Source organism: Lethenteron reissneri, chromosome 66, assembly GCF_015708825.2.
Source record: "Lethenteron reissneri isolate LAM-NWPU_2019-01 chromosome 66, ASM1570882v1, whole genome shotgun sequence".
NCBI classification, from domain to species: Eukaryota; Metazoa; Chordata; class Hyperoartia; order Petromyzontiformes; family Petromyzontidae; genus Lethenteron; species Lethenteron reissneri.
The window spans coordinates 8348141-8464684 of record NC_083844.1 but is presented as its reverse complement, the minus strand read 5'-3'; the positions used below and the strand labels follow the sequence as shown (position 1 = coordinate 8464684).

At 52.0% G+C, this 116544-nt stretch overlaps 1 protein-coding gene across 1 annotated transcript; it reads right to left on the bottom strand.

Annotated features, from left to right (window-relative positions):
• Window positions 1-69477: 69477 nt before the first annotated feature.
• On the bottom strand, window positions 69478-116072 carry LOC133359829 (IgGFc-binding protein-like). The gene is made up of 33 exons (XM_061578369.1): window positions 115713-116072; window positions 113193-113434; window positions 111244-111408; window positions 109575-109719; window positions 108256-108418; window positions 106372-106507; window positions 105253-105420; window positions 104019-104059; window positions 103048-103133; window positions 101526-101802; window positions 100870-101105; window positions 100113-100230; window positions 98614-98797; window positions 98076-98362; window positions 95329-95534; window positions 94633-94783; window positions 93982-94073; window positions 91963-92100; window positions 90730-91031; window positions 89505-89782; window positions 87446-87648; window positions 86639-86783; window positions 85132-85382; window positions 83126-83418; window positions 82498-82769; window positions 81579-81778; window positions 80104-80242; window positions 79461-79645; window positions 78620-78723; window positions 77028-77327; window positions 74709-74805; window positions 73871-74054; window positions 69478-71594 (listed from the first exon to the last, which is right to left on the bottom strand). The coding sequence occupies exons 1-33, from the start codon at window positions 115824-115826 to the stop codon at window positions 71461-71463; spliced, it is 6036 nt and encodes a 2011-aa protein (XP_061434353.1). The 5' UTR covers window positions 115827-116072; the 3' UTR covers window positions 69478-71460.
• Between the last annotated feature and the right edge of the window lie 472 nt (window positions 116073-116544).

Here is a 116544-nt window from a genome sequence, read left to right as displayed (position 1 = left end):
AAGCCCGGCGTCCCATTTGTTCGTTTGTCCGTCAACTAAATGATGAGAGCCTTTCAGAAGGCATAAATCAAAAAGTTATAGAAAATGGACCCCCCCCCCCGCAGATGTGGGGGTAAAAAGTTGATCCAACAGGTTTACAAAAATGGTCAACCCCCCCTCCCCAAAAAAAAGTCACTCCACCCCCACCCCCTAAAAAAGACATTGATTTTGCAGGCATGTATGCCTACACACCCTACATACAGTGAGGGGAAAAATGTAATTGATCCCCTCCTGATTTTGTACGTTTGTCCACTGACAAAGAAATTGTCAGTCTATAATTTTAATGGCAGGTTTATTTGAACAGTGAGAGACAGAATAACAACAACAAAAATCCAGAAAAACGCATGTCAAAAATGTTATATATTGATTTGCATTTTAATGAGGGAAATAAGTGTTTGCCCCCCTCTCAATCAGACAGATTTCTGGCTCTCAGGTGTCTTTTATACAGGTAACAAGCTGAGATTAGGAGCACACTCTTAAAGGGAGTGCTCCTAATCTCAGCTTGTTACCTGTATAAAAGACACCTGTTCACAGAAGCAATCAATCAGATTCCCAACTCTCCACCATGGCCAAGACCAAAGAGCTCTCCAATGATGTCAGGGACAATATTGTAGACCTACACAAGGCTGGAATGGGCTACAAGACCATCGCCAAGCAGCTTGGTGAGAAGGTGACAACAGTTGGTGAGATTATTCGCAAATGAAAGAAACATAAAAGAACTGTTAATTTCCCTCGGCCTGGGGCTCCATGAAAGATCTCACCTCGTGGAGTTGCAATGATCATGAGAACAGTGATGAATCAGCCCAGAACTATACGGGAGGATCTTGTCAATGATCTCAAGGCAGCTGGGACCATAGTCACCAAGAAAACAGTTGGTAACACACTACGCCGAGAAGGACTGAAATCCTGCAGCGCCCGCAAGGTCCCCCTGCTCAAGAAAGCACATATACATGCCCGTCTGAAGTTTGCCAATTAACATCTGAATGATTCAGAGGACAACTGGGTGAAAGTGTTGTGGTCAGATGAGACCAAAATGGAGCTCTTTGGCATCAACTCAACTCGCCGTGTTTGGAGGAAGAGGAATGCTGCCTATGACCCCAAGAACACCATCCCCACCGTCAAACATGGAGGTGGAAACATGCTTTGGGGGTGTTTTTCTGCTAAGGGGACAGGACAACTTCACCACATCAAAGGGACGATGGACGGGGCCATATACCGTCAAATCTTGGGTGAGAACCTCCTTCCCTCAGCCAGGGCATTTAAAATGGGTCGTGGATGGGTATTCCAGCATGACAATGACCCAAAACACACGGCCAACGCAACAAAGGAGTGGCTCTAGAAGAAGCACATTAAGGTCCTGGAGTGGCCTAGCCAGTCTCCAGACCTTAATCCCATAGAAAATCTGTGGAGGGAGCTGAAGGTTCGAGTTGCCAAACGTCAGCCTCGAAACCTTAATGACTTGGAGAAGATCTGCAAAGAGGAGTGGGACAAAATCCCTCCTGAGATGTGTGCGAACCTGGTGGCCAACTAAAAGAAACGTCTGACCTCTGTGATTGCCAACAAGGGTTTTGCCACCAAGTACTAAATCATGTTTTGCAGACGGGTCAAATACTTATTTCCCTCCTTAAAATGCCAATCAATTTATAAAAAATTTGACATGCGTTTTTCTGGATTTTGTTTTTGTTATTCTGTCTCTCACTGTTCAAATAAACCTACCATTAAAATTATAGACTGATCATTTCTTTGTCAGTGGGCAAACGTACAAAATCAGCAGGGGATCAGGAGTTGAAAATGGCGCACGTCCCGACCGGCCGCCATCTTGGCGGCCGGTCGGGACGCGCGCGAATTTCCCGCCCAGGCACCCGCAGCAGCAGCGGCGTCCTCTCTCCTCCAGCTCCGGCGCTCTCTCTCGATGGCAGCGATGCAGCGACGTGATGTGTGTCCTGCTGCCCCGCCTGCAGCGCCATCTCCCTCCTTCACCGGGGCTGCAGACCCCGGAGCTGCCCTGAAGACGATTTTCCCGCCGTCCTCGTAGTGTGGAAGCGTCCAGGTAAGTTGTAGTAATCGCGCGTATTCTATACTGACTAGGATAACGCCTAACGCTAGCCACTTCTAACACCAAATGTAATGGGTTCATTTTAGACGCACACACTTCTTGGGAGACAACACTCATTTATTAGAACAGTAAGTATATACTCTTAGGTTTTTTCGGTAAAGTCACGTAGGTAAAAATAAATAATAAAAATAAAAAATAAAAAATAATAGAAATAATAATAGAAATAAAATAATAAATCACAACGTCTCGGAGGCAACACAAGTCTCCGTCATCAGGTGGGACTGTCACAGCTAGATTTACTGTCTCAAGTGAGGCAAAATTCCAAGAGACAAGCTCTTAAATACAAGTTAAGGGGGGGAAGGGGGAGGGGGTTATCTGAATATGGAAGCCAATGAATGGAACGTGTTGGGGGGGGTGGGCGGGGCTAAAAGAGTACAATAGGTGCACATGTTGATGTTTTACCCGGTGTTGGTTGACAATCCAAATACAAAAAGGATGGCTTCTTGTACATCATCATCAAAGGTTTGTACACGAAGCCATCCAGATATACAAACACGGACATATCTTCAACCGTGATGATGGGTACACACTAAGTAATCATTGGAAAAATGTTATTAACCATGCAAAAAAGATTTAACTACACATATTTTGACCATCTTATTTGGCAGGTACTATTCTATTTCGATTTAAAGCTTTCGTGACTGCAGGGATTCATCTTCTTGGTTCTTTCGGTAAAGTCACGTAGAAGGGAAATAATAAATACGACCTGATGACAACTATGGTGTTTTTGATATCCAAGTAAAAAAACCCCCATGGCCTACTATATACAAAGATTTCTAACATAATTGACACGTTTTTTGTTACTGAGTGCAACTGTGAACAACAGTCATATCAGACAGTGCAATTTAATCGGCATAATCGGTTGACGCCACAGAATCGCTAATTAGCGATCCAAAACACCTAAGACACGCCCTCTTTAACGTCACGACACCATATATGGGCAAAGATGTCCACTTCCAAGTGTTTGCTTTTATTTAATGTCCGCTGATATCGTATTACAGCGCCCCCTCGTGGTGGCTATGGTGTTTACGATATCCAAGGCAAAAAACCATGTCCTATACACAAAGACGCTGTTGTCCAAGGATGTCTAACATCCTTTATACGTTTTTTTTGTTATTGGGTACAACTGTGATCAACAGCCATATCAGACATTAGTACAGTCTAATCGGCATAATCATCGGTTCACTGAAACTCAAAAGACCGACTCCTCCGAAACGTGTGGTGACATTCGGAGATGTCCACGTGGTGCTCGGCATTTGAAGGCCCCCGGGAGACCAGAATCGATGAATACACTGACATTGTGTTCGGGAAGACAAGTTCCATATCCAGACATCAGAGTGGCGAAGAACGGAGAATCTGTCCAGGAAGCAATGATCTGGCAACTGTGGAGGGGGGGGGGGAGGCAGGGCCAATCTAATCAAGTTGCGCTACAACCGGCTGCATCACCACCAGGCGGCGGCGATTCTGACCCCAAAATCGATAGAACGAACCCGTTGCATGTGTAGAGGTGGTACGTACCGGGGTGAAGCGAGCCATCACGTAGTCGGTGTCTACATCACTGTCCGCACATGGGTGGCTACACTGACATTCGCATTAGCCCCGCCCCTCGGGGGCAGGGCGGTGCGCGTGAGCGCTCGGGGAGTCGTTGAAGCCAGTGAAGAATGAAGACGGAGCAAGCCAGATAGGACCCTGGGACCCCTAGCCCCGCTGCCCTTATCAGGGCCGGGACTCTGTGTGGCTCAGTGGTGAGACCCTGGGTACTCGCGGCCCGACGTCCTTATCAGGGCCGGGTTTGATGGGCCAGTGGTTGAGACCCGTACCCTGGCTAGGTCGGGTCAGATAGCCTCCTCTAGGAAGTACATAGCCGGAGGACCTGAGAGCGTAGCCGGTGTCAGGCACGCTTAGCCGTAGGCTGTGTTCCTAGGCTGTATAGATGACTGTTCTGTAGGGTGTTATAAATAAATACGTGCTGCCTCCGTCAACTCGTCTCCTGCAGTATTTACACCGTTACACATGAATCAAAATGCAAGAGCGTCGTCTGAGCCTGCGCTTAGCAAGCAACCACGGCGAATGTAAAAAGAAAAAAATAAGTCAGAAGACAAAGGACTGCTGCGATCTGCCTTTTAATGTCGAAACCAAAGCCTCTGATACAATCACCGATACCCGCACCCCATAGCGCCAACGTGACCACGACCGTGACCACCACCGTGCCCGCCACCGTGAGCACCACCGTGAACCCCACCGCCACTGCGACTGCCTTCCAGAGGCATCTGCAGTGTTGACCGTCAATAGCAGTCCATCTTGTCGACATCATCTTGTCGACATCATCATCATCATCGTCACCACCATCATCATCATCGTTGTCGTCACCGCTAACACCAGCACTGTAATGTATGAAAAATCTTTAATCTACCAACGTAATCAATACCAATACCCGCCATTTGCCACTAAGTGACGGTGACATCACCACTGCGCCTGTGCCAGGCCAGGTGCACTCTGAGGCCACGTGAAGTATCGAAGGCTCTCGCTGCTGGCAGGAGGAGGTCATGTGACAGACCAAGGTGCCATGGGTTGACTGACTGAGATGACTGACAGATGCACCAGCTGTGCCCGCGGCATTGCCAATTAATCACCACCACCACTATTGCATCGTGCATCATAACTCAACGCCACCTTTCAGTAAGTGGAAGATTAACGATTGAACCACAGTCGTGCGACTGTGGCCGTGCAAACCAAAACCCATGGACCCATACAGCAAACCAACAGATACCCTCAGAGACTCGTAGACATACGCAGAGACACACAGAGATACATTAAAGACAAGCCACAGCAGCGTGAATATGGCCGTGCAACCCAAACTACGGACCCTCTAGCAGTAAACCCACGGCGGTCTGTGCTCCTTCAACGGAGGAGGAGCAACAGCGACATGACACGAACTCTCTCTGCTGAAGCCCTCTCGTCCTGGTGGCCAGGAGACCTCAACATTGGCATCAAGGTCTGTGTTAGTGATCGTGATGTTAATGGTGGTGTTGATGATGGTGGTGGTATTTATGGTAGTGGTGTTGAGAAATCATGGTTGGTTGATCTGGAGAAGTGAGACAGGGGCCGGTGTCCTCTGTGTAACGATGATGGTGATGTTGATGGTGGTGTTGATGGTGGTGTTGATGGTAGTGGTGTTGAGAGTTGATGGTGGTTTATCTGGAGTAGTGGGGAGACAGGGGCTGGTATCCGCTGCTCAAGGATCGCTTCTTGCGGTAGACGAGGGCGACCGCCACAATGAAGGCAGCGGCAATGACGGTGATCGGAGTCACGAACTGCGACACGGCCACTGTGGTGAGGAGAGAGAGAAAAGTGCACATCGTCACCATCACAACATCATCGTCACCATCACCATCATCACTACTGTCGTCAACATCATTATCATCGCTATCACTATCAACATCACTATTAACATCATTAACATCATCACTATGAACATCAATATCATCACTCTCAACAGTATCATCACTATCAACATCATCACCATCATCAACATCATTGTCATCACCAACATCACTATCAACAACATCATCACCAACATCATCACTATCAACATAGATAAAACAGTTTTCCTGTATATTATTTTCTTACCATTATAACCATGATCAGAATATGTATTTATACTGTAGGAATCTGATGAGCTATACAGTTATTTTACACAGATGTCTAGTAGGGGAACAGGGTCAGAACGTTACAACAACAAACAATACAAAAACACGATATTATATTCTTGGTTCTTTCGGTAAAGTCACGTAGAAGGGAAATAATAAAACAATAAAAATATAAAACAATAAAATTCTCACGACGTTTCTACTGCAAAACTGAAAGAACCAAGAATATGAATTTCTGCAGTCATGAAAGCTTTAAATCAAAAACACGATAGTTTAATACTACCTGCATTTCACACACACTTCACCAATACACTCACCACCATAGCGGACACAATCAAATCATCTCTCAATCTTCACCTCAACTCTCCTCACCCTCCTGCCACTCCTTGTAATACCCCTCCAACCGTGCCCGTTTATTTTCACATGTGTCCCCTGCTGAGGTCTCTCTGCCTGGCTGTGCTCACTTCGCATTAAATCCTCACCTCTGGACACTCTCCCCGGCTCGCTCATTCCGCACTGCAGCTCTCAAATCGCAACTCAATCTATCGAATATCACACATTGCTTCTTTCTCTACCGGCTGTTTCCCCATCCTCTTCTTAAGACTGGGCCAAAATAACTCCCATTATATATATGAACCCCCCCCCACCTCCCAACTTAAACCACGACCCCCCATCATACTATCATCCCATCACCAACTTGTCCACTTTCTCTAAGCTGCTTGAGCGCCCTGCGTTCGCACAGCTAAAGCCCAAACATCACCCCACCTCCAAGCTTCTGTCCTCGTCAAATCGGCTTATCACAAAGCGTACTCTGCCTCGACCGCCCCCGCTTGCGTCCTCGATCGCATCCTGCATATCGTTGACTCCGGCTCCACAGTCGCCGGCCGTTGTCACCCTTGACATCTCCGCTTTCAGCGCCATAAACCGCAACACACCCCCGTCGACCTTCTCTCCTCCCGATTTCGGCATCACTGGTGCGGTCGTCGGCCGGATGAAATATTTCGTCTCTGGCAGAGTACTCCGCCATTACATTTGGCAACTTCTCACCCCCTTGTTTCACGACGGGCTGCGGGCATCCCTCAGGGATCCGTTCTCAGACCGCTTCTCTCCACAGCATCACTCATCGGACGACTTATCGATAACTTCGGTAAATCACCGTAACTTGTACGCCCGACGACACTTCTATTATGCCGCCTTCACCCCCCACCTAACACCTCTGGGCCTCGCACGCCTTCCCGACCACTCTTTCGCACACCCAAGCACTGCTTCTGGCCTCACAGTCTATCGTGCAAAGCTCCCAAATCTGAAGCGATCCTCATCAGTCACAGACAAGAGCAGGCCCCATTTTCACCGCCTGTAACCATCCGAATCGCTGGGTCTGCTGTTAAATTGACCGACCATCTCAAATTTCTGGGTGCCCACCATGGACTTCCATCCTGTCGTTCACACCAACCTGGTCATCGGAAACTGTATCTACCATTCATCACCACAGACGTCGCAAACGAACGTGGCTTGCAGCATCATCAGTTCACGCATCGACGACTGCAGCCCGGTACTCAACCAGCCCTCATGAAACAACCTGAGGACACTCCAACGTCTGCAAAACCCACCAGGCGCGCACTGTCCTCACCTCCCACCAACCGCGTCTGACCTCCGACTTTGCTCTCCGGACCCTCCTCTGGCTTCCCAAATCCCCATCAATATCACCTTCAAAATCGCCCGCTTCTGTTACGATGCCTACAGGACTGGCCCACCCTCCGTAACCTCTCGGACCACCTGACGCCCCGCTTCAAAACCGCCACCGGAGCTCTCCACGGCTCGACCCGGGAGTTACTCTCGACACCAGAAAGAGATTCAGGGCCACGACCGCCATGCGTCATTTCTTTGTTGTCTTGCCCCTTCCTCCACCTGGAATGCCGCCATGCCCCCCCCCCCACTTCCACATTCGCAGTGCCTGACTCTTTGCCGACCTTTAAGCGCCTTCTCAAAAAAAACATCTATATTTAACTTTCACTTGAGCGGATCTCTGAGCTGGGCTCCGCGCCTCAAGGGCCATTGCCCCTTTGGGCGAGTGAAAATTGCGCGCGTTATGAATAGCCATCCCCATCCTACCAAGAAAGCTGCCCATCATGTGGACGTTTACATCTCGCGGGTTAGGCCCTGCACTGGCTGGGTCGGTGTGTTCGAGCGTCCATTACCGGTCGAGCGTCCGCGCTGACCGAAGACGAGCGGCCCGCGGGACACAGTGTGCATCGCCGACTCGACGATCTCCCCCATGGTGCCGGCACTCCTCCTGCGGCGGGCGCTTTTCACGCAGCCCTGCTGGCAACGCGTGCCCGCCTGGCCCGCCTTGCACACCAGCACGTCACAGTGCAGGAAGACCTGGGGGGGGGGGGAGTGGGGGGGACACGTGGGTCAGTGACGTTGCAGTACATGGACATGGGGGGATGGGGGGACACGGGGGGGGGGGGGGGATACGTGGGTCAGTGTGAACACACACATAGACCAGCACATCACAGCGTAGAGACACCTGGAAACACGGTTTAGCAGCAGAACGTCCAACTCCTGAGAGTGAGCAGCAAGGGCCAGATTGTTGGCATACGTGACATGTTTTACCAATGGGGAGCCATCCCTCAACCGCACTCAGGTATCGATCAGCTTCCCATTGTATCTGTACCAGACGGAAATACCTCTAGTACAGCCATGTAAAGCTTGGTTTAACACGTAGGGTTTATGACCAATATTACCCGTAATAGGCTTTTTGGGTTAGATCGCGTAAATATATAAATGTGTCGTTAAACCCGCCACCACCCGACACAGCCAATTAGAAAGGTTTGTCACGTAAACAGAACGTGGCCAATTCATCACTAGTACAGCACTAGTGTATAGTGTAGTGTTTAGTGTAGCGCACAGTAGTGTATAGTGTAGTATACTAGTACAGCACCAGTGTCTTGGAGAGCCAAGCCACAACATTTACTATCTGAGTACGACGTTTCGCCAGTAATTACAACAACTAGCTTCATCAAGCGACAGCCAGATTCATGGAGATGTCCTCCTGTTTCGTTCCTTAAATAGAGGGGTAGATGTGATGACATCACTTGTGCGCTCTTCTTGCGCGAAGTTTGTAGCTATCCGAACGGTTAAAATTATTTTTATTTCTCTCATTTTCGATAGATTCTCTTATTAGTCTTGGTCAGTTGTAACTAGATTTGCAAAACATCCGAGTCAGATTTGGCACAGGACATAAAATACAAAAAATTATATCTGGTACAAAAGATTACCGAAGCTATCAACAGAAGGTGTGTACCAGATTAATTGCACTTGCGGCAAATGCTATGTTGGGCAAACAGGACAAATTATCAGCACGAGACTAAAAGAACAGAAAATAAATACTAAATACTCACAAATACAACTGTCAGCAGAACACGTGTGTCAACAACCTCCTGGCTCCACAAAATGGGGGTTTGGCCAGGAGATATCATAGACAGTTGTCCCTAACCCCGCCTCCACCTCACAGTGGCCTCCGGCAAAGGCTTAGTTTGTTTAATCAGGCTGTATTTTTTAGTAACGTAGTTGAAAGTGGAGGGCAGTGTGGTGGGTCACCTTCCCATCGCACGTGTCCAGAGCCACCCCCCCCCCCGCGCAATGGCTATCGCTCACAGCCAGCGTAGTGCTCCCGACCAGCGAGCGGCAACGAGGCGGGGGATTTGCCCCCCGCCCAGTAAAGCACGCGCGGCTAACACGACGCACTCCCAACGTCTCGCGCACCTGCTTGAACTCCCCGATGAAGGCAAAGGCGGTGAAGCTGATCTGGTTCTTCTTGAGGAAGCTGCTGTAGCTCTTCCACGTCGAGTCCAGCACACAGCTGTTGAGTGGGGGGGAGTGTGAGTGGGGGGGGGGATAACATACAAAGACAAAGATCTCCCCTTGTAGCCTCACACAGACTCTTGGGGCAAGTGCTGTTAGCGGCGAGTAACAGCACTCCTACGAAGACCTGCATGGCAAGTCAGGCGGTGGGTGGTCAGAACCACGCCCGGCCACCTTTGTATCTCGAGTGGCAACGTTCACTGTGGACCGCTACACCAAGTGCTCTGCTGCATGGCCTCTCCGCGTCTTGTCCTGTTCCTTCACGCCTGCCTCTCCCCCTCGCTCGCGTGGCTTTTCCCCGGGTGCTCCGGTTTCCTCTGACTCCTCCCACAAGTAGCAAATGCTCGTTATTAATTGGCCAAAGGAAAACACCCGAATATACAGAGGACTGCAGAGCTTTGGGCAAAAACTGTTTGCTTGCGCCGACTTGTTGCGCCTTCCCGCTCTTCTGTGCTTCTCTCCTGGAGCATCTGAGTCGCCCTCCCTACCCCCTCCCCGTCCCTTTCTTTCGCTACGAAAGCGAGCGGATACTGCCCAGTGGCGGCACAGAGTTACGAGTCGACGCTATTCCTCCAGTCGAAAATCAAAGATTACGATTGCGATTATTGAGTGAGGAGGCGCTCCGCTTTTCCCTCTTCCCCTCCATCCCCTCCATCCTCATCCCCCTGTCCCTTCTACCCCCTTTACTTCCTTTCCCTTTCCCCCATTATAAAAAAAAATCCACGCTCCCACTCACGGTCGACACTTGGGTGGGGGCAGTTAGCCCCAATTTATACACCCCCCCTCCTGCCATAAATACCCAGGGAGCACCGAGTTTAGGACCTTTTTTGTTCGTGAAGTTTCCATGACCCGCCCACCCCCTCTTTGTCAGCATTTACACTCTGTACCGGGCTCGTGTTGCATTACCGCAACACCTGCCCCCCAATTTGTATTTATGAATGAAACTTTGAAAACTTTAATAGAACGTAATAAAAACCAGGTGGCGCTTTTGTGTACCCGTTCTTGACGAGGTCGTATCGGATGGGGTTCTGGGGGTCCCCGTTGGGGGTTGCGTAGCAGTTCTCGGTGAAGAGCGTGACGCTCAGGTTGGACTTGACGGCGAGCTGCACGAAGACGTTCTCGTTCTCCTGTAAGTGCATGGGGTAGTCGCTCTTCTTGTATGGCAGCGCAAAGTGCTGCGAGTGGTACAGCTCGATGTTGAAGACGAAGTCGCCGAAGCCTGTCTCCGTCACGAAGATGCTGCCCGTGTCCGGCACGAAGTTCACCGCCAGGCTGCGGCGCTTGTCGTACTTACACCTGGAGAGCGAGAGACGATGATAGATGGTGGCAAAGATCGTGAAGATGAGATGGAGATGAGAGACGAGGATGATCACAGAGAGAGAAAGAGAGAGACAGTGGAGATGAGATTAATATGAGAAACGAGAGTCAGGATGTTCACAGAGAGAGAGATCGTGGAGATGAGATGGAGATGAGAGATGAGGATGTCCACACAGAGAGATCATGGAGATGAGATGGCGATGAGATTCAAACTGGTCAGAAAGAGATTGTGGACATAAGAGATGAGGATGTTCACAGAGACAGACCGTGGAGATGAGATTCAATATGGTCAGACAGAGATCGTGGAGATGAGGTGGAGATGACGTGGAGATGATAGTCAGGATGTTCAAAGAGAGAAAGAGAGATGGTGGGAGTTACCGTATGTACGTATCTGGCAGCGGTGGCATCGCGACCACTCACTCTGGCTCGCCGCGTGAAGCCATCGAATGGATGGCGAACATCGACAATCAAACTGCAGCCACTTCCACCCCCCCCCCCCATACAACGATGAAGAATAAGAAGAATAAGATGATGATAAGCAAGCGAGGCATTGAATGAGCAAATAGACTAGGGCACGTCCGTCGCTTGTCAACATTGCCAGAGCAGTGAGGTCTCCCCGATGGCGGTGGGGGGGGAGAGTGGAGGTGGTCACTTTGAGCAGAGAGGTCGAGGTTATTCGTTCGCTTTACATCGTCGTGGGTAAGAGCGCCGGGCAGGGAGGGGGGGCAACACGTACGTGAGCGGGACCTCGACGTCGTTGAAGTTGCGGATGATGAGCTGGTTCCTCTTGGCCGACTTGAGGGCGAGCGTCTGAGAAAAGATCATCTGCGAATCCGTCTCCTGGGGGTGGGGGGGGGGGGGGGAGAGTGACGGTAGCGAGACGAGTTATGGAGGTAACGTCGCCCGGAGGTTTTGGTGCTCCTCGTCGGCGTGGGTGGCGGGGCGGGTGGGGTGGGTGGGGAGAGGGGGGTTGGTGGAATGGGGAGTTTCTGAGTTTTGCTTGAACGCGCCGTACTATACACTACACTATTATACACTACTATACACTACACTACTATACATTACATTACCATATTATACACTACACTGTTATACACTACTATACACGACACTACTATACACTATTATACACTACACTACTATACACTGCACTACTATCTTGATTTGAAGCTTTCATGACTGCAGGAATCCATACTGATTGGTTCTTTCGTTAAAGTCACGTAGGTATAAAATAAAGTAAATCACGACATTTCGGGTGCAACACAAGCGTCCGTCATTAGGTAGGAAAGCGTGGCCTGCCGCTGAGGCAGACTGTTTTAAAAGGTTTGAAATGGGTGTAGCCCAAGGGTTATAAATAAGTGGGCGGGGCTAGTGATGCTAATGTGAGAAATTAGCAGGTAAATGTAAGAACGGAGAGCGGCCTCCTCGACGAGGGCACGGAATGGCTATGTTAATGTGAGAGATTAGCATGTTAGTGTAAGATCGAAGAGTGGTGCAATCCAAAGGCATGAGAGTGCAATGCAAAGGACAGGTGAGCATGAGAGATCTAAGAGAGAGGCATAGAGAGAGACACACACAGAGAGTCGGAAATAACAGCTGACATAGGCAGGTGGATGGAAACATCACAGTCAGTTAACCAGGTAAAGTCTTAACGACACTACTATACACTATTATACACTACACTAATATACACTATTATAAACTACACTATTATACACTACACTACAATACACTACGCTTGTTCTGCCTTACGGCAAGTGTATTGCCTCACGGCAGATGGGGGGCGTATGTACACAGGAATTTCCTGTTTTTGATGCTAAGTTTGGTCACGTGACCAGGAAGTTGCGATTTAAGATTCCCGCTCAACCACACAGGCGTCGGCCATTACACACATAATTCAAGATGGCGGCACACATCGCGTCCCAGTGAAGCCAGCCGCAATTGTCCATTGTGGGACTTTAAGAAGCATTGTCTGTAAGTTCGTTTATGTTCTTATAATATTGGCAATGCTGTTATGTTAGAATGACCGTTATAATGATGTAAATGCCTTTATAATGCTGCTAGTTAACAACGAAGCCTGCAATTTTCCTTATTGTGAATGTTACTTGTAATTTAATAAGTCGAGTCAAACTTGTACCCAAGTAACTATATTGCGATCCTGAGAGCAAGGATGATGAAATATCTCATCCACAATTTAGTGTTATGTGTAATACTGTACATTTGGGGTGCAGTGTGATGAATACACGATGTGCCTTTATGTAACACAGCAGCTTATGCTCTTGTATAGTTATTCAGTGGTAATGTAGGGGCCTGGTCCATCCAAGGTCTATTGTTGAGAAACATGTTATCTAAGACAATGTTCTGAGGCTGTGGTGTTCATTCATTGTGTTGGTGTTTCCGGGTATTAACCGATGCTGTATCTGTGCTGTTTCTCACCAGTTTTACCTCGTTAAACTCAATAAATGACGTTTGGAGTCGGACGTTCATCCTGGCTCCGAGGGTTTATTGGACGCGAGGTTAACTCCTCGGATAGCGGTGCAACGCAGCGCACAGCGAGGCCGAGTCAATGCTACTATACACTACGATACTATACACTACTATACACTACTATATACTACGTTACTATACACTATAATACCATACACTGCACTACTATACACTACACTACTATACACTATTATACACTACACTACTATACACTACACTACTATATGCTACACTACTACTATAAACTACACTATTATACACTACAATACACTACACTACTATACACTACGCGACTATACATTCCACTACACGACCACACGCATCGCACCTGGTACACGACGCCGCAGTCCGCGATGGCAATGTCGAAGACGATGAACTGGCCATCGTCGAGCGGTGAGCAGCCCGGGAGCGAGCCGTCGTTGAGCGTGAATAGGTTTGCGCTGTACATGCCCACCAGCACCTTGGGGATGCGGGCCGACATCCGCTCATCTTGGCACGACAGCTCCAACTCGGCTGAAATGGGAGAGAGCAACGGATCGTCAGCCGTCATCGGTCGTCGCCTTCATTAGTGTCGTCGTCACCGTCATCTTAGCGCCACCATCATTGTCTTCATTAATGTCGTCATCACCGTCGTCGTCTTCATTAGCATCACCATCTTCGTCGTCTTCATTAGCGTCGCCATCATCATCTTCGTTTTCATTAGCATCGCCGTCACCATCTTCGTCGTCTTCATTATCGTTGCCATCACCGTCATCATCTTCATTAGTGTCGCCATCACCGTCATTGCCGTCCTCGTCTTCATCAGCGTCACCGTCTTCGTCGTCTTCATTAGCATCGCCATCTTCGTCGTCTTCATTAGCGTTGCCATCACCATCTTCATCGTCTTCATTAGCACCGCCGTCACCATCTTCGTCGTCTTCATTAGCGTTACCATCACCATCTTTGTCGTCTTCATTAGCATTGCCGTCACCATCGCCGTCATTCCCGTCAACAATCAGCTTAACGTCGAGGGTCAGGCTTTTTGTTAATTGGCGAATGGGAGGAGGGTCACAGACAGAATGAGAGGCCTAGCAGTTTTGGGTTAGAGAGGCGAAGCAGAGTCTCTGATGTGTGTCAGAGACTCCTCCGCAATCTCCGATTAGCATGGTTGGCTACATACGGTGCGAAAGAAGTTCAACATGCATATATACATCATCGACAGGAGGTACAAGAACAATGGGCTTGTATAATGTGCATGCACAATGTATGTTTATTACCATATAAATAACTCAACCGGCAATGGATACCAATTGTCATTTATATGCATTAATTAATCCCCCCACTCCACATTGCTCAAGAAGTGCTCACAAGTGATGCCATCACATCTACCTCTCTAATTAAGGAACGAAACAGGAGGATTTCTCGACAAATCTGGCTGTTGCCCAATGAAGCTAGTTGTAATTACTGGTGAAACGTCGTACTCAGATTGTAAACGTTGTGGCTTTGCTCTCCAACACACCGGTGTGCTGTACTAATACCGAATTGGCATGTTCTGTTCACGTGACAGATGAAGCAGACTAGGCCTCACAGGATGGTAGATTAGGCTCTGGGCACGGATGAAGCAGACTAGGCCTCACGGGATGGTAGATTAGGATCTGGGCACAGATGAGACAGACTAGGCCTCACGGGATGGTAGATTAGGCTCTGGGCACAGATTAAGCAGGCCAGGCCTCACGGGATGGTAGATGAAGATCTGGGCACAGATGAAGCAGACTAGGTCTCACGGGATGGTAGATTAGGATCTGGGCACAGATGAAGCAGACTAGGCCTCACGGGATGGTAGATTAGGATCTGGGCACAGATGAAGCAGACTAGATCTCACGGGATGGTAGATTAGGATCTGGGCACAGATGAAGCAGACTAGGCCTCACGGGATGGTAGATTAGGATCTGGGCACAGACGAAGCAGGCCAGGCCTCACGGAATGGTAGATTAAGATCTGGGCACAGATGAAGCAGAATAGGCCTCACAGGATGGATAGATTAGGATTTTGGCACAGATGAAGCAGACTAGGCCTCACGGGATGGTAGATTATGCTCTGGGCACAGATGAAGCAGACTAGGCTTCCTGGGATGATAGATTAGGCTCTGGGTACAGATGAAGTAGACTAGGCCTCCTGGGATGGTAGATTAGGCTCTGGGTACAGATGAAGCAGACTAGGCCTCACGGGATGGTAGATTAGGATCTGGGCACAAATGAAGCAGACTAGGCTTCACAGAATGGTAGATTAAGATCTGGGCACAGATGAAGCAGACTAGGCCTCACGGGATGGTAGATTAGGATCTGGGCACAGATGAAGCAGACTAGGCCTCCTGGGATTGTAGATGAGCCTCTGGGTACAGATGAAGCAGACGAGGCCTCACGGGATGGTAGATGCCGTCCATGGTGCAGCCGCAGTTGGCCGCGTCCACGCAGGTGCCGTCGTGCAGGAAGAAGCCCCGGCTGCACTTGCACGTCTCGACGCACGGCTGATTCTTTGGGCATGCGGCGTTGGAGAAGCCGCACGCGCTCAGGCACGGCAACGCACACGCCTTGTACGCGCTGTTTGCCGGGCAGCTCAGCGCTGTCGGGGAGCGGGAGGCGTCGGGGCAGGGTGCGGGTGTAGGTGGGGAGGAGATTGAAGTCGTTGGATTAATTGGTCATTTAGAACTTAGAACTTAAACCAGGCAAGCAGGCATCGTATGTGGCTCCCTGGGCGCCATGGTGGCAAGGAGATGTTAAACACCTCGCCTGTTACAGAAACACGCGTTTAGACTATTTAGATGAATTTTGCTTATATAAATGTCTAAACAATAAGCCACTTTGTTGAGCTATCATTAGTGGCCAGGTCGCTGTTGCAAAATAAGTTAATGCCTCAGTGGGGCTTCGTCTGATAGGATGGGGATGGTTTAGTTTTATATGTATGTGTTTGGGTAATTTGTTTACCTTTTTTGAACTCACGCATTTCCATCATATTTTTGTATTGTTTGTTGTTGTAACGTTCTTACCCGCCTGACTGGACATCTGTGAAAAAGAGCTTTATAGCTCATCGGATTCCTCCAGCAGTATAAATAAATATTCTGATGCCGAGGAGGTCGTGGGTTGGATCCCAACCCTGATGCCTGATTATTTGGAGTTTGCATGTTTCTCTCTCCCCGTGGGCTGCGTGGACTTTTCTCCGGGTTCCTCTGGTGTTTTCCCTCTACCTTTAGAAACACGCCTTCAGAGCATTTGCCCCTTTATACATTTCGACGTGACAATCCATGCTCGACCCCGAGTGATCGCCGCTGCCAACAAGGATGACGATGATAACATCAGAAGGAAGCAAAAAAAAAACTCACAGCAGCCGAGGGCATCCCTCCACTCTCCGGGCTGGACTCCGCTGGCCAGGCACGCGTCGAAGTACTCCTGCAGGTGGGAGCAACGCAGCTCGTTGCTAAGCGCCGTGAGCGCCAGGTCAAAGACGCAGTTGCTGTGGTAGGGGGCCGGCGGCACCGCCTGGAAGCAGGCGGCAAGCGGAGAGGTGGCGCTCTTGAGGGGCGCGCAAAGGAGGGACGCCTTATCCTTGCTGTTCTTGTCGGGATCCACGACACGACCGTAGTCGAAGCCACAGCTGCCAAGGGAAGAGAGAGAAAGGCACGGGGGATGCCGTCACCACCTGCCCGTTCCTCGCCACCCCTCCCCCCCAAATAAATCTGGTGCGAAGTTTCTGCTCGGGACCGAGCATCGAGGTGGCACGCTCATCTCTCTCTCTCTCATCTCTCTCTGTCCAATCACAGCACTATGGTGGGGCAGAGTGTATACATAGGAAATGTGTATATATACATATATAGGTACAGGCAGACCTCGCTTAGCGCTCAAGATGCGTTCCTGGAGAAGGTGTAGGGGCATGTTTTCATGTTAAGAGTCAAGTCGTAGGGGTATGTGTTTGGGTAAGGGTCATGGAGTAGGGATATGTCTTTGTGATAGAGTCAAGCGGTAGGGGCAATGTGTTTGTGTTAGAGTCAAGTGGTAGGGGAAATGTGTTCGTGTTGGGGTCAAGCGGCGGAAACGACTCACGCCGAGTTGTTGCTGGCGACTGGGAACTGCCAGGAACTGCCGAAGGTGTAGGCGGTGGCGTGCAGCTCCCCATCGGACCCCACGAAGTCGTCGCCCGGGTCGCCATTGAAGTCGCCGCAGAGGCCGCTGAGGTTGCGCGCGTAGTACGCCTTGAGGCGCAGGTCCACATAGCTGTAGCCGTCGTACTTGACGGTGAGCCCCGCCGCCGGGAAGGAGAGCACCGCGAAGTTTCCGGCCCTCACCACCGTGCCGTTGGGCAGGCCCACGGGGAGGCTCACACTCTCGTCGTTCACCTGGTCGGACGCAAGAGATGTTAAATTCCTCGCCTGGTACGCAGGAGGTCGTGGGTGCGATCCTGACCATTTTGCTGTATATTTGGAGTCTGCGTCTCTCTCTCTCTCATCATCATCACGGCGGGTAGGAGATGTTAACTCCCTTGCTTGGTACACAGGAGGTCGTGGGTTCGATCCTGACCCTGACGATACCTTTTTGCTGTGTATTTGGAGTCTGCGTCTCTCTCTCTCTGGATCTTTCTCCGGGTCCCCCTCCGGGTTTTCCCTCCACGCTCAGAATCGACTTGATCACACGTTCGGAGGATTTGTTTGCCGCTGTAAATTCCCACATGATAATGGTGTTGACGTTAAGCCACCAGTTTCGTTCAGCTGCTATCATTCGTGATAGCTAGGTCGCTTCTGAGATGAGAGCTACACAGCCCAGTGGAGCCTTATCCTGCACACCTTCCATCTCCTGGAATCCTCCATTTACAGTGACCTCCCTCCCATTGGCTGAGATGATCGAGTTTTCGCTTGGTCGTTTCCATCTCCTCACGTTCTTCCATTCTCCCTGACTTGATCGGTCCCCTGAACATCACTCACCCATCGTCTCCTCCATCTCCTGGTCTCGTCCGTATCCTGGAATCCTCCCTCTGGTTGCCCTCTGCCAACTGATTTCCTCCACCCACATTGACCTCCATCTACATCGGTTGAGGCGAGGCTATGGGCTGATGGACCTGCTGAAGATGATGCTGAAAGTGGAGGCGAGGCTATGGGCCGGTGGACCTGCTGCTGATGATGATGTAGGTGTAGGCCAGGCTATGGGCTGGTGCAGCTGATGATGATAATGATGTTGGTGGATGGGAGGCTATCGGCTCATGGACCTGCACACTGAGGAGGGAGAGGCCCCTGTAGTTGTTACAGTATGTGCAGTCCCCCTTCTTAAGAGGGGGACCACCAGGGCATCCTTCCAATCCTGAAGAATCCATCCAGTGGTCCAGACTTTTATGATCATGTCATACAGGGCTATCTGCGCCGAAATACCACCCTCCCTCAGCATTTCGCTTGGGAGATCATGTCTGCCCGGTGCTTTGCCTGGTCTCTGACTCTGGATCACCTTCTGTGCTTCGTCACCCTACTTCTTCCAATATTTGAGGCACTGCAGCCCGAGCAGGTTCATCCCCACTTTGCCCCATGATGTTTTCCAGGCTGAGGGATTCCTCTTCCCACAAGACCTCACAGAAATGCTCAGCAAATCTGCAAACCTGTTCCTGGGGGTTGGTAATCGGATCACCTTTCTTTCCGCTAATGATGGTGATAGGTGTGGTGCTGCAAGTTACTTTTTTATAGCGTTAAAGAGTGATCGCAGGCTACTAGACTGCCTCTCCTCAGCAACCCGCGACAGCCACACATCCTTGCAGTGCCGCACGGCTCTCCGAACCTCCGAGCAAAGGCGGCAGTAAGCCTCCTCATTCTCCGACGCGGGATGTCGTAGACAGTAGGAGTGGGCCTGTCGCTCTTTCTCAGCCAGCCTGAACACCTCCTCCATCAGCCAGGGTCGCTGGGGAGGTTTTTGACCGTGTCCCCAAAGCAGCCATTCCCAGCTGCATGAGACACAGTCCAAAAACTCACCCATTTCTCCTCGGCATCAGGAGGAGGGGGGAGGACGATGCCAACCCCAGCCGCAAGAGATGATGAAATTCTAACTGCCAACTTTTATCGGCTCGCTGAGACCAGGCCACTGTGGGTTTGATCGGGGTCCCCGATGTACACCTGCCACCAGAGTGGAAGAATGGCAGCGGCCTCTCACAGGTGAAGTTCAACACACGCACGCGCAAACACACGTGTACATGCATCACCGATCTACAATAGCCGTGCCCGACGTTTTCCCTTCCTGCCTCCCGTTTCTGCTACCCTACTTTGGTCCCCACCCCCCCACCTCCAACTCACCAGGACGGCGCCACCGAACAGCAGCTTGACGTTGACGTCGCGGTCGAACCGCACCTCGACGGTTCGCGTGTACGCCACAGCCGTGGAGCCGTGCCGGTGCTCGTTCTGCACCAGGACGTGCCAAGCCGCCGGGCGAGGGCCCGCATAGCCAGGGCCTGGCGCCGCCAGCGTGTAGGTGCAGATGCCCATGAAGTCGAAGTTCTTGCCGTCGAAGGTGGTGTAGTGCGGGTCGCCCGATGCGTGGCAGTGACCTGGGGGGGGGTTGTGGCGGTGGGCAGGACGATGGGTCGGGGTGGGAAGGTCAGCGCTACGCTGCGCTACGAGCGCGGCAGCCCGAGTTCAATTCCCGCTCACGGTTATCACCGGTGACGATGATCTGAACCGGTACCTGGACGTACCCTTGGTCGACCTTGCCACAAATGAGGACTTAGTGCAATGTGTAAAAGCATTGGCACTGGGAAGACAAAGGCGGCCCTTGCGGGGTGTTGGTCACCCACCCCCTTGTATGCCATTCTGGCCTTCATAGGTGCTGGATAAGAGCACTTGCCCCAACAGTCTATTAAGGCTATCCGGGTGATCTTTGTCTTCTTGGTAGTAGCGGTGGTGGTAGCGGTGGTAGTGGTAGTAGCGGTGGTGGTAGTGGTGGTGGTGGTAGCAGTAGCGGTGGTAGCGGTAGTGGTGGTAGCGGTGGTAGTGGTGGTAGCAGTGGTGGTAGCAGTGGTGGTAGTAGTGGTGGTGGTAGCGGGAGCGGTGGTAGTGGTGATAGCAGTGGTGGTAGCGGTGGTGGTCGTAGCAGTGGTTATAGCGGTGGTGGTGGTAGCAGTGGTGGTGGTAGCGGTGGTGGTGGAAGCGGTGGTGGTGGTAGCGGTGGTGGTAAGAGGAGAATAGGGAGCGGCGGTGTAGCGGTTTGCGCGTTGCACTACGAACCCAGCGACCCGAGTTCGATTCCCGCTCACGACGATATGTTAACCACCTCGCGTGGTATGCCTAGGGGAGGCCTAAGAAAGGTTTAGATGGGGTGCCACCATGGCTAGGAGATGTTACCTCCCTCGCTTGGTGTGCAGGAGGTCGTGGGTTCGAACCCAGATGCTGACGATGCCAGCTGCTGCTGTATATTTGGAGTCTGCGTCTCTCTCTCATCATGATCATGGTGGCTATGATATGTTAACTACCTCCCTGGTATACAGGAGGTCATCATGAGCTGGCATCATTGTCATCATCATCATCAACTTCGTCATCATCATCATCGTCATCATCATCGTCATCATCGTCATTATCATCTCACCCGCGATGGCGTCGCAGCCGGCCTTGCCCCCCTCCAGCACGGCGCAGACGTAGAACTCGGGGCAGGCGAACGCCTGGCAGTCGATGCCCCCCGCGTCACACAGGCATGAGCTCGTGCAGTCGTCTGAGATGAACGATTCCCCCACCTGCCACCGAGGGAGGACACCGGTGAAACGATGGGGGGGACGGGGGGGAGGTGGGCAGGGGGGGGGCAGGTGGGGGGAGGACCCGGGGGGGGAGGGGGGCCCACACCTCCATCTGTCAATTTTCACACGATGATGACGATAGAGGACATTAGCCACTTGGTTGAGCTGATTTGCTCTTTGGTTCTTGCGGTAAAGTCGCGGGTTCTAACAACACAGTTACGGAACATCCTCCTGTGTCTGAGTCAACGTGTGCCAGGTGATCTCATGGTTACAACTAGGCCTCGGCAAGGTAAGGTAAAAGTTTGAAAGTAAAAACAACGAGCGTACCTTTACCCTACCTTTTACCTTACCACAATACAATCACTCTACCCTACCTTTTACCCTTTAGCAGGTAAGGTAAACGGTTAAAGGTAAAAAAGCTACGTGCCTACCTTTACCCTACCTTTTACCCTTACCTCATACAAATTACCCGATTACAGGGTAATTACTGAGGTACTACACATGAAAAAGGTTTATAACGGTAAATGCTATAGCTAGAGCGCTTTATACAAATATACTACTCTCGATGATTCCAATTTTACACGCTTTCTTTTAACTCTGTTGTTGTCGTTATTATTGTTGTATCCTCATATCTTGTAAATAAATTTTAACCCACTTCCTAATGTGGTATCGACTGCAAACTTGGTATACTTATGTCATACTGATGACAATACTATATTACTGTATATCATTTAAAATATATATAATTTTTAACATTATTTTGTATATGTTATGTTTCGGCTTGGGTCTAATTGTCCACGATCAACTAACGTTGGCTGTAAAGCACCACGGTCCCTTACTTCCTGGAGTCGTGGAGTTCTGCCATTACTAGTACATTTCATAAAGCATGTTTTTAATAAATATTACTTATTAAATGGAGGCCATGGACTGCGCCACGGACTGCGCCACGGAGCTTTTAGCGGTAATACTTCGTGCTAACTTTACCCTACCGGGTAATTCTTCCGAGCTACCTTTACCCTACCCTTTACCTTACCCCTTGGCATGTCGACACCTTTACCCTTTTACCCGGTAAAGAGGGTAAATTACCTTACCTTGCCGATGCCTAGTTACAACAACAACCCACAGTGGGGAGTGCATCACCTTGTAGTACTTGTTCTTGTAGACGCAGCCGCACTGGTCGGCCAGCACGCAGGCGTCGTCCTCCAGGACGTAGCCGATGTGGCAGACGCAGCCCTCGACGCAGTCTCCCTGGCACTGGCCCTCGATGGCGCCGTCCACGCACGACATGGGGCACGGCGGAGCGCAGTACGAGTAGTGGCTGTTGGCGGGGCACTGCGGGACGGCTGTGGGCGGCAGAGGAGTGGTTGGGTGAGTGAACGGGTGAGTGGGTGAGTTGGTGGGTGGGTGGGTGAGTGGGTGGGTGAGTGAACGGGTGAGTGGGTGAGTTGGTGGGTGGGTGGGTGGGTGAGTGAGTGAGTAGGTGAGTGAGTGGGTGGATGAGTGGGTGGGTGAGTGGGTGAGTTGGTGGGTGGATGGGTGAGTCGGTGAGTGAGTGGGTGGGTGGGTGAGTGAGTGAGTGGGTGAGTGAGTGAGTGAGTGGGTGGGTGGGTGAGTGTGTGGGTGGGTTGGTGAGTGAGTGAGTGGGTGAGTGGGTGAGTGAGTGGGTGGGTGAGTGGGTGGGTGGGTGAGTGAGTGGATGAGTGGGTGGGTGAGTGAGTGGGAGGGTGAGTGAGTCAGTGGGTGGGTGGGTGGGTGAGTGAGTGAGTGGGTGGGTGAGTGGGTGGGTGGGTAGGTGAGTGAGTGGGTGGATGGGTGAATGAGTGGGTGGATGGGTGAGTGAGTGGGTGAATGAGTGAGTGAGTGGATGGGTGAGTGGGTGAATGGGTGAGTGAGTGGGTGAATGGGTGAGTGAGTGGGTGAATGGCTGACAGAGAGTGAAAGATGAGTATAAGCCAGCCTAAATATTTCCAACTGGAACAGATGTTCCTTTAAAGGGGTCCAGGCTTTGCAAGCATAGATAAGGGATGGTATAACTGTGTCCAAGAACCTGCAACTTCGAATGGAGTGACAGGCCAGGTAACTTCCACACAGCGATACATAGCTTTTAACGAAATAAAGGCACTCATCTGATTCGGAGTGAGACCTCTGCTGTGAAAGGTCCTGGCAAGCAGATGTAAAAAAACGCCTCTAGATGGGGATTTTTGGAATTTCCTTTAGTTCAGTCCCTTCTGTTAGCAGCGGCATGAGCCAGCCGTTTCGCTAACCTTTGGACGATGTGTTCACACAGCTGGCTCAGGTGAGTATCGAAGGGAGAGCAGTGATTTTAACATGTAGGTTTTTACAACCAATATTAATAGAGGGTTTGGGTTCGATAACGTAACTATAAATGTATCTTTAAACCAGCCACCACCCGATACAGCGAATTAGTAAAGTTTCTCAAGTAAAGAAAACATGCTGATTCGTTACTAGTACAGCATACTGGTGTGTAAGAGAGTAAACCCACAACATTTACAATCAAGTACGATGTTTTGCCGGTAATTACAACAACCAACATAATCAGGCGACAGCCGAATTTGTGGAGAAATCCTCCTCCTGTTTCTGTTGTAAATATTATGGAGAGCCGAGATGTCGGCCCAACACTCACGGCAGAGGGCTGGACTCCGCCACGCTTCAACGGGAGCCCCGGCCTTAACACAGGCCGCGAAGTAGGCTTCCAGGGCCTTGCAGAGGATGTCGTCGGCAAAGTTCAGCAGCACCATGTCGAAGACGCAGTTGTCAATGTACGGCATGGGGTCGACGAGCGCCAGGCACGAGCCGAAGATGCCCGCAACGTCATTGAGGATCCCACACGAGTCTTTCTGCTGGGCCTGGTTGACGGCATTGGCATCAAGAACCACAGCTCTGCCGGTGTCGTCAAAACCTCTGCACGGCCCAAAAGCCACCGGGAGGGAGAGAGAGAAAAATAAATAAGAGGGCTGTCACCGGCGAAAATGCCTAAACGCAACACAACAATTTTTCAACATGGCCACTTCACGCCCCATGGCAGTCAAGGGCAATGGGAGCGACTCTGCAGTCCAATTTCAGGCCTAGTGCAGGCTTTTGCAATGTTTTGGATTTGGCTTAACGTTGCCTTGACCTAGTGCAGGCTCTGCATCGTCTAAAGTCTAATGCATTTGGTAATAGACATAGCCAGCACAGACTGTGATTTTTCTCAGGCCTATAATAGGCTCTGCATTGTCTTAGGTATAACGCTGATTATTTTTGGCCTAGCACAGGCTGTCTGTAGTCGTAAGCCTAATTAATTTGGTGCTGAATATATTGCAGGTTCCCACTTTGCCTCAGGTGCAATGCCTCCTAGGCTAAAGATTTGACATTGGGTCTGGTATTGTCGTAGGTCTCACACATTTGGCGTCTGGCCTCATATAGGCTCCCCATTGCCTTCAGGGAAATGCATCCATAAGTTGGCTGAGTACAAGTTATTGTTACAGGTAGCAGTTGCCAACCCTGAGAACACAAAAAATGGGATATATCAGAGAAAACATAAGAATATCCCACAATACCAGACAAGGGGAGTACTCCATGTGAATTCACGGTCTTGAGTGGTGCATGATTATGCAACTGACAAGAAAACGTTGGACTTTTAATGCCAGGTTGGAAAGATCTGTATGTGTCCAATAATGGCCCATTCAAAAACACAAGATGATCCAGAAAGGGGGGGGGGGTGCGGGGATGGGGGAAAAGGACAGCTTGGCAATGCTATTCCCAGGCCTAGTCCATTCAACATCGGGCCCAACACAAGCAAATACCGAAGCCACGCGAAATGTGGCATTATACAAGCCGGGCAAGCGAGGCTTATTCGTTTTCGTGAGACCACCGTAGCTCACGTGTCGATGATGCCCGGCTCCTCCACCTTCCAGCTGTTGCCGAAGTCGGAGGCGCTGGGCGTCTGCGAGCCGTCCGGGCGTGTGAAGTCGTCGGCGGGGAAGCCGTCCATGTTGCCGCAGAGGCCGCAGAGTGACGCCACAAAGGTGGTGGGCAGCTTGACGCTCGCGCGGTATATTCCGTCGTAGAGGGCATCGAGGCCGAAGTCAGCCAACACACGCATGTAGTGGCCAGAGCGAGTCACCGAAAACTCATGGCCGTTGCTGTTGTAGTAGAACGGCAGGTTCAGGCTCACGCCATTCAGCTGCAAGGGGAGAGGTAAGGCGAAGCGAGGATGGACGACGGGTGTCGGTGGGGGCTCTCTATCGGACCACGCCCGTCGTTCACTCGTCATGGGGGGTTTTCCGCCGCTCGAGTGGACGACGGTGTGGCACACCATTTTCAACTTGTTGGCAGCCCTAAGTCAATTGCGTAAATTCCGTCTGGCCATGACGGGACGAAAATAGTTCACGCAGAGCAAAAAACGGTGGGCCTCACACGCAGTGGTGGCTCCACGTTTTAGTTCAACTGTGTAGGAAGGACGCCAATGCGATGATCTAAACCCCGACTGAGGTTTAAGCCCACAGTTGTATCTGATTGAGAGTTTGGCGCTTTTTGACTATGAATATAAACATCACAATCACTGTTAAAATTGCATGCATGGAAGGGTTGGTTAAATTCTTGGGGAGGCATCGCGCAGCAGGCAATGTTGAGGGGGGGGGAGGTTGGGGTGGTGAGACACGGAGAGGGAACCCACAGATGGGGAGACAGAGAGAGAGGCGGATAAGGTGACAAGTAGGAGACAGAACACCAGGAGGAGACACAAGGGGAAAAGGAGCATAAGAACAAGAAAGCGACATGAATGACAAACTGGGCAGAAGAAAATCTCCACAAAGGGATGAATAGAACAGAGAGCAGCAGGAGATATGGTGGAGGAGACATCGACGAGGAGACACGACACGAAGGGGTGTGCAGAATCAGAGCGACTTGCGGCACTCACGAAGACGTTGGAGCCGGCCGCGAGCGTCACCCGGTACCCGTAGATGTCGACGAGGACCTCACGCGTGTACGCTACATCCCAGTTGCCCGGACGGATCTCATTCTTCACCTTCACGCTCCAGTTGGCGCCCGAGCACGGCTGCAAAGGCAAACGTCCCCCACGTAGCCTTAAGCAGATTGTTTGGGCAAGCGCTGTTGTCGTGTTGTTTGCTGCGAGCGGGAATCGAACTTCGGGTGGTAGACACGGTTCGCTGTGCAGCGCGCTAACTGCTGTGCTACCGCTCCTCACACGCACAAAAACACTGACAAAGATCCCCTGTGCAGCCTTAACAGATGCTGTTAGCGAAGTAGCAGCACCTATGAAGGCCGGAATGGTACACGGGGATGGGTGGCCAGCATCACGCCCTATGCGCCTTTGTCTCCCCAGAGGCGTATTTTACTACACACTGCTACACCACATCGTCCTTTTAGGGTGAGTCGACCTAGGTGAGGCCCAGAATTGATGCACATAATTGTCACTGGTGTTGGCCTTGAGCGGGAATCGAACTCGGGTCTGCCGGGTTTGTAGCGCAGCGCACTAACCGTTATGTTGCCGCTCCCATGCATACATACAGGAAGTCCTCATTGAATATGCTAGTTGTAGCGGTAGTAGATGCGTTCCTAAAAAGTGCCGAATGAAGCTAAAACAATTTCCCCATGTGTAATGTGACGATAAAGTTTGGCGAGATACGATGTACCACGAAGCACGCCGTGCGGTGAGATGGGACTAATAACTGAGGGTACTCCGCCGCGTTACTGTATAATTCCACATACTATATTACTACGCATACTGTATCATTCCACGTACTCTACTATTTTGCGTTACTGTATCACTCTGTGTTAAAGTATCACTTGCCATTACTGTAACATTTGACGTTACTGTATGATTTCATCACCGTACCGCTCAGCCGCGCAGCTCAAGAAACAAGTTCGTCGTCGACCGCTCAGAAACCATGTTATAACGTAGCGGCGCGTTCTGCGTTGCAATGGAGTGGTCATTAACGCGTTATAACGGAGCGCGCGTTCTGTGACATAAGCCTTGCCCAACGGAAGAAGAACCCACGTTTGCTTAGCGAAAACACATGGCGGCGGTGTGAAAACCGATGCCACGCGTTAAAGTGGGGGACTTACCGGTGGCCAAGGGGAGTAGTTAGGACGGGAGTTAGTCACTGCTCTGCGTGGCTTATACTGACGGCAGGTTCACTGGGGGCGTGTCGGTGCACCTTTTGGCGTTATCTGGTCCAACACCATGTGAGACTAGGCTCTAAGGAAAGCTGTCACGGGTGTGGACCAATCAACTTTAAGGACAGTGCATACATTATCAGAGTTATGTTTTTTGTTTGCATTATGACTGCAGGTATTGTGGTCTATGCAAACATGACTCTTGTAAAAAAAGGTGTCAGTTTTGTTGCCAGATTAAAGGGTAAAAAAACAATTATCATATTTTTTACTGGCAAATGAGGTTCCAATGGCGTGTAGGTTACTTTGTTCGGAAGCTTTTGTGAGGTGCACTTACCCTCCTCCGATAAAACCCCCCTCACGTTCCCGCTGCTCACCGTCTCTACGTGTGTGGGGCAGTGAGCGCCAATCTCCTCCCCTTTCTCAGAGGCCCCCAGGACCACTGAATTGGGACTTTGGTTGTCCCGCGGAAATTTTCTATTACCCCTTCCTTCCCTCGTTACGCTTCGTGCCTTTTCACCGGGCTCTTGTAAAGTAGAAAATAAAAAAAAAAGGTGAAGGACTTTACGTAGACATGTTCATTTTACGCACACCCTTCGAGTACGAACGCGCAGGCCACGGGTCTCACCTGCGTGAGCACGTACGTGTACGTGCCCTGGAAGTTGAACTTGCGTCCGTCAAATGTCGAGTAGTGGGGGTCGCCCCACGCGGTGCACTCCACTGGTGAGACACAACGCAGAGCTCATGGTCATCGACGGGAATACGGACGGCGACTCCTTTACTTATGAACATTCGACTTACGGACTTTCAGAGATACGAACAAACCCGTCCGTAATCTTGTATATTGGGGTCACTTTAGCTGTAGTTATTCACGTGTAACTTGGGGTGACTATAGCTGTAGTTATTCACGTAACTTGGGGTGACTTTGCTGTAGATATTTAGATAACTTTGGGTGACTATAGTTGTAGATCCTCACGCAATCTGGGGTGACTGTGGCTGTAGTTACCCACGTAACTTGGGGTGACTGACGTATCTCGGAATTACCATGGCCATCCGTGACCCCATGTGTATGCTTTAGGCTGACCGCAGCTGCAGTGACTCACAGATCTTGGGATGGCAGCCGTAGTATCCCTGGGGCCCGGCGCCGCAGTAGTTCAGGGTCAGGTCACAAGGGTTCTTCTGGCACTGGATGTTGCCCGAGGACACGCACGTGCACTGAGCGGAGCAGTCCTTCTTCCAGAAGATCTCCTTCACCTGACGGCCACACGAGGATCGGACGTATGTGTGTGAGTGGAGTGGAGCGGCAGTGTAGCGGTTAGCGTTATGCTGCGCTACGAACCTGGCCAGCCGAGTTCGATTCCCGCTCACGGCCAACACCATTGGCGATTATCTGGACCGGTTCTGGGCCTCCACTAGGTCAACTCAGCCTCAAATGAGTACATGGTGCGGTGTGTAAAACATCACCACTCGGGAGACAAAGGCGGCCGTGCGTGGTGTTGGCCACCCACCTCCTGGGGTGCCTTGCCGGCCCTCAAAGGTGCTCGCTAACAGCACTTGCTCCAACATTCTGTTAAGGCTATACGGGGGGAACTTGTTTTTGCGTGTTGAACTTTTTTTGCACCGTTCGTAGCCAACCGTGCTAATTGGAGGTGCAAGGGAAGAACAACTAACTAAACACAACAACAAAAATAAGTTCTAAAGAAATTATTATAGCAATGTTGTTTAGCGGTGTAGTGTATAATGTAATGTATAGTAGTGTATAGTAATGTAGTGTGGAGTAGTGTAGTGTATCGTAGTGTATAGTGTAATATATAGTGTAGTATATAGTAGTGTGTATGTTTAACTTCTTTCACACCGTATGTAGCCAACCGTGCTAATCGGAGGTGCGGTGTTAATCGGAGGATCGTGCATCATTGGCATTTTTGACAATGTCACGATTGCCCCTTGCCATCTTCTAGACCATCCATTGACTCGTCCCTGCCCTACCTCTCCTCTCTCATCTCACTCTACCTTCCTCTTCCATACACTCTCTGCTCCAGAAACCAAGGCTTTCTGTCTAAGTCCTCGGTCAAGGTTCGATCATTCTCCACTGCTGTCCTCCATCACTTGGAATTCCTTCCATCCAGAATTCCGTGCTGTCGACTCCCTGCCCCTGTTCAAGTCCAAGATCAAAATCTTCCCAATTTTTAAAGGCCGACAAACCGACCGCCTCTTTCTCTCTCTCCATAAGAACAGGTATCTTGCTTTCTCTATAGCGTCTTCATGAGTGATGAGACGGCAACCATTCCCTTGTTACCCCAGTCCCACATCCCCCCAACCCGAGGTGGCAGGAGTTCGCCGCGCTCACCTTGTAGTACTTGCCGTCGTTGTCCTTGCAGCCGCACAGCGCCGGGGCGACGCACTCATCCCCGTCCCACAAGTGGGTCGGGTCAAGGCACTCGCAGGTCTCGCCGCACGGGTCGGCGCAGTCCGCCGGGGCGTTGGGGTCGTAGCACGTGGCCGGGCACGCGTTACCGCAGTCCTTGAAGGCCGCGCTCGCTCCGCAGTCGATCTCTGCGGTGGTCGGTGACGGGGGTTGGTGGGTGCGGGGGCGAGAGTCAGGAAAAGACGCACTCACAAAAGGGCAGACGGAACGGAGAGTGGGCGAGTGCCACGAGGATGTGCTGTGTGTGCGATGGATGGATATGTGCGTGAGTGTGTGTGCATGGGTGATGGGGGATATATATATATATTTTTAGTTGGCACAGCAGGGGGCACAGGTGGTGCATCGGGCAGTCATCTCAGTAAGTCGACCCATGGCATCTGATGGGTCTGCCCCGTGACCTCCTGCCAGCGGGCGTTCGACACTTCACGTGGCCTCAACGTGCACTTAGCCTGGCACAAGCGCCTGGTGACGTGACTGCCACTTAGTGGAGAATGGTGGTTGTTGTTGTTGTTGTGATGGGGGAACTGCAGCTTAGCAGTTGGGGCGCTGCGCTGCGAACCAGGCGACCCGAGTTCGATTCCCGTTCACGGCCACCAACACCGGTGACGATTATTTGAACCGGTCTTGGGCCTCCCCATAGGTCGACTCGGCCTCAAATGAGTACCTGGTGTGGTATGTAGTAAACATCGTCACGAGGGAGCTAAAGGTGGCCAGGCTTGGCGCTGGCTACCCAACCCTTTGCGTACTGTGCTGGCCTTCACCGGTGCTACTCGCTAACGGCACTGGCCCCAACAGTCTGTTAAAGACTACACGGGGATCTTTGTCTTTTGTGTGTGATTGATGATAGTGTATGATATGGAAGTCAATTGTGGAGAGGTTCATGCTTTGGATTACACTGAATAAATAATGCCCATTAAATAAGCAATTATAGTACGGTGGGTTTAAGAGGCCCATGTGGAGTATAAAGGCTGTCTAGTCCTGTTTAATCCTCTTTGCTCACACACGTGGTTGGTCTATTGACTTGTAGTGACCAGGGGCAGGGGGACCTCCACAGAGGAGGTGCCAATCTGCTCCTTAACCTGGCCATGATGGCTGATGACATCACTTCCTGTTAGCACCAGGACAGAGCCAGGCTCTTACCCCAAAATAAGCCTGACCTTACACCCACCTCACCCTATCACTTCACGTATCTGTGTGTGTGCGTCACTGTATGTAGATGTCTGTGTGTGTGTGTTCGTGAAGGATGCTACCGGTCAGTTGGAGGCAGTCACCCTCCAATAAAAACTGAGGGAGAGGAGCAACGCTCACAACAACGAGCAGAGCGCTGGGCAGCTGAGATGCAGCAAGTTGGCACAGTAGGGGGTATAGCTGGTGCATCTACCAGTGATCTCAGTCAGCCAACCCATGACAGTTGGGTCTGTCCCGTGACCTCCTGTCAGCGAGCCTTCGACACTTTACGTGGCCTCAACATGTACCTGATCTGGTACAGGCGCCGTGGTGACGTCACCATCACTTAGTGATGAATAGCGGGTATTGATTGGTATTATTTGTGTGTTGTCTGTGTGAGAGACACTCTGCCTATAGTAAGGTGGAGCTAAGGGGCCTACGTGGAGTATAAAGACTGTCTAATCCTGGTTGCTCACACATGTGGTTGGTCTATTGAGCTGCAGTGACCAGCAGAATGGGTCCTCCACAGGGGGGCATAAATTTGCACTTTAATCTGGGCATGGTGGCTGACGACATCACTTCCTGTTAGTACCAAGACCGAAAAGGCCTTTAACCCCCACGTAGGCCTCTTAACCCCACCCTACCCTTCAATATTTACTCTTGAATAATGAACCAAACAAAATCTATCCTACACTCACAACACAGCCATCGGGTGTCTCCCTGGGTGTCTTTCTGTCTGGCAGTCTACCCCAGAATCAGTGGTGGAAATTAAAATATTTTTGGTGCTTTCGTTAAAGTCACGCCTGATTAAGACCGATTGTGTTGCGATCGAAACGTCGTGGTTTTTTCTTTTATTATTTTCAATGTATTAGTAAAAAAAAAAATTGACACGAATATTTATTTATTACTTTTATTTATATATATTTTCTATCTACGTGACTTTACCGAAAGAACCAAGAATATCAATGCCTGCAGTCACGAAAGTTTTAAGTCGGAAATAAAAATGCCTATTCATCCCGAAGCCCATAGCCAGCCATAGTCACTGCCGTCCCCCCCCCACGAATTGGCCAAACAGCACCCTCTTTAGGGGTGGGAAGTGTTCGCAGAAGCAGCAGTATGCACGTGTCCAGTGTTGTTTTATTAGAAGTTCCAGTGTCGGTGGTGGTGTACCGCGATGCATCATCACATTTCCCCAAATCACTTACCACCATCCCCCCCCACGACCCCCGCCTGTCGCCAGGGTAACTCAACCCCGTTACCTGCCCAGGGCTAGATTATTTAGGCCTAAGTCAAGTAAGCTACAGTTGAAGGGCTTCAGAATGTGGCTTGCCGTCGAACAAAGACGGTCATGAAGTGCCAGCCAAATACTCTTAAATGCATGGAATTGAAAATCTGGAGGACCCAGGGAAAAATCCACACGCCCACGTAGAGAGAAACATGCAAACTCCAAATAAACAGCAGGCGTCAGGGTCAGGATCTAACCAACAACCTCCTGTATACCAGGCAAGGAAATTCACATCTCCTAGCCACCATGACACCCATAGCTTCCCCCCCCCTTCCTTCCCTCCCGGAGGCACCTACCGCACTTGGTGGCATTCCTCCAGTTTTCCGTGAAGACAACGCCCTCGCCGTCGCAGGCCCTCACGTAGCCCTGCACTGCCTGGCACAGGACGGCCACGTCTAGCTTGGCGAGCACGAGGTCGTAGACGCAGTCGGCGTGGTGGGGCACCGGGTCCACGACGGCAAAGCACGGGGCCAGGGGGCTCGCCGGGTCGCTCAGGAGACCGCACTTGTCGCTGAAGCCCGCCTTGATTTTGAGGAAGTGGTCCAGGGAGGCGTTGGCCGAGACACCCATGTCGCTGCACCCGCTGAAAGGGGTGAGAGGCGCGTGAGGTGAGGTGCGTCGGCGGGGAATGCACAAGCGAGCGGGTTCGTAGCGCGCGGTGGCGTACGTGCCGCCGCCGCGTTGGCTTTTCGCTGCTTTGCTCTCCGTGACGACGGTAACAAGAACAAACTCGACGGGAGTCTCTGCGTGCACGTAATATTTTTTTGACCGCGGATCGGACGCCAATGTTCGATGGGGGGAAACTCTCGCTCTCGCACCTCTCGCTGACGGTCTTCTCCTGCAGCTCCCAGCTGTTGCCGAACTCGGCGGCGCTCGCCGCCAGCGTGCCATTGGGGGTCATGAAGTCGTCGCTGGGGTCGTTGTTCCAGAGGCCGCAGAGGCCGCAAGTTGCAGCGGCGTAGACGTCCTTGTTGAGGAGGTGGACGCGCACGCGACTCATCCCTGCACACGGCAGTGCCGAAGAGAATCAGTGGGGGTGGGGGGGGTTGATGAGCTGCCTCTCGTCCGATAGTGATACAAATGTAATTTGGAATAAAAAAATAGGCATCACAGGTTCACAAATTTTTGGCAAGGATAATACAATGCTAGCGAATTAGGGGTGAGGTTGGGGTTAAGAGGCCTTTTTTTGTTCTGGTGCGAACAGGAAGTGATGTCATCAGCGACCATGCATGTGTGCATGTACGTTGGACTTCTTTCGCACCGTACGTAGAAATGAGATTTCAATCTAGATGACTTAAAAGTGCATAGCTCCTGTGGCTTGCTAATATCGGAAGGAAGAGCGTTCCGGACGCCCGTAGAAGCGCATCTACGACCAGGTTGAGGAGCAAATTGGTGCCCTCTGATAGAGGCCCCCTGCTGCTGGTGACTGCAGCTCAAGAGACCGACCACGTGTGTGACAAACGACAGACTAAACAGGCTTTATACCCCACATAGGCCTCTTAGCCTTACCCTATGATAGGCAGTGCCTCTCACAGGGTAATGCACACACACACACACACACGCATTTTTGAACTCCACTTAGCCCTACAAGCCGAGTAAATAATTAAATCTCACGTTTGTAACAAAAACAATAACAAAAAACGCCTTTTCAGAGACGTGGCTGTGATGCAGGGCATGTCGAGTCGCTCAGAGGCTCTTCGGCAAGCGCCGCGGCGGAAAGGGCCGAGGCAAAAGAAACAAACCTCGCTGAATCCCTCACCATTGTACTCGACTTTCAAGAAGGCGCCGGTGTTGAGCTCGAAGTACTCGCCGGACTTGGTGATGCGGAAAAGCTCAGCGGGGTGGTAATACGGCACGTTCACCGCCACGCCGTCAAGCTGCGGAAGCGAAGGGTGGGGGTATGCACAAACACCGCGACCGCGTGAACATCGCCGCTGGGGAGACAAAGGCGGTCGGGCGTGGCACTGGCCACCCGCCTCCCTGCGTGTGCCGCAGTGCCGGCCTTCGTATGTGCTGCTACTCGCTAACAGTCCGGTCAGGCTACACGGGGGGACCTTTCATTTTTGTCCCTGTGCATGCACGCGCAGGTGACATGGGTTGACTGAGATAACTGGCTGAGGCACGACCTAGGCTTCCTACTGTGCAACTCACTCACTCACACACTCACCCACTGACACACAGACCCAGGTGCTATGGATTAATGAACGCGCCAGGCTGGATGACAGGAGGTCACGGGACAGACCCAGCAGGTGCCATGGGTTGATTGAGGTTACTGACAGATACACCACCTTTGCCCCCTACTGTGCCATCTCGCTATGTTGTATCTGCCCGGCGCTCTGCTCATTGTTGTGAGCATCGCTCCCCGGCCCTCCGTCGTTGCTGGAGGGCGAACTGCCACCAACTGGCCCGGTCGAAGCATCCTTTCGCGAGCCTTCTCTCTCAAACACTCGCTCGCACGCCCACACACACACACGCACGCACACGCACACACACGCATACGCACGCACGCGGCGCACGTACCCGGACTTTGTTGTCGCGGATGAAGGAGACGGTGTGGTTGTAGATTTCGGTGTGCACCTCACGCGTCCACGACACGCCGGCGTGCCGCCGGTGCTCGTTCTTCACCAGGATGCGCCACGGCACCGGCAGGTTGGAGATGCAGTTGGAGGCGAGGACGACGGTGCGCGTGCCCATGAAGTTGAAGTGGTTGCCGTCGAAGGAGCGGTAGTGAGGGTCGCCCACGCCATGGCACCACGCTACGGGCGGGCGATGAATGGGGTGCGATTACGGGCGGGTTTCTGAAGTTTAGAAAGCGCCCAGGCAGTGGAGATGGCGGCGTCGCGTGGTTAATCTGTTGCACGGCAATGCCGCCATTTTTTTAAAGGTTACGTGATCGTGCCCCTTTGTAGGGTTCCTGTCGCGCTGATATCGGGTTGCCGTTCCTGGAGTTTCTGTTATCCAACCCCGGTGTATTGTGCCGGGCTCGCGTTGAGTTGCAATTTAAAACGAAAAAAGTCACGTGATCTTTTTCCTTATGTCTACAAGGCGCCTCAACACATTAGTGGATGGCACCTTGCAAACGACCGTAAATTATGATTACTGCTGTACACAAGACACGAATGCGTTGCTCAATGAAGAACAGACGACCACTGTCTCCTCCTCCACCCCCTCCTCCTCCTCATCCTCCACCTCCTGATCCTCATCCCCATCCTCCTCCCCCTCCTCCTATTCCTCCTCCTCCTCATCGTCATCCCCCTCTCCCTCCTCCTCCCCCTCCTCCTCCTCTTCAACCCCCTCAACCTTCCTCATCTTCCTCCTCTCCCTCCTCCTCCACCTCCGTGCCACTCACCGTAATAGACCTTCTTCAGCCGGAAGCGCCAGTCCTTCTTGAGGCGCGCGTTCGTGTTGCTGACTCCTACGCCGCCGAAGGCGCCCCTCATGGCGCCCTCGTCCACCGTGATGTAGTGCTCCACGCCTCCGCTGAAGATCGACGCCGGGGTCGTGAACTGCACCTGGGTGTTGCCCGGCAGCAGCGTGGCGCTCGTCCCGTCCACCTTGACGACCTCGCGGTCGCCCCGCACCTCGAAGAAGCGGAAGAAGGCGCCACTCGCCGACGGAAGGGCGACCTGTGCGGGCGTGGTAGGCGGTAGGGATCAGCGGGGGTCAGCGGGAGGGGAGGGGGTTATAGGTCAGGCCCAGTTCAGTGTGGGGTGGGAGAGGTGGGAAGGCTGTTGTTGAATTGGAAGTCACGGGACTGATTTGGGAGATAACCTCTCTGAGGCGACGGCCATTGGTTCCACGAGACTGGCCGTTAAGTGAGTTGGTCGTTAAGCGAGTATAGGAAATGCACGTTAAAGGCTCAATTCGTTCCGGGAACATCTGAAGTCACCCCTTATTCATCCCCAAAAAATGTTTACTTTATAATCTATAATGCAGATGTTTCTTGGGTTAAATTGCGTAAATTTCTAAATGTTGCGTCGTTAAACCCGCCACCACCCGACACAACCAATTAGCAAGGTTTGTCACATAAACAGAATGTGCCAATTCGTTACTAGTACGGCACCACTGGTGTGTTGGAGAGCCAAGCCACACTATTTACAATCTGAGTACGACGTTTCGCCAGTAATTACAACGAGCATCATCAGGCGACAGCCAGATTTGTGGAGAAGTCCTGTTTTGTAAATATACTAACAAAATTATAAACACATAATATGAAAAGAAGCAAGGTTAATCAATGCATTCATTAATATTTACTGTAGCTACAATAGCCCGTCATTAACAGGGAAATGGTCGGTAAGTGAGCACATTGGGCTCTATGGAGGCACTACACTACACTATACACTACTATACACTACACTATACACTACTATACACGACACTACTATACACACCTATACACTACACGATTAGTCGTTACGGCCAACATCCGTGACAATTATCTGAATCGATCCTGGGTCTCCCCTAGGTCAACTCAAATGAATACCTGATGCGGTGTGTAAACATCGCCACTGGGGAGACAAAGGTGGCCGGACGTGGTGCTGGCCACCCACCCCCTCGTGTGCCACAGTGCCGGCCTTCATAGGTTCGGCTCCTTGCTAACAGCACTTGCCCCTCCAGTCTGTTAAGGCTACACGGGGGGATCTTTGTTCGCGTGTGCACATACCAACCGCCATTCGCCACTAGGTGGCGGTGACTTCTCCACGACGCTTGTGCCAGGCTATGTGCACGTAAAGGCCACGCAAAGTGTTGAACGCCTGCCGGCAGGAGGTCACAGGACAGACCCAGCAGGTGCCATGTGTTGACGGACCGAGTTGACTATTGGTCGATGCACCACCACCTGTGCCACCCCCCTCCGCCACCGTGCCAACTTTGCTGCGTTTTATCCGCCCGGCGCTCCGCCCATTGCTGCTGGAGGGCAACTACCTCTAACTGCGACAGCAGCATCCTTCGCGAGCCTCCTCACGTGCGCGCATGCCGCACGCCCTATCACCTCTTTGTCGAAGGTGACGGTCCACTGGATGGCAACGTCGTTGCCGGAGGTCTTGTCGAAGCTGAATGAGATGGGCATGGAAATGGCTGTGAGAAGGTTTGGGGGGGGGGGGAATTCACAAAGAAGGTTATAACCCAAAGCAGTAGTTGTTTTGATTTGGGGTTCGATCGCGTAATTATGAACGTAGTGTGGTTTAAATTCGCCCACCGTCGCCCGACGCAGCCAATCGGTGAGGATGTTTGCGTCACGTGAACAAAACGTGGCGCCAATTCGTTACTCGTTACAGCGCGACGCCGGTTGTTGTGTGTTGGAAAGTAAAACCCACTGCAGGGTTTACAATTATGGTGTAGTGTATAGTGTAGTATACTAGTTACAGCAGTACACTGGTTGTGTATTGGAGAGTGAAACCCACTTCAGTGTTTACAATTATAGTGTAGTTCATAGTGTAGTGTATAGTGTAGTATACTAGTTACAGCAGTACACTGGTTGTGTGTTGGAGAGTGAAACCCACTTCAGCGTTTACAATTATAGTGTCGTTTATAGTGTAGTGTATAGTGTAGTTTATAGTGTAGTGTATAGTGTAGTTTATAGTGTAGTGTATAGTGTAGTTTATAGTGTAGTGTATAGTGTAGTTTATAGTGTAGTGTATAGTGTGGTATACTAGTTATGGTAATGGAGCCATGGTGGCGGAGCTATGATGGTGGAGCTAGGGGTGGTGGGTGAGGTGGTGGGAGCGTGGGGTGATGGGTGAGTTGGTGGGTGGGTGAGGTGGGTGGGTTAGGGGTGGTGGGTGAGGAGGTGGGTCATGTGGTGGGTGGGATGGTGGGTGAGGTGGTGGGTGGGGGGGGTTATGGGTGACTTGGTGAGTGTAGTGGGGTGGTGGGTGAGGTGGTGGGGTGATGGGTGAGTTAGTGGGTGGGGTGATGGGTGAGTTGGTGGGTGGTGGGGGTGGCTCAGCCCGTCGAGCACTTGCCCACTCGCTGCGTTTGTTACCATGAACGACGATGGTCACGCATCGGAGCTCTGTCTCTTGTCTAGTTTCGGAGTTGAAGACACAAAACAGAAGACAGAGCGAATCATTCAGACGGCCTGGGCAGGAAAAAAACCCATGTACGAGCGATGTCATGGCTTAGTAGCAGCGCACACGCGCTGCTGGGTACGGTTACTCCGAGAAGCCTACCCATGGAGAAAGGGTGGGACGGAGGCAGGCGAGAGTGGGACAGATGGAGATTAGTCCACACTCTTTGCTGTACCACCCACGGTGTTAGATGGAGGTGCAACGTCGGAACAGATGGACACGAGGGCAGACACACACACTCAGACACACACACTCAGACACACACAGACACACACACTCAGACACACGCACACACGCACATGCACATACATACACAGACAGACACACACACACAGACACACACAGACGCACACAGACACACACACACACAGACACACACATGCACGCACACACTCACGTGGTACTCTCGGAGGCATAGAAGCAAACCCTCTGGTTGCCGATGTCTCTGCTGGTCGGCGTCCACGACACCTTGGTGTGGAAGAGTGTGGGGTTAACCGGGTCCACCACCACGGGCGCCTTGACGACTCCCAAGGGAGCGAACGTGCCCAGTCGTTGGATCGTCACTCTGGGGGCGGTGGGTGGGGGGCACATGGGGAGGAGTAGAAGTGGGGGGGCAGTAGGGAGGTGGGGGGGGCAGAGGGTGAGAGGAGGGGGAGGGTCAGAAGTGGGGGGGCAGTGGGGAGTGGGTAGGTCAGAGCGGGGGGGGGGGGTCCAAATGGAGAGAGGAGGGGAAAAAGTGGGGGCGGGGGCAGTGGGGAGAGGGGAGGTCAGGGGGGGGGGAGGCAGAGGGGGAAAGTAGGAGCAGACGCAGGGGGGAGGAGGAGTGGGGGGGGCAGAGGGGGGGTGGTCCACATGGGGAGAGGAGGGGGAGGGGCAGAGGGGGTGGGGGCAGAGGGGTGGGTGGGGGCACATAGGTAGAGGACAGGGGGGCACGCGTGGCATTACAGAAGCGTGATTGTGAATGTTTAATTATTTGCTTGTTTATCATTGTTTAATTATTATTATTATTTTTGTGCATTGCCGCGGTGGCGAGATGTTACAATGGTGATCAACACAACCCACTGCAGTAGCAGTATAGCCACCACCACCACGTATAGCAGCAGCACCATAGCCACCACCACCACCACGTACAACAGCAGTATGGCCACCACCACTACCACCACGTGCAGCAGCAGCACCATAGCCACCATCACCACCATTCGCAGCAGCAGCACCATAGCCACCACCACCACCACGTGTAGCAGCAGCATAGCCACCACCACCACCACTACCACCACCATGGCCACCACTACCACCACCACTACCACCACCATGGCCACCACCACCACCATTCGCAGCAGCACTGCGGGACGTGACGCTGACTCACGAGCTGGCGGAGTTGGCGGCCACCTCGACGTCGATCTTCATCTCGAAGAGCACCCCCTGAAAGGCGGCGAAGGAGGCGCCGCTGGCCGGGGTGACGCCCACGAAGATCGGCATCTCGCACGACAGCGCCGGCTCGACTGCGTCGCGCGCGACGGGACAGCGGCACGGCATCGCGCGGTCAGCGGTGTCGTCGGCGTCATCATCATCGTTGTCGTCACTGTCGTTGTCATCGTTGTCATCATCATCGTCGTCATCGTTGCCATTATCGTTGCCGTCATTGTCATCGTCGTCATTGTCATTGTCGTCATCGCCATCGTCATCATCGTCATCATCCTAACTATAAAACGACAGTCTCTGCTTCTCCGGTAACATGGCGGTTGCGTTCCAGAAGAACGCTGCGTTATGGAAAATATCGGCGTTCATAAATAATATACAACCTTAAGGGGGGAGAGCCGAGTCCGTGATATCGCAAGAGATGCGTAACACGGGGCCTGAACACAGACTGCGTGGGTAGAAGCATCCATCAGCATCCCAATACCCTGTGAGATGATGATGCTATACCGATGGAGCCGTACGTGCAACTGCTTATCCCTAATCGGGTTGCGTATAGAATCCGCATCTCCGTGACCTAAAAAATGCGTTCCCTAATACGTTCATCATCGTGTTATATATCCAATTCGGCGTTGTGAAAACCAAACGCAGCGTTAGAGGAGAACGTACCGAACACCAACTTTAGACCCCGCACACTCCTAATATGCCCCGCCCACCATGTTCATAGCCCCCCGCCCACTGCTCTCATACCCCGCCCACTGCGTGCATAGACTCCGCCCATTGTGTCTGTAGACACCACCCACTGCTCTTACGCCCCGCCCACTGTTCACAGCACATTTATTTCTGCGATGCGGCGGTGCCCTTGAGTACACGGAGACCACGACGAGGGCGACTCACACTCGAGGAGGACCTGCAGAGGGATGCTGGACAGAGCGTCGCCCGGAGCGAAGCTCGCCGAGCCGATGGTCAGCGACGACTTGACGGAGTCCTCGATCACCAGGGCCAGGGCCCAGAGGCCTTCGGCGTCCACGGGGGCCGTGAAGGTGATGACGCAGGCGGCCTGTGCGGAGGGTGGGGGGGTGGGGGGTGTGGCGAGGGGGAGAGGGTGGGGGGTAGTGACGTGTCAAAGGTAAAGTGATGTCATATGCTGAGTGAGCAGGTGGGTGGGTGGGCGAGCGAGCGAGTGAATTGACCGAAGTTGCTCTATTCGTGGGTGAGTGGCTGAGTAAATGAGTGGGTGAGTTAGTGGGCGAGTGGCTGAGTAAATGAGTGGGTAGGTTAGTGGGTGGGTGGCTAAGTGAATGAGTGGGTAGGTTAGTGGGTGAGTGGCTGAGTAAATGAGTGGGTGAGTTAGTAGGTGAGTGGCTGAGGAAATGAGTGGGTGAGTTAGTGGGTGAGTGGCTGAGTAAATGAGTGGGTAGGTTAGTGGGTGGGTGGCTAAGTGAATGAGTGGGTAGGTTAGTGGGTGAGTGGCTGAGTAAATGAGTGGGTGAGTCAGTGGGTGAGTGGCTGAGTAAATGAGTGGGTAAATGAGTGGGTGAGTTAGTGGGCGAGTGGCTGAGTAAATGAGTGGGTAGGTTAGTGGGTGAGTGGCTGAGTAAATGAGTGGGTGAGTTAGTGTGTGAGTGGCTGAGTAAATGAGTGGGTGAGTTAGTGGGCGAGTGGCTGAGTAAATGAGTGGGTAAATGAGTGGGTGAGTTAGTGGGTGGGTGGCTAAGTAAATGAGTGAGTAGTTTAGTGGGTGAGTGGCTAAGTAAATGAGTGGGTGAGTTAGTGGGCGAGTGGCTGAGTAAATGAGTGGGTAGGTTAGTGGGTGGGTGGCTAAGTGAATGAGTGGGTAGGTTAGTGGGTGAGTGGCTGAGTAAATTAGTGGGTGAGTTAGTAGGTGAGTGGCTGAGGAAATGAGTGGGTGAGTTAGTGGGTGAGTGGCTGAGTAAATGAGTGGGTAGGTTAGTGGGTGGGTGGCTAAGTGAATGAGTGGGTAGGTTAGTGGGTGAGTGGCTGAGTAAATGAGTGGGTGAGTCAGTGGGTGAGTGGCTGAGTAAATGAGTGGGTAAATGAGTGGGTGAGTTAGTGGGCGAGTGGCTGAGTAAATGAGTGGGTAGGTTAGTGGGTGAGTGGCTGAGTAAATGAGTGGGTGAGTTAGTGTGTGAGTGGCTGAGTAAATGAGTGGGTGAGTTAGTGGGCGAGTGGCTGAGTAAATGAGTGGGTAAATGAGTGGGTGAGTTAGTGGGTGGGTGGCTAAGTAAATGAGTGAGTAGTTTAGTGGGTGGGTGGCTAAGTAAATGAGTGGGTGAGTTAGTGGGCGAGTGGCTGAGTAAATGAGTGGGTAGGTTAGTGGGTGGCTGAGTAAATTAGTGGGTGAGTTAGTGGGTGAGTGGCTGAGTAAATGAGTGGGTGAGTTAGTGGATGAGTGGCTGAGTAAATTAGTGGGTGAGTTAGTGGGTGAGTGGCTGAGTAATTTAGTGGGTGAGTTAGTGGGCGAGTGGCTAAGTAAATGAGTGGGTAGGTTAGTGGGTGGGTGGCTGAGTAAATGAATGGGTAGGTTAGTGGGTGGGTGGCTGAGTAAATGAGTGGGTAGGTTAGTGGGTGGGTGGCTGAGTAAATGAGTGGGTGAGTTAGTGGATGAGTGGCTGAGTAAATGAGTGGGTAGGTTAGTGGTTGGGTGGCTGAGTAAATTAGTAGGTGAGTTAGTGGGTGAGTGGCTGAGTAAGTGAGTGGGTGAGTTAGTGGGCGAGTGGCTGAGTAAATGAGTGGGTAAATGAGTGGGTGAGTTAGTGTGTGCGTGGCTGAGTAAATGAGTGGGTAGGTTAGTGGGTGGGTGGCTGAGTAAATTAGTGGGTGAGTTAGTGGGCGAGTGGCTGAGTAATTTAGTGGGTGAGTGGCTGAGTAAATGAGTGGGTAGGTTAGTGGGTGGGTGGCTGAGTAAATGAGTGGGTAGGTTAGTGGGTGGGTGGCTGAGTAAATTAGTGGGTGAGTTAGTGGGTGAGTGGCTGAGTAAATGAGTGGGTGAGTTAGTGTGTGCGTGGCTGAGTAAATGAGTGGGTGAGTTAGTGGGCGAGTGGCTGAGTAAATGAGTGGGTAAATGAGTGGGTGAGTTAGTGGGTGAGTGGCTGAGTAAATGAGTGGGTAGGTTAGTGGGTGGGTGGCTGAGTAAATGAGTGGGTAGGTTAGTGGGTGGGTGGCTGAGTAAATTAGTGGGTGAGTTAGTGGATGAGTGGCTGAGTAAATTAGTGGGTGAGTTAGTGGGCGAGTGGCTGAGTAATTTAGTGGGTGAGTTAGTGGGTGAGTTGTTGAGTAATTTAGTGGGTGAGTTAGTGGGTGAGTGGCTGAGTAAATGAGTGGGTAGGTTAGTGGGTGGCTGAGTAAATGAGTGGGTGAGTTAGTGGATGAGTGGCTGAGTAAATTAGTGGGTGAGTGGCTGAGTAAATGAGTGGGTGAGTTAGTGGGTGAGTGGCTGAGTAATTTAGTGGGTGAGTTAGTGGGTGAGTGGTTGAGTAAATGAGTGGGTAGGTTAGTGGGTGAGTGGCTGAGTAAATTAGTGGCTGAGTTAGTGGGTGAGTGGCTGAGTAAGTGAGTACGTGAGCGACTAGATTAGTGGGTAGGCGGGCGGGCGAGTGAGTGAGTGAATTGACCTGAGTGAGTCCTAGCCAGTGCTGAATCACACATCCATCACCCTCTGACCTACCGACCGACCGACAGCGGTCACTCTGAATTCTATAACTATGAACAAGTTGAGCATTCCGCGTGCGTGTGGGGAGTGGTGGTGTAGTGGTTAGCGCTGCGCTACACTGGAGACAGTGATTGTCTGAACCGGTCCTGGGCCTCCTTCCCCTAGGTCGACTTAGCCTCAAATGAGTACCTGGTGGAGCGGTGTGTAGTAGTACACACTGGGGATAGACAAATGCGGCCGGTGGTGGTGTTAGCTCCCTCGTGTGCTGTGCCGGCCTTCAAAGGTGCTCGCTTCAGCGGCTTGCCCCAACAGGGGTGAGGTTCTGGCAGCAGCGAGCGTGACCCGCCCACTCACCCACCCACTTTTCCCCTCACCCACCCATTCACCTTTACACCCATCCACCCACCCACTTTTCTCCTCACCCACCCATTCACCTTTCCACCCCAACTCATCCACTACATTCCCCCCCATCCACCACCCACCCCCCTTACCCCCCCCCCCAAAGTCACCCACCCCCACCCCACCTCGTCGAGGACTCCGTAGGGGGCGACCCCGCAGATGGTTCCGCACTCGTCGCGTGCTCCGTTATCGGCGTAGCGGCACCGCACCGTGTCCCCGTCGGCATCGTACACCGGGATGTTCCACACCGTGGTGCAGCCGGCCTTCAGCCTGGGGGGGGGAGGGGCAGGCAAGGGGGGGGGACGACGACGCATGATGAATGAATGAACAATGACACATCACAAGAGTGTACGCGGACTTACTCTACTTACGCACGAGTTAGTTTTCCAGAAGCACTGTTCGTAAGTCGATTTGTTCATAAGTCCAAACTTTACTCCCTGTGGGTTCCGAACGTGTTGTACGGCGTGTACGCTAAACACGGGGAATGGCATTGAAGGTTGGATAATCTGTAGATGTAGATGTCACTGGTTCTTCACGTTCTGCAGATGTAGATGCCACCACCGCCATCACACCTCCCCCCACACTTCCCCCAACCTCCCTCCACCTCCCCCCCACCTCCCCCACACCTCCCACCCACACCCCCCACACCTCCCCCCACCTCCAACCCACCTGCACCCCCACCTCCCCCCCACACCTCCCCCCCGCACCTCCCCCCCCGCACCTCCCCCCCCCCACATCTCCCCCCACCACCCCTCTACCTCCCCCTCCACCTCCAACCCACCTCCACCCACCCACACCCCTCACCCACACCCCTCACACCTCCCCACACCTCCCCCCCCCACCCACAGCACCTGATGAGCGGCTTGGAGGCGGTGGCGGGCGAGACGTTGGGGGCCCCCGTGTCGCTGCGCACGCCCGGGTTAAGCACCGTGATGATCGACCAGGACCCCTGGGACGACTCCACGAGGCCGCCCGCCCTCTGCACCAGCGCATTGACCCAGCAGCAGTCGTCAAAGCTGCGACGAGGAGGAGGAGGATGGGGAGGACGAGGGGGAGGATGACGGAGGATGAGGAGGATTTACACACACACACAACAACAACAACCGCCATTCGCCACTAAGTGGCGGTGACGTCACCACGACGCTTGTGCCAGGCTAGGTGCACCTTGAGGCTACGTGAAGTGTCGAACGCCCGCTGGTAGTAGGTCACGGGGCAGACCCAGGTGCCACGGGTCGACTGACTGAGACGACTGGCTGATGCACCACCTGTGCCCCCTACCGTGCCAACTTGCTGTGCTTTAGCCACCCGGCGCTCCGCTCGGTGTTGTGAGCATCGCTCCTCCGCCCTCCGTTGTTGTTGGAGGGTGACTGCCTCCAACTGCCCAGTAGTGTCTTTCACGAGCCTCCTCCACAGAGGCCGATCTTGACACCGCTGGTACCAATCATCGGCAAGTCCACTCAGCTCCACGTCCTCCTGTACCATATCACTCCATCTCTTCTCTAGCCCGTGCCGCGTCCATTTAGCCCCCTCGATCCGGCTGAACAAAAGCTGTTTAGGCATGCAGTGGCTGGGCATGCGGGCTACATGACCAAGCCAACGCAGCCTTGCCTACCGGAGGAGCTCACCGATGGGACTTTTCCTAGATCTTTCAAGGATTTGTGAGCTCCTCACACAATCCAGCCTGGTTAAACCCAGGATGGATCGTAGGCAGGCCAGCCGAAATGTTTCTAACCGGCGAAGATGCTCCATTATACAGACCAGGTAGCTTCCACACAGCGTTATACAAGATGAAAATATATTGCCGCTTGACTGATTCCGAGTGAGACCTCTGCTGTTAAACTGGAGCCGGTCATAAGCACACTGCCCAGGTATTGGAAACTCTCCACTCTCTCCACAACTGCCCCATCACCGATTGCGAGTTATGTGGGTGGAGTGTCCGATGGTACAAAATACCCAGGCAGGTGCTTAGTTTTGGTGGAGCTGATGGTAGTGGCACGCTCCAGTCTCAGCAGCAGCGTCTCCAACTCCTCCTCTGAATGAGCAGCTATTACCAAATCATCGGCATACATAACGTGGTTGACCAATAGGGAGCCATCCCTTGATCGCACCCGGGCATCGATCAGCCTCCCATTATATCTGTACCAAATGCAAATTTCCTCCGTACAGCTTTTGAAGGCTTCACAGACGAAGACGTCGACTTACGATACGACGGTGGGCTGAGAGGCTGGTACGACGAACTCGAAGCTGGAGGCGCCGATCATCCAGTTGGAGTCCTCGTTCTGCTCCGTGCACACGAAGGAGAGGGCGTACGAGCCCTGGCACCCCTCAAGGCAATGCCACGTGCTCGAGGACGTGATGAGCCTTCCGTTGTCGATGTCTGCGTCCGTGCATGTCCCTCCCTCGCTCGAGGTCCTGCGCCAGGCCAGCATGTAGTTGAAGCGCACCTGTGGTGGTGGTTGTGGTGGTTGTGTTGTGGTGGTGGTGTGGTGATGGTGTGGTGATGGTGGTGTGATGGTGTGGTGGTTGTGTTGGTGGTGGCGTGGTTGTGGTGGTGGGTGGTTGTGGTGGTGGTGGTTGTAGTTGTGTTGGTGGTGGCATGGTTGTGGTGGTGGCGTGGTTGTGGTGGTGGTGGTGTGGTGATGGTGGTGTGGTGGTAGTTGTGGTGGTGGTGGTAGTTGTGGTGGTGTGATTGTGGTGGTGGCGTGTTTGTGGTGGTGTGGTGGTTGTGGTGGTGGTAGCGTGGTTGTGGTGGTGGTGTGGTGTGGGGACAAGTAGTTCAGCAGTTATTGCCACGAATCCGGCCACTCGAGTTCGATTCCCGCTCACGGCCACCAACGCCACAATGACGACCGGTCCTGGGCTTCCTCCCCTAGGTCAACTCAGCCTCAAACGAGTTCCCGGTGCTGTGTGTGTAGTAAACATCGCCACCGGGGAGACAAAGGCGGCCGGGCGTGCCGGCCTTCATAAGCGCTCGCTAACAGCACTTGCCCCAACAGTCTGTTAAGGCTACACGTGGGGGTCTTTGTCTTTGTTTGGTGTGTGGTGGGAGAGGTGTGGAGGTGGTGAGAGGTCAGAATCAGAACCAGCGTTTTATACCGCTGGAGGAGGAATCCGAAGCGCCGTAAAGCTCTCTGCTCACAAATCAGCAAATACAACAGCAGACCATCCACCCCCCCATCCTCACCGAGGCAATTCAATTGGCCCACTGAGCTTTCTAAATTCGTCGTTCCCTAAGCGACTTGGTCCATCGCAAGTCAAAGCGACTCAACAAAGCGTGGCTTATCGCGTGCTGGGGGAGGGGGTGGGTACGTGGATAGGTGGGTAGGTGGGTAGGTGTCAGGTTGGTGGAGTTGGGTGGACGGTGAGAATTGAAATAGGGCGTCGTTAGGGAGTTAAAATGATAACATAATGATCAAAAATAGTGGCGTAACTACATTAACCAGGGCGTGCCCCGGTGGCTAGGCGATGTTTACTACCTCGCCTGATGTGCAGGAGGGCCTTGGTTTCGATCCCTACCCCTGACTATGCTTGCTGCTGTATATTTGGAGTCTGCGTCTCTCTCATTATCATCACAGTGGCTAAGAAATGTTAACTAACTCGCCTGGTGGGCAGGAGGCTCTTGGGTTCGATCCCTACCCCTGACGATACCTGCTGCTGTATATTTGGAGTCAGCGTCTCTCTCTCATCATCAGTATCACAGTGGCTAGATGTTAACTACCTCGCCTGGTGTGCAGGATGCTCTTGGGTTAGATCCCTACCCCTGACGATGCCTGCTGCTGTATATTTGGAGTCTGCGTCTCTCTCATCAGCATCACGATGACTAGGAGATGTTAACTACCTCGCCTGATATGCAGGAGGGTCGTGGGTTCGATCCCGACCCTGACAACGCCTGCTGTGTATTTGGAGTTTGTGTGTGTCTCTGTCTCTCGTGGTCACGTGGATTTTGTCTCTGGGTCCTCCGGGTTGTTTCCTCTCCACAGAATCAGAATTAAAAAGTCTAAGCCCCACAATCACTACACTATACATTACACTATACACTACACTATACACTACACTATACACTACTATACAATACACTAATATACACCACACTACTGTTCACAACACTATTCAGTACACTACTATGCACGACCCTATACACTATACTGCGATACACTACTATACACTACACTATACACTACACTATACACTACCATACAATACACTACACTATACACTACACTATACACTACACTATACACTACACTATACACTGCTATACAATACACTAATATACACCACACTACTGTTCACAACACTATTCAGTACACTACTATACACGACCCTATACACTACACTGCGATACACTACTATACACTACACTACTATACACTACACTACTATGCATGACACTACTATACACTACACTAAAATGGTAAATGTTGTAGTGGGTTTTGCTCTATCCAACAAATAAGTGGTGGAGTGCTGTACTAGTATACTGCACTCTACACTATAATATACACTACGCTATAGACTACACTATACACTACATTATACACTATACACTACAGACTGTTGGGGCAAGTGCTGTTAGCGAGTACCTATGAAGGCCTGCAATGCGGCACACGAGGGGGTGGGTGGCCAACACCACGCCCGACTGTCTTTATCTCTCCCCAGTGGCCATGTTTATGACACACCGCTACACCAGGTACTCATTTCGGGCTGAGTTGACCTAGGGGGGGGCTATGACAGGGAATCTAACTCGGGCGGCTCGGTTGTCGCAGCTCAGCAGCACCGCGCTACCCACTACAAAGACAAAGCCACAGATCCCCCACCAACCCCCACCTCCCGTATAGCCTCAACAGGCTTTTGGGGCAAGTGCTGTTTGCGAGAGGGACCAAACCACTACCGCTACACACAACAAGAAAAACAACGCCACTAAGTGGCTGGGACGTCACCACGGCGCCTGTGCCAGGCCATGTGCACCTTGAGGCAGCGAGAAGTGTCGAACGCCCGATGGCAGGAGGTCAAAGGGGCAGACCCAGGTGCCATGGACTGGCCGACTGAGGTGCCCTGGCCAATGTACCACCTGTGCCCCCTACTGTGCCAACTTGCTGTGTTTTAGCAACCCGGCGCTCTGCTCGTTGTTGTGAGCATCGCTCTTCTATGCTGTCATCGCTTTTCTGCCCTCGGTTGATGTTGCTGAAGAGCGACTGCCTCCAACTGCCCAGTAGCAGCGTCCTTCACGAACCTCCTCCACAGAGGCCGTTCTTGACACCACTGGTACCAATCATCGGCAAGTCCACTCAGCTCCACGTCCTCCTGTACCACATCACTCGTTCTCTTCTCTTGCCCGCGCCGCGCCCGTTTAGCCCCCTCTATCCGGCCGAACAAAAGCTGTTAAGGCATGCGGTGGCTGGGCATGCGAGCTACATGACCCAGCCAACGCGGCCTTGCCTGCCGGAGGAGCTCACCGATGGGACTTTGTCCAGATCATTCAAGGGTTTGTGAGCTCCTCACACAATCCAGCATGGTTAAATCCCAGGATGGATCGTAGGCAGGCCAGCCTAAATGTTTCTAGCCGGCAAAGATGTTCCATTAGGGTGGGTCTTTGTTTTGCGAGCATAGAAAAGGGAGGGCATGACCATGGCCGAGAAAACCCGAAGCTTCGTGCAGAGCGAGAGACAGGCAGCTTCCACACAGCGTTACGCAACCGATGAAAAGATAATGCCGCTCAATTGATTCGGGGTTAGACCTCTGCTGTCAAACCGGAGCCGGTCATAAGCACACTGCCCAGGTATGGTAAACTCTCCACTTTCTCCACAACTGCCCCATCACCAATTGGGAGTTGTGGGGTGGAGTTTCTGATGGCACAAAATACCCAGGCAGGTGCGTAGTTTTGGTGGGGCTGATGGCAAGGCCCCACCTCTTAGTGGCACGCTCCAGATTCAGCAGTAGCGCCTTCAACTCCTTCTCTGAGTGAGCAGCAATCACCAGATCATCAACAAACCTAACATGGTTAACCAATAGGGAGCCATCCATCCCTTGACTGCACCCGGGCATCAATCAGCTTCCCATGGTATCTGTACCAGATGAAAATTCCTCTGGTACAGCCATCGAAGGATTCACGAACTATGTGGTCGAAATATATGTTAAATAATGTGGAAGCCAGAGGACATCCCTGTTGCACTCCAAGGTGAACAGGGAATGGCTCCGACTCCCGGCCACGTAGTTTTACCCGGGTCTGCTCACCATCATGAAGGTCCTTAATGATTGTGAGCAGCGAATCATGGACTCCGAAAGCACAAAGAACAACCCAGAGCCCAGGCCTTTCTGATGGTATCATAGGCCTTGACCAGGTCAATAAAGCAGAGATGTAGGTTTTGTTGGAATTCCCTACGCCTCTGCTGTAGCAAACGACATGAAATATGGCATCTGTGCAGGACCGCCCTGGCCTGAAGCCACATTGGGGCTCCTCAAGCCTCTCCACAGCGTGCCTGGCAAGGCGATATTGAATAATCCTTTCCAGGACGTGTCCCGGGACAATGAGGAGGGAGATGCCCCTGTAGTTGTTACAGTATGTAAAACACACGCTTAGACACACACAACAACAATAACCGCCATTCGCCACTAAGTGGCGGTGACGTCACCACGGCGCTCGTGCCAGGCTAGGCGCACGTTGAGGCCACGTGAAGTGTCGGACGCCCGCAGGCAGGAGGTTATGGGGCAGACCTAGCAGGTGCCATGGGTCGACTGACTGAGATGAGTGGCCGATGCACCACCCGTGCCCCCTACTGTGCCTACTCGGCACTCACACGCACGGGCACAAAAAAGGCAAAGATTCCCCGTATAGGCTGAACAGATTTTAGAGCAAGTGCTGTTAGCGGGCACCTATGAAGGCGGGCACGGCATGCGAGGTGGTGGGTGGTTAACACCACGCCTGGCCGCCTTTGTCTGCCCAGTGGCGATGTTTACACACCGCACCAGGTACTCATTTGAGGCTGAGTCGACCTAGGGGAGGCCCAAGACTGGTTCAGATAATTCACTATGTAACACGATCGATTTTTGTTCCTGGGTAATAAGTGTTATTTCCGAATTGCTTATGCCTCAAATGTGCAGAAAGTGGCTATTATTATTCCCCACTAACTTTGCTTTTGTGACCAGGACTTTACGTGAAGGAATGGCACAAATTCGCCAGTTTTTTCATTGAAAATAGCTACATTTCAAAATATCACTGTCCTGGTCACAAAAGCAAAGTTTGCGGGGAATGATAGCCACTGTCTGCACTTTTGAGGCATACGTAATTAGGAAATAACACTTACTATCCAGAAAGAAAACAAATATATTTTAGTTTCACGGTATAATAATCACTGATGTTGGCCGTGAACGGGAATCGAACTCTCGTCGCCGGGTTTGAAGTGCAGCGTAGCACTCACCGCTGCCACGACCGCTCCACAATCTGCCAACTCGACACTTCACACGCGCACACAGACACACACTCACCTTGCCACCTTCCCCCTGGATCCAGGAGATGGTGCCACCTCTCAGGTGAGAGCCTTCCACCCCCAGGGCGGCCACCATCACCACCACCACGAGGGCACCCAACGCGAGCCTCATGATGACAGTGTGAGATCAAGTTTCGTGTGGGTAGCAGCAGCAGCAGGAGGAGGATCGAGAAGCGATTGGCGGTGCGGTTGTGGAGACCTCGCACCACAAGGACAAAGATTCCCTCGTGTTGCCTTTAGCGGACTGTCGGGGGTCAGCTGTAAAGGTCACCCACATACACGCAGAGACTTCACTCACACGCACTCAGAGGGAGAGATGGAGAGATAGAGAGATGGACTGTCTGCTGTGCCAGCCTTCTCACCACCCTCGATCTCTGGAGACGTAAGGGACTGGTGGACGCTTCTTATAGATGCCACTATCGCGGGGAGTCACACCCTTGGCCGTGACTTGGCACCTATTTGGCCTAGGGCTTTGGCAAGGTCGCTCACCCACAGACATTCATCCCCGGGGGGTTGAAGACGCGAACCCAAGTTTTCAGGGCGGGAGGTTCGTGGGTTCGATCCAGACCCTGACGTTTGCTGCTGTATAATTCGAGTTCTGCATCTCTCTCTCTCTCATCGTCATCACTGTGGCCTGGAGATGTTAACTACTTCGCCTGGTATACAGGAGGTCGTGGATCCTATCCCGAGCCTGACCATGCCGGCCGCTGCTGTATATTTGGAGTTTGCGTGTCTCTCTCTCATCATCATCACTATGACTAGGAGATGGTAACGACCTCGCCTGGTATACAGGAGATCGTGGGTCCGATCCCGACCCTGACCATGTCTGCTGCTGCTGTATATTTGGAGTTTGCGTGTCTCTCTCTCTCATCATCATCACGGTGGCTAGGAGATGGTAACGACCTCGCCTGGTATACAAGAGGTCGTGGGTTCGATCCCGACCCTGACGCCTGCCACTGCTATATATTTGGAGTTTGCTTTTGCTTCCCATGGTCGCTTGGATTCTTCTCCACATTTAGCAACACGCGTTTACAGTATTCTGCTGCTACTTTAAATTTCCACGTGATGGTGATATCAGCCACTTGGTCGATCTGCTATCATTTGTGGTGGGCCAGGGTCGCTTCTGAAAAAGGGGCTATTACGTAGCTCAGAGGTGCCTTGCCTGGTAACAATAAAACATAATTTATCTCTATGGGTCTCTGTGCATCTCTATGGGTCTCTGTGTATCTATATGGGTCTCTGTGTATCTCTATGGGTCTCTGTGTATCTCTATGGGTCTCTATGTATCTCTATGGGTCTCTGCGTATCTCTATGGGTCTCTGTGTATCTCTATGGGTATCTGTGTATCTCTATGGGTCTCTGTGTATCTCTATGGGTTTCTGTGTATCTGTATGGGTATCTATGTATCTCTGTGTATCTCTATGGGTCTCTGTGTATCTCTATGGGTCTCTGTGTATCTCTATGGGTCTCTATGTATCTCTATGGGTCTCTGTGTATCTCTATGGGTCTCTGTGTATCTCTATGGGTCTCTGTGTATCTCTATGGGTATCTGTGTATCTCTATGGGTCTCTGTGTATCTCTGTGGGTCTCTGTGTATCTCAGTGGGTGAGTTGCAATCACTTGTGACAGCCAGATCATGGCTTGAGAAAAAGAGCCATTACGTAACTCAGTGGGGGGGGGGGGGGGGGGGGCTTGATTACTAACAATATCTATAACAAATAAAATCAGTAGTTTTAAATATTGAGGGTCCTGGTGAGACGATAATGATTGTCGTGGCTAGATCCAGGAAACCTGTTCTCTCCATCGCCACTCACCTGGCAGTGACCTTGCCTGATAAAAAAAAATTGACGTTAAAGCGACGTTACATTATGTTCCGATCTTTTTTTACTTGGTTTTAAACGATTTCCCTTACCCCGTGAAAAAAAGAGACAATAGAGTCACCTTCTTCAAGCCACCAACAGTACCCCCACCCACTCACGCCACGCCAAAGGCAAATGTCCCCCGTGTAGCCTTAACACACCGCTGTGGAAAGTGTTGTTAGCAAAGTAGCACCTATGAAGGCCGGCATGGCAAGCGAGGGGCTGTGGGTGGCCGGCACCACGCCCGGCCGCCTTTGTCTTCCCGAGTGACAGCGTTTACACACCGGGTACTCATTTGCGGCCGAATCAAAGGCCCAGAACCGGTTCAGATAATCGTCACTGGGTGGTGTTGGCGACCACCACTACCCCCCACCACCACCCCCCACCACCACCACCCCCCACCACCACCCCCCCACCACCCCCAACACCGCCCCCCACCACCACTCCGCCCGCGCCTAGCCCCGTGGCCATTCCGGAACGATGCCTTTGTTGTTTTATTGTTTTCTGAGTGCCACGTCAAATACTGCAGGCGGGACATAAATAATGAAAATATGACTACTAATACTATTACATGAGCATAACAACGCCGTCACCTGACAAGATGGAAATGATAAAACATGCGGCCGCAGGGCATGGGACGACGTGTGTTGAGTGGGCGGGTAGGTGAGTGAGCGGGCAGATAGGTCGATAGAAACCCATAGACTCGGAGAGCCATGGACTAAATGCGCCATAGACTCAGAAACCCATAGACTCAGAGACCCATAGACTCAGAGACCCATAGATTCAGAGGCACGTAGACCCATAGACCCGTATACAGACCCACAGACTAATCAGACAGAGACCCACAGACTCATCACACAGAAAGCCACACACTCATCATACAGACACCCACAGACTCATCAGACAGAGACCCACAGACTCATCACACAAGGACCCACAGACTCATCACACAGAGACTCGTCACGCAGAGACCTACAGACTCATCACACAGAGACCCACAGACTCATCACACAGAGACCCACAGACTCATCACACAGAGACCCACAGACTCATCGCACAGAGACCTACAGACTCATCAAACAGAGACCCACAGACTCACCACACAGAGACCCACAGACTCATCACACAGAGACCCACAGACTCATCACACAGAGACCCACAGAATCACCACATAGAGACCCACCGACTCATCACAGAGACCCACAGACTCACCATACAGAGACCCACAGACTCATCACACATAGACCCACAGACTCATCACACAGACACCCACAGGCTCATCACACAGAGACCCACAGACTCATCACACAGAGACCCAAAGACTCATCACACAGAGACCCACAGACTCATCACATAGAGAGACATCGACTCAATTGTAAAATATGTTGTGAGTTTGCTTTCCAACACAACACGACCGGTTAGGGCTAAAGTCGCAACTAATTGGGGAAGTTTTGTTCACAACGTGACCAACCGAAACCGATTCGCTGTGTCGGGTGGTGGTCGGTTTACGACACAGTTACATTTATGTGATCTCCAACCCCAACGCAAACTTCATCACAGTCGCGAAAGCTGGATTAAGAATCCTTGTTGTGTGTAGTATGGGGCCGTCCATATTTGATGTCACGCGATTTTGGACAATTTTTGACCACCCCCCCCCTCCCTCGTTACATGGCGTCACAAAAGTCAGACCCCCCCTCAAAAATGACTTCACAAAGCTCTGTCCCCCCCCCCCCCCAAAATAAAAGAATGCTTCAAATCGCTTTTAACTATTGTCATTGTAGTGCGTATCTATTGTGGCGCTGCACTCTGATGTTGTAGGAGAAAACATTTATTAAAAAGTCTGTTTAATTAGGTAGAACGTGTTGCCTATATTAATTTAAAGTTGCGCATTTTGATGTGACGTCAGATTTCTCAACCCCCCCCCTCGTCACACATTGTCACAAATGTCTGACCGCCTCCCCCCTAGGTGCGTGACGTCATTTATGGACGGCCCCTATGTTGTCCTTCCACCGCACCTCCGATTAACGTGGTTGGCTACGTACGGTGCCAAAAAAGTTCAAAGTACAGACTGTTAAACACTGCACTATATGCTACACTTCTATACACTGCACTACTATGCACTATTATACACTGCACTACTATACAATACACTACTGTACACTACTATACACTACACGACTATACACTACACTACTATAATCTGCACTACTATACAGTATTATACACGACACTACTATACACTACACTACTACAATACACTGCTGTACACCACTATATACTACACTACTATACACTACACTACTATACATTACACTATACACTACACTACTATATACTACACTATACACTACACTACTATACACTGCACTACTATACACTACACTATACACGACACTACTATACACTACACTACTACAATACACTGCTGTACACTACTATAAACTACACTACAATACACTACACTATAAACTACACTACAATACACTACACTATACACTTCACTACTATACACTACACACTACACTACTATACTACATTGAACTGCTTGTTGTTGTGTTTAGTTTGTTGTCTTTTGGAGCCTTTCTTTGCCAGTATCAAAAGTATGACCAGCAGTGTTTGCCCTTATCTATAGGGGCAGCAGTTTGCAGCTTCGTGAATGTCAAAGGAGGACCTTCCAGCCACACAAAGTGCCGCATGACGTCGTCGACGACGACAGCGATGATGATGATGAAATGGGCAATTATGGTCAGCGATGTAATAACGAGACTCGCTCAGACTGACAAATTGGCTCTCATGAGGCCTAATTACGCACGTAAAACGGAGCCTATTTTTGGCGAGCAAAGAGGTCAAAGTGTTGTTCTACTTTGACAATCACCCCCCAGGGCTGGTTAAGAATTATATTGGTGGTTTGCTAATGGAGGCCCAGCACGGTGGGATGGAGCACGGGGTCGAGCATTGGCTGGATATGCTATGGGGTTGAGCATGGGATTGAGCCTTTTAATCGAGCATGCATTTGGGAACAAGGTCAAGCATGGTCTTGATGTGTTATGGGTTTGAGCATAGGATCGAACGTGAGATTGAGCATGGGATTGAGCATGGAATCGAGCATGCGTTCGAGCCTTTTGGTCGAGCATGCATTTGGGAAGAACGTCAGACATGGTGTTGAGATGTTATGGGTTTGAGTATGGGATCGAACATAGGATCGAGCATTGGATCGAGCATGGGATCGAGCATGAGTTTGAGCACGGGATTGAGCATGGGATCGAGCCTGGGATAATTCAATAGGCCAACAGTGCCTACTGTAGCTTATTGGATAATACAGCCTTGCAACAGCAAGAGCATCTGGATCTAGACAGTGGCCTCCAGTTCCATGCGGACATACGTCGTCTGTTTAACACGTAGGCTTTCGCGACCAATGTTATTCATAATCAACGTTTTTGGGTTTAGATCGCGTTTATTTATAAATGTGTCGTAACCCTCCACCACCCGACACGGCCAATCAGTAAAAAAGTGTCACGTTGACAAAGACAAATAGTTCACTGCTTTAGCCCACCGGTGTGTTGAAGCCACAACATTTACAATTTGAGTACGACGTTTCGCTGGTAATTGCAACCAGCATCATCGGGCAATTCGCCAGAATTCTGGCGAATTGCCCGATGATGCTGGTTGCAGAATTCTGGCGAATTGCCCGATGATGCTGGTTGCAATTACCAGCGAAACGTCGTACTCAAATTGTAAATGTTGTGGCTTCAACACACCGGTGGGCTAAAGCAGTGAACTATTTGTCTTTGTCAACGTGACACTTTTTTACTGATTGGCCGTGTCGGGTGGTGGAGGGTTACGACACATTTATAAATAAACGCGATCTAAACCCAAAAACGTTGATTATGAATACGTCGTCTGGTCTGTAATAAATGCATTGTGTTGGGTTTGTATGTATGTATGTATGTTTAACTTCTTTCGCACCGTACATAACCAACCGTGCTAATCGGAGGTGCGGGGGGAAGGACAACAAACTAAACACACAAAAAAAGTTATAAAGAAACGAGTTTGTCAATGTGGATGATTTTAACAGTGCACAGCTTGAGTGGCTTCCTAATATCGGAAGAGAAGAGCGTTCCAGACGGCCGCAGAAGCAGCACAACTGAAAGCGCCGCACGAAGACGATGCAGTGACCGCCATCTTTGTTCGACGGCTAGCTATAATTGTAGTGTGTAGTAGTGTATTGTGTATAGTAGTGTATCGTCGTGTGTAATGTATTGTAGTGTATCGTGTAGTGTATATTAGTGTATCGTGTAGTAGTGTCGAGTGGAGTGTTTTTAGTCGTGTGTAGTGTATAGTGTAGTGCATAATTTAGTGCATAGTAGAGTATACTGTTGTGTATAGAAGTGTATGGTGTAATAGTGTGGAGTGTAGTGTTTTAGTCGTGTGTAGTGTATATACTCGTGTGTAGTGTAGTGTATCGCGTAGTGTATAGTGTAGTGTATAGCATCTTTGTTGGACGGCTTAGCCAGAAGCCGCCACTGCTGCTGCGCGGATGATGACCGGAGTGTCGCATGATGATGGTTTATAGCTCCTTGACGAGGTCAGCAGCGAGGTACCGTGGTTCATTCAAAGGTCGACGGTGGAGGAAGGGAGCCAAGGGAGGAAGGAAGGGCGAACCTTCAGATGATTTTGGCATCGCGGCACTGGAGTTGATGCACGTGTTAGATGTCCGCGCTGATAGCTGACTTTGCGTATTCCACGAGCCGTCATCATCATCAATCACCCGCAAACAAGTCAAGGGGTGTGGACCCACATCACACACACACAAACACGCCACACATTACACCATACACATCACGCAGACAAAATACAATATGGATTTGAAGCTTTCGTGACTGCAGGAATCTCTTTGGTTCTTTCGGTAGTCACGTAGGTTGAAAAAATAATAGATCACGACGTTTCAATCACACCTGATGACGGTCGCTTGTGTTGCGATCGAAACGTCGTGATCTATTATTTTTTCTACCTACGTGACTTTACCGAGATAACTAAAGAGTATCAAATACAATGACAAAGATCCCATCCCCGTTAGCGAGTAGCAGCAGTGCCTCCTCCACAGAGGCCGATCTTGACACCGTTGGTACCAGTCATCGGGAAGTCCACTCAGCTCCACATCCTCCTGTACCACATCACTCCATCTCTTCTCTAGCCCGTGCCGTGCCTGTTTAGCCCCCTCTATCCGGCCAAACCAAGGCCGTAGCCATGGAGTCAACATTGGGGGGTGACCATATTTTTCAGGGGGTCTGGGGGTCCCCCCCCCCCCCCAGAATTTTTTTTTTTATTTTAAAACTCATTTTCTGCCATTTTTTGCCATTTCCTGCCTAAAATATAAAACAATTCACTAACACATGGGATGGACTTTTAATTTTTTACAATAATGTCTAATATTGTATTGTATTACATTGCTCAGTTTTTTTCTTTTTTACCTTTTCTTGTTTCATTGTATGTAATGGATTCATAAAGTACAACCATAACCACAATTATATAAACGTAGATCTATTTATAGCAATATATGGGGAGGGGGGGACATTTTGAGCATATTTGAATATTGGGGGGGAGGGGATGTGTCCCCCTCAATATATATTATAATTACGGCCTTGGGCCAAACATAAGCTGCTTGGGCATACGGTGTCTTGGTATGCGGGCTACATGACTCAGCCAACGCTGCCTTGCCTGCCGGACGAGCTCACCGATGGGACTGTGCACAAATATTTCAAGGATTTGGGAGCTCATTATACAATCAAGCCTGCAGGTTAAAGTATGATGGATCGTAGGCAGGCCACTCTGAACGTTTCGAACTGGCAAAGGTGTTACATTTGAGGGGGCCCGCGTTTTGCAGACACACAGAGATACACACACAGACACATACACAGACACACACAGACACACACAACAACAACCGCCATTCGCCACTAAGTGGCGGTGACGTCACCACGACGCTTGTGCCACACACAGACACACATACAGACACACAGAGACACACACACATACACGCAGATACACACATACACACACACACGCAGACACACACATACAGAGACACACATACACACGCAGATACACACATACAGAGACACACACAGAGACACACACACGCAGATACACACATACACAGACACACACACACGCAGATACACACATACAGAGACACACAGACACACAGGCAAACACACTCGGAGTCCCGCACAAACACTTCTTTTCAAGCCATAGGCGACAGGATTCTGGGGAATGTGTGGCGTCATAGCAGAGTGAACTCACGTGTAATTAAATCGCCCACACACAATATGGAAATTCCTCCGGTACAGCTATTGAAGGCTTCACGAACTACGTGGTCGAAATAGATGTTATATAATGAGGGAGCCAGACGACATCCCTGTCGCACCCCAAGGTGTACAGGGAATGGCTCTGACTCCCAGCCACGTAGTTTTACCCGGGTCTGCTCACCATCTTGAAGGTCCTTAATGATTGTGAGCAGCGAGTCATGGACTCCGAAAGCATGAAGAACAACCCAGAGCCCAGGCCTACTGATGGTATCATAGGCCTTGACCAGGTCAATAAAGCAGAGATTTAGGTCTTGTTGGAATTCCCTACACCTCTGCTGTAGCAGATAGACAGAAAATATGGCATCTGTGCAGGACCGCCCTTTCCTGAAACCGCATTGGGGCTCCGCAAGCCTCTCCTCAGCGTGCCTAGCAAGGTGATGTTGAATAATTAATCCTTGCCAGGACCTTTCCCGGCACACTGAGAAGTGAGATGCCCCTGTAGTTGTTCCAGTCTGCACCAGGTACACATTTGAGGCTGAGTCGACCTAGGCGAGGCCCGGGACCGGTTCAGATCGTCACCGCGTTGGCCGTGAGCGAGAATCGAACCCGGGTCGCCAGGTTCGTCGCGCAGCGATTAGCTGCGCCACTGCTCCCCCGATGTACACACACACAATAAATCATTACGCATGGCATGCATTTCAATGCAGTCGCCCAATTAATGACTTATTAATTCCTGGAACGCAGCAAGGTACGGCACGCGAAGCGTCTTGAATATACCGCCTATCTATGCGCAAAGACAAAGATCCCCCCCATAGCCTTGCCAGACTGTAGGGGCAAGTGCTGTTAGCGAGCGCCTATGAAGGCCAGCACGGCGCACGAGTGGGTGGGTGGCCAGCACCACGCCCGGCCGCCTTTGTCTCTCCCCAGTGACGTTTACACACCGCACAAGGTACTCATTTGAGGCTGAGTCGACCTAAGCGAGGCCTGGGACCGGTTCAAATAATCGTCACCGGTGTTGACCGTGAGCGGGAATCGAACCAGGGTCGCCAGGTTCGTAGCGCAGTGTAGCGCTAACCGCTACACCACCAGCTGGCAGCGGACGAGCGGCGAGCGCTGTCGAGCACCTTCAAAGACAAGCGTCGTGCCGACTCAGCTCATCCAGCAGGGGAAAGAGCCTGACCAGCCACCCGTGAGGAAAAGGAGAGCGCCGACGAGAGCGCCGTGGGTTCGACCCACACACACCGACCAGCACCAGCTGGGAACCAAGACAAGAGTGAAGAACGACGACCAGCGGACGAGCTGCGGGCGCTATCTGACGACGGAATCATCGCGCACCGCCGACGGCGAGCGTCGTGCCGACTCTCTTCATCCAGCAGTGGACAAGCACCTGCAGCTGCTGCCGAGCGAGAGACAGAGCGAGGAAGCTGTTTGTATGCCCCTCCCCCACACTCACAATGCATCTGCCTGACGTCTGCTTAATCCAAAGAGTTGAACAAGGAGACAAAACCACCAACACACACATAAAGCACATATCACATTTCGTTAATTACATAATCTTACCAATGAATTCATTGAGGTCTACTTTTGCCTTCGGGACATGTTTCTTTATTGCCTTTGTATGAATATCATCACATTCAATTTTAAGGACTTTTTATTATCGCGGTATATGCTCGCGTTACGCTGAGGAATTAACCGATTCTTCTGTTACCCAGTTTAACAAACATAATCTTTGAGGGTTAAATGTACGGATCAATGAGGAGAACATCTCCAGGAGTACTGCGTTGACAATTACAAGCATAAGAGTTCGCATATTAGAGTGTTATGTTTTTGGTTAGAAATTAAAATTGCTTAACACAGAAGTTTCTGAGTGGTGCCTTCCTAAGTTCATGCATAGTAATCTTAATTATGAGAACTGTATCCTGCGGTGAGATTTGAATTTGGAGACCTGACATAAAAACACTAAGAATTACTCAGTAAATGTTAAAGCGAGAATAATTGTATGATCCTGATTGATAATAGAACCCTAGACAACGAAGCCGAGCTTGATCAGCATACTTACATCACACTTGCATAACTTCATACAATTCATCATATTATCCCGATTGATAATACAACCCTAAACAATGAAGCCGAGCCTAATCATCATAACTGCAAACATTAGCATAATCGCATATATGTGAATAACATTACACAAGTACACCTTCTTAATTTGCATAAATGATGTGCATAACTACATAGATTAGCATAAATTATGTTAATTTAGTGTTTTTCCATTTCCATTTAAACTTTATTATTTTTTCAATTATTAAGACCCGACATATACAACACTCTGACGGTTGTTATTGAGCTGATCTGTCCCATGCCTTCCAATCACTCCAGACCAGGTGCCAGCCAGCATCATGACCAACTCGGACATTGAAGTCACCCAACAAGATGACTCTATCCTGAGGGGCCACTTTAGCCAGCACCTGTGACAGGAGGTCATAGAAGGCATTTGACATATCGGCCTTGCCTGCATCCCTCCACGGATGTTCGTCTTCGGTGGGGGCATAAGTAACCACGACCACCACTCCTCGCCTCCGGTTGATGGGAAGGCGAGCCCAAAGTAGCCTGGGGCTTACAGTTTCCAACACCTCACCACCACGCTCCCATGCCCCCTTAATTTTTTTGTTCAAAAGAGCCACTCCCAGTCTCCTGCCCCGAGTAGAGGACTGCCCACCCCTCCTGGTGGCAGGAGCCAGAGCCGGTCCACTGGACCTCCTGGATGCCACATAGATCCAGGCAATACCGGTCCAACTCCCGACAGAGGAGTGGGAGCCTCTCTTCCGCAGTGAGCGTTCGAAAATTCCACGTGGCCATCCGGAGTGGCTTTTCGTTGTTTCTGGAGGAGCCCCGAGGGTAAAGATTCAATCTCCTGGCTCTGCCAAATGGGGGTTGGCCAGGAGACGTCATAGACGCCTGTCCCCCCGGGGCCTCCGGCACAAGCTTATTAGTTAGATATTTCAGTCGTGGTTTAATGGTAATTTATTGAAGGTGGAGGGGTTACCAGCCCCTCGCACCCATCCAGAGCCCCCGTTTAGCCGCTGTGGTGGTCACAGATACCATGAGGGGAAAGGCCAATCAGAATTGGCCCTCCACCCACGACACTGTCTACGACAGCATTGCCCGTCCGGCACCACGAGGAGGTAGGGGGATGTTTTGCACAGACACACGTACACACACACACACAATCAATCACTACGCATGGCATGCATTTCAATGCAGTCGTCCAATTAATGATTTATTAATTCCTGGATCGCAGCAATGCACGTCACGATAAGCATTTTAAAATACACCGCCGAAATATGCGCAAAGACAAAGATCCCCAGTAGAGCCTTACCAGACTGTCGGGGCAAGTGCTGTTAGCGAGTGCCTATGAAGACTAGAACGGCGCGCAAGGGGGTGGGTGGACAGCTCCACGTCCGGCCGCCTTTGTCTCTCCCCAGTGACGACGTTTACACACCGCACCAGGTACTCATTTGAGGCTGAGTCGACCTAGGCGAGGCCCGGGACCAGTTCAGATAATCGTCACTGGTGCTGGCCGTGAGCGGGAATCGAACCCGGGTAGCCAGGTTCGTAGTGCAGCGCAAACCCCTGCACCACCGCACCCCCGACGTACACACACACACGTACACACACGTACACACTCACACACACACGTACACACACAAACACGTGCACACAACAACCGCCATTCGCCACTAAGTGGCGGTGACGTCACCACGAAGCTTGTGCCAGGCCAAGTGCACCTTGAGGCCACGTGAAGATATAATGGGACCACCGCACCCCCGACGTACACACACACACACACGTACACACACGTACACACTCACACACACACGTACACACACACACACGTGCACACAACAACCGCCATTCGCCACTAAGTGGCGGTGACGTCACCACGACGCTTGTGCCAGGCCAAGTGCACCTTGAGGCCACGTGAAGTGTCGAACGCCCGCTGGCAGGAGGTCACGGGGCAGATCCAGCAGGTGCCACGGGTCGACTGACCGAGATGACTGGCTGATGCACCACCTGTGCCCCCTACTGTACCAACTTGCTGTGCTTTAGCCACCCGGCGCTCCGCTCGTTGTTGTGAGCGTCGCTCCTCCGCCCTCCGTTGTTGTTGGAGGGCGACTGCCTCCAATTACCCAGTAGCGTCCTTCACGAGCCTCCTCCACAGAGGTCGATCTTGACACCGCTGGTACCAGTCATCTGCAATTCCACTCAGCTCCACGTCCTCCTGTACCACATCACTCCATTTCTTCTCTAGCCCGTGCCGCACCCGTTTAGCCCCCTCGAACCGGCCGAACAAAAGCTGTTTAAGCATGCAGTGGCTGGGCATGCGGGCTACATGACCCAACCAACGCAGCCTTGCCTGCCGGAGGAGCTCACCGATGGGACTTTGTCCACATCTTTCAAGGATTTGTGAGCTCCTCACACAATCCAGCCTGGTTAAACCTAGGATGGATCGTAGGCAGGCCAGCCTAAATGTTTCTATCCGGCGAAGATGTTCCATTACGGGGGTCCACGTTTCGCAAGCATAGAGAAGGCAGGGATTGACCGTGGCTGAAAAGACCTGAGGCTTCCTGTGGAGTGATAGACCAGGTAGCTTCCACACAGCATTACGCAAACAATGAAAAGATAATGCCACTCGACTGATTCGGAGTGAGACCTCTGCTGCTAAACCGGAGCCGGTCATGAGCACACTGCCAAGGTATGGGAAACTCTCCACTCTTTCCACAACTGCCCTATCACCAATTGGGAGTTGTGGGGGTGGAGTGTCCGATGGTACAAAATACCCAGGCAGGTGTTTAGTTTATGTGGGGCTGATGGTAAGGCCCCACCTCTTGGTGGCAAGTTCCAGGTTCAGCAGCACCTCCAACTCCTCCTCTGAGTGAGCAGGAATTACCAAATCATCGGCATACATAACGTGGTTGAGCAATAGGGAGACATCCCTTGACCGCACCCGAGCATCGATCAGCCTCCCATTATATCGGTACCAATGGAAATTCCTCCGGTACAGCTATTGAAGGCTTCACGAACTACGTGGTCAAAATAAATGTTAAATAATGTGGGAGCCAGAGGACATCTCTGTCACACCCCAAGGTGTACAGGGAATGGCTCTGACTCCTGGTCATATAGTTTTACCCGGGCCCGCTCACCATCATGCAGGTCCTTAATGAGCATGAGCAGAGGGTCCGGGACTCCGAAAACACGAAGAACAACCCATAGCCCAGGCCTACAAATGGTATCATAGGCCTTGACCAGGTCAATAAAGCAGAGATGTAGGTCTTGTTGGAATTCCCTACACCTCTGCTGTAGCAGATGGACAGAAAATATGGCATCTGTTGAAACCGCATTGGGGCTCCGCAAGCCTCTCCTCATCGTGCCTAGCAAGGCGATGTTGAATAATCCTTGCCAGGACCTTTCCCGGCACACTGAGGAGTGAGATGCCTCTGTAGTAGTTACAGTCTGTGCGGTCCCGCTTCTTAAAGAGGGGGACCAGCAAGGCATCCTTCCAATCCTGCGGTACCCGTCCAGTGGCCCAGACTGTGGTTATAATGTCAGTCTACGCACATACGCCACCCTCCCTTAACATTTTGCTTGGGAGATCATCTCTGCCGGGTGCCTTTCCTGGTCTCAGACTCTGGATCGCCTTCAGTACTTCCTCAACAGATGGCACCTCAGCCAGCCACTCACAGGGGGTAACTTCCTCCTCCAATATTTGAGGCACCGCAGCCTCAGCAGGGTCATCCCCACTTTGTCCCATGAATGTTTTACAGCCTGAGGGATTTGCCCTCCCCCAGGTGATGGTGGTGGTAGGGGGGTGGTGGTAGTGGTGGGTGCGGTGGTGGTGGTGGGTGGTTGGGGTGGTGGTGGGTGGATGGGGTGGTAGTGGTGGTAGTGGTGGGTGGGGTGGTGGGTGGGTGGTAGTGGTTGGTGGGGTGGTGGGGTTGGGTGGGGTGGTGGTGGGGCTGGGTGGGTGGGGGAGGAGGCGCACAGCAGTGTTGCAATGTCGATTGAAATGCGCTCCAAGCGACCTTTCGTCGTGGGTGGGGGGTGATGCTGAAGCCACTGGCAGGCGATGCCCATCCCCAAAAACCGAGCCCACACCATTGGTCGCTGTCTTCACGAAACCCTGGCTGGTGGTGGGGGGGCACACGTGGGCGCCATGGTGGCTGGGGGATGTTAACTACCTCGCCTGGTACGCAGGAGGTCGCAGGTTCGACATGGAACCATACGCCTGCTGCTGTATACAGTATTTGGAGTGTCAACTCTCACCCTGTGGTGGTCACTGCATGGAATTTTTAGTCCTCCTCCGAATGTTTCCCTCCATCGACGTCGCAGTGGCGTTTATACCAATTTTGGCCGCTGCTATGAACCTCCCACGTGATGATGAGAGCGAAGGAGCCACCCGCCTTGCTGAGCTCTCGCCCGTGATGGGCCAGGTGGCTTCGCGAATAAGTAATATAAAAAAAAAACTTTTTTAAAAACACGCTTTTATGAAATGTACCGTACTAGTAATGGAAGAACTCCACGACTCCAGGAAGTGGCCCCGGCGCTTGCCATAACGTAAGGGACCGTGGCCAATAACAGCCAACGTCAGTTGAGCGTGGACAATTAGACCCAAGCCGAAACATACCATATAAAAAGAATGTTTAAAAATATACATTTTGTATGTTTCATGATAGAAAATAGTATTGTCATCAGTATGACATAAGTATACCAAGTTTGCAGTCGATTCCACATTGGGAAGTGGGTTAAAATTGAGTAACAAGATTTGAGGCTACGACAACAACAGAGTGAGTTAATCAAAAGCGTGTAAAAAGAAAAATGAGCTAACGCGGCAGCCGAATAGTGGGGCCTTAGACTTGGTGAAATAAGAAAACACGTCCATGATAGGGGGTTATTTTTTTTGGGGTCAGATCGTGTAAATGTGTAGGGGTGATTGTCACTCACCATTCAACAGTCTGCAGTTCCACTTACCGTTGTAATGATTGCAGTATCACTGCTGTGTACACACGCACACGTGTGACGTCATTATGGCGGGAACGTCACTACCACGTGGGTCTACACACACACACACATGACGTCATCCCGGCTGGAGGCGGGAATGACGTCAGGGCCGGTTCTCGCTAGAGTAGGTCGGTGGTCACCAACCTATGTGTAATGCACAGTGTTATAATACAGTACTTACTCTTCTTGGTTCTTTCGGTAAAGTCACGTAGAAGGGAAGTAATAAAATAATAAAAATAAAACATAATAAAATCAAATAAATGTTTTATTTTTATTATTTTATTACTTCCCTTCTACGTGACTTTACCGAAAGAACCAAGAAGATGAATCCCTGCAGTCACGAAATCTTTAAATCGAAATTTAACAGTACTTACTGTTCTAATAAATTAGTGTTGCCTCCCAAGAAGACGTGGACGGGGGAAATTAATCTTCAGGGCAGCCCCGTGGTCTGCAGTCCCGGTCAAGGAGGGAGATGGCGCTGCAGGCGGGGCAGCAGGACTCATAACACATTGCTGCTTCGCTGCCATCGAGAGAGAGAGGACGCCGCCGCTGCTGTGGGTGCCGGGGTGGCACCCACAGCAAAATGGCGGCCACGCGCGCAAAATGGCGGCCGCGCGTGCAAAATATGCGCGCGCGGCCGCCATTTTGTCGGCCGGTAGGGACGCGGTTCCCGGCATTTTCAACACCCGCGGAGGGAGATTTTCGGCAGTCTTGGTGGCATCCTGTCGCAAGAGGATGCCGTGCTCACCATCCAAGATTCTTCAAGTTCCACCCTGCCATCCTCACAGCCTCTAAGGCGAGTCGTGACACAATGCACCCGGCCCTTAAAACACACCTCACCCATCTTAAGCACGCCGGGTTGCTTTTGCGTGTTGTTTTTTTTTGCTTGCTGGGCTGTGGTACGTGTTTTTCTGGCTGTGTGAGTGTAGAATGAACGCGGCGTCTGTGTTCGTGTGTTGCTGTAGAATTTTTTTTGTGTGTGTATGGTTACGGGCTTACGGCATCGGGATCGTTATCTTGATGGGGCAGTTAATGATTAATTCGGTTGTGTTGAGTGTCCCGAGGCCCTTTAATGTCCCGTGGGTTGCCGTGTTATTGGCTCGCAGTGTGACATCGGTTTATGTTGTTGTTCAGATCTAGATTTTTTCCTTGTTGTGATTGCGATGTGCCACATTTGTTAACGATGTGTTGATTGTATGGGGCTTTTCTCGCGATCGGATGTGTGGACTGTCCGTACTGCATATACTGTCTCTCTGCACGGATACGGGTTGTGAGGTGCATTGTGACGATGACATATGGTGCCAGTGATTTGGATTGTGCTGCTGGCTGTGGCTTATCTGGGGCAAATATCCTGCACAGAAGCCCCTGTTGTGGTTTCATGTTGACACGAGTGTGGTCCCTTCATGCTATGGCTGACGGTTTGACCTGACGGCCCGGAGTCAGAGACACTCCGTGGCGTGTCTAGCCTAGTGGGCTGTGCGCTCACATGGCTCGGGGAGTTGTGGTCCCGTCATGCTGTGGCTGGCGGCTTGACCTGACGGCCCGGAGACCAAGACACTCCGAGGCGCGTCTGAAACAGTGAGACAGAGACTCGGGGAGCTTATGGTGAGTTGCTTTTGAGTTGGGTGCTGAAATCCCGTGGTTGATGTCATAAGGGATTTTTGGTTGGCAGGACCGGTGTGATTCGAACTCCCCGGTGGGTTCCTGTCTGTTGTTGCTCTCTCCGCTCGATTGCGTGCAGCCAGAGGCTGCATTGCGAGTAGGAGCGTGTGAGCAAGATGTCTTCTCAGCTCGGTTGAGACAGCTGGTTGCTGCAACGAGAGAGTCTTGGAGAGATACTGCTTAAAATTTCCCCCGCTACGGCCTTATACGTGCGGCAAACTGCGGCGACGCGCAGAGACGTCGGAGGGTGTAAACATGGGACATGGATTGTCTGTTGTGATTCCCAAAGGAGTATACTGGGATACAAGTGCGGGGAGAACCGCGGAGATATGCGTGTGCGTGGGGATTGCCTTCGAGCATTCGCCCGCCATTTTGGGAGCGCGCGGGAAGCCGTGGGGATGCGGGTCGCGCATGCGGCCGCCATTTTGTACGTACACAGGTGGCCTCGGAGATGTGGGGGTTGCACGTGTGAACCATTTCTGGGCAAGAGCAGGCATTTTTTTTTCTGCGCCACGTCGATTTCACATATTTTCACAAAAAATGTAGATACTGGGGCAACCCTGAAGTGAGACTTCTTTGTCCAGTACATGTGTAGTGGGTTCCAATCAGACGGAGACGACGTAGTCGGAGGCACACTTATTTATTTAACACCCGGGCAATAATACAATACTGGAAGGGGTAGCGGCCCTTCGTCACTAGTATGGCACTAGTGTGTAGTGTAGTGTGTAGCGTATAGTGTCGTGTATAGTGTAGTGTATAGCAGTGCATAGTGTAGTATATAGTCTCATGCATAGTGTAGTGCAGGGGTCGGCAACCTACGGCTCCGGAGCCGCATGCGGCTCTTTACGGGCTGCTTCTTGACGATATGTACGTATGTACAGTATGTACTCAGATGCATTGCGGCTCTTGAAATACTGAATTTTGTACCGAATTGGAAAGAAATGGCTCTTCTTGTTATTTTGGTTGCCGACCCCTGGTGTAGTGTATAGTAGTGTGTAGTGTATAGTGTGTAGTTTATAGCAGTGTAGTGTATAGTCGTGTATATTGTAGTGTATAGTGTCGTTCATAGTGTAGTGCATAGTGTAGTGTATAGTGAATAGTAGTGCATAGTGGTTTAGCCATATTTCTTTGTTGTAGTACAGAGTTAGACTAATAGCTTTAATATGAATTGTCTTATGGTTGTTATTGTTTGACTTGCATCCCACTGGGATCTTTGCACACAGCGTTGATATACGGTGCTTTTTCTGGAAGACTTTGCTGTTTTTTCCTGAAATGTTCAAGAGCTGCATAGCTCACAGGGTTATACCTAATAAATGATAGTGAAATGAAACTGAATTAAATGGCTCTTTATTAAACAACTCTGGGAGTAGCAACCCCAAAAAACAAAACACAAATCCGGTACCTTTCAGGAGTAACCATGGAAACTCTCTCTCGATATCCAAACCTTCCCGCAATCTCGCCAATCATCAGCACAAGCGTTAACCAGCAGCAGCATCAGTAGCAGCAGCACCTTGATCAGCATCCGTAGCATCATCGTGATCAGCAGCAGCAGAACGATTGACTTTGACAGAATCGGCGTTTTAATAAACGAGGCACTCAGTCGGCAACATCAGCACCCACGTAGCCACCACCACCACCAACACCGCCACCACCACCAACAACAACCACCATTCGCCACTAAGTGGCGGTGACATCACCACGACGCTTGTGCAAGGCTAGGTGCACTTTGAGGCCACGTGAAGCGTTGAACGCCCGCTGGCAGATCACAGGGCAGACCCAGGTGCCATGGGTCGACTGAATGAGATGACCGAGATGACTGGCTGATGCACCACCTGTACGCCCCCTACTGTGCCAACTGGCTGTGCTTTAGCCACCCGGCGCTCCGCTCGTTGTGAGCGTCGCTCCTCCGCCCTCCATTGTTGTTGAAGGGCGACTGCTTCCAACTGCCCAGTAGCGTCCTTCACGAGCCTCCTCCACGGAGGCCGATCTTGACACCGCTGGTACTAGTCATCGGCAAGTCCAACACCACCACCACCAACGCCACCAACACCGTCACCACCACCGCCACCACTGCCACCACCGCCACGATCATCACCAATACCAATACCCTGGGAGACGTCACCACGGCGTCCGAGCCAGGCCAGGTAGCACTTTGAGGCCGTCACGTGAAGTGTCGAATGCTCGCCGCTGACAGGAGGTCATGGAACAGACCCAGCAGGTGCCATGGGTTGTGGCTGACTGAGATGACCGGGAGATGCAACCACCGGCTGTACTTCCCCTACTGTGCCACCATCACCACGACCACCACCACCGCGGTCGCCACCACCAAAGTTGCATTGTCGTCACACGGTGCTTTCAGGTTCTGCTGCTGCGGCCCGTCTGGAACGCTCTCTTCCCTTCTGATGTTAGGAAGCCAGTGGGATCTGTGATGCACTTTTACATAAGCATCAACAAACTCACTTTTTTAGGACTGATTTTTTTTGGTGTGTTAAGTTTGCACAATCGTAATTACTCCGATTGGCGCGTTTGGCTACGTACGGTGCGAAAGAAGTTAAACGTACATACACACTGTCCATGGACTAATACTACCCATAGACTCAACACTGCCCATAGACTCAACACTGCCCATTGACTCAACACTACCCATTGACTCAACACTGCCCATAGACTAACACTACCCATATACTATTACTACCCATAGACTAACACTACCCATAGACTCAACATTGCCAATAGACTAACATTGCCCATAGACTATCATTAACCATAGCCTATCATTGCCCATAGACTAACATTGCTCATAGACTAACATTGCCCATAAAATAACATTGCTCCCATACTCGCTTTGCCCGATAATGATGTATGTATGTTGGACTTCTTTTTCACAGTGCATAGCCAACCGTGCTAATCGGAGGTGCGGGGTGATGATGGTGGTGGTGATGTCTTAATGATGATGTTGATTGCGTCGATCCATAGGGGTCTGCAGAAGACCTGCTGCATCTTCTGTGCAATGATCGTGTTGATATCATGATGGTGTTGATGGTGATGTTGATGGTGGTGTTGATGGTGATGATGTTGTTGATGGTAATGATGTTGTTGATGGTGATGATGTTGACGTTGATGATGTTGATGGTGATGATGGTGATGATGGTGATGATGTTGATGGTGGTCTATCTGGACGAGTAGGGAGACAGGGACGGTATCTCCTCTGCGCAACGGAGACGTTGATCTTGATGGTGATGATGGTGATGACGGTGATGATGGTGATGATGGTGATGATGATGGTGATGATGTTGATGATGATGATGATGATCTATCTGGAGTAGTGGGGAGACAGTGGCCGGTATCCTCTGCGCAAGGATCGCTTCTTGCGGTAGACAAGGGCGACCGCCACAATGAAGGCGGCGGCGATGACGGCGATCGGAGTCACGAACTGCGACACGGCCACTGTGGTGCCGGCAGAGAGAAAAGTGCACGTCGTCACCATCGCATGGTCATCATCATCGTCACCGTCACCATCAACATCATCACTGCTGTCGTCAACATCATCATAATAGCTATCACTATCAACATCGTCACTATCGACATCGTCATTACTATCAACATAATCCTCTATCAGTATCAACTTCATCACCATCACTATCAACATCATCGTCATCTTTTCCGCCACCACCACCACCAACAACGACTGCCATTCACCACTAACTGGCGGTGACATAGCCACGCCGCCGAGGCCACGCGAAGTGTTGAAGGTTCTCTGCTGACAGGAGGCCACGGACAGACCCAGGTGCCATGGGTTTACTGACTGAGATGACCGGCAGAGGTTTGGCACCTCTGCTGCCAGGCACGGAAACTTCTCCACTCTCTCCACAACTGCCCCATCACTCGTGGGAAGTTGAGACGAGTGGAGTGTTTGATGACAAAACACCCAGGCAGGCGCTTGGTTTTGGTGGGGCTGATGGTAAGGCCCCACCTCTTAGTGGCACACTCTAGGTTCAGCAGCAGCAGAACCTCTCAGACTGAGCTGCAATCGCCAGATCATCGGCATACATAACGTGGTTTACCAATGGGGAGTCATCCCTTGACCACACCCGTGCATCGTTCAGCCTCCCATTGTATCAGGACCAGATAGAAATTTCACTGGTACAGTCAATGAAATATTCTCGAACTGCGTGGTCAAAGATGATGTTAAATAATATAGCGCCCAGAGGACATCCCTGTCGCACCCCAAGGTGAACAGGGGATGGCTCTGACTCACGGCCACGCAACTTTACCTGGGCCTGCCCACCATCATGAAGGCCCTTAATGATTGTGAGCAGATAGTCAGGGACTCCGAAAGCATGAAGAACTGCCTTGACCAGGTCAGTAAAGCAGAGATGTAAGTCCCTTTGAAATTCCCTACACCTCTGCTGTAGCAGACATACAGAATATGGCGTCTGTGCAGGACCGCCCCGGCCTGAAATCGCATTGGGCTCCGCAAGCCTCTCCACAGCGTGCCTGTCAAGGTGATGTTGAATAATCCTTTCCAGGACCGTTCCCGGCACACTGAGGAGTGAGATGCCCCTGTAGTTGTTACTGTCTGTGCAGTCCCCCTCCTTAAAGAGGGGGACCACCAAGGCGTCCTTCCAATCCTGCGCAACCCATCCAGTGGTCCAGACACTTGTGATGATGTCACGTTTGACAGTCTGCACACAAACGCCACCCTCCCTCAGCAGTTCGCTTTGGAAATCATCTCTGCCCGGCGCTTTTCCTCGTCTCAGACTCTGGATCGCCCCTCGTACTTCCTCAACTGAAGGCACCTCAACCAGCCACTCACAACTCGTGCCCACCACCCATTCTTGCAGCGCCACACAGTTCTGCGAATCTCTGAACGAAGGCTGCGGTAAGCCTCCTAATTCCCCGAAGTGGGATGTTGTAGACAGTGGGAAAGGGACTGTCGTTTTTTCTCAACTTGCCGGAACACCTCCTCCTCTTTCAGTCAGGGTCTCTGAGAATGTCTGGACTGCATACCCAATGCAAGCATTGCAGCTGCACGAGCCACAGTCCAGAACCTCACCAATTTCCCCTCAGCATCAGGAGGGGGATGGGGGAAGATTCTAATCCCAGTTGCAAGCAATGCTTGGAATTCCCGCGTGCAACTATCAGACCAGGCCACTGTGGGTTTGAATGGAGTCCTAAATGGACGCCCATTCCACATGTGGCCTGTTTCCTGAGAGGGGTTTGGGGTTATCAGTCTGGATCCGTCAAATGGGATTTGGCCAGAAGGCGTCGTAATTGCCTATCCCCATGGCACAATCTTAGTTGGGTGTTTCCATCGTGTCTTGACCACCACCGTCATCATCACCATCATCAGCCACTATCATCATTATCATCACCAAAAAACAAACAACGATCCCCCGCATAGCCTGAACAGACCATTGGGGCAAGTGCTGTTAGAGAGCAACTATAAAGGCCGACAATGTGGTACAAGAGGCGGTGGGTGGCCAGCACCATGCCCGGCCACCTTCGTCCCCCCAGTAACTCATTTGAGGCTGAGTCGACCTAGGGGAGGTGCAGGACCGGTTCAGATAATAATCGTCACCACTGTCATCACCACCACCACCATCATCGCCAACAACAACAACCGCCATTCGCCACTGGGTGGCGGTGATGTTGAGGCCACGTGAAGTGTCGAACGCCCGCCGGCAGGAGGCCACCGCTACTGCCGCCGCCACCGTGATTACCGGAGGAGCGGTTTGATTCCCCGATGATGAGCGGCCCGCGGGACACGGTGTGCACCGCCGACTCGACGATCTCGCCCATGGCGCCAGCGCTCCTCCTGCGACGGGCGCTGTTCACACAGCCCTGCTGGCAGCGCGTGCCCGCCTGGCCCGCCTTGCACACCAGCACATCACAGTGCAGGAAGACCTGGGGGGGAGGAGTGGGGGGGACACGTGGGTCAGTGACGTTGCAGTGGGGGGGACACGTGGGTCAGTGACGTTGCAGTGCAGGGACACCTGGGGAGGGGAGTGTGGCGGGGGGGGTGCATGGGGGTGAAGAGCTCCAGGCGGCCACGTAAGGTCTGAAGTCAACCTAGGGAAGTTCAGCCATGGCGGCGAATCCCATTCGGGTTTGCTAGAACTCTGCTAAGCCACCACACAGTCCCCCCCCCCCCCCCGTTAAACACGAATCAGCACCCACCCCCCAACTGCCCACACGCAACAGCCAGAACAGACTGTGTGGTGGAAAGTGCTGTTAGGAGTCTACGAAGGCCGCCACTGGGTCCGGAACGGCACCAAAACCCCGGCCGCCCGGGCCGCCGTGGTCTCTCCCTCATTGTTTTGAGGCCGAGTCGACCTAGGGGGGAGCACCCAGGACCCGGTTCAAATCATCAAACTCGCGTCTCAGCCAGCCTCGAAGCGCAGCGCAGCAGATGCCCGCCGACGGCTAACTTCTGCGCCACCGCTCCCCCTCTAGCCTTGCGACACGGTGCTTGTGCTAGGCTCGGTGCACCGCTTCACCCCACTACTCTCCCCCCCACACTCCCAACCACCACGGGGTTGTCCCATCTCTTGCGCCCACCTGCTTGAACTCCCCGACGAAGGCGAAAGCGGTAAAGCTGAACTGGTTCTTCTTGAGGAAGCTGCTGTAGCTCTTCCACGTTGGGTCCAGCACACAGCTGTTTGGGGGGGGGGGTAGGGGAGGGATAGGGTAGGGGTGAAAGTTGTCACGTGGGTTCGATCCAGACCCCTGATGACGCCTGCTGCTGCTGTATATTTGGAGTCTGCGTCTCGCTCTCATCATCATCACGGTGGCTAGGAGATGTTAACTACCTCTGCTGGTATGCAGGAGGTCGGGGGTTCGATCCCGACCCTGACGATGCCTGCTGCTGCTGCTGTAGATTTGGTGTTTGCTTGTTTTTTTTTTCTCTCTCTCTCCCCGTGGTCACGCTTTGGGAGAGTATTCGGCTACCGCTATACATCTCCAATTGATGATGATGTTGATGTTGTTAGTATCAGCAATTTGGTTGAGCGGCTATAATTTGTGATAGCCAGGTAAGGTGGCTTCTGAAAGAGAGCTTCTACATAGCTCAGTGGCGGCAGGGGTTGAAAGGGCTTACGCCTGCTAAAGAAAAAAAACTAAACTTGTTCAAATAGTTCGCCAATAGTTTGACGGTCATTGTGCGACTGACGGCACGAGTCCGGGGCGTGGAAACGTCGTCAGATTCCAGCGGAGGAAGGAATTCTCGACGAGGTCACGTGACCCGCGGTGGGCCATTCCTTTGTTGTCCATTATACAGCTTTTGTTGGGTTAGATCCCGTAAATATGTAAATGTTGTAGTAGGTTTTTACCATTTTAAATTGGTACAAAACTGACACCTTTATTCAAGGCACCATGTTTGCAATGACCACAACACAAGTAGTCAAAAAAGCAAACAAAAAAAGCAACTCTGATAATTATAATAATATGCACTGTCCTTGAAGTTGATTGGTCCACACCCGAGACAGCTTTCTTTAGAGCCTAGTCCCCATTGGTGTTGGACCAGCTGACACCAGAAGGCGTACAACTCAAACACAGTGCAATATCTCTCAATACTCTAAAGAAAGCCGTCTCGGGTGTGGACCAATCAACTTCAAGGACAGTGCATATTATCATTATCAGAGTTGCTTCTTTTTGTTTGCTTTTTTGACTACTTGTGTTGTGGTCATTGCAAACATGATGCCTTGAATAAAGGTGTCAGTTTTGTACCAGTTTAAAAGGGTAAAAACCTACTACTATATTTTGCCACTGGTAAAAGAGATCTCATATTATGTAAATGTTGTGTCGTTAAACCCGCCACCACCCGGCACAGCCAATTAGTAAGGGGTTTGTCATGTAAACAGAAGGTGGCCAATTCGTTACTAGTACAGCGCTAGTGTATAGTGTAGTGCATAGTGTAGTGTATAGTGTAGTGTAAAGTGGAGTACTACACCGTTTGTGTGTTGGAGAGCAAATCCACAACAGTGCAGTGTGTAGCGTAGTGTGTAGTGTAGTGTATAGTGTAGTACTACATCGGTTGTGTGTTGGAGAGAAAATCCACAACAGTGTAGTGTGTAGCGTAGTGTGTAGTATACAGTGTAGTGTATAGTGTAGTACTACACCGGTTGTGTGTTGGAGAGCTAATCCACAACATTTACAATCTTAGTACGACATGTTGCCTGATGAAGCTACTTGTAATTACTGGCAAAACGTCGTACACACAACTGGTGTGCTGTACGAGTAACGAATTGGCCATCTTCTGTTTACGTGACAAACCTTACTAATTGTATGTATCGGGTGGTGGTGGGGTTAACGACACAACATTAATATATTTACGCGATCTAACCCAACAAAACCTGTATTGTGGATCATAGTGGTCGCGAAAGCCTACGACGTGTTAAACTTCTATTGCTCGTTCTGCCGAGGTGCTTGAGTCGAGCTCGGGATGGAGTTCGGTTGCACTGTTCACCCACATCGACTGGAGAGCAAGTCTACGGGCAATGTTAGTCTATGGGTAATGTTAGTCTATGGGCAATATTAGTCTATGGGCAATGTTAGTCTACGAGCAATGTTAGTCTATTGACAATGTTAGTCAACGGGCAATGTTAGTCTATGGGCAATGTTAGTCTACGTGCAATGTTCGTCTATGGGTAATGTTAGTCTATGGGCAATGTTAGTCTATGGGCAATGTTAGTATATGGTCAATGTTAGTCTACAGGTAATGTTAGTCTACGGGCAATTAAAGTCTATCGGAAATGTTAGTCTACAGGCAATGTTAGTCTATGGGAAATGTTAGTCTACGGGCAATGTGGGTCTACGTGTAATGTTACTCCGTGCACAATGCTATTCCACGGGCGGTGTCAGTGGTCTCCGTTCGCGTACCCGTTCTTGACAAGGTCGTATCGGATGGGGTCCTGGGGGTCCCCGCTGGGGGTCGCGAAGCAGTTCTCAGTGAAGAGCGACACGCTCAGGTTGGACTTGACGGCGAGCTGCACGAAGACGATTTCGTTCTCCTTGAAGTGCACGGGGTAGTCGTTCTTCTTGTACGGCAGCGCGAAGCGCTCGGAGTGGTACAGCTCGATGTTGAAGACAAAGTCACCAAAGCCCGTCTCCGTCACGAAGATGCTGCCCGTGTCCGGCACAAAGTTCACCGCCAGGCTGCGGCGTTTGTCGTACTTACACCTGGAGAGCAAGAGACGATGTGAGACGGTGGCAGAGATCGTGGGGATGCGATGGAGATGAGACATGAGGATGTTCACAGAGAGAGAGAAAGAGAGAGACAGTGGAGATCAGATTAAGATGAGAAACGAGAGTCAGGATGTTCACAGAGAGAGAGAGAGAAAGAGATGAGGAGAGATGGTGAGAGAGAGATCGTGGAGATGAGATGGAGATGAGAGATAAGGATGTTCACAGAGAAGTTCGAGGAGGTGAGATTCAAGATGGTCAGACAGAGATCATGGAGATGAGATGAGAGATGAGGGTGTTCACAGAGAGAGATCGTTGAGATGGAGATGAGATTCAAGATGGTCAGACAGAGATCATGGAGATGAGATGAGAGATCGTTGAGATGGAGATGAGATTCAAGATGGTCAGAAAGAGATTGTGGACATAAGAGATGAGGATGTTCACAGAGAGAGATCGTGGAGATGAGGTGGAGATGAGAGTTGATAGTCAGGATGTTCAGAGAGAAAGAGAGATGGCGGGAGTTCCCGTATGTACGTATCTGGCAGCAGCGGCATCGCGACCACTCACTCTGCCTCGCCGCGTGAAGCCGTCGTATGGATGGCGAACATCGACAATCAAACTGCAGCCGCTTCCACTCCCCCCCCCCCCCATACGACGATGAAGAAGAATATGAAGAATAAGATGATGAGAAGCAAGCGAGGCGTTGAATGAGCAAATAGACTAGGGCATGTCCATCGCCTGTCAACATGGCCGGAGCAGTGAGGTGGTCTCAATGGCGGGGGGGAGAGTGGAGGTGGTCACTCTGAGCAGAGGTCGAGGTTATGCATTCGCTTTAGGGGCCGTCCATAAATGATGTCACGCGATTTTGGACGATTTTTGACCCCCCGCCTCGTCACACGGCGTCACAAAAAGTCAGACCCCCCCCCCCTGAAATATGACGTCACAAAGCTCTGCCCCCCCCCCCCCCCCCCCGCAAAACCATATTTCCATTTTGAAAATAAAACATGCTTCAAATAACTTTAAACTATTGTCATTGTAGTGCGTATTTAATGTGGCGCTACGCTCTGATGTTGTAAGAGTGTTATAACAATTAGTATTATAATAATTCTATATTTATTTAAAGTAGCGCATTTTGATGTGATGTCACATTTCTCAAACACCCCCACCCCCTCGTCACACATCGTCACAAATGTCTGACCCCCCCCCTCCGCCCTAGGTGTGTGACGTCATTTATGGATGATGTAATACATAGTCGAGGGGGGTAAGAGCGAGGGGGGGGGGGCACGTACGTGAGCGGGACCTGGACATCTTTGAAGTTGCGGATGATGGGCAGGCTCCTGTTGGCCGACTTGAGGGTGAGCGTCTGAGAGAAGATCATCTGCGAATCCGTCTCCTAGGAAGGGGGGGGGGGGGGTGACGGTAGCGAGACGAGTTACTTACTATACACTACACTACTATACACTACAATACAATACTCTACTATACACTACACTACTATACACTACAATACAATACTCTACTGTACACTACATTACTATACACTACATTACTATACACTATACACTACTATGCACTACACTACTATACACTACACTACTATACACTACAATACAATACTCTACTATACACTACACTACTATACACTAGAATACAATACTCTACTATACACTACTATACACACCAATACTATATTATACACTACACTGTTATACCCTACACTACTATACATTACACTACCATATTATACACTACACAATTATACACTACTATACACGACACTACTATACACTATTATACACGACAACTACAATACACTACGCTACTATACAATACTATACACTACTATATACTACACTACTATACAATACTCTACACTATAATACACTACTATACACTACACTACTATATACTACAATACTATACAGTGCAATACTATATACTACACTACTATACACTACACTACGAGACACTACACTACTATATACTACACCACTATAGATGACACTACTATACACTACACTACTATATGCTACACTACTACTATAAACTACACTACTATACACTACAATACACTACACTACTATACACTACGCGACTATACATTCCACTACACTACCACATGCATCGCACCTGGCACACGGCGCCGCAATCCACGATGGCAATGTCGAAGACGATAAACTGGCCATCGTCGAGCGGCGAGCAGCCCGGGAGCGAGCCGTCGTTGAGCGCGAATTCGCTCGCGTTGTGCTTGCCCACCAGCACCTTGGGGATGCGGGCCGACATTCGCTCATCCTGGCACGACAGTTCCAGCTCGGCTGAAATGGGAGAGAGCAACGGATCGTCAGCCGTCATCGGTCGTCGCCGTCACGGTCGTCGTCTTCATTAGCGTCACCGTTGTCTTAGCGTTACCATCAATGTCTTCATTAATGTCGTCGTCACCGTTGTCATCTTCATTAGCGTTGCCCTCTTCGTCGTCTTCATTTGCGTCGAGTACCATGGCGTTTTGCCACTAATTACGAGCATCATCAAGCGACAGACAGATTTGTGGAGAAATTCTGTTTCGGTCTTAAATGGAGGGATAAATGTGATGTCGTCACTGGTGAGCCAATCAGGTTCCAAGGCCTGAGGCCTTTAGATGTTTCTTAAAAGTCAGAGTGCATTCCACAGCGAGGGGGTGACAGCAAAGAAACTGACGTGAGGCTGTGACAGTTAGAGATTCTCGGTGTCCGAAACGGTGTGTTATTGTTTGCCGTATGTGTGTGTGCGGACCCACCGGGGTGACATCCCAGCATTCCGTCCTTGAGGAAGCAGACTTCGTTGTCCAAGCACCCACCGAGGTCGTCCGAAACGTTGTACTGCGAGTAGCAGGTGTAGTGGTGCGAGCAGTCCCACGACCACCACTCCTCGCCCACCTGCACCACAGAACAAATGGACAAAGATCCCCCATGTAGCCTTAACAGACCATTGGGGCAAGTGCTGCTAGCGAGCAGCAGCACCTACGAAGGCCGACTGTGGCACACGAGTGGGTGGGAGGCCAACATCACGCCCGTCCGCCTTTGTCTCCCCAGTGGCAATGTTTTTACACACCGCTACACCAGGTACTCATTTGAGGCCAAGTCGACCTAGGGTTGGCCCAGGATCAGTTCAGATTATCGTCATCAGCATTGATAGCCGTGAGCGGGAATTTAACTCGATGCCGCTGGGTAGTGTCGTGTACACAACTGCTCCCCACAGGATAAGCACACACACACACAAACCACATTCATTTTGCCCACGACGTTCCACCACTCAGGGTCTAGGACTCGGGATTTAGGAATACAGTATTGACGAGATAAAGGTGAGTTCATTTACAAACCGTTATTTAATAATTTAATGTTCATTTTTATTTACTTTATGTGGATTATAATACATTCTGTTTGTGTCATGATAATTTCCACGTATTTAAAGGTAATGTATTAATAGATAGGTTTTCATAGGCCAATATCATTATCCGCGAAATTTGCTCTTCATGAGCATCTTCGTAACTTATCCTTTCCGAATAACGAGAGAATCCTGTACACCTACTCAGCGGTCGATGGCACTTGCAAAATTATAAATTAGTGGCGGAAGCATGACTGTGGGGTTGTAGGAGGGGGCTGAAAGGATAGAAAACATAATTTGGGGTCTTTCAGAATTTATTTAAGATCAGAGCAGAGGAGAAGATGCCAGAGTAGTAAAGGCCTCAAGGGACACAGATGCAGTAAACTAGACCTCATCTCGTAGTAGAAGAATTAAGCTCTGGCACAGATGAAGCAGACTAGGCCTCAAGGGATGGTAGATTAGGCTCTGGGCACCGATGAAGCAGACTAGGCCTCACGGGATGGTAGATTAGGATCTGGGCACAGATAAAGCAGACTAGGCCTCATGGGATGGTAGATTAGGCTCTGGGCACAGATAAAGCAGACTAGGCCTCAAGGGATGGTAGATTAGGCTCTTGGCACAGATGAAGCAAACTAGGCCTCACGGGATGGTAGATTAGGCTCTGGGCATAGATGAAGCAGACTAGGCCTCACGGGATGGTCGATTAGGCTCTGGGCACAGATGAAGCAGACTAGGCCTCGCAGGATGGTAGATTAGGATCTGGGCACAAATGAAGCAGACGAGGCCTCAAGGGATGGCAGATTAGGCTCTGGGCACAGATGAAGCAGACTAGGCCTCACGGGATGGTAGATTAAGATCTGGGCACAGATGAAGCAGACTAGGCCTCACGGGATGGTAGATGCCGTCCATGGTGCAGCCGCAGTTGGCCGCGTCCACGCAGGCGCCGTCGTGCAGGAAGAAGCCTGGGCTGCACTCGCACGCCTCGACGCACGGCTGATTCTTGGGGCACGCAAAGTTGGAGAAGCCGCACGCGCTTGGGCACGGCGATGCACACGCCTTGTACGCGCTGTTTGCCGGGCAGCTCAACGCTGTCGGGGAGCAGAGGGCGCCGGGGTGGGGTGCGGGTGTAGGTGGGGAGAAGGAGATTGAAGTTGTTGGATCAATCGGTCATTTAGAACTTAGAACTTAAACCAGGAAAGGAGGCATAGTATGTGGCTCCCTGGGCGCCACGGTGGCAAGGAGATGTTAAACACCTCGCCTGTTACAGAAACACGCGTTTAGACTATTTAGATTAATTTTGCTTCTATAAATGTCCAAATGATAGGCCACTTTGTTGAGCTATCATTTGTGGCCAGGTCGCTGTTGAAAAATAAGTTAATGCCACAGTGGGGCTTTGTCTGATAGGATGGGGATGGTTTAGTTTAATATATATGTGTTTGGGTGATTTGCTTACCTTTTTTGAAATCATGCATTTCCATCATGTTTTTGTATTGTTTGTTGTTGCTACGTTCTTACCCGCCTGACTGGACACACAGCAGCACGAATAAATAGTCTGATGCCGAGGAGGTCATGGGTTGGATCCCAACCCTGATGCCTGTATATATGGAGTTTGCGTGTCTCTCTCCCCGTGGCTGCGTGGACTTTTCTCCTGGTCCTCCGCTTTTTTCCCTCTACCTTTAAAAACACGCCTTCAGAGCATTTGTCCCTATATACATTTCAACGTGACATTCCATGATTGACCGCGAGTGATCGCCACTACCGACGAGGATGACGATGATAATATCGGAAGGAAGCAAAAGAAACTCACAGCAGCCGAGGGCATCCCTCCACTCTCCGGGCCGGACTCCGCTGCCCAGGCACGCGTCAAAGTACCCCTGCAGGTGTGAGCAGCGCAGCTCATTGCTGAGCGCTGTCATTGCCAGGTCGTAGACGCAGTTCCCGTGGTAGGGGGCCGGCGGCACCGCCTGGAAGCAGGCAGCAAGCGGGGAGGCGGCGCTCTTGAGGGGCGCGCAGAGGAGGGACGCCTTCTCCTTGCTGCGCTCGTCGGGATCCACGACGCGACCGTAGTCGCTGCCGCAGCTGCCACGGGAAGAGAGAGAGAGAGAGAGGCATGGGGGATGCCGTCACCACCTGCCCGTCCCCGCCACCCCCCCCCAAATAAATCCGGTGCGAAGTTTCTGCTCTCTCTTTCTCATCTCTCTTTGTTCGATCCACAGCACCATGGTGGGGCAGAGTGTATTTTATATATACTAGATATGTGTATATATATACATAGGTACAGGCAGACCTCGCTTAGCGCTCAAGAGGCGTTCCTGGAGAAGGTGTAGGGGCATGTGTTTATGTTAAGAGTCAAGGTGTAGGGGTATGTGCTCATGTTAGAGTCACGTGGTAGGGGTATGTGTTCATGTTGGGGTCAAGCGGCGGAGACGACTCACGCCGAGATGTTGCTGGCGACCGGGTACTGCCAGGAGCTGCCGAAGGTGTAGGCGGTGGCGTGCAGCTCCCCATCGGACCCCACGAAGTCGTCGCCCGGGTCGCCATTGAAGTCGCCGCAGAGGCCGCTGAGGTTGCGCGCGTAGTACGCCTGGAGGCGCAGGTCCACGTAGCTGTAGCCGTCGTACTTGACGGTGAGCCCCGCCGCCGGGAAGGAGAGCACCGCGAAGTTGCCGGCCCTCACCACCGTGCCGTTGGGCAGGCCCACGGGGAGGCTCACACTCTCGTCGTTCACCTGGTTGCACACGTGAGATTTTAAATGCCTCGCCTGGTACGCAGGAGGTTGCGGGTGCGATCCCAACCCTGACGACGCCTGCTGCTATGTATTCGGAGTCTGCTTCTCTCTCTCTCTTTCTCATCATCCTCTATACTCTTTGGTTTTTCGGTAAAGTCACGTAGGTAAAATATAAAATAAATGAAAAACAACTAAATAAAATCACAACGTTTCGGGCACCTGTGGGGATTGTTATATCGGGGAAACGAAAAGACATTTCTGATCGCTTTCGCGACCACAAGTCGGATTTGAAACATGGCAGGACAAATTATTTGGCCGTAGCTGACCACTGTTATAATACTACTGGTTCTCACCTTCTTCCATTCTCCATGACCTGGTCGGTCCCCTGAACATCACACAACCCTCGTCTCCTCCATCTCCTGGTCTCGTCCGTATCCTAGAATCCTCCCTCTGGTTGCCCTCTGCCAACTGATTTCCTCCACCCACATTGACCTCCATCTACGTCGGTGGAGGCGAGGCTATGGGCTGGGGGACCTGCTGCTGCTGCTGATGATGTTATAGGTGCAGACAAGGCTATGGGCTGGTGCAGCTGATGATGATAATGATGTAGGTTGAAGGGGAGGCTATCGGCTCATGGACCTGCACACTGAGGAGTGAGAGGCCCCTGTAGTTGTTACAGTATGTGCAGTCCCCCTTCTTAAAGAGGGGAACCACCAGGGCACCCTTCCAATCCTGAAGAACCCATCCAGAGGTCCAGAATTTTATTATCATGTCATACAGGGCAGTCTGCGCACAAATACCACCCTCCCTCAGCATTTCGCTTGGGAGATTATGTCTGCCCAGTGCTTTGCCTGGTCTCTGACTCTGGATCGCCTTCTGTGCTTCGTTATCAGATGGCACCTCAGCCATCCACGCACAGGGGGTGACTACTTCCAATATTTGAGGCATTGCAGCCCGAGCAGGTTCATCCCCACTTTGCCCCATGATGTTTTCCATGCTGAGGGATTCTCCCTCCTACAAGATCTCACAGAAATGCTCAGCAAATCTGAAAACCTGTTCCTGGGGGTTGGAGATTGGATCACCATTCTTTCCGCTAATGATGGTAATAGGTGTGGCGCTGCAAGTTACTTTTTAGATGGTGTTAAAGAGTGATCGCAGGCTACTGAGGCAGACTCCATCTCCTCAGCAACCTGCGACCACTACCCATCCTTACAGTGCCGCACGGCTCTTTGAACCTCCGAGCGATGGCTGCAGTAAGCCTCCTCATTCTCTGATGTGGGATGCTGTAGACGATGAGAGTGGGCCTGTCGCTTTTTCTCAGCCAGCCTGAACATGTCCTCCATCAGCCAGGGTCTCTGGGGAGGTTTTGACCGTGTCCCCAAAGCAGCCATTGCAGCTGCATGAGCCACAGTCCAAAAACTCACCCATTTCCCCTCGGCATCCCCAGCTGCAAGCTATGATTAAATTCTTGCTGCCAACTTTCATCGTCTCGCTGAGACCAGGCCACCGTGGGTTTAATCGGGGTCCCGAATGTACACCCACCACCCTAGTGGAAGAATGGCAGCCCCTCTCACAGGTGAAGTTCAACACATGCACGCGCAAACACACGTGTACACGCATCACCGATCTACAACGCCCGTGCCCGACGTTTTCCCTACCCGCCTCCCGTTTGTGCTACCTTACTTGGTCCCCACCCCCCCATCTCCAACTCACCAGGACGTCGCCACCGAACAGCAGCTTGACGTTGACGTCGTGGTCGATCTGCACCTCAACGGTTCGCGTGTACGCCACGGCCGTGGAGCCGTACCGGTGTTCGTTCTGCACCAGCACGTGCCACGCTGCCGGGTGAGAGCCCGAGTAGCTGGGTCTCGGTGCCGCCAGTATGTAGGTGCACGTGCCCATGAAGTCAAAGTACTTGCCGTCGAAGGTGGTGTAGTGCGGGTCGCCCGATGCGTGGCAGTGACCTGGGGGGGGGGGTGGCGGTGGCGGTGGAGAGGATGATGGATCGGGGTGGGAAGGTTAGCGCTAAACTGCGCTAGGAGCCCGGCGTGCCGAGTTCGATTCCCGCTCACGGTCATCACCGGCGATGATGATCTGAACCGGTACCTGGGCGTCCCCTTGGTCGACTCAGTGCGATGTGTAAAAGCATTGGCACTGGGGAGACAAAGGCGGCCCTTGCTGGGTGTTGGTCACCCACCCCCTTGTGTGCCATTCTGGCCTTCATAGGAGCTGGCTAACAGCACTTGCCCCAATAGTCTATTAAGGCTCTCCAGGTGATCTTTGTCTTCTTGGTAATGGTAGCGGTGGTAGCGGTGGTGGTTGTAGTGGTGGTGGTAGCAGCGGTGGTGGTTGTAGCGGTAGTGGTGGTAGCGGTAGTGGTGGTAGCGGTGGTCGGTGGTGGTGGTAGTGGTAGCGGTGGTGGTAAGAGGAGAGTGGGGAGCGGCGGTGTAGCAGTTCGCTCGTTGTGCTACGAACCCGGCGACCCGAGTGTAGGCGCAGCTTTCTTGTACCAGAAAATAAGCTACGCCTTAACTTGTGGGAGCAATAAGTCTGACGCGTGTTTGAGGTGTCTTAACTCAAAGTGTTTCTTTATTTCTTAGTTGCACAAAAACGAGCGTTTTCTAAAGTTATATCTTCGCCTGTTCACGTACTGTATCACCCTGTCGCACGGTATGAGACTATCCACTCACTCCCCACCCGGCTCTTCTCATAGCCCCCCATTTATACTGTAAAAACCGGAAGTGACGTCATGGGTTCAACGAACGGAGCGTCTTACCACAGGGAGGCTTCTAAACAGTTGGAATATTCCAAATCAAATACAACCAGTCTGTCAACAAATGTATGACGGTTTGTACATGAAATGTATTTCCAGAAATAATACACTCACTACCTGTCTTATGGCTCTTACAACGAGTTGGATTACCGCTCAAGACGAGATATTAACCACCTCGCCTGGTATGCCTAGGGGAGGCCCAGGACCAGTTTTGATGGGGCGTCACTGTGGCTAGGAGATGTTAACTCCCTCGCCTGGTGTGCAGGAGGTCGTGGGTTCGATCCCAGACCCTGACGATGCCTGCTGCTGTATATTTGGAGTTTGCGTCTCTCATCATCATCACGGTGGCTATGAGATGTTAACTACCTCGCCTGGTGTGCAGGAGGTTATCATGAGTTGGCATCATCGTCATCATCATCGTCATCATCATCGTCATTATCATCTCACCCACGATTGCGTCGCAGCCGGCCCTGCCCCCCTCCAGCACGGCGCAGACGTAGAACTCGGGGCAGGCGAACGCCTGGCAGTCGATGCCCCCCGCGTCACACAGGCACGAGCTCGTGCAGTCGTCTGAGATGAACGACTCTCCCACCTGCCACCGAGGAAGGACACCGGTGAAGCGATGGGGGGGGGGGGGGGTAGAGGGGGGCAGGGGGGGAGGGGAGAGGGGGGCCCACACCGGCTGACCACCTCCATCTGTCAATTTCCACACAATGATGACGATGGAAGACATCAGCCACTTGGTTGCGCTGATTTGCGCTTTGGTTCTTTCGGTAAAGTCACGTAGGTGTAAAATTAAATAAATCACGACGTTTTGGGCGCAACACAAACGCCCGAAACGTCGTGATTCATTTTATTTTCTACCTACGTGACTTTACCGAAATAACCAAAGAGTATGGATTCCTGCAGTCACGAAAGCTTCAAATCTAGTTGAAGCTGGTTGTAATTACTGGAGAAACGTTGTGGCTTGGCTCTCCAACACACAACTGGTGTGCTGCACTAGTGAGGAATTGAGCACATTCAGTTTACGTGACAACCCTCACTAATTGGCTGTGTCGGGTGGTGGCGGGTTCTAACGACACAGTTATGGAACATCCTCCTGTGTCTGAGTCAACGTGTGCCAGGTGACCTCATGGTTACAACAACCCGCAGTAGGCAGTGCACCACCTTGTGGTAGTACAGGCTGCAGTGTGTGAGTCAACGTGTGCCAGGTGACCTCATGGTTACAACAACCCGCAGTAGGCAGTGCATCACCTTGTAGTACTTGTTCTTGTAGACGCAGCCGCACTGGTCGGCCAGCACGCAGGCGTCGTCCTCCAGGACATAGCCGATGTCGCAGACGCAGCCCTCAACGCAGTCTCCCTGGCACTGGCCCTCGACGGCGCCGTCCACGCACGACACGGGGCACGGTGGAGCGCAGTACGAGTAGTGGCTGTTGGCGGGGCACTGCGGGGCAGCTGTGGGCGGCAGAGGAATGGTTGGGTGAGTGAACGGGTGAGTGGGTGAGTGGGTGGACGAGTGAGAGAAAGATGCGCAGAGGTGTGATTGGGTGAGTGAGCGGGTGAATGGGTGAGTGTGTGGGTGAGTGGGTGAGTCAATGGGTGAGTGAGTGGGTGGATGCGTGGGTGAGTCAATGGGTGAGTGAGTGGGTGGATGCGTGGTGGGTGAGTCAGTGGGTGAGTGAATGGGTGGATGCGTGGGTGAGTGAGTGGGTAGGTGTGTGGGTGGGTCAATGGGTGGATGAATGAGAGAAAGCAGATGAAGACGCGAGCAGAGGTGTGGTTGGGTGAGTGAGTGGGTGAATGGGTGGATGCGTGGGTGAGTGAGTGGGTGGGTGAGTGGGTGGGTGAGTGGGTGGATGAATGAGAGAAAGCAGATGAAGACGCGCGCAGAGGTGGAGTCGTGCAGCTTCAACAGGCTGTTGGTGAGTGACTGAGTGCGTTATAGAGTGAGCGAGTGGGTGACTGGGTGGGTGGGTGAATGGCTGAGTGGGTGGGTGGGTGAGTGGGTGTGTGAATGGATGGGTGTGTGAATGGGTAGGTAGGTGTATGAGAGAAAGCAATGAAGACGCGTTCAGAGGTGGCATGCATGCATCCTCAAAAGGCTGTTGGTGAGTGAGTGACTGAGTGGGTGAATGAGTAAGCGAGTAAATGCACGAATGGGTGGGTGAATGGGTGATCTGATAGATGGGTGAGTTAGTGAGCGAGTGAATGGCTGAGATTGAAAGATGAGCACAAATATTTTGCTTCTTTGCCCTCCGTGATTTGAGGGCGACTGCCTCCAATTGCCCATTAGCGTCCTTCTTGAGCCTTCTGCTAGCTCCTACCGGTCATCGGCAAGTAGACCCAGCTTCACATCCTCCTGCACCGCATGGTCCCATCTCTTCTCCAGCCCATGCCAAACAGAATCTGCTTGGGCATGTAGTGGCCGGGCATGCAGACTACATGACCCAGGTAACGCAGCTTTGCCTGCTGGAGGAGCTCACTGAGTCACTGTATCCGTATTTTTCAAGGATCTGTGAGACCCTCACAAAATCGAGTCTGGATAATCCCAGGATGTATGTGTGTGTGTTGAACTTCTTTCGCACAATGCGGAGCCAACCGTGCTAAGCCAGCCTAAATATTTCCAACCGGTACAGATGTTCCTTTAAAGGGGTCCAGGCTTTGCAAGCATAGATGTGGGATGGTATAACTGTGTCCAAGAACCCACAACTTCGTATGGAGCGACAGGCCAGGTAGCTTCCACACAGCGATACATAGCTTTTAACGAAATAAAGGCACTCATCTGATTCGGAGTGAGACCTGGCAAGCAGACATAAAAAACACCTCTAGATGGGGATTTTTAGAGTTTCCGTTAGTTCAGTCCCTTCTGTTAGCAGCGGCATGAGCCAGCCATTTCGCTAATCTTTGGACGATGTGCATTTGTAATGCATTTATATCACGCAAAAAATTCACACCACTGGCTCAGGTGAGTATCGAAGGGAGAGCAGTGATTTTAACACGTAGGTTTTTACGACCAATATTAATAGAGGTTTTGGGTTCGATAACGTAACTATAAATGTGTCGTTAAACCAGCCACCACCCGATACAGCGAATTAGTAAAGTTTGTCAAGTAAACAAAACATGCCGATTCGTTACTAGTACAGCACACTGGTGTGTTGGAGAGTAAACCCACAACATTTACAATTCAAGTACGATGTTTTGCCGGTAATTACAACATCCAACATCATCAGGCGACAGCCGGATTTGTGGAGAAATCCTCCTGTTTCGGTCGTAAATATTATGGAGAGCCGAGATGTCGGCCCAACACTCACGGCAGAGGGCTGGACTCCGCCACGCTTCAACGGGAGCCCCGGCCTTAACACAGGCCGCGAAGTAGGCTTCCAGGGCCTTGCAGAGGACATCATCAGTAAAGTTTAGCAGCACCATGTCAAAGACGCAGTTGTCAATGTACGGCATGGACTCGACGAGCGCCAGGCATGAGCCGAAGACGCCCGCAACGTCATTGAGGATCCCACAAGAGTCGTTCTGCTGGGCCTGGATGACGGCATTGGCATCAAGAACCACAGCTCTGCCGGTGTCGTCGGAACCTCTGCATGGCCCAAAAGCCACCGGGAGGGAGAGAGAGAGAGAAAAATAAATAAGTAAGAGGGCTGTCACCGGCGAAAACGCCGTAACACAACACATGGCCACCTCACGCCCCATGGCAGCGAGGGCAATGGGAGTGACTCTGGAATCCAATTTCAGGCCTAGTGCAGGCTTTTGCAATGTTTTGAATTTGACTTAACTTTGGCTTGACCTAGTGCAGGCTCTGCATCGTCTAAAGTATAATGCATTTGGTAATAGACATAGCCAGCACAAACTGCGATTTTTCTCAGGCCTATAATAGGCTCTGCACTGTCTTAGGCCTAATGCTGAGTATTTTTGGACTAGCACAAACTGTGCGTAGTCATAAGCCTAATTAATTTGGTGCTGGACCTATTGCTGGTTTCCACTTTGCCTCAGATTTTGACATTGGGTCTGCCATTGTCGTAGGTCTCACACATTTGGCATTCAGCCTAATATAGGCTTCCCATTCCCTTCAGGGGAATGCATCCATAAGTTGGCTGAGTGCAAGTTATTGTCCCAGGTTGCCAACACTGAGAACACAAAAATTGGGATATATCACGGAAAACAGAAGCATATCTCACAATGCCAAACAAGGGTAGTACTCCACGTGAATTCACAGTCTTGAGTGGTGCATGATTATGCAACTGACAAGAAAAAAGTGTACTTTTAATGCCAGGTTGGAAAGATCTGCAGGTGTCCAATGACGGCCACCTCAAAAACACAAGATAATCTTGAGGGGAGGGGGGTGCGGGGATGGGGGAAAAGGACAGCTTGGCAACGCTATTCCCAGACCTAGTGCATTCAACATCGGGCCCAACACAGGCATACGGCAAACGCCGAGACCACGCGAAGTGTGGCATTATCCAAGCTGGGCAAGCGAGGCTTATTCGTTTGGGGAAAGGATCTGACTGTGAGACCACAGTAGCTCACGTGTCGATGATGCCCGGCTCTTCAACCTTCCAGCTGTTGCCAAATTCGGAGGCGCTGGGCGTCTGCGAGCCATCCCGGCGTGTGAAGTCATCAGCGGGGAAGCCGTCCATGTTGCCGCAGAGGCCGCAGAGTGACGCCACAAAGATGGTGGGCAGCTTGACGCTCGCGCGGTATATTCCGTCGTAGAGGGCCTCGAGGCCGAAGTCGGCCGACACGCGCATGTAGTGGCCAGAGCGAGTCACTGAAAACTCGTGGCCGCTGCTGTTGTAGTAGAATGGCAGGTTCAGGCTCACGCCATTCAGCTGCAAGGGGAGAGGTAAGGCGAAGCGAGGTTGGACGACGGGTGTCAGCGGGGGCGATCTATCGGACTACGCCCGTCGTTCACTCGTCAGGGGAGGTTTTCCGCTGCTCGAGTAAACGACGGCATGGCGCCCCGTTTGCAAGTTGTTGGCAGCCCTAAGCTAATTGCGTAAGTTCTGCCTGCCCATGACGGGACGAAAATAGTTAACGCAGAGCAAAAAACGGTGGGCCTCACAAGTAGTGGTGGCGCCACGTTTTAATTCAACCGTGTAGAAAGGACGCCAATGCGACGATCTAAACCCCGACTGAGGTTTAAGCCCACAGTTTTATCTGATTGAGAGTTGGGCGCTTTTTGACTATGAATATAAACATCACAATCACTGTTAAAATGGCACGCATGGAAGAGTTGGTTAAATTCTTGGGAAGGCATCGCACAGTAGGCAATGTTGGTGGGACATGGAGAGGAAACCTACAAATGGGGAGACACAGAGAGAGAGAGGAGGATAAGGTGACGAGTAGGAGACAGAACACCAGCAGGAAACACAGGGGGAAAAAGAGCATACGGACAAAAAAGCTACATGAATGACAAAACTGGGCAGAAGAGAAGCTCCGCAAAGGGATGAATAGAACAGAGAACAGCAGGAGATACAGTGGGGGAGACATAGAGAAGGAGGAGACATGGAGGAAAGAACGAGATTCATTGGAGAAGACATAGAGAGATGAAGGAGGATACATTGATGAACAGACAAAGACACAGAAGGGATTACTTCGAGATTGAAGAGACCCTGAGGAGCAGACGAGGCCACGGGGGATTAGAGATTGAGGGGACAATGAGTAGCAGATGGAGACACGACACACTGGGCGAGACATCGACGAGGAGACACGGCAGGAGCAGAAGGGGGGTTTGGGGTCAGAGTGACACGCGGCACTCACGGAAACTTTGGAGCCGGCAGCGAGTATCACCCGGTACCCGTAGATGTCGACGATGACCTCACGCGTATACGCCACCTCCCAGTTGCCCGGACGATTCTCGTTCTTCACCTTCACGCTCCAGTCGGCGCCCGAGCACGGCTGCAAAGGCAAACGTCCCCCACGTAGCCTTAAGCTGACTGTTGGGGCAAGCGCTGCTGTCGTGTTGTTTGCCGCTAACGGGAATCGAACCTCGGGTCTGCCGGGTTTGTAGCGCAGCGCACTAACCGTTATGCTGCCGCTCCCATGCGTACATACAGGAAGTCCTCATTTAATACGCTAGTCATAGCGGTAGTAGATACGTTCCTAAAAAGTGCCGAATGAAGCTAAAACAATTTCCCCATAAGTAATGTGAGATACGATGTACCACGAAGCACGCCGTGCGGTGAGATGGCGGGACTAATAACTGAGGGTATGCCGCCGCGTTACTGTATAATTCCACGTACTGTATTACTATACATACTGTATCATTCCGTGTACAGTACTATTCTGCGTTACTGTATCACTCTGTGTTAAAGTATCACTCAGCGTTACCGTATTATTTTATGTTACTGTATGATTTCATCACCATACCGCCCAGCCGCGCAGCTCAAGAAACTAGTTCGTCGTCGACCGCTCAGAAATTCTGTTATAACGGAGCGGAGCGCTCTACGTTGCAACGGAGCGGTCATTAACGTGTTATAACGGAGCGCGCGTTCTGTGACATAAGCCTTGCCCAACGGAAAATGAACCCACGTTTGCATAGCGAAAATGCATGGCGGCGGTGTGAAAACCAACGCCACGCGTTAAAGCGGGGTACTTACCGGTGGCCAAGGGGAGTCGTTAAGACGGGAGTTAGTCACTGCTCCGCGCGGCTTATACTGATGGCATGTTATGCCTCGGCAAGGTAAGGTCATTTACCATTTTTACCGGGTAAAAGGGTAAAGGTGTCGACATGCCAAGGAGTAAGGTAAAGCGTAGGGTAAAGGTAGCTTGGAAGAATTACCCGGTAGGGTAAAGGTAGCGCGAAGTATTACCCGGTAAATACGGTACCTCGTTTACCGCTAAAAGCTCCGTGGCACAGTCCGTGGCGCAGTCCGTGGCCTCCATTTAATAAGTAATATTGGAAAAAACTTTTTTAAAAACACGCTTTTATAAAATGTATGAGTAATGGCAGAACTCCACGACTCCAGGAAGCGGCCCCGAAGCTTGCCACAACGTAAGGGACCATGGCCAATTACAGCCAACATCAGTTGACCATGGACAATGAGACCCAAGGCGAAAAATAACATATAAAAATTATGTTTAAAATATATATTTTTTATGAGAATATATTGTCATCAGTATGACATAAGTATACTAAGTTTGCAGTCGATACCACATTGGGAAGTGGGTTAAATTTGAGTTACAAGATTTGAGGATACAACAACGACGACAACGACAACAAGCGTGTACAATTGGAATCATCGAGAATATTCTATATGATTAAAGCGCTCTACCTAGCATTTACCATTATAAACCTTTTTTATGTGTAGTAGTACCCCAGTAATTACCCTGTAATCGGGTAATTTGTATGGGGTAAGGGTAAAAGGTAGGGTAAAGGTAGGCTCGTTGTTTTTACCTTTTAACTTTTACCTTACCTTGCCGAGGCCTACGTCAGGTTCACTGGGCGGGTGTAGGTTACTTTGTTCGGAAGCTTTTGTGAGGTGCACTTGCCCTCCTCCGAAAAAAACCTCCCTCACGTCCCCACTACTCGCCGTTTTTACATGTGTGGGGCAGTGAGTGCCAATCTCCTCCCCTTTCCCAGAGGCCCCCAGGAGCACTGAGTTTGGACTTCGATCGTCCCGCGGAAATGTTCTGTTACCCCTTCCTTCGCTCGATACGCTTCGTGCCTTTTCACCGGGCTCTTGTAAAGTAGAAAATAAAAAAGGCGAAGGACTTTACGTAAACACATTAATTTTACGCACACCCTTCGGGTACGAATGCGCAGGCCACGGGTCTCACCTGCGTGAGCACGTACGTGTACGTGCCCTGGAAGTTGAACTTGCGTCCGTCGAACGTCGTGTAGTGGGGGTCGCCCCAAGCGGTGCACTCCACTGGTGATACACAACGCGGAGCTCATGGTCAAAGACGGGAATACGGACGGCGATTCCTCTTCTCATAAACATTCGACTTACGGACTTTCAGAGATACGAACAAACCTGTCCGTAATGCATCTTGGGGTGACTTTGGCTGTAGTTACTCACGTAACTTGGGGTGACTTTGGCCGTAGTTACTCACGTAACTTGGGGTGACTTTGGCTGTAGTTACTCATGTAACTTGGGGTGACTATGGCTGTAGATACTCACGTAACCTGGGGTAACTATGGCTGTAGTTATTCACGTAACTTGATGTGATTTTGGTTGTAGTTACTCATGTAACTTGGGGTGACTATGGTTGTAGTTATGTAACCTAGGGTAGCTATGGCTGTAGTTATTCACGTAACTTGGGGTAGCTATGGCTGTAGTTATTCACGTAACTTGGGATGACTATGGCTGTAGTTACTCACTTAGCTTGGGGTGACTATGACTGTAGTCACTGACGTATCTCGGAATTACCATGGTCATCGGTGACCCATGTGTATGCTGCGGGCTGACCGTGGCTGCAGTGACTCACAGATTCTGGGCTGGCAGCCATAGTCTCCCTGGGGCCCGGCGCCGCAGTAGTTCAGGGTCAGGTCACAAGGGTTCTTCTGGCACTGGATGTTGCCCGAGGACACGCACGTGCACTGAGCGGAGCAGTCCTTCTTCCAGAAGATTTCCTTCACCTGATGGCCACACGAGGATTGGACGTATGTGTGTGAGTGGGGTGGAGCGGTGGTGTAGCGGTTAGCGCTACGCTGCGCTACGAATCTGGCCAGCCGAGTTCGATTCCCGCTCACGGCCAACACCATTGGCGATTATCTGGACTGGTCCTGGGCCTCCCCTAGGTCGACTCAGTCTCAAATGAGTCATGGTGCGGTGTGTAAAACATCACCATACACTCTCTGCTCCAGAAACCAAGGCTTTCTGTCTAAGTCCTCGGTCAAGGTTCGCTCATTCTCCACTGCTGTCCCCCATCACTAGGAATTCCTTCCATCCAGAATTCCGTGTTGTCGACTCCCTGCCCCTGTTCAAGTCCAAGATCAAGATCTTCCCAATTTTTAAAGGCCGACAAACCGACCGCCTCTTTCTCTCTCTCCATAAGAACAGGTCTCTTGCTTTCTCTACAGCGTCTTCATGAGTGATGAGACGGCAACCATTCCCTTGTTACCCCAGTCCCACATCCCCCCAACCCGAGGTGGCAGGAACTCGCCGCACTTGCCACGCTCACCTTGTAGTACTTGCCGTCGTCGTCCTTGCAACCGCACAGCGCCGGGGCGACACACTCGTCCCCGTCCCACACGTGGGCCGGGTCAAGACACTCGCAGGTCTCACCGCACGCGTCAGCGCAGTCCGCTGGGGCGCTGGGGTCGTAGCACGTGGCCGGGCACGCGTTACCGCAGTCCTTGAAGGCCGCGCTCGCTCCGCAATCGATCTCTGCGGTGGTCGGTGACGAGGGTTGGTGGGTGCGGGGGACAAGAGTCAGGGAAAAGACGCACTCACAAAGGGGCAGACGGAACGGAGAGTGGGCGAGTGCCACTAGGATGTGCTGTGTGTGCGATGGGTGGATATTTTAGTTGGCACAGCAGGGGGCACATGTGGTGCATTGGCCAGTCATCTCAGTCAATCAACCCATAGCATCTACTGGGTCTGCCCCGTGACCTCCTGCCAGAGGGCGTTCGATACTTCACGTGGCCTCAATGTGCACTTAGCCTGGCATAAGTGCCCTGGTGACGTGACCGCCATTTAGTGGTGAATGGCGTGATGGGGGAATTGCAGCTTAGCGGTTGGGGCACTGTGCACGGCCACCAACACCACTAGGTCGACTCGGCCTCAAATGAGTACCTGGTGTGGTGTGTAGTAAACATCGTCACAAGGGAGATAAAGGTGGCCAGGCTTGGCTTGGCGCTGGCCACCCACCCCTTTGCATACTGGAGCTGGCCTTGATCGGTGCTACTTGCTAACGGAACTTGCCCCAACAGTCTGTTAAAGGCTACACGGGGATCTTTGTCTTTTGTGTGTGATTGGTGATAGTGTGTGAGATGGAAGTCGATTGTGGAGAGGTTCATGCTTTGGATTACACTGAATAAATAATGCTCATTAAATAAGTAATGATAGTACGGTGGGTTTCAGAGGCCCATGTGGAGAATAAAGCCTGTCTAGTCCTCTTTGCTCAAACACGTGGTTGGTCTATTGACTTGTAGTGACCAGGGGCAGGGGGACCTCCACAGAGGGGGTGCCAATCTGCTTCTTAACCTGGCCATGGTGGCTGATGACATAACTTCCTGTTAGCACCAGGACAGAGCCAGGCTCTTACCCCAAAATAGGCCTGACCTTACACCCACCTCACCCTATCACTTCACGTATCTGTGTGTGTGCATCACTGTATGTGGACCTCTGTGTGTGTGTGTGTTTGTGAGGATGCTACCGGTCAGTTGGAGGCAGTCGCCCTCCAACAAAAACTGAGGGCAGATGAGCGACGCTCACAACAACGAGTGGAGCGCTAGGCAGCTGAGATGCAGCGAGTTGGCACAGGAGCTGGTGCATCTAGCAGTCATCTAAGTCAGCCAACCCATGGCAGCTGGGTTTGTCCTGTGACCTCCTGTCAGCGAGCCTTCGACACTTCACATGGCCTCAACGTGTACCTGGTCTGGCACAGGCGCCGTGGTAACGTCACCATCACTTAGTGGCGATTAGCGGGTAAGAGGCCTACGTGGAGTTTAAAGACTGTCTAATCCTGGTTGCAGTGACCAGCAGCAGGTGTCCTCCACAGGGGGGCGCCAATCTGCACTTCAATCTGGGCATGGTGGCTGATGATATCACTTCCTGTTAGTACCAATACCGAAAAGTCCTTTAACCCCCACGTAGGCCTCTTAACCCCACCCTACCCTTCAATAATTACTCTTGAATAATGAACCAAACAAAAACTATCCTACACTCAATCTTGATTTGAAGCTTTCGTGACTGCAGGAATTCACACTCTTTGGTTCTTTCGGTAAAGTTACGTAGGTATAAAATAAAATAAATCACGACGTTTCGGGCGCAACACAAGCGTCTGTCATCAGGTTTACCTGATGAAGAGTATCCTACCCTCAAAACACAGCCATCGGGTGTTTCCCTGGGTGTCTTTCTGTCTGGCAGTCTACCCCAAAATCAGCGGTGTGAATTTAAATATTCTTGGTTCTTTCGGTAAAGTCACGCCTGATGAAGATCGCTTGTGTTGCAATCGAAACGTCGTGGGTTTTTTGCGTTTATTCTTTTACATTTATTAGTTTTTTAGTATTTTATGCAATTTTTTATGTATTACTTTTTTTTCTATCTACGTGACTTTACCGAAAGAACCAAGAATATGAATGCCTGCAGACACGAAAGTTTTAAGTCAGAAATTAAAATGTCGACGTGCCTATTCATCCCGATGCCCATAGCCAGCCATAGTCACGGCCGCCCCCCCCCCCCCCAATTGGCAAAACAGCACCCTCTTTAGGGGTGGGAAGTGTTCGCAGAAGCAGCAGTATGCACGTGTCCAGTGTTGTTTTGTTAGAAGTTTCAGTGTTGGTGGTGGTGTACCGCGATGCATCGTCACATTTCCCCAAATCGCTTGCCACCATCCCCCCCCACGACCCCCGCCTATCGCCGGGGTAACCCAACCCCGGTACCTACCCAGGGCCAGATTATTTAGGCCTAAGCCAAGTAAGCTACATCTTAAGGGCTTCAGAATGTGGCTTGCCGTCGAACAAAGACGGTCACGAAGTGGCAGTCAAACACTCTTAAACGCATGGAATTGAAAGTCTGGAGGACCCAGGGAAAAATCCGCACGACCACGTGGAGAGAAACATGCTAACTCCAAATAAACAGCAGGCATCAGGGCCAGGATCGAACCAACAACCTCCTGTATACCAGGCAAGGAAGTTAACATCTCCTAGCCACCATGACATCCATAACCCCTCCCCCCCTTCCTTCCCTCCCGGAGGCACCTACCGCACTTGGTAGCATTCCTCCAGTTTGCCGCGAAGGCAACGCCCTCGCCATTGCAGGCCCTCACGTAGCCCTGCACTGCCTGGCACAGGACGGCCACGTTCAACTTGGCGAGCACGAGGTCATAGACGCAGTCGGCGTGGTGGGGCACCGGGTCCACGACGGCGAAGCACGGGGCCAGGGGGCTCGCCGGGTCGCTCAGGAGGCCGCAGTTGTCGCTGAAGCCCGCCTTGATGTTGAGGAAGTAGTCCAGGGAGACGTTGGCTGAGACACCCGTGTCGCTGCTCCCGCTGAAAGGGGCGAGAGGCACGTGAGGTGAGGTACGCGTGTGGGGCGTGGTGCGTCGGCAGGGAATGCATAAGCGAGCGGGTTCGTAGCGCGTGGTGGCGTACGTGCCGCCGCGTTGGCTTTTCGCTGCTTTGCTCTCCGCGACAACGGTAATGAGTACAAACTCGACGGGTGACTCGCGCACACGTAAGTCTTTTTTTTGACTGCGGATCGGACGCCAACGTTCGACCGGGGGAAACTCTCACTCTCGCACCTCTCGCTGACGACCTTCTCCTGCAGCTCCCAGCTGTTGCCGAACTCGGCAGCGCTTGCCGCCAGCGTGCCGTTGGGGGTCATGAAGTCGTCGCTGGGGTCGTTGTTCCAGAGGCCACAGAGACCGCACGTGGCAGCGGCGTAGACGTCCTTGTTGAGGAGGTGGACGCGCACGCGACTCATCCCTGCACACGGCAGTGCCGAAGAGAATCAGTGGGGTGCGGGGTGGAGGGGGGGTGGTTTCTGAGCTGCCCCTCGTCCGATCGTGATACAAATGTAATTCGGGATAAAAAAAATAGGCATCACAGGTTCACCAATTTTTGCCAAGGACAATACAATGCTAGCGAATTAGGGGTTAAGAGGCCTTTTTTTGTCCTGGTGCAAACAGGAAGTGATGTCATCAGCGACCATGCATGTGTGTATGTACCTTGGACTTCTTTCGCACCATACATAGAAATGAGATTTCAATCTAGATGACTTAAAATTGCATAGCTCCTGTGGCTTTCTAATATCGGAAGGAAGAGCATTCCAGACGCCCGCAGAAGCGCATCTATGATCAGGTTGAGGAGCAAATTGGTGCCCTCTGATAGAGGCCCCCCTGCTGCTGGTGACTGCAGCTCGATTCAAGAGCCGAATGGCTCACAGGGCTATACCAAATAGACTGAAAACTAAACATCATACACTGACTCACTTATCATACGCTGACTCACACATCATACACTGACTCACTCATCATACTCTGACTCACACATCATACACTCACTCACACTACCACTGACTCACTCACACATCATACGCTGACTCACACATCATACACTGGGAGTGGCATGCTGCCAGCTATGGCTGCAAGTTTGGTCGTACGTGCTATGCATATCGTTTATTGTTAAAATTTTAATCACAGTTCCTATGATTACTGTTGTAACATTGTTTTTATAGCTTTATTTTGGTGATTCGAAAACATATGGTTCATCTAAATTGTCTTATGGTTGTTATTGTTGACTTGCACCACAGTGGAATTTTTGCACACAGTGTTTTAATACGTTTTTTTTTTATATTTGCTGGTTTATTCCAGGATGTTTCTGTTACACGTCGTCGCTTTAATATGTTCTGTGTTCATATTTTGTTTGTTGTGGTTGCACCCGACTTAAGAGCCGCATGGCTCACAGGGCTATACCTAATAAATGAACTTGAACTTGAAGAGACCGACCACGTGTGTGACAAACGACAGACTAAACAGGCTTTATACCCCACATAGGCCTCTTAGCCTCACCCTATGATAGGCAGTGCCTCTCACAGGGTAATGCACACACACACACATGCATTTTTGAACTCCACTTAGCCCTACAAGCCGAGTAAAGAATTAAATGTCACGTTTGTAACAAAAACAATAACAAAACAACGCCTTTTCAGAGACGTGGCTGTGATGCAGGGCATGTCGAGTCACTCAGAGGCTCTTCGGCAAGCCGAGGCAAAAGAAACAAACTTCACTGAATCCCTCACCATTGTACTCGACTTTCAAGAAGGCACCGGTGTTGAGCTCGAAGTACTCGCCAGACTTGGTGATGCGGAAAAGCTCAGCAGGGTGGTAATACGGCACGTTCACCGCCACGCCGTCAAGCTGCGGAAGCGAGGGGTGGGGGTATGCACAAACACCACGACCGCGTAAACATCGCCGCTGGGGAGACAAAGGCGGTCGGGCGTGGCACTGGCCACCCGCCTGCCTGCGTGTGCCGCAGTGCCGGCCTTCGTATGTGCTGCTACTCGCTAACAGTCCGGTCAGGCTACACGGGGGACCTTTCGTCTTTGTCCCTGTGCATGCACACGCAGGTGACATGGGTTGACTGAGATAACTGGCTGAGGCACGACCTATGCTTCCTACTGTGCAACTCACTCACTCACACACTCACCCACTGACACACAGACCCAGGTGCTATGGATTAATGAATGTGCCAGGCTGGATGACAGGAGGTAACAGGACAGACCCAGCAGGTGCCATGGGTTGATTGAGTTGACTGACAGATACACCACCTTTGCCCCCTACGGTGCCAACTCGCTAAGTTTTATCTGCCCGGCGCTCCGCTCATTGTTGTGAGCGTCACTCCCCGGCCCTCCGTCGTTGCTGGAGGGCGACTGCCTCCAACTGGCCCGGTCGAAGCATCCTTTCGCGAGCCTCGTCTCTCAAACACTCGCTCGCACGCACACACACACACGCACGCACACACACACGCATGCATACACACACACGCGGCGCACGTACCCGGACTTTGTTGTCGCGGATGAAGGAGATGGTGTGGTTGTAGATCTCGGTGTGCACCTCACGCGTCCACGACACGTCGGCGCGCCGCCGGTGCTCGTTCTTCACCAGGATGCGCCATGGCACCGGCAGGTTGGAGATGCAGTTGGAGGCGAGGACGACGGTGCGCGTGCCCATGAAGTTGAAGTGGTTGCCGTCGAAAGAGCGGTAGTGAGGGTCGCCCACGCCATGGCACCACGCTGCGGGCGGGCGATGAATGGGGTGCGATTACGGGCGGGTTTCCGAGGTTTAGAAAGCACCCGGGCGGTGGGGATGGCGTTGTCGCGTGGTTAATCTGTCGCACGGCAATGCCGCCATTTTTTAAAAGGTCACGTGATCGTGTCCCTTCGTAGGGTTCCTGTCGCGCTGAAATTGGGTTGCCGTTCCTGGAGTTTCTGTGTCCAACCCCGGTGTATTGTGCCGGGCTCGCTTTGAGTTGCAATTTTAAACGAAAAAAAGCCACGTGATCTTTTTCTTTATGCATACAAGGCGCCTCGAGACATTAGTGGATGGCACCTTGCAAACGACCGTAAATTATGATTACTGCTATCCACCTCCTCATCGTCATCCCCCTCCTCCTCCCCCTCCTCCTCTCCCTCCTCCACCTCCGTGCCACTCACCGTAATAGACCTTCTTCAGCCGGAAGCGCCAGTCCTTCTTGACGCGCGCGTTCGTGTTGCTGACTCCTACGCCGCCGACGACGCCCCTCATGGCGCCCTCGTCCACCGTGATGTAGTGCTCCACGCCACCGTTGAAGACCGACGCCGGGCTCGTGAACTGCGCCTGGGTGTTGCCAGCCAGCAGCGTGGCGTTTGTCCCGTCCACCTTGAAGACCTCGCGGTCGCCCCGCACCTCGAAGAAGCGGAAGAAGGCGCCACTCGCCGACGGAAGGGCGACCTGCGCAGGCGCGGTGGGGGGCGGGGATCAGCGAGGGTTAGTGGGGGGGAGGGGGTTATAGGTCAGGCCCAATTCAGTGTGGGGTGGGAGAAGTGAGAAGGCTGTTGTTGAATTGGAGGTCACGGGACAGACCTGGGATATAACCCCTCTTAGCCGACGGCCATTGGTTCCATGAGACCTGTCGTTAGTGAGTTGGTCATTAAGCGAGTATAGGAAATGCACGTTAAAGGCTCAATTCGTTCTGGGAGCATCTGAAGTTACCCCTTTTTCAAACCCCAAAAAATGTTTACTTTACATAATGCAGGTGTTTTTTGGGTTAAATTGCGTAAATATATAAATGTTGTGTTGTTAAACCCGCCACCACCCGACACAGCCAATTATCAAGGTTTGTCACGTAAACAGAATGTGCCAGTTCGTTACTAGTACAGCACACCGATGTGTTGGAGAGCCAAGCCACAACATTTAAAATCTGAGTACGACGTTTCGCCAATAATTGAAACGAGCATCATCAGGCGACAGCCAGATTTGTGGAGAAATCCTCCTGTTTTGTAAATATACTAACAGCATTATTAACACAATATTAAAATAAGCAAGGTTAATCAATGCATTCATTAATATTTACTGTAGCTACAACAGCCCGTCATTAACAGGGGAATGGTCGGTAAGTGAGCACATTGGGCTCTATGGAGGCACTACACTACACTATACACTACACTATACACTACTATACACGACACTACTATACACTACACAATTATATACACTACACATTGGGCTCTATGGAGGCCCGTCGATTAGTCGTTACGACCAACTACCGTGACGATTATCTGAATCGGTCCTGAGTCTCCCCTAGGTCGACTCAAATGAGTACCTGATGCGGTGCGTAAACATCGCCACTGTTCGCGTGTGCACACAACAACAACCGCCATTCGCCACTAGGTGGCGGTGACTTCTCCACGGCGTATGCGCCAGGCTATGTGCACGTAAAGGCCACGCAAAGTTTTGAACGCCTGCCGGCAGGAGGTCATGGACAGACCCAGCAGGTGCCATGTGTTGACGGACCGAGTTGACTATTGGTCGATGCACCACCACCTGTGCCACCCCCCTCCGCCACTGTGCCAACTTTGCTGCGTTTTATCCGCCCAGCGCTCCGACCATTGCTACTGGAGGGCGACTACCTCTAACTGCGACGGCAACATCCTTCGCGAGCCTCCTCACGTGCGCGCATGCCGCGCGCCCTATCACCTCTTTGTTGAAGGTGACGGTCCACTGGATGGCAACGTCGTTGCCGGAGGTGTTGTCGAAGCTGAATGAGATGGGCACGGAACCGGCTGTGAGAGGGTTTGGGGGGGGGGTGAAATCCACAAAGACAGCTGTTACCCACAGCAGATGTTGTTTTGTTTTGGGGTTAGATCGCGTAAATATGAACGTGGTGTCGTTTAAATCCGCTGACCGGCGCCCGGCGCAGCCAATCGTTGAGGATGTTTGTGTCACGTGAACAAAACGTGGTTCCAATTCGTTACTCGTTACAACGCGACGCCGGTTGTTGTGTGTTGTAGAGTAAAACCCACTACAGGGTTTACAATTATGGTGTAGTGTATAGTGTAGTGTATAGTGTAGTATACTAGTTACAGCACTTCACTGGTTGTGTGTTGGAGAGTGAAACCCACTACAGCGTTTACAATTATAGTGTAGTGTATAGTGTAGTGTAGTTTATAGTGTAGTGTATAGTGTATCTTATAGTGTAGTGTATAGTGTGGTATACTAGTTATGGTAGTGGAGCCATGGTGGTGGAGCTAGGGGTGGTGGGTGAGGTGGTCGGTCAGGTGGTGGATGGGGTGGGGTTGTGGGTGCGTTGGTGGGTGGGGTGATGGGTGAGTTGGTGGGTGGGGTGGTGGATGGGTAAGGTGGTGGGTGAAGTGGGTTAGGGGTGATGGGTGAAGTGGGTGGAGTGATGGGTGAGTTGGTGAGTGGGGTGAGGTGGTGGGTCAGATGGTGGGTGGGGTGGTGGGTGAGGTATGTGGGGTGATGGGTGAGTTGGTGGGGGGGGGAGTCGGGTGGTGGGTGCGTAAGGTGGTGGGTGAGGTAAGTGGGTTGATGGGTGAGTTGGTAGGTGGTGTGGGGTGGTGGGTGGGACAGGTGGTGGGTGAGGTAAATTAGGGGTGGTGGGGGTGGCTCAGCCCATTGAGCACTTGCCCACTCGCTGCGTTTGTTACCTTGAACGACGATGGTCACGCATCGGAGCTCTGTCTCTTGTCTAGTTTCGGAGTTGAAGACACAAAACAGAAGACAGAGAAAAGAGCGAATCATTCAGACGGCCTGGGCAGGAAAAAAAACTTGTACGAGCGATATCACGGCTCAGGGAGAGACGGAGGCAGGGAGAGTGGGACAGATGGAGATTAGTCCACAATCTTTGCTGTGCCACCCACGGTGTTAGACGTAGGGGCAGCGTGGGAACAAATGGACATGAGGGCAGACACACAAAGATCCCCCGTATAGCCTTAACAGACTGTAGGGGCAAGTGCTGTTAGCGAGCACCTATGAAGGCCGGAACGGTACACGAGGGGGTGGGTGGCCAGCACCACGCCCGACCGCCTTTGTCTCCCCAGTGGCGATGTTTACACACCGCACCAGGTACTCATTTAAGGCTGAGTCGACCTAGGGGAGGCCCAGGACCGGTTCAGATAATCGTCACTGGTGTTAGCCGTGAGCGGGAATCGAACCCGGGTCGCCAGGTTCATAGCGCAGCGCGCTAACCGCTACACTACACACAGACACACACAACAACAACCACCATTCGCCACTAAGTGGCGGTGATGTCACCACGACGCTTGTGCCAGGCCATGTACACCTTGAGGCCACGTGAAGTGTTGAACGCCCGCTGGCAGGAGGTCACGGGGCAGACCCAGGTGCCACGGGTCGACTGACTGAGATGACTGAGATGACTGGCTGATGTACCACCTGTGCCCCCTACTGTGCCAACTTGCTGTGCTTTATCCACCCAGCACTCCGCTCGTTGTTGTGAGCGTCGCTCCTCCGCCCTCCGTTGTTGTTGGAGGGAGACTGCCTCCAACTGCCCAGTAGCGGCGTCCTTCACGAGCCTCCTCCACTGAGGCCGATCTTGACACCGCTGGTACCAGTCATCGGCAAGTCCACTCAGCTCCACGTCCTCTTGTACCACATCACTCCATCTCTTCTCTAGCCCGTGCCGCGCCCGTTTAGCTCCCTCTATCCGGCCGAACAAAAGCTGTTTGGGCATGCGGTGGCTGGACATGCGGGCTACATGACCCAGCCAACACAGCCTTGCCTGCTGGAGGAGCTCACCGATGGGACTTTGTCCAGATCTTTCAACACACTCACACAGACACACACACAGACACACTGACACACACAGACACACACACTGACATACACAGAAACACAGACACACACACACATGCACACACTCACGTGGTACTCTCGGAGGCGTAGAAGCAAACCCTCTGGTTGCCGATGTCTCTGCTGGCCGGCGTCCACGACACCTTGGTGTGGAAGAGTTTGGGGTTGCCCGGGTCCACCACCACGGGCGCCTTGACGACTCCCACGGGAGCGAACGTGCCCAGCCGTGGGATCGTCACTCTGGGGGTGGTGGGTGGGCAGCGGGCGTGCACATGGGGACGGGAGGGGTAGGAGCGAGGGGGCAGTACGGAATTGGGGGACAGAGGGGGAGAGGAGCAGCAGATGTAGGGGGGGGCAGTGGGGGGGCAGAGAGGGGAGGGTCCACATGGGGTGAGGAGGGGGAGGAAGGGGTGGGGGAAGGCGGGCGGGGGGGGGGGGGCACATAGGTAGAGGAGAGGGGGGCACGCGTGGCATTACAGAGGCGTGATTGTGATTGTTGAATTATTTACTTGTATATTATTTTTGCATTGCCGCGGTGGCGAGATGTTATAATGGCAATCAACACAACCAACTGCAGTAGCAGTATAGCCACCACCACCACCACGTATAGCAGCAGCAGCACCATAGTCACCACCACCACCACGTGTAGCAGCAGCACAATAGCCACCACCACCACTACCACCACCACATGTAGCAGCACCATGACCACCACCACCACCAGCACGTGAAGCAGCAGCATAGCCACCACCACCACGTGTAGCAGCACCATGGCCACCACCACTACCACCACCACGTGTAGCAGCACCATGGCCACCACCACCACCACCACGTGTAGCAGCAGCATAGCCACCACCACCACCACCACGTGTAGCAGCAGCATAGCCACCACCACCACCACCACCATTCGCAGTAGCAGCAGCACCATAGCCACCACCACCACCACGTGTAGCAGCAGCATAGCCACCACCACCACCATTCGCAGCAGCATAGCCACCACTACCACCACCACTACCACCACCATGGCCACCACCACCACCACCACCATTCGCAGCTGCATAGCCACCACCACCACTACCACCACCATGGCCACCACCACCATTTGCAGCAGCATAGCCACCACCACCACTACCACCACCATGGCCACAACCACCACCATTCGCAGCAGCACTGCGGGACGTGACGCTGACTCACGAACTGGCGGAGTTGGCGGCCACCTCGACGTCGATGTTCATCTCGAAGAGCACCCCTTGGCTGGCGGTGAAGGAGGCGCCGCTGGCCGGGGTGACGCCCACGAAGATCGGCATCTCGCACGACAGCGCCGGCTCGACTGCGTCGCGCGCGACGGGACAGCGGCACGGCATCGTGCGATCAGCGGCGGCGTCGTCGGCGTCGTCGTTGTCGTCATTGTCATCATTGTCATTGTCATCGTCGTCATTGTTATGGTCGTCATCATCGTCGTCATTGTTGTCATCATCGTCGTCATCGTTGTCATCATCGTCGTCATCGTTGTCATCATCGTCGTCGTCATCATTGTCATTATCGTTGTCGTCTCTGCCGTTGTCATCGTCGTCATTGTCATCGTCATCATCGTCATCATTGTCATCATTGTCGTCGTCATCGCCATCGTCATCGTCGTCATCATCATCAACGTCGTCATCATCGTCATAATCGTCGTCATTGTCGTCATCATCATCATCGTCATCGTCATTGTCATCATCGTCGTCGTCATCACCATCGTCATCGTCGTCATCATCATCAACGTCGTCATCAACGTCGTCATAATCGTCATTGTCGTCATCATCATCATCATTATCGTCATTATCATTGTCGTCGTCATTGTCATCATTGTCGTCGTCATCACCGTCGTCATCGTCGTCATCATCAACATCGTCATCATCGTCATAATCATCGTCATTGTCGTCATCATCATCATTATGGTCATCAACATCGTCATCATCGTCGTCATCATCGTCGTCATCATCGTCATAATCGTCGTCATTGTCGTCATCATCATCATCGTCATCGTCGTCATCCAAACTATAAAACTACAGTCTCTGCTTCTCCGGTAACGTGGCGGTTGTAGTAGCGTTCCAGAAGAACGCTGCGTTACGGAAAAATCTCGCGATCATAAATAATATACAGAGCCGAGTCCGCGATATCGCGAGAGATGCGTAACACGGGGCCTGCACACAGGCTGCGTGGGTAGAAGCATCCATCAGCATCCCAATACCCAGTGGGATGATGATGCTATACCGATGGAGCCGTACGTACAACTGCTAATCCCTAATCGCGTTACGTATATAATCCGCATCCCCGTGACGTAAAAAATGCGTTTCCTAATACGTTCATCATCGCGTTATATATCCAATTCGGCGTTGTGAAAACCAAACGCAGCGTTAGAGAACGGATCGAACACCAACTTTAGGCCCCGCACACTCCTAACAAGCCCCGCCCACCGTGTCCATAAACCTCGCACACTGCTCTCATGCCCCGCCCACAACTCACAAGCCCTGCCTACTCTGTTCATAGGCCCACCCACTGCTCTCACGCCTCGCCCACTGCATTCACAGCACCCTCTGCACATTTATTTCTGCAATGCGGTGGTGCCCTTGAGTCAGAGGTCGCAACCAGGTACCCGATACCCGTACCCTACCCGATACCCGGCTACCCGTACCCGGCCGGGTACGGGTACGGGTAGCCGTTTGCAACCCTGGTGCGGCCGGGTATGGGTACGGGTAGGCCGTGAGTCACTGGTGAGTAACCGTTTGTCACTCATTTCGGGTAGGGTACAGGTAGGGAACGGCTACCCGTACCCGGCCGGGTACAAGTACGGGTAGCCGTTTGCAACCCTGGTGCGGCCGGGTATGGGTACGGGTAGGCCGTGAGTCACTGGTGAGTAACCGTTTGTCACTCATTTCAGGTAGGGTACGGGTAGGGAACGGCTACCCGTACCTGGCCGGGTACGGGTATGGGTACCCGTTTGCGACCCTGGTGCAGCCGGGTACGGGTAAGGAATCAAAACCTGTTTGCGACCTCTGCCTTGAGTACACGGAGACCACGGCGAGGCCGACTCACACTGAAGGAGGACTTGCAGCGGGATGCCGGACAGCGCGTCGCCCGGAGCGAGGCTCAGTGAGCCCACGGTCAGCGACGAGTTGACGGAGTCCTCGATCATCAGGGCCAGGGCCCAGAGGCCGTCGGCGTCCGCGGGGGCCGTGAAGGTGATGACGCAGGCGGCCTGTGCGGAGGGTGGGTGGGGGGGTGTGGCGAGGGGGGGAGGGTGGAAGGTAGTAACATGTCAAAGGCAAAGTGATGTCATATGCTGAGTGAGTGGGTGGGCGAGCGAGCGAATGAATTGACCGAAGATGCTCGATTTGTGGGTGAGTGGTTGAATAAATGAGTAGGTGAGTTAGTGGGTGAGTGCCTGAGTAAATGAGTGAGTGAGTTAGTGGGTGAGTGGTTGAGTAAATGAATGGGTGCGTTAGTGGATGAGTGGGTGAGTAAATGAGTGGGTGAGTTAGTGGATGAGTGGGTGAGTAAATGAGTGGGTGAGTTAGTGGATGAGTGGGTGAGTAAATGAGTGGGTGAGTTAGTGGATGAGTGGGTGAGTAAATGAATGGGTGAGTTAGTGGATGAGTGGGTGAGTTAGTGGGTGAGTGGCTGAGTAAATTAGTGGGTGAGCTAGTGGGTGAGTGGCTCAGTAATTAAGTGGTTGAGTTAGTGGTTGAGTGGCTGAGTAAATTAGTAGGTGAGTTAGTGGGTGAGTGGCTGAGTAAATTAGTGGGTGAGCTAGTGGGTGAGTGGCTGAGTAAATTAGTGGGTGAGTTAGTGGGTGAGTGGCTGAGTAAATTAGTAGGTGAGTTAGTGGGTGAGTGGCTGAGTAAATGAGTGGGTGAGTTAGTGGGTGAGTGGCTGAGTAAATTAGTGGGTGAGCTAGTGGGTGAGTGGCTGAGTAAATTAGTGGGTGAGTTAGTGGGTGAGTGGCTGAGTAAATTAGTAGGTGAGTTAGTGGGTGAGTGGCTGAGTAAATGAGTGGGTAGGTTAGTGGGTGAGTGGCTGAGTAAATGAGTGGGTGAGTTAGTGGGTGAGTGGCTGAGTAAATTAGTGGGTGAGCTAGTGGGTGAGTGGCTGAGTAAATTAGTAGGTGAGTTCGTGGGTGAGTGGCTGAGTAGGTAAGTGCGTGAGCGACTAGATTAGTGGGCGGGCGGGCGGGCGAGTGAGTGAGTGATTTGTCTGGAGTGAGTCCTAGCTAGTGCTCAATCACACATCCATCACCCTCTGACCTACTGACCGACCGACAGCTGTCACTCTGAATTCTATAAATATGGACAGGTTGAGCACCCATCACCCACCCCCCTTACCCCCCCCCCAAGTCACCCACCACCACCCCCCACCTCGTCGAGGACTCCGTAGGGGGCGACTCCGCAGATGCCTCCGCACTCGTCGCGTGCTCCGTTCTCGGCGTAGCGGCACCGCACCGTGTCCCCATCGGCATCGTACACCGGGATGTTCCACACCGTGGTGCAGCCAGCCTTCAGCCTGGGGGGGGGGGAGGGGGGTCGGCACGAAGCATGATGAATGAATGAACAATGACGCATCACAAGAGTGTACGAGGACCACTTACGCACGAGTTAGTTTTCCAGAGGTACTGTTCGTAAGTCGATTGGACTCCCTGTCGGTTGCAAACGTGTTGTACGGCATGTACACTAAACACGAGGAATGGCTTTGAAGGTTGGATAATCTCCTGTAGATGTAGATGCCACTGGTTCTTCACGTTCTGCAGATGTAGATACCACTGGTTCTTCACGTTCTGCAGATGTAGATGTCACTGGTTCTTCGTGTTTTGTAGATGTAGATGCCACTGGTTCTTCACATTTTGCAGATGTAGATGCCACTGGTTCTTCACGTTCTGCAGATGTAGATGCCACTAATTCTTCACGTTCTGCAGATGTAGATGCCACTGGTTCTTCACGTTCTGCAGATGTAGATGCCACTGGTTCTTCACCTTCTGCAGATGTCGATGCCACTGGTTCTTCACGTTCTGCAGATGTTGATGCCACTGGTTCTCCACGTTCTGCAGATGTAAATGCCACCATCGCTACCAAACCTTCTCCCACACCTCCCCCCACCTCCCTCCACCTTTCCCCACACTTACCCCCATACCTCCCCCCCCCCCCACCTCTCTCCACACCTCCCCCCACACTTCCCGCCACACCTCCCCCCCCCCCACATCCCACCCACATCCCATCCACCTCCCCCCACCTCTCCCCCACCACCCTCACACCTCCCCCCACACCTCTCCCCACACCTCCCTCCACACCTCCCCCAACACTTCCCACCCACTCCCCACCCACCTCCCCCCCACCTCCCACCCACCTCTCCCCAAACCTCCCCCACACCTCCCACCCACCTCTCTCCACACCTCCCCCCACCTCCCCCCCACCTCCCCCACACCTCCCCCCCACCTCCCCCCACACCTCCCTCCACACCCCACACACCTCCACCCACCTCCCACCCACCTCCCTCCCACCTCCCACCCACCTCTCCCCCACCTCCCCCCACACCTCCCTCCACACCCCACCCACCTCCCACCCACACCTCCCCACCCACACCTCCCTCCACACCCCACCCACCTCCCACCCACCTCCCACCCACCTCCCTCCCACCCACCTCACCACACACCTCCCACCCACCTCACCACACACCTCCCTCCCACCTCCCCACACACCTCCCCCCCCACACCTCCCCCCCACACCTCCCCCACACCTCCCCCCCCCCCACCTCCCCCTCACACCTCCCCCTGCCCCTCCCCCCACACCTCCCTCCACACCTCCCCCCACCTCCCACCCACCTCCCTCCCACCTCCCACCCACCCCACCACACATCTCCCTCCACACCTCCCCCACACTTCCCACCCACACCTTTCCCCACACCTCCCCCTCACACCTCCCCCCCCACCTCCCCCTCACACCTCTCCCCAAACCTCCCCCACACCTCCCACCCACCTCACCACACATCTCCTCCCCCACCTCCCCCACACCTCCCCCCCCCCACCCACGGCACCTGATGAGCGGCTTGGAGGCGGTGACGGGCGAGACGTTGGGAGCCCCCGTGTCGCTGCGCACGCCCGGGTTGAGCACAGTGATGAGCGACCAGTCCCACTCGGACGCCTCCACGAGGCCGCCCGCCCTCTGCACCAGCGCATTGACCCAGCAGCAGTCGTCAAAGCTGCCGGGAGAGATGGGCGACGAGGAGAAGGGGGATGAGGAGGATGAGGATGTACACACACACACGTACACATGTGGTGACACAGCAACGGAGCAACTCCACCAGCGCTGCCATCTCCACGCACCCCTCCACACGAACGCACGGGCACCGCGCGTCCACGCAGCCACCTCCGCATGAGTGGTGGTGTACGTGGGGAGTGTGTGTGGGATAACTCCGGGCGGTGGGGAGCCAACCGCTTAGCCATGTCCCTCAGATTTGAAGCTTTCGTGACTGCAAGGATTCATGCTGTTAGGTTTTTTCGGTAAAGTCACGTAGGTAAAAAAAATAAAATTAAAATTAATAAAAGTAATAAAATAATTATTTATATTATTACTTTGATTGATTTTACTTTTATTTTTTTAAATAAAGTAAAATTAATAAAAGTAATAATAGAAATAACATAACAATTAATATTATAACTTTTATTAATTTTTTTTACCTACGTGACTTTATAAAAAAAAAAAAATTATTAATAAAAGTAATAATAGAAATAACATAATAATTTCTATTATTACTTTTATTAATAAAATTTTTTTTTACCTACGTGACTTTACCGACAAAACCTAAGAGTATGTCCCTCAGAGAGGACGCTGGTGCGAGGGGCCGATCACCAGATCGGGGTGGGCCCGGCGAGAAGTGGCCGAAGAGGGGGTAGTGGAGGGGGTGGACGTCGCGCCCTGCCCGCTCACGGGGAGCGGGGAGGTGGGTGTCAGCCTCCACACACACGTACACACACGTACACAACAACACCAGCCATTCGCCACTAAGTGGCGGTGACGTCACCACGACGCTTGTGCCAGGCCATGTGCACCTTGAGGCTACCACGTGAAGTGTCGAACGCCCGCTGGCAGGAGGTCACGGGGCAGACGCAGATGCCACGGGTCGACTGACCGAGATGACCGAGATGACAGACGTACATACACACACGTACACAGACGTTCACACACGCACACACACACATACGTACAGACACGTACACAAACACGTACACATGTACACACACACGTACACAGACGTTCACACACGCACACACACATACGTACAGACACGCGTAAACACACACGTACAGATGTACACACACGTACACAGACGTTCACACACACACGCACACACACATACGTACAGACACGTACACACACACGTACACATGTACACACACACGTACACACACACGTACACAGACGTTCACACACACACGCACACACATACGTACAGACACACGTACACGCACACGTACACATTTACACACACATGTATACAGACGTACACACACACGCACACACACACACATACGTACAGACACACGTACACACACGTACACATGTACACACACATGTACACAGACGTTCACACGCACACACACACATACGTACAGACACGTACACACACACGTACACATGTACACACACATGTACACAGACGTTCACACACACACGCACACACATACGTACAGACACACGTACACACACACGTACACACGTACACACACACGTACACAGACGTTCACACACACACACATACCTACAGACACACGTACACACACACGGACACACGTACACACACACGTACACAGACGTTCACACACACACGCACACACATACGTACACACACACGTACACATGTACACACACACGTACACAGACGTTCGCACACACACACGTACGTACAGACACACGTACACACACACAGACGTACAGACACGTACACACACACACGTACACACACAGACGATGACGGCGACTCACGATACGACGGTGGGCTTAGAGGCTGGCACGTCAAACTCGAAGCTGGAGGCACCGATCATCCAGTTGGAGTTCTCGTTCTGCTCCGTGCACACGAAGTTGAGAGAGTACGAGCCCTGGCACCCCTCCCGGCATTTCCACTTCTGCTTGGACTTGATGAGCGCTCCGCTGTCGATGTCTGCGTCCGTGCATTTCGCTCCCTCGTCCGAGGTCCTGCGCCAGGCCAGCATGTAGTTGAAACGCACCTGTGGTGGTGGTGGTTGTGTTGTGGTGGTTGGGTTGTGGTGGTGTTGTGGTGGTTGTGGTGGTGGCGTGGTAGTGGTGTGGTGGTGGTGTGGTTGTGGGTGGCGTGGTAGTGGCGTGGTGGTTGTTGTAGTGGTGGCGTGGTGGTGGCGTAGTGGTTGTGGTGTGGTGGTTGTGGTGGTGGCGTGGTGGTGTGGTGTGGTGGTGGTGGCGTGGTGGTTGTGGTGGTGGCGTGGTAGTGGTGTGGTTGTGGGTGGCGTGGTAGTGGCGTGGTGGTTATTGTAGTGGTGGCGTGGTGGTGGCGTAGTGGTTGTGGTGGTGGTGTGGTGGTTGTGGTGGTGGCGTGGTGGTGGCGTGGTGGTTGTGGCGTGGTGGCGTGGTGGTTGTGGTGGTGGTGTGGTGGTTGTTGTGGTGGTGGCGGCGTGGTGGTTGTGGTGGTGGTGTGGTGGTGTGATGGTGGCGTGGTGGTTGTGGTAGTGGTGGCGTGGTGGTGGTGTGGTGGTGGTGTGGTGGTGTGATGGTGGCGTGGTGGTTGTTGTGGTGGTGGCGGCGTGGTGGTTGTGGTGGTGGTGTGGTGGTGTGATGATGGCGTGGTGGTTGTGGTAGTGGTGGTGTGATGGTGGCGTGGTGGTTGTGGTAGTGGTGGTGTGGTGGTTGTGTTGTGGTGGTGGTGTGGTGGTGGCGTGGTGGTTGTGGTAGTGGTGGTGTGGTGGTTGTGTGGTGGTGTGGTGGTGGTGGTGGCGTGGTGGTGTGGTGGTGTGGTGGTGTGGTGGGGGGAAAAGTAGTTCAGCAGTTAGTGCGCTGTCGCCACGAACCCGGCCACCCGAGTTCGATTCCCACTCACGGCCACCAACGCCACAATGACGACCGGTCCTGTGCATCCTCCCCTAGGTCAACTCAGCCTCAATCGATTACCCGGTGCGGTAGTGTACTAAACATCGCCACCGGGGAGACAAAGGCGGCCGGGCGTGGTGCTGGCCACCCAACCCCCTCGTGTATCGTGCCGGCCTTCATAAGCGCTCGCTAACAGCACTTGCCCCAACAGTCTATCAAGGTTACACGCGGGGGCCTTTGTCTTTGTTTGGTGTGTGGTGGGGGAGGTATGGAGGGAGGCGAGAGGTCAGAATCAGCGTTTTATACCGCTGGAGGAGGAATCCGAAGAGCCGTAAAGCTCTTTTCTCAGGACAGCAAACGGTTACGCGTCAGGTTAAACAAATCCGCTGTGTCACTTCCAGATACAACAGCAGACCATCCACCCGCCCCCTCCATCCTCACCGAGGCAATTTGCCCACTGAGCTTTCTAAAGTCGTCGTTCCCTAAGCGACCTGGCCCATCGCAAGTGACAGCCACTCAACAAAGTGTGGCTTAGGGGCCGTCCATAAATTACGTTGCTGGAGGGCGACTGCCTCCAACTGCCCAGTAGCAGCGTCCTTCACGAGCCTCCTCCACAGAGGCCGATCTTGACACCGCTGGTACCAGTCATCGGTAAGTCCACTCAGCTCCACGTCCTCCCGTACCACATCATTCCATCTCTTCTCTAGCCCGTGCCGCGCCCGTTTAGCGGTGGCTGGGCATGCGGGCTACATGACACAGCCAACGTGGCCTTGGCTGCTGGAGGAGCTCACCGATGGGACTTTGTCCAGATCTTTCAAGGGTTTGTGAGCTCCTCACACAATCCAGCATGGTTAAATCCCAGGATGGGTCATAGGCAGGCCAGCCTAAATGTTTTTAGCCGGCAAAGATGTTCCATTAGGGTGGGTCTTCATTGAGGCTGAGTCGACCTAGGGGAGGCCCAAGACCGGTTCAGATAATTCACTATGTAACACGATCGATTTTTGTTCCTGGGTAATAAGTGTTATTTCCAAATTGCTTATGCCTCAAATGTGCAGAAAGTGGCTATTATTATTCCCCACAAACGTTGCTTTTGTGACCAGGACTTTACGTGAAGGATTGACACAAATTTACCCTTTTTTCTCATTGAAAATAGGTACATTTCAAAATATCACTGTCCTGGTCACAAAAGCAAAGTTGGTGGGTAATAAGAATAATAGCCACTTTCTGCACTTTTGAGGCATAAGCAATTAGGAAATAACACTTACAACCCAGGGACAAAACAAATATATTTTTGTTTCAAGGTATAACAATCACTGATGTTGGCCGTGAGCGGGAATCGAACTCGGGTCGCCGGGTTCGAAGCGCAGCTTAGCGCTGGCCACTGCCCGCTGCCACGACCACTCTGCCAACTCGACACTTCACACGCGCCCACAGACACACACTCACCTTGCCACCTTCCTCCTGGATCCAGGAGATGGTGCCACCTCTCAGGTGAGTGGCTTCCACCCCCAGGGCGGCCACCATCACCACCACCACGAGGGCACCCAACGCGAGCCTCATGATGACAGTGGGAGATCAAGTTTCGCGTGGGTAGCAGCAGCAGAAGGAGGATCGAGAAGCGATTGGCGGTGCGGTTGTGGAGACCTCGCACCACAAGGACAAAGATTCCTTCGTGTTGCCTTTAGCGGACTGTCGGGGGTCAGCTGTCAAGGTCACACACACACACACAGACACCCACCAACTTCACTCACACGCACTCAGAGGGAGAGATGGAGAGAGAGAGATGGACTGTCTGCTGTGCCAGTCTTCTCACCACCCCCCGGTCTCTGGAGAGTTCAGGGAGTGGTTGACGCTTCTTATAGATGCCACCATCGCGAGGGGTCACACCCTTGGCCGTGACTTGGCGGCTATTTGGCCCAGGGCTTGGGCAAGGTCGCTCACCCACAGACATTCGTCCCCGTGGGTTTGGAGACGCGATCTCAAGTTTTCAGGGCAGGAGGTTCGTGGGTTCTATCCCGACCCTGACGTCTGCTGCTGCTGTATATTTCGAGTTCTGCATCTCTCTCTCATCAACATCACTCTGGCTAGGAGATGTTAACTACCTCGCCTGGTATACAGGAGGTCGTGGATCCTATCCCGAGCCTGACCATGCCGGCCGCTGCTGTATATTTGGAGTTTGCGTGTCTCTGTCTCTCATCATCATCACGGTGGCTAGGAGATGGTAACGACCTCGCCTGGTATACAAGAGGTCGTGGGTTCGATCCCGACCCTGACGCCT

Excerpts from the sequence above, each read along its gene's own strand:
- LOC133359829 (XM_061578369.1), bottom strand. The coding sequence starts at position 115,826 with ATGAGGCTCGCGTTGGGTGCCCTCGTGGTGGTGGTGATGGTGGCCGCC. Across the intron at positions 109,720-111,243 it reads GCCTCCAAGCCGCTCATCAG|GCTGAAGGCTGGCTGCACCA; the intron begins GTGCCGTGGGTG and ends CCCCCCCCCCAG. Across the intron at positions 79,646-80,103 it reads AATGCTGGGATGTCACCCCG|CCGAGCTGGAACTGTCGTGC; the intron begins GTGGGTCCGCAC and ends CTCCCATTTCAG.